The sequence below is a fragment of the Mytilus trossulus genome, chromosome 13 (assembly GCF_036588685.1).
Source record: "Mytilus trossulus isolate FHL-02 chromosome 13, PNRI_Mtr1.1.1.hap1, whole genome shotgun sequence".
NCBI classification, from domain to species: domain Eukaryota; kingdom Metazoa; phylum Mollusca; class Bivalvia; order Mytilida; family Mytilidae; genus Mytilus; species Mytilus trossulus.
Genome location: NC_086385.1, coordinates 17,338,051 through 17,482,229, shown reverse-complemented (window position 1 = coordinate 17,482,229; position 144,179 = coordinate 17,338,051). Strand labels below are relative to the sequence as shown.

The window sequence follows — 144,179 nt, the reverse complement described above, 5'->3', positions numbered from 1 at the left end:
AGAAAAACTAGAAGAACAGAGGATCATATTTTTACTCTACAAGGTATTTGTTCCATTCGAAAAGCTAAAAAATATATAAAACGTTTTTGGCTTTTCTAGATCTATCAAAAGCTTTCGATAGAGTCTGGCGTGATGGCCTTTTCTATTTATTGTGGAAAACTGGCATTCAAGTTAAGTGTTGGAAACTGCTGAAATCACTTTACAGTAATGTATCAAACAAAGTTTTGTTTGGTGATTGTGAAACTGACTTCTTTGATCAAGAATTTGGCTTGAAACAAGGTTGTGTCTTGTCTCCGGCTCTTTTCTCTGTTCTAATGAATGACCTCGTAAGTATTCTCGGAGCCAACAATTTTGGTGCCGAACTCTCCTCACAACTAGTGAATTGCCTTTTATTTGCTGATGATGTAGTCCTTATCGGGAAGTCCGAGGCGGAACTACATCGTCTGCTTGATATAACAGCTAATTTTGCTTCAAATTGGAATCTAAAATTTAACCAAAACAAATCCAAGGTTATGATAATAGGCAAGCGTTTAGATAAAGATAAGAAGTGGCAATTAGGTATCCTTCTCCTGGAGAAAGCCAATGAATACAAATATCTCGGTGTTTATTTTACCCGTTCATTGACTTTTGCCTACCATATAAATTGTTACTTAAAAGATAACTTCGAGCGCAAGCTAAATTATATGACAAAGTTGCTAAATGAGCACGGATCTTTCAATCGCATATCCTTCGGAGATGCCCTCTGGAACTCTGTAATACGGCCTTCTATCGCACACGGTTGTGTTGTATGGCTGCCGTTGTCAGCTTCAAGCAAACATATTCTTGAAACTTGGCAATATAAATCGGCGAAATTCATTTTTAGTACTAATATGAATATCCATAAGTCGGCTCTCTTCGTAGATTTGGGTTGGGAACCGATAAATGATTTCCTAGATAGACAACGGGTTATTATTTTGCTAGATTTCATGACCTAGATATTATATGTCGAATAATATTTGACGAGCTAAAGGGCTTAACGCTACATCGAGGATGGGGATATCCCCAGTATATGAAAAATGTGTTTAATTCTGTTGGTCTTGATCATTTTTACAACTCAAATGTTAACCTGAATATTTTCAAACAGATTTTTTGAAGGTTTGTTCGTGAAAGAGAATTTCAAGTTATAAGAAATAAAAGCAGTTTTAATGCATTCTCCAAATTCAACCTTGCGTCTGGTAGACAGCCTTATTTGTCAAACTTGCTCGATTTTAAGTCTACAAGGTTAAAATTGTTAGCACGAACAAATTGTCTACCCTTAAATCAAGTTTTGTATAGAATGAATATGTCCGAGACTCCCATTTGTCAAATGTGTTCATGCAAATCTGAGGAGTCCCTGGAACATTTCGTTATTAGATTTTTTAGATGTTTAAATACGCAGTCTCTGATGCAACTGCCCTACCGTTGTCATATTTTAAATATCACCAGTTTAGATCGGTCAGGACTGTTTATTGGGACTATATTTCCACGCAGTTGTTTAACATTTCAACTGTCAACACCTTTGGGAATTTAGAGTTGTGCCAGTTCACATCGTAAATAACTTTTTTTATTTTTGGCATATTTTTGTTATCTTTGCGGTGTGTTTGAAAATTTTAAAATTGTTCCAGCGTTCGCTTAAATTGTATAAATCAAGATTTTGATAGAGTCTTAATTTGAATTGACATGATTCATTTTTCATCGTGCAATTACCGAAGAAGGATATCTGTTATCCGAAATATCTAACATATTGTTCGTTTTATTGTGTTTTGGTGATGTTGTATTCTTTTAGACTTGTTATATATTATATTATGTAGTGTACTGCATCATGTTTATATGATCCATCGCCCCGTAAGATTTATCGTTGACTATTTATTCAGTCATTTTATATATATATATATATATTGAGTAAGTTTAATCATTTTGTGTATGCCAAGGATATCTAAAACGGAAGAAGGTATGCAGCTATCATTTAGCAATTTTCAGTTATATAGTGAACAGTGGAAATTATAAGTAGATTTAAATAAAACAAACAGAAAAGTAAAAAAGATATAAATTTTTTATTACTAAACTAAAGTACTTCAGATTGTTCAAAATGTCTTATTTAGACGTAATCATTTATATACACTATAATATTACGTTATTTTTTAGATACAAAAAAGACTCATTGACCAAGCGCAAAAAAAAGAAACATTTTTCACGTCGAATTGTTAGAAACAAAAACGTTCCTATAGATTTTCAACTCAAATTATTTGTTTCTTAGATAAAAACAATTCTTTTATACAGGTCTGAGCTTTAGGGGTTTGAAAATTTCCAAAATATTCAACAGATGCATTTGAAACTTTGGGAAAGAATTTTAAAAGTTCGAAATACTACATCCAATTTTATGGTGTATGTAGAATTGGGAAGAGTTAAATGTATAATGATTTCATACTGTTCAAAAGTTCCATACAATGGCAGTAAACTCAGTAGTGCTCTATACTGGCTGATGTTATCTTCGACGAGTCATTATGTTGTCAAAGGGATTAATTCTGTTGAATCAATATTTAACAACATTTGTCAAAGACGTATTTTCATGAATTAGATCAGCTTTTGTGAAACAAATGTCTCTATCGAATATTAAGTTATCTGTTTTTTTTTCTCTTGGTTTGACGATATAGCAATTTCTTCTCGAGCACAATTTTATGGGACATTTAAAAAACAACTTTGGATTAACATATATATGATCAGACTTTATCTGAACGGAATAGACGCTAGGTAACAAACTCGACATCGAACTTACGTATTCTAATCGAGACGAGGCGTTGGCAAAATATACCTAGACCAGAGATAATGTGTGCTTTATGTTCATACATGTATAATTCTTACATCATTTGCATATCTATAAATACTTGAATTGGATTGGTCAATTAGAATTTTTCTCCTGGTTTACACTTCGATAAACCATTTTTCTGAAACTTCTTTCGTAATCTATTCATGCACGATACACATTCTTGCAGGGATACTTGGATTTTTAGCAAATTGAGATTACAAAACAATTGCAAAACATTTGTTTCTATTCTAATGCATATTTAACCCAAAAAAAAAAATGCACTAAAGCTTCGAAAATGTATAAATATAAAATTTAATAAAATTCCACGAAATTTCATGAAGGATTTGGCGAATTAAAGTCATGGCAAAACATGACGTCATACGAATGAAAATTCAAGGGAAATATTATTTCGTTACGTGTACGCTTCAAATTCGGATAACATTTAATTAACATGAAGTTTTTTTTAGGTAGGTGCTATTTCATTATAGATTCTGTTGCATTTATCGGACATTTATTGTTTTTAGAAAGTCAAGATGGCGGCTTACTCATTAGTTACGAAATGCCTTGTGCTTTTGATGGTTAATATAGCAGCCATCAAACAATAATGTAAAATTAATAATCGCGTATGTTTGGCTAAAGAATTATAAGGATTAAACACATTTTTTCGGACTTTTATTTAGTTTGTGAGTTAATCGCCCCGGTTTACACATCAGTATCCTCTAGAAGTCTACAAACGACTTTCAATTTTTATTACGAACATTGCTGGTATATTCTAAAATATTTACACATTGACTTGTGTTTGAATAGTAGTGCATGCTCATATTTAAAACAACATTATTTTCTTTAATATTTTTATTCATTTTAATTAATCTTTTTTTATTGAATTTAGCTTATTGTATCTATAGATGGGTTTGTTTTACTTTTGTCTTGGGTTTTTTTTTTTTGTCTCTGTTTTATGTCTATCACCTCAGGTTTCATATTTCAAAAACAAATGCAGTGAATTTTATTTTTTTGAGATTTTTTTTCAATTAGTTATTTTGTTATGTCATTGCATCTTCTTGCAGTACTTTCATGTTAAACGACTACAGTCTGTGTGTCTATTTATATAGGATTTTTATTATGTTCAAAATTTGTAAATTTTCTTATTTTCTCTGATTGGTTTACATGTATACAATTTTCAAAAAACTAAATGTCAAATTACAACTATATATTTCTTCTCAAAGTATATAAAATATAATTATAATTTATGTATTTATTTATGTTTAATAAATATATATCTTGATAAATATTTCTTTTACGTTTATTTTTTATTTCATATCTTCAGTACTGAATTAATTTAGAAAAAAAAATTGTTACTTAATTTTCACGTACATTAATTTTGTAATTGACCAATTAGTTTTTATTTTATTTTATTACTTATCTAATTTTAATTGAATCCTTTCTGTAATTAATAATTATAATTGTTTTTAATTACAATGTACTACGTTATTGGGTTTTGTTTTCTAGTTCAAATTATATTCCTGTTACCTTCGATAACTATTATGTATATCGCCTATGTTAACATGTACTTCAATGAATTGTTTTTTAATAATTAGTTGTAATGTTATGTTATAAAAATGTAATTACGTCATCATGAACAACCATAAAGGGAAAACTTGACAAGCTCAATGGAAATATACAAACTACTACTATTAGTAAAAAATTAATGTATTTTGAACAAGAGCACAAATAATTGACAGTGTTAGATAATGACAAATATATTACTTATATAGTTAAAATAAATTATGTTTTGAATAAAAATCAAAAATCACAAAATCCAAATGGCTTCAAAGGAAAATAGGAAACTACTGACATTTAGTGCTAAAGTCAATAGAAATTAAAGAAATACACACCTTAGCGTAACGTTACCAATATTTAACCGAATACCGCGCGTTACGTCTGTACACAGGCCCCATATGGATCCTGCAGAAAGTCAGCAAAATATATTATAGAGAAGTATCACAAATATAATTTAGTCCGGTTCCGCAATAGTTTTTCCGGGTGTTTTTCCGACCTTGTTACGGCCATTAGTTTTCATCCGAATTCAACTTCCGGGGAGTTTCAGGTAAACAATGACAATGATAAATGTCAAATGGAGAACTTCTAGTCTGAGCTTCTAGTGTCCTGATTGATTTCTTAAGATAGTAAGTATGAAATATGTGATGTAGACGTACATGTACTGTTGAATTCGAGGATACAAAATTTGTATACATGTAGGAAGATGTGGTATAAGTGCCAATGAGACAACTATCCATCCAAGCAGAGACATATTATAGTATGGTATTATAATTTATATGTCTCGGATCCAAGTAACACTTTATAAAAGCAAACCATATAAGTCAGTCAAGATATATATGGCCTTCAACATGGAGCTATCACTCAGACCTAACAGCAAGCTATAAATTAAAGGATTAAAGGGCCCCAAAATTTATAAGTGTGAAACTGTTCAAGAGGGAAAAGCAAAGGTCTAATCTGTATAAAATTTTAATACTTTTTCCTCTTGGCTGTTGAAACACCATCACCCCACCCACCCCTATGAAAATTTCTTGATCTGCCACTGGCATATGCTCAGTTTTCAACTATTGTTAGCCATGCATTGTGATTAGGAAATGATCATCCCACTAGCTACACTTCTATAAAAACAAACAAGATGTGTTTGCTTCAACCAAAGATGTCAAATATTAAACATAGGCAGATCCAAGCCCCCCACCCTTTTTGTGTGAAAAAAATGGTTGACTATAATGGGAATCACTGAAGCATGAATTGAGCAGGCCCCCCTTACATAAAAGTTCCCATACCTAATAACTCATATTGTATTTATATGTATATAGAGACTACAGTTATTTTTAAACACAGAAATCTTGAACCTATAATATTAAACAAAAATTGACTTTCAATAAGGGTGATGCTGTACATTTATTTCCTGTGCCTGAGGCAGATGTGAAGATATGTTGACCCAAGAATATATTTGATATTTCATGAGGGCTCTGTCGGAGGGAAATATTATTTTTTAAGGGTGAACACATCTTCATATCTCCCGAGGCCAAGGGAAATAAATGTTTTATCCCACTGATAATGCTTTGTTTACTATCTGAACTTCATATCCCATTTTCTTGCTTAATAACATTTATTTGATACCGGGTTATGTTGGAATCTCAATGAAACCCACTCTACATGATATGTTCCTGGTTACTATTTGCTCCATCCCTTTCAGATGTCAAATGCAAGTGATACAGATTCAGAAGATGCAGAGTGCTTCCTGTCTGTGCAAGAACTTAAAAATTGGAAGATAACTGATCTGAGAGAATGGCTTCGAGCAAAAAATTTGAAAATAAGTGGAACCAAGGAGACTCTTGTAAACAGGGTATATAGAGCATTGACATCTGGTCAAGAATCTGGTGAAGATGATGGGATAGATGCAGTCACATGTAATATTCAGGATTTTGAATTACTCAAAGATGATTGGAAAAAAATAGACACATGTGATATTCCACCTCTACAAGTAAAGGATGTAGATAACTACTTTCACTATCAAAAGAATCCTACAACTGGGACTAGAATAAGTTTTGATAAACACATGATTAAAGCAAAAAGATTTTGCAATGAAAATTTTATTTATGATATATTTTATAATAAAATAGATGTGGACAGTGATCATTGTTATTTTAAGGCCAATTGCCTGCCATCAATGAGACTAAAGGTTCAGGTTGGAAATTCAGGCCAAATGTCTACCTTTTACTCATTACATGTGTGTCTTTCAAAAAAGACAGGGTATATTTTATCTGGACATTGCAATTGCAAGGCAGGTGATGCTGGTTTTTGTGCACATGTTGGTGCTCTTTTATATACATTAGAGAAAACAAAAAATTCATGTACCAGTGATGCTTGTCAGTGGGATCGTCCCAGACCTATAGCAAGAAAACCAAGTCCAAAAAGAGTCAAAGATATAACATTTGCAAAAACCGATAAAGATAAAACTGATAAAGTAAAACCATATCCAGGAGCATATAAACCAAGTTCTTGTGACAATGATGAAAACGAGTTCTTAAGTGAAATATTAGATGGACTTAAGGATATTTATCCCACCTGTGTTTTATATAAAACCTTAAGGACAGAATGCTCAATTGATAAATTTTTAGATACATACAATCCTCAATTTGTGTACCGTGATAAAGTTGACTTAAAGTATGAAACTTGTAAAAATGTTTTCTCAACATTTTTAAATGATATGGTTATCACCATGGATACATCAAAACAGTTAGAATTGTCAACAAGAGGTCAACACATCAATATTAACTGGATGAAAGCCAGATCAAAATTATTAACTGCCTTTGTATTTGGAGATGTTTGCAAAAGGATAACTGACAAACCAGACTGTTTATTCGCCGTATTCTAAATTATGATGTGTCACAGCAAAATTTGAAAGTTAAGAGTTTGGAATGGGGTCGTTTAAAAGAGAGGGTAGCAGTTAAAGAATATCAAATTAATCACCTGAAAACTTGTCAAAATGTTACAGTGGAAAATAAAGGTCTACTTGTGAATCCTAATTATCCATATCTTGGAGCCAGTATTGATTCTTTTGTATCTTGTCAAGTTTGTGGTTGTGGCATAGTTGAAATTAAGTGTCCTTATGGTTCAGACAAGGATGAAACACCTTGGAGAAAGAGACAGCCTCAGCAATGTGCAGTTGATTTAAAATTCTGCTGTGAATTAGAGAATGGGAAGTTGAAATTAAAAGGAAATCATAAATATATGTTCCAAGTTCAAGGACAAATGGCATTGTATGAAGTATCATGGGTAGACTTTGTTGTATGGACAACAAAGGGAATTTCTGTTAAAAGAATATCATTTGATGAAGCTTTATGGAATGATATGCTTTTCAAACTTAATTCTTTTTATTTGAATTCAATTATACCTGAATTTTTTTCATGCAGAGTGAAACGAGGAAAAACACTTTTTCCTAAATAAAAAATGATTAAAGAATCATAAACTGATTTAAAGTGTTCTGTATTGACGATTAAAAAATGGTAACGGGAATTTCTCGCTACGTTGGTGACCTTCTGCTGGTTTTTTTTCTATGGTCAGGTTGTTGTCTCTGACACATTCCCCATTTCAACATTTTAATTGACCATTTATTTACTATCAATTCTGTGTGTTAGTACCAAATATTCCTTTTAGGCTCATATGTCCAAAAAGGATGTGTTATTATTATACAAATGTAGTTTTTGCAATCACTTGGCATCCATCTGTAGTCTGTTTGTGGTAAACTTCTTTTTTTCTAAATCTCCTCCTTTGTAAGTATGAAAGTACCAAAAAACAAAAAAAATATCAAATGAATATGATTATCAGACTTTAAAATTACAGACCAGACTGGCTTCTGGTAAACACTAGAGACTCTAATTCATATTAAGACATTTTCTTACTGGTCAATTCAGGATGTTGTGACTGTTCTAATTTTGTTTTCAAGGAATCATCTATAGTACCCACATGTATGAAAGATATGTTATGAACGTTCTTTAATTATTGTATGGATTTTGCTCATTGTTAAAGATTTTAAATGAATGAATTCTATTTTAGAAGCTCAGTGAATCAGATGCTTGAAAACTAAACAATTCATACATATAAAAGAGGAAAGTGCACACACTTTAAAATATTTTGCATACCTTACTGATTTATCAGTACCCTATCAACATCATTGGTCTTGAATGAATGTTTATATGTACTATTCAACAAGAAAATGTGTCCACCAATACACAGATGTCCTATTTGAACTAAATATCAATAGAAGATGTAGTATGATTTCCAATGACAACTTTCCACAAGAGACCAAAATAACTTGGAAATTAACAATTATAGGTAATCGTACAGCCTTCAACAATGAGCAAAGCCCATACCGCACAATCAGCTAAAGACCCGAAATGACAATGTAAAACAATTCAATGGAGAAAACAAAGTGCCTTATTTATATTAAAAAAAAATGAATGAAAAACAAATATGTAACAAATAAACAAATAAACAAATGATAACCACTGTCAGATTTACAGGCTCTCGACTTGGGACGGACACATACATAAAGTTTGTATTATTTACTATGTTCAGTGAACCATAAATCTGGGTCGAAACTTTAATTCAACATACAATTTAGAAAGACCTAGTCATAAATAAAATTTCACCGAGTCTCTAGTTTGATGTGAATTCATCTTCATTATAGAAAACCTTGGCCAAATTTTTCACCAGTGAATGTACTGTTTTACACAGTCATATTTTAAAGTTAAGTGAACCATATACATGTAATCATATGATAATTGAGATAAGAAATTAATACAATAAAATTTTGTTATCTTTAATATTCATGTACATCATGAAAAATGAAAACAAAATTGCATGTCATGACAACAGCTGTTTGTATAATTTAAGAGCATATCCAATAGTTTCAAGTCATGCAAGTGAAGAAAGGTAATAAGAGTCACTAAATGATTGAAAATAAATATATTTTCCTGAAAATTTTGTTACATATTCAAATGTCAAAATGAGGTTTTGTGGGACATGTCACTTGTTTATTTTTGACAATATATATGACATTGCAAGTTTGACACACATTTCTTTGGTTTAATTTTGACCTACATTATTTTGTACACTATTTTTTTTAGCAAAAAATTGTTCTATGATAACAGTCATGACAGTATGTGCTGAAAACAATATTAACATAACTTATGTAAAAATAAAGAAATTATCACTGTCAGAAATATACTGTTGGATATGCCCTTAATGTTTAAGTTATTGCAAAAGAGGAGGCAATAAGTTTGTCCAAGATATACAAATTATAGCTATTTGTTCAGCCAGATGTGCTTCTGAAAGTGGTAAAATAGAATTCAAAATCTGAAAATTTTTCACTTGCTCCATTTTCATCTCGACAACAATTCTAGCTGAGGCAATGTTAGCTGTTTTGAAAAATTCTGAGGATGACATCGGATGTTTTGTTGATACACGAGGTGGAACATTTAAACCAATGTCTGGGGAGAGTAAGTCTTCAATAGTAAACCCCTTATCTGCCATTATAACATCTCCAGGAGACAATTTAGGTATCAACCCATCATGTTCAACTATATGTCTGTCAGAAACATTTCCTCCCCAAAATCTTGACACAAATGTTACCATTCCATTAGGTGTTACTCCTATTAAGATTTTAAATTTATTGTGATGCTTATATTCAGACCATGTCAGCCACTGTGACACAAGAGAAGAAGGTCTTTCAGTAAAAAATTCTGTGCAATCAAGTACAATTCTTGTATTAACATGATCATTAAAATGCTGAGGTAGATTCGCAAGTATTTGTTCTCTTGTAGGCCAAGCAATTAAACCTTTGCTATGGTCATATATAAAGTTAACCCAAGTATTGAATGTTCTTGAAACTGTTGTTTTTGAAATTCTGAATATGTCGGCTAAATGTTCTTGATTCAATCCAAGTCTCAATTACATACATGTTAAGAGAAATTCATCTATTGGTCGTAAAAACCTTTTTTTTCCTGGCTTGTCATAACTTTCCTGGTGGTACAGTTTATCCCCCATTGATCTTTTTTCTCCTTCCCAATAGTTTAGTTTCTCTGCACCATGTTTAGTTAGTGTCAAGAAGAACAGCCAAAACACTTTAAAAGTTGGGAAGCCAGTATAAAACTTGACTTTGCTGTCATCATCTTTAATATCCTCAAATATCATCCTAGGTAAGTCACACTGTATTCCTATATCCTTCACCTCTTTTGTGTGGCCCACTTGTGTTTCCACATCAACATATTCAGGTGTTGCATTCATACCTGTGTCCATAGTTTGTGTAGCAATCGCCAGTTTTTCAAAGTTATGCATAGCATGTTCATTCTCATTCAAACCTTCTAAAATGCTGGTATCATTAATATGGCTCATTTGTGTATCACATGGAGGAATGTTATTATTGTTGTCAACATTTACTTCATATTTTAAAAGAGGTCTTCTTGTCTTAACTTCCTTTTGAGGCTTTGATGGAAACCTTGTTGGTAGTGATTGGTCTGTGAATGGACCCTCAAAATGTTCACTGCAAATTCGAGAACTATCATTCACCACGAAATTAGCCCTAACATTATTAACTCTGGTTCTTTATGTAAGATTTCTTTTCTGACATTGGAAATCTGTGGAGAATCACCTTTGAGCCATTTTCTGTAACAGTGTCTGATGTATTGTGACATAGTGGGACACAGCAATACTTCTTCCCCATACTGCAAAAAAAAAAGGATGGATATTTATAAATTAGTCATAGATATACAGGTAGGAAGATGTGGTATGAGTGCCAATGAGACAACTCTCAATCCAAGTCACAATTTATATAAGTAAACCAAGGCCATGATAAATCAAGGTAGTCTTCAACACCGAGCCTACACTCGCACCTCACAGCAAGTTATAAAGGGCTTAAAAAATTACTTGTGTGAAACCAATAGTCTAATCTCTATAATAAAATGCTCTGCAGACCACAGCTGAATACGATTGCAGAGGTCAAGCCCTGTTTCTGACACAGAATGAATGTGGTCTAAGAATTTCAAAATTTTGAATTTGATATAAACATGTACCTTCTATGGTCTATTATCCAAAATTTAAATACTTGGTTAGATTCAGCATATCAAAGAACCCTAAGAATTCAATGTTTGGTGAAATCAAATTAAGTTCAATTTTTGACCCTTTAGACCTCAATGTGGGCCAATTGGATAATGGGGTCAAAATGTCAAAAATCTAAATTCATGTGTAGATTCAGCATAGCAAAGAACCTCATGCATTCAATTTTTGTTGAAATCAAACAAAATTTAATGTGGACCAATCACCCTGATTTAGACCAATTTGAAAACTTTACTCATAATCAAAAATCCAAGTAAATGTCCAGCATATCAAAGAATCACAAGAATTCTTTTTTTGTTAAAATCAAACCAATAAAAATTTTGGACATGTTGGACCTTGATGAAGACCAATTTGACAACAGGACCAAACAATTAAGAATCTAAATTAAATGCACCATTTAAACCCGTTAAATTTGACATATATGAAACACTTATGAACCCCTAAAACAAAGGAAAACGACTGAACATCAGATTACTGCGGGACAATGAACCATAATAAGGTCAAGATCATATGGAATTGGCAAGGCAAACAAAACGACTGATAAGCCCTACAAAGCGTTGTTCATTATATAAACCAAATAGAGTTCACCTTTTCCTTATAATATTTTATCATGTATATATTGGTTTTCCGGTTTGAATGGTTTAATTTACACTAGTAATTTTGGGGCCCTTTATAGCTTGTTGTTCGGTGTGAGCCAAGGCTCTGTGTTGAAGGCTGTACATCTGTACATTGACCTTTAATGGTTTACTTATTTATTAAAATTGATATTTGGATGGAGAGTTGTCTCATTGGCACTCACACCACATCTGGGGCAATATGCGCAATTGTTATTCCATAGGCCGTAATGGTAACGTTTTCTTCTGTTGCTCAGCCCATATCGTAAACTTGTATATGTATGATGGCTTGTTTCGAAGCTGAGACATTTTTACATATGTGTTTAAATTTTCAGGGTACGAATTCGAAGTGTGATTCATTTTTCTGTAATTTAGCAAACCCCGAGTATCCTTTTGCGATGTCGCTCCTCATGGTAAAAAATCCCAATTTTAACACAATAAGTTCTTTGAAATTTTAATACTTTGAACACATTTCATAGCTCCATGGTTTTTACACATTTATTCTGTGTTCCCTTATTTTCTAAATTAACACTTATGGTTCAGCTCAGTTATTTGTTTATCATAGAAATGTGTCAAATATCACTACACAGAGATTTTTTGTTTACACGTGACTTTTGTGTTCCTCATTTCAAGGCGCATTAGGGGTATTGTCCCATCTGCCTATATCTATATATGTATGTAAATGTACAAAAATGTATCAGTTCAAACAAGAAAAAAATTTATTGATAATAAATTATATGTGTGTAGTTTATAAGATATAGCATATATACTACAAAAAAAATGTATTCACTATTAAAAATAGAAAATGAGGTTAAAAACTGTCTGACAAGCATGATGACCTTGCATTTTGCAAGGTACAATGTACATTGATTGCAAATACCAAATATACATGTAGTTACACATATATGTAACGTACATGTATAGTCATATATGCATGTATCCTGTTACTTATAATAAGAGTTACATCGCAGCTCCTTTGTTATAACAGGGGTGATCTGGCTCAGATCACCCCAGTTTGAGTTTCTTTGTTTTGCATGCTTTCCTTTGTTCTATAACCTGGTAACATTTTGGCAAAACTTCAAATCCACTTTATAACTTATAATTAATACAGAAAAGACTATCCATCAAAATTTACTTCGAAAAAATCCAGTGTCTATGCTGGGATTCGAACTCAAGCCCTTTAGCATATCAACCCCCTACTACACCAGGACGACTGAATACCAACTACCAGTTATTTAACATACTTAGAGGAAGCAAGATTTTTCTATAAGTGGGGAGAGTTTGTATACCTTTAATTTATTCAGTGGGGTTAAAACCCTTTTTGTTAGTAAGTAAGTTGTGGGACTGATTGTGCAATTTTATTTTACACTTTTTCAACATGGGGCAAACAAGAGTGGGACAATCTAGTGTGGGATGATTGGCCAGTGGGGCGAATTGACATTGTGTGATATCGACTCATCCGTTCAGGGGTCAAAAAGGGTTTACATTATATAGTAATATATAAAATATATTATAATGGTTGTGTGGCGTTCTAAACTTAGTACATTTTAAGAAATATAAGAGATTTTTCATCTAATCTAAAACAGCTGGGATGTAAAATAGTTATAATATTTATAGCTGACAATGTGGTATGGGCCTTGCTCATTGTTGAAGGCCGTATGGTGACCTATAGTTGTTGATGATTGTGTCATTTTGGTCTTTTGTGGATAGTTGTCTCATTGGCAATCACACCACATCTTCTTTTTTATAACCCACTCGTACTTTGGTGTGTCAGTGTCAGATCACCTACTGGCCTCCAGCGATCTGGGTGATCTGACACTGACACACTGCGTCCTCATGGGATAACTATTAAAGAAATAATAACATGTTATATTTTCGCTACTATTTTTTAAAACTCATGTATGCACAATTTGGTTACAGTACTGTGATTTGAAATGAATCTACATTTGTACAGTATTACTTAAAAAATAAAAGTGTTTGGTATTTTAAATGTAAAATGCCTGCTAAATTTTTATTCTCAGGAAACAACAATTAAAAATCATTAACATTTTTTTTTTTAAATATGTATCAATGTGTATATGTTGCTCTCCAAGGGGATTATATTATTGGCAATCATTTTGAGTATAATTGTGTAAATAGCACTTGCCAAAATATACCCTGTTCTGAACATGCTGAACACAAACATTTTGAAACACATACCCTGTTCTAGACATGCTCCTGTTTTGGACAGTTAATATGTTGAAAGAAAAGCCCTATTCTTACCAGCAGGACATTAAAATTACCCTTTTTTGTGGCACACTCATTCTGGTAAACATAATTATATAGCCTATGGAGTACTCACTAGCCCTTATAATATAATAATTTTTAATACATAATGTACAACATGTACAATAGTATATAAATTAATATATTAAAAATAAAAACAATAAATGCATCTTGCAAGGATATTTTTTTAATCTTTACTTGAGATTGGTGTCATATGAAAAAATAGCCTTGCAAGTACATCCTGATAATGGCATGAATTGATTGAATGGCTAAGGTCTTTACATAATTTGCTGTTTTGTATATGTAATTCTACACTGGGCAAATGGAAATTAAAAAAAAAAGGTTATTTTTGTTAATCCAAAAGTCTCATGTTTCAGAAAGAACTTAAAAAGTCCCAAGAAAATTCTCTCTGCAACGCAAAAATTATATGTTTTGTTCACAGGCACTTGTTTCTATGCATTGGAAGACCCAGTATCAACGTAAGTGCCTGTGGTTTTGTCATGATTTATCATTTATAGATTTTAAAAAGACCGCCAAAAACAGACATTCCGTATAATTTATCTTTGCGCCGTTTAAACTGTTTGGTATACCAGTTCCAAGTGCATATTAATTGTTAGATACAAGATAATATATTGAACACAAATTACCTGTGGCTATAAAATATAATTGATGACCTTCTTTGTTCAGTTGTAGTTGTTGTTGTTGTATCGAACTCCCCGGAAGTATATAACGGATTGTAAAGTACAAAACGAGTACGGAATTATCCTATTCCGTGCGATTGCGGAACCGAACTATTATACCGCTACAGTGTGTCCTAATGTTGGACAAGTCAAATTCATATTTCAAACATCTGTTTTAATTTCATCTGCAAGTCAGTTTTGGTATGTGTTTTTTATTTTGCTGTACCTTAATATTCTTTACTTCGAATTTCCTTTGTTTTATGGGAGTAATCAGCAATAACAGATGAGCAGAATACTGATCTTTAGACCTACTCATTTTAGATTGTCTATTTGTCTGGGAGAAGTACAGATTGCAATTCAATTTCTAGTAGTATAATAACAGTAACCCGTAATAAATATATCTTTCTTTATGTGCAACTTTACGAGTAACAGTATTTACCCTGTATGAAGGGTTATTATTAATCAGACAAAGTTATAGGCCAATCGATCGTTTCTTCACAATTACAATGATGAAAATGTCAAAACTTATTCTATAAATATGATTTATAAGAATGATGATGAAAGTGTAAGTATGCTTTGATTTGTAGTTTCAAGCTTACTTTTTATTGGATACAAATATACTATAACAATATTAATCATAATAATATTCATTAGTATGTTTGAAAATAATCATAATTATGATTTGAAAATAATTAAAACACATGTAAAGGGTTGTTTGTTTTTATTTTAATTTTTTTATATTTTTTTTTTTTTTTTTTTTTTTTTATCTGATTTCAAAATGGTTCTACCAATATATTTACTTAATAAACATTGGGAGAAGAGGGGCAGGGACAGGACATTTAGTTGGTCGCTCTTCTTTTCGTGAGATTAGTTCATGACCTCTTGCTTTTTGTTAAGTTGTCGTTCAATTTCCACAAACATTAATACTGTATTATTAATGTACTTATTGAATTGAAATTATTTCTTCCGTTATTATCCGGTTCTAAATATATGATTTATAAGAATGATGATGAAAGTGTAAGTATGCTTTGATTTGTAGTTTCAAGCTTACTTTTTATTGGATACAAATATACTATAACAATATTAATCATAATAATAATCATTAGTATGTTTGAAAATAATCATAATTATGATTTGAAAATAATTAAAACACATGTAAAGGGTTGTTTGTTTTTATTTTAATTTTTTTATATTTTTTTTTTTTTTTTTTTTTTTTTTTATCTGATTTCAAAATGGTTCTACCAATATATTTACTTAATAAACATTGGGAGAAGAGGGGCAGGGACAGGACATTTAGTTGGTCGCTCTTCTTTTCGTGAGATTAGTTCATGACCTCTTGCTTTTTGTTAAGTTGTCGTTCAATTTCCACAAACATTAATACTGTATTATTAATGTACTTATTGAATTGAAATTGTTTCTTCCGTTATTATCTGGTTCTAAATATATGATTTATCTTGTATTACAGAGGTTAACAAGATTGATCCCTATCTAGTAAATCTTCACATTGAGTAAGTAAAAATCTTATTTTTTCACTTCAAAAGCAAAATAAAACTGAAGTTACGTAACATTAATTAGAATTTAAATGAAATATTTGATAGAAATTAGAAGATAGGTACATGTATTGTTGTCAGCTCTTTGGTCGGGTTGTTGTCTCTTTGACAAATTTCCCATTTCCTTTTTCAATTTTACTTGGTCGTTTTAATTATCAGAACTTTGTTTTTTATTGAAACAATATAAACGGTAACCTTTAAATTCAGTGTTAGCTCTGTTTCATCTGAATGCACGTAATTTAATAGCTGTTTAATCCTTTATTATTTGAGAAAATTGGAAATATGCTCATTAAATAAATATTATCTAGGCTAGGGTTGTTTGAATTTATTTGTTCAAAGGCTTTAATTATATTTCGTTTGGTTATCAATACTAGCATTCGTGTATGAATTTTTTAAGTAAAGATTATTTCAGAGAATAAAATAAACAGTGAATTGAAATTGTTTCAAATACTAGTATAGTTCTGCTAGACTTAATGGATGAAAAGGTATATAGATGTAATGACCTTTACAACTTATGTAATCCAACCTTCAATTTAGCATATGCAGAAGTCCAATTCTGTTTAACGTCTGTTAAAATTTGCAAATGGAAATGGGGAATATGTCAAAGAGACAACAACCCGACAAAAGAGCAAATAATTGCCGAAGGCCACCAATTTGCCTTCAACGCACCGAGAAAATCCGCATCCAGAGGTGGGCATCAGCTGGCCCCTTAATAAAACGTGAACTAGTTCAGTACAATGGACGTCATACTAAACTCAAAACATAAAACTGAACTAAAATTAAAATTTTACAAGACTAACAGGCCAGAGGATCTCAACCATCTACCTATACCTCTAGCTAATGTAGAAAAAAGAAACATACAAAAATATGCACAGTAAAACTCAGTTTAAAAGAATTACGAGTCAGAATAGGTAAGCAACATGTCCATGGTACATAAATAAACAAAGGACTACTATCAGTTACTGACATGCCAGCTCCAGACCTCAACTTAACTTATTGAAATATTTTATGCATATGCAAATCAAGCCCAATTCCTTCCGTTAGGTGTTACATTTTAAGTATCATACCATCAAAAAATATATGAGAAGAACATAACCCATATCATGCCAGTAACTGGTTTTAGAATGAATGTGTTTACTTCCGAAGCAACGACCCTATGAGTGAATCAATGTTTATACCGAAATATGACATCCTTAATGACATGACAACAGTTTCGTAACTATATTCCCTTCTTAATAAGTCTGTTTAAAGGTTTGGTTAGATTTTGTGATGAATACCGACACGTTTGTGCTTTGTAACATGTGTAAAGAATATTACCATAAACGATTTGAATCCCTGAACGTATAAGATACCGTTGATTTATATTTACGAATGATGTATAGTATCGATGATAACATTAAGTAAATGTTTTGACTAGTGTGTGATATCGAAAACTCTGGTGATTTTTTTTTTAGAATACAGAGATTTCTTTCGTTAACATCAAATACGTTGTTACATACACGAGCGAATCGAACAAGTTCATATATATAAACACCATAAGATGTATAGTGACAAGGGACGTCACCATCTAAAAGTTGATAATTAATGATAGAAAATAAAACATCATCTCTTTAAATATTTGTATTAACATTCCAGTTAAAGATATAGATATCAAGATCCAGGGAAGTGCAGTGTTCATTGTTGGTATTATCTTTATTTAAAGTTAGTAAGGCAGGACAAATCTCTTTGGTGTACATACTGAAGTCGTTATTATTGATATATCAACCAAATATATAAAGTGTTAACAATGTTTTGAACCAGATGTTGTTTCGATAGGTCTTGGTTGATTTCAGTCATAAATTGTAACTCAAAACAATTCAGAAACAGGTCCGCAATAAGTGGTGCACAATTTTTTCCCATTCCGATAACTTAACGATATACGGAATCAAATATCAAATACTTCCTACAAATTTTCGACACTCCAAAAGTAAACAATTCCACTTTTTTCAAAGGCCTTAATTGAAACTTTATTACCACCATTTTGATTGTAACAAGTGTACTAGTAAGTAGAATAGACTGTTTAGTAGTGGTACTAAGGCTCGAAGACTAAATAAATCTATATTTGTAAGGAATTTGTGCAGCTTCGGAAGCCAGTTCATAGTTGGAACTTTCATTGTATTAGGTTCTGCTTGTATAGAGGAATCTTAAAGTTTATGTTTGTTACAGATGAAATTTTCTGCAAATCGAGTTAGTTAGAATGTTGTACAAACGAGAGGTTTAGCGCTATTAAGCTATAGGGATTTTACGTTTTGAATTTTTCTCGGAGTTCAGTATTTTTGTGATTTTATTTTTTGGTGCATTCGTGATTAATTTTTGCTGAACCTCAATGTACAATTAACGTCAAACAATAATGATATTCATAAGCAGCTTTATCAGTCAAAAACAAATCCCTTGGCGCTTGATTTTAGCTTATATACTGAACGGCTTTAGAAACGCAACACTCATTTTGTTGATTTTTTTTTACCAAACCTTGTTTGATTTTCAAAAAACTACTTTGCATGCTTATCATAATTCTTTCTCCGTACAAAAAATTAAAATCTAACTTACCTGTTGTTATTGAACATACCGAATTTTTGAAGTCGCACGAATTTCTTAAAGCGAAATTTTGGACCAATGAAAGATTGTTTCAGTTGTTTTGCTTTGTAAAACAGTTATTTCAATCCTTTGCCTCACTTAAACCACTGAGTTAACCCTTAAGAATACTGCAAACATTAAAACATAAATGTGCTGCAACTATACTGTATGACTTCAGAAACTCGTCTAACTGTCCTTCCGACAGCGATACAAGTAGACAAGATTTGTTGCTGGCCATCAATGAACAGATACACGTTAAGTGACAATGAAACGTCAACAAAATTTGATTACGCAACGTCATTTGCCAGACATGTTTACGGCCGCAACGTCAACTGCTTATCAAATTGCCGAGTGCCATTGAGTACAGATTCATGCCATAAATGTTTCCCATCAACTGAATTGCCAAAGAATCGACTGAAGGAAAACCTTAAAAGCCTTCAGGTTCCAACCGCATAATTGCGAAAACCAATTAATGGGTTGAACAAATGCAAAACCAGAAGGTGTAAAACAAAACCCAAAACATGTCAGACAGAATTTGTTGACCTTTCTGACAATTATTTTGGCGTTTGTAACATGCATTTATCGCTTTTGACGGAGACACATTCATTCGAAAATAACACAAAAATAATCGAGTGTTGCGTTTCTAAAGTCGTTCAGTATAGTTGATGAGAAATTATGGTTGTTGTTAGAAGGAAAATGTTCTTTAAAATGTTGTATACGTATATCAACTATGTTTAGTTAGTCTATTGGTAACATGTTAATTATGACAGTAATTGTTATCTCTCTTTGTTCGACTGTTTCTGTTTCGCTGTAACTAGAGATCCATTTTATACAAAACGTAGTAGATGAAACCAGCTGGAAAATGGATTGGATTGAATAATTGTTTTCATTTTGTTTTTAATTTTACATCGTCAACTGGCAACGTACCGACTAAAACGGTATTCATCTTTTAGCTTCCTTACACCTTGTCAATCAAAACTGTTTTACTAGATTTATTATATTTCAAATTGTTGCAAGTCAATTATCTATTCTTTCTACTTAATTGGGAAAATATTTGAAGGCACTGTATAAAAAGCTCCAGTTGTAAATGACATTAATTCAGTAATACACATTTTAATATCTAAATTTTATGAAGGAAATAATCAGTATAAGTATGTTATTAAAAAAACTATTAAATTATTAATAATAAGTGATTGTGGAATATTGACAATGGAAATCAATTTTATGTAAAAAGTACCAAAATACTGAACACCGACATGACCTAGGAAAATTTTTAAAAAAAGTCCCTAACCAAATGACAAAAGAAAAATCTCATACACATCAAATAAAAGGACAACAACTGTCATATTTCTGACTTGGTACAAGCATTTTCTTATGTAGAAAATGGTGGATACAATCCGGTTTCAAAGCTAGCTAAACTTCTCACTTGTATGAAGGTTACTTCAAATTCCATTCTATTGACAACGATGTGTAAACAAAACCAACAGACAAATTAGGTAAAAATGTAACAAAACAAGGGTTCAACGTTTGATAATGTGCTTAAATTTTAAATACTGTAGTTAACTTTAATATTTGTTAATTCTGTAAATTTCCAGGAGGAGTTTCTATTACACGAATTAAATTCAAGAGGATCTAATATGTTTTCAACCCAAAGAAGTATAGTTCTGACAGCAACTTTAATCTTTTTATGGTTGATAGTGTGTTCATTAATTATTGAGGATTTACATTTCGGGATAAATGTCTTGTACGGTGGTTTTGCTCTTGTAACAATATTTTACGTCATGGAATTTGGTCGTAAATATTAGAAAGGAAGGTGCATTTATCGGATGTGGAAACATTCCGAAAAGTTATAAAAACCAGCGAAAGAAATGTGAGTAAACGTTTGTATTCATTCAATCACACGTAAATTTTGGAATTTATATTCATATACTTTTCAGTGGATTTATTTCAGATCAATATATCCATTTCAATCACATAGCTAGGGTATGAATATCACAAATGTATAATTTTATTTTTAACGTATGTCTGAAATATAAGTAAGATGCCTGTTTAAATGTTGCATCATTCATTTATAATCACTTAACATTACAGTTTCGTCATACTACGTTATTATGATTGGCTAACTGCACATCTCGCGTTATTCCTTAGTCAATTGCATTACACAATAAAATTTATCATTCACGATGACACGAGGTCCAACACGAAGTGCACAGGTGAATTAAATAACAACTTGATAAAAATCGTGTTTTCATGATCCTAGCTAAAAAAAAAAAGTAATTATAAGTATAGATTGCTTCTTTTTGTAACTTCATAGGGTTTTAAAAGCGTCGACCGTTGGCACATATTAAGAATGAAGCGTTCCGCACTTCATACAAAATGTACTTCGGTCAACGCTTTTACACCCCAATGAAGTTACAAAAAGAAGCATTCAATTCTTAAATAAACGTGGATTTTTTAAATGGTTATGACATAAACTCCCAAAATTAAAATAAAAGAGGCGAAAGATACAGAACGATACATAAAGGACAATGAAAATGCATATTAAGTAAAAGATATTACCGACAACACATTGGCCAATACAAAAACATGAACGACCAACAACAGTCTCAAAACACCAAATATGAATACTAAGCAACACTTACCACACAAAATACTAATTGTGATCTCAAAGTTCACCAGGATGTTCCTGTTCCCAATGTGGCACAACTCGTATGTCTCATGTGAAGTGCCAATGTTATGTTATTCTCAGATAAATTATACAATATCCATATCGGTCAACCAAAAAAAATATGTTGGCATAACTTACGAACGGATGGCCTCACTTCTTGGGCGTTTGGTTCAATAGCTTCATTATTAACAAAATCCCTGTTTCAAATCATGATACCACATATAAGCTCTGAAATATCGTATGAAATTGGGAATATACTAGAAAAACCCGCATTAGCGAAGCTTGAAGACTATTTACAATGTTTATGTTGATACACAGCTTGGGTTCGGTTGTAATAAAATTTAGAATGGTAATGGGGAATGTGTCAAAGAGACAACAACCCGACTATAGAAAAAACAACAGCAGAAGGTCACCAACAGGTCTTCAATGTAGCGAGAAATTCCCGCACCCGGAGGCGTCCTTCAGCTGGCCCCTAAACAAATATATACTAGTTCAGTGACAATACCTTCTTTCTAGAAATCAGTTTCTGTGTTGGTGTGATTCTGTCTGGTAGCTTTTTCGTATATTCACAACAACCGCATTCCTGTAAGTGGATGACAGAATGTTGTTCCAAAACTGCACAATGCATTACTCTAAGAGTGCATCTAACATTGAAGACACTCCTGCTGATAAATCACGGTTCTAGAACTGTATCCTGGTAATTGTTTTTCATTGTTTTATTTGCAGATTTTTCAATTGGAAGATGATTTTGAACCTTTTAATATGGAAATTTGGAGATGCTTATTTACTGATACAAAAAAATGGAATTAATATATGAGCCAGTCCATGCGAAAAGGTACAAAAACGAAAAATTTACGAAATTCTAAAAAGTGTGCATAATTATTGGTAGTAGACTTGTGATTTTTAAAACACATTTACTTTCCCTCATATCATCAAGCTGTGAGCTACACGCACCTGCGAGTGTTGAGACCCCCCCCTAGTTTTATCAAGATTTTTAGTGAATTATTTCATATATTTCAATCATTTTCAAAGTACAGTTTAAATGGCTTGATTTGCCAATTGATAACGTTAAACCTGGTAGCAGTGGGGATAAGGCTCTCGCTAACGATGCGGATATCAATGCAATCAAACCGGGCAACGGTTCGAATCCCGTGCAACTAAGGTTGATTTATATAATATTAAATAACTTAGCTTAACTTAAATTTCAATTTCTAAAACACAAGATGTCATAGTTTTTGCATTTTCCCTCATGTTTTAATGTTGTCTTTTTTCTTTAAACCTGTAGATCTGACGGAAATTATTGACTTTTGTCTCTGTAGTGTCATAATTTTTTGTAGTTTCTGGTCGGTATAGCATTAGTCCGGGGAACAAATGATATTACACTTGCTCAAATACCAAAAATTCAGATATTTCTACGTCTTTTTCGGTTTTAGTTGACAAATTTGGGATAGAATTGACAATCTTATGAATGTTTACATTAATGTAATTTTTTTTCGGATAAAATCGTTTTTCAAAAATACTATAACAAACTTTGATAACGTGTCCTGTAAAGTTTACCAAAAGGACTTTTTGTACCTTTTCGCATGGACTGGCTCATATGCGAACTTGAATTTAAACATTTAGGTCATTAATGTCCTCTTTTTTTGTTATTTCATTCTAAATATTTTATTTACAAAGGGACAACTATGCCAAAGTTTCTATGTCTTATCTTTCATTATGAACGCTAACGAATATGAGGCACCTTGTTTAAGGAGGAAGACTTCAGATATGGGAAACAACTTACAAATATATTGAAATCTATTGGTGCGTTTTAACCACGCAGTGATCGAGTATTGGTGTTGTTTGCAGGAGTATCAAGGACAGTTGAACAAGTTTAAAGTATTTAATTAAGGAATTACATGTATTTTGTTCAAAAGCGGAAGATTCTAAAAATATATTACACTGCAACAAGTATTTCTGAACTCGAGACAGTAAAATTTAAAGCGCATGGCTTGCCGACCTTTAAAATAATTAAGATTTAAATGTAAAGAGTGGGAAAATATTGCAATATACGAGTTAAAGAGGGAAATTTGTTTCCCTAATAATTATTTTCCGTTCTTTTCTAAGATTTGCAGAAAGTTGTGTCCTCATATGTGACGTCATCAGACATGGTCACCTTTTTCATAGCGATTCATTACGAAATTCAGAAGAAATCAAATTCATTTGACGTCATAATTACATTTCGTCCAATCATTTGTCGAGTACAGATATTTCACTACTGAGGAGAAATATTTTTTTTTCACACCGATCAAAAAATGTGAAAAATACACAAAAATTTGAGAATTAACTTTCTTACATGACATAACTTCAAAGTTATAAGCGTTGTCAAAATGTGTTACCTGACCTTGTCAAATGTCAACTGTTTTCAATCATTTACAGGTTACATTTATTGCTATAAATTACTTTAAAATATGGTTCTTCAACGCATTTTGCCACTCATAAAAGTACATAAAGAATATATGCCTACTATGGCGTTTTAGGCCGGTGTTCAAGGTACCTACACACTGGACATATTCATTATACTGTAAGCATTAAAAGCAATAGTGAATTTCAAGAAGACATTGGCAGATGATGCATGGTTCCATACCCGTATCATGGTATAAACATAGAAAGAAAATAATCAGACGTCAATTCTAAATGAACATTAGTCTGAAACGGAAAATTAAAAGTGCTTTCTATATTAAATCTGGAAGTTTCGATTAAATATGATGGTTCAAAAACAGATGAAGTAATTTCGAAATTGAAATTTAAATAAGATACTTTACTGCTGATGCTTATTGATTACAACATTAACATCACCGTAAAATTTCGGATGTGATATTCCGTTTGATATAAGTTTTTAACGGGCACAGCCAAACTTGCAAAGCAAGTCTTTGTGTCTTTAGAGAAACATATTTAAGGTTTTATGCAGGTTGTGATAACGAATTCCCTTGACTTAGTTCTTACATTCATTGGAGACAAATACATGTGTACTTCAATGATAATAATCATTATTATGATATCAAAATAATTAAAAATACATATGTACGAATCTGTATATTGTTCATCAAAAAAGTTTTGTTAATATATATACATGATAAACATTTTGGGAAGAGGGGTGGGTACAAAACTTATAGATAATTGTTATTCTTTTCGCGTGGTTAGTTCGTGACTTCTTGCTTCTTGGTAAATGTAAAATGTCGTTTCCATTCCCCAGTATATTAATATCTAGTTCAATTTAAATAGCTTCTCCATTTGACGACTCCTAGGCTTCGAAATATCTTATTTATCTTGCATTTGCGAACTGGCATCAGATTGGTCCCTATCTACTAAATATTTACATTAAGTAATCAAAAATCTTAATTTTTTTACTGGTAAAGCTAAAATAAAGTAAGAAATAAAACTAGAACTTATGTAACATTGATAATAGCTTAATGCAAATTTTTCACAGAAAGTGACAGATGCATGTAGAATCCTGTCTTTTTATTAATTAACAGTTGTTTGTACACGAAATATTATGAACTGTAACTTTTTAATTTAGTTTTAACTCTGATGTTTATCTGAATGCACGTAATTAAATTTTGGTATAATCCTTTATTATTTTAGGAAATTGGAAATAACCTCATTGACAACATATTATGTTGTCCTACGTTGTTTAGGTTTATTTGGTGTTTGTTTGTTCGTGTATGAAATATAGAAGTATATATTATTTTAGAAAATATAAGAAACGATACATTGAAATAGTTTAGAATATTTGTACCAGAACTATCAGTCTTGACTAGAATTGATAAAAGAAAAGGTAAAGACCAATGTCCTTAACACTCACGCAATTTTATCTTAAATAAATTAATAACAAAAGAAAATGAAATGTCGCATAACGATTGACACATACTTGTTTTTTATGATTTGTCATCGTATGACAATATGGGTTACCTCTCTTTACTCGATTGTATACAGATTTCTATAAGCTAACGATACTTAATAGGCGAATCTTGCAGAATTGCAGGGAAAGATGATTGGATTAAGTTATTGTGTTAAAAAACATTTAAAATTCACATCATCAACTGATGAGGTACTAGTACAGTTATTTTGTTATAGTTAAAAAAAAAGTTCGGAAACTTTTTCCATTAAGTTTATTAGTTAAAGGCTCATATTTTTATTCTCAAATATAAATTTTATCGTGTTTATAGTGCGTTATTACTATTTTTATTTCTGACCACTAGTCATCTTTTTTGAAAGTTATAGTTCATTGTTTAAAAATGTTGTTGATTTAAGTTTATTTTCAGTTATCTATTGACCCAAATTTGCTAGAAACAGAAACGATATTGGGTGTTGTAGCCTGAACAATTTTGTTAGACGGCACCAAGGACATGATTCCTCCCTTATTATCATTCTTGACAAATACCTCATATATGACACATTTAGATCATCATACTAATGACAATAGCCATAATTTTGATAAACAGTCGTGTTCAGTTCTTCTGAAAGCCATTTTGACTTTAATGACAATGAACAGCACTGTCACATTTCGAAATGCGAAAACTAAAACTGAAAATCCTGTTAAATAATATCAACAGATATTCAATTTATAGAAAATTTACTTTTTGTATTCCCAACCTACGATAGTAGAGGGGCATTATGTTTTCTGGTCTATGCGTTCGTCCGGCCGTCCGTCCGTCTGTCCCGCTTCAGGGTAAAGAATTGGTCAAGTTAGTTTTTCAGAAGCTGAAGTCCAATCAACTTGCAACTTAGTAAATTAGACTTTTGACCCCAATTTCACGGTCTACTGTACATAGAAAATGAAAGTTTCGGGTTAGAATTTTTGGTCACGGTAGATTTTGATGAATTTGATGTCCAATCAACTTGAAACTTAGTGCACATGTTCCTTATGATATGCTATGTCTAATTTGAAAGCCTTAGTATTTCAAACATTTAAACGTTTTTGTAAACAGTTAATCTATAAATATGACCATATCAATGGTAATTCAGAAGTGCTGACTATCCGGCTGTTGGTATCCATGGGGAATGAAAACTCCACCAGCAGTGGATCGACCAAGTGGTTGTAAATATAAACTCATCATAGATACAATGATAACATTTTATATTTACGCTAGACTCGTGTTTCGTCTATAAAAGACCCATCAGTGACGACGATTGAATAAAAAAAAAGTTCGAAAGGCCAAATTAACATGATTAAGTACGAAGTTAAAGAGCATTGAATATGAAAATTCCGAAAAGTATAAAAGTATGCCAAACTCAACTAAGGTATTTCAAAAATTCGAAAGTTTTGTAAAAACGCCTTACTTTTATGCAAGATCTTGGTACTATATACTTTCAGTTGTTTTCAGTATAAGCATGATATTTTTGACTAGTTTAGTTTAATGTATATGCTTAAAGACTTCAAAGCTTCACTCATTTGAATATATTCTTAGCCGTAGACTACAGCACTACAAATATTTTCTATAATTGAAAACCATATATTGGGTAGGGCGATGGCTCATATACATAAACCTGACTTAGTAACGAGCTAGCATTTACCAAAACTTTGAATTGGCATAATATTTTGAATTAAATACAGCTATTACATGTTGTTACAATTTTCATCATATTTTCAAAGAAAGTATCGGTTATTGTTTGGTGATGAAGGAAGCCGAATGTTGCCCGTGCATTTACTCATGACTTCTTTAACCCAATATTTCAAAACTTAAAATGTTGTTACTGACAACAAAATAGAGGTCAGGTTCATTTTATGACGATTTTTACTATTACCGTTCAGGAGTTATGTTTTTTAAAAGATTGGAAAAAAAGCGTTTCCAGTCGTGTCCTTGTATTTACTCATGAGCCGTTCTTACATCTGAAGCTTTTCAAATTTAATATATTGTAGCTGATGACAAAATGTAGGTCATGTTTGATATTATCGATTTTCACTTTTACGGATAGTTATGGTTCTTGAAAGATTGAAAAATTGTGTTCCAGAACTCGGAAACGTAAAATTTAAAAGGGAGCTCACGGCTGACATGTTGACGATAGAGGCACGCACACAAGGACAGATGTGCAAAGGTATATCATAATATGTCTCGTAAACTAGCGGATAAAAGTTTAGATTAAGATCAAACAAGCTGCAGATATACATGTATATAAGTAAGTTACAAATGAAAGAAAAAATGTTGGTAACTATTTGAAGTTGGATTTTGATTTATACACTAAGTGATAAGATAACGGACATATATGTATGTTAATTGTCAATGCCATCACACAATTATAATTTGAATGACAGATTTATTGAAAAAACTATCAATTATATTTGCTTAAAATTTGAAAAATAAATATAACATTACATCTCTTTACATTAAATCTATAATTTAAGAGTCTTTGGTTAAATCATATTTAATTATAGATTTACATTATTGGTTCATGGAAAGAAAGTTTGAGTTTTTTTCCATTTGAAGAGAAATTGTTTAACTCAGTAAGAAGTATTTAACCAAAAATTGAATATTTTGGGTTCTTTGATATGCTGGTTTTAGCAATGTGCTTATACTTTGTATATTTTATTATAATAGGTAAATGTTTAATTTTTTTTCAGTTCTTTGACCACATGTTTGATGTGTCACATACCCATGCTGTATGAAATATTCAATCACAATTCCAGTTCAAAACTGTTCTAAGCTTAAACTATACTTGCTGAACTGTTCAGTGTTGGGTCTCTGCAGGATAATCCAGTATATTGTCTCTTTAATAGCCTCTTGTTACAAATAATATATACAAATCACAATCGACAAGATAACAACTATGACCAACCAATGCAGATGTCATCGTTCATTTATCTGGTAAAGGCCATGGAAGATTGTGACTATCATTTTTTTGAAATTATGCTGAAATACATAACAAAAAAACAAAAAGAAAACAACACGTGCTTAGTCGAGATATATTGTAATGTATTTACAGTTTAATAATCTGATTTTATTTAAAGCATCATTGCCAAGAGTTTGTCTTTAATAATATTTTATGTTTTACAATCTTGAAAGTTTTAGATCGTTGCGACTCAGGACAAATGTGAAATGAACATAGCTGATATATTTACAGATGTGGGCTTTAACAAATACACTATGTGTATGCTTCCAGATTTTACCACGATTAGTTGATTATATCAAGACCTAAAGTAAAACTTGGATTCAAAATCAGTGTATACCAAGTACTTAACTCTAGTTTGTCGGTATAAAAAAACATTAAAAACTTACAAAAATAAAATATGACCGCTCCATTCCAGTAGTCGACTTTTGTTCGAAATAGTAGTGTGCATTATTTTCTCATGGTTTAACAATTTGATATGAACAATTATATTGAATCTTGGTAATTATTGTCCTATCTGAAAAGTGTCGTGTCGTTGTTTTACTGTGTAGTGTTGTATTCTGGGTTTTTTTTTATGTCAAAGGTTTGTTTATTTATCTTTGACTAATGAGTTTTGACAGTTCCTTGATGTTTTCCGTCTAGTACCCTTTTCTTTATACCTTGAACAACGACTTCATTCATACGATTTTCATACAGCTGATACATTGTAGTCCATCCATATATAAAGCAAAGTGCATTATCAACTCAATATCTTTCTTAACCTCAAATGTGCTCCTCTTCAGATATAAAGATAATAAGTGTATCAAGACTTAAACAATAACAAGTATTTTCAGGAACATTTCATTAATTTTTTATCATCATCTTCGCCTCGATTTACAAAATTCTTTGTATACAGTCCGCCAAAAGTTAAGCACAACCTACTTTTATTGTTACGATTTTTTTTCAAATTTAAAAAATCAATTATTCCTCGAAATATAGAAAACAATCATATAGCAATTTTGCTAATGTATAGCATAAACAAACCACAAATATAATTTTGGTCACTTATGAAGGTTCTATGCATGTAGGTTTTTCGTTCATAGAAATAGTGTAAATTACTCAATTTAGAAATGGAATTTAAGTTTCACTGTGATTTTATATTTTTACAACAATTAATCACCCAATATCATTAAAATTTTCTACACATAATCTTTGGTATGTTCGGCAAATTAAATGTCAATATTTGAGTCAATAGCATGTGTAACAACCTCATTTCCAGTACAGTTTCATAACACGACGTATCTTTCTCGGTACAAGCCTTCAACACTTTAGATGGGGAAATCTGTTGCATTAAACAACAAATGTCACTTTTAAATCGATAAACTGTTGTAAAGATGAATCTCTACGATTGAGAATTCCGACAATGGCATCTCAGACATGTTTGATAGGATTTATGTATGGAGTCAAGGAAGGCCAAAAATTAGTGTAAATGGTTGGTTGCTCTTTGCACTCGGTTAAAATTCTTGCTCTGTGTGGTATAGCGTTGTTTATCAAGTACAATAATCTTGACAATGTTGATGCAAGTGAGGGGTTATTAAAAAGACGGACTACAATGTGTTAAGGCACCGAATCTCTGTATGTCTATCCGTTTATTTTCCTGCAGAATATGCATACCCAGCTTATAACGGTATAAAAAGCAACCCCGTACTGGAACACAACCAGCAATGAATGCAGTCCTAGTGCAAACATTGTATTTGGTCATAGGCCGTTTTTTCCCCTGTGAAATTCATAAGATGGGGTCTACTGGCAGTAAAGGAAACTGACTCCCATCTGACCAAAGAGTGTTTTGTCAGGTTCTTATGTTCAAGCATAGATGGTCATGATCATTATCCCATTTAAACCTGACGGTAGAGTGCCTACTTGAAGGTACAGGTCTCTATACACCACGACTTGCTCTTCGTTTGCATCTATGAAGTCGACGGACCAATGTACGAACACTAACACGACCACCTGGAGAAACAGTGTATTTGTAAACGCACAAATGATCTTTGATAAAAGGTTGCTTGACTGGTTTATTGGAGTTTAATCTTTTTGGTCGTAAAGAATTTTCTTAGTGAATGTTCAAGGTAATTCAACACCAAAAATTAATATTTTTTTTTGCAATAGTTAAAAAATATTGCCAGTTATATTTCGGTGGTGCTTAACTTTTGGCGGACTGTATATTTGTTACATCTGGTCTACAATTTGTCATGAAAATTTGACTTTAGGTCAAGTCCAAAAATTTGAAATATTTTCTGGGTGCAGATCAACGAATTATATTATATATCAAGGTCACATAAGAGTCCATTATAATCACCTATTGTATGTTAACTTATCACCAGGTATTGATATAATTTACCATTGTATTTTATATTAGATATCGATATGTGTCATATGTTTAGCATGATCCATATATATTCCTGTGCGGCAGCTCACTGGTATTATCCCAATTTTCAAGAAGTTCGGTTCGCTAATCTATCATTTCTATGTTGTGTTTTATGGACTGTTATTTGAGATTTGTACTTTTTCATGTTTGCCATAATCATGACCATTGAGTCATGCTTTACATTAAACACAACTATTTGCGCAAGTGCACGTGTCTAATTTACTTGACTAAAAACAGATAATGACGATAAATAAATTCCAATGAATGTTACCTTTTTGTCTTAAATTAATTTTGTTTTGTGTATGCAATATTATTGAACCTATTTATTGTTGTTGACTTGTCTTTATTTTTTAACGTGCTGGTGATAAGAAAAATGTCTTAGTGTCGTAGTTTTGTGTATTGGTGGGATTTAAACCCTACTTGCACAGACATCAAAGTATTTATCTACTTAAAGATATACAATATTTTTAAGGTAAACGATTGTAAATACGTACAAAGAATTCACGCTCCAGTCAAACCAAGGTCAACATAATGAACACTTCTACTGGGTTAAGGGATGTATATACAAGGAAGCCTTTGGAAGATTTATTGAACTATGATACGGTATTTCATGTGTTGATTGCATTAACAACAGTTGCATGTTTGGTCAACTTGTTTAATATTTATTTGCCATTGATAGTACTGAACTACGCTATCTTTATAATGTTAATAGCATTGGGATATAAAATTGGTTACGCAATATCCCAATGTAAGATCAAACAGTATTCTGCTGAAATGGAGGCCAGCTACAGTAAAATAAAGGAAATCCGCCGATGCTTAGATGAAATGACACGTGAGTATAACTATTAAAATCATATATCATTAACAAAAACTGTAAGAATTTAGAAGTATAGATTTCAAGCCTTTAAGAGTGTAATCCTACGTGTATTATGCTTATGAGATAATCCCAATGGTGCAGATGGGTTCTGATTCAGTGCTGGTAGGTTTGTTTACATTGTACTCATCAAGCACATATAGTATTGCTCAATATTCTCTTTTAAGTTATATATATATAGGTACCTCGCGAGATATTTTGCAACGATTACAAATGTCGTGCATATTCGCACACCAACATTGTTCTGATAGCGTGCTAGTGATAAAAAAAAACATTTCTGGAATCCATTCTTTTTTTATTTTCTAGTTAAAAGTTGTCAATATGCCCGATGATTTACGCAGAAAATTTGAATAATTGATAGTGATTTTTGATTGTATCATATCGGATAGAGAATCGACCAGAACATACTAGAAAATAATTAAAAGTAGACAAATAACCTGCGTCATCAGGTAGATATTTGGTATCCGGATCTACAATTTGTAATATTATGATTCAAAGTTTGAAGGGATACACGTTATAAACATGATAAAATATCATTGGTTTGCCATATTCATACTCATATTGATTTGTAAAATTTTCCTCAACTATTCCTCTTCCTTTACATATTATCTTATGTGTAACATGATAATTATATAAACGCAAACCTTTCATTCAATGTTCTCCTCTGATTGAAGGAATTCGCGTGTTTGTTGGTTTACATGTATTTGTGTGCAACTTATATGTTACAAATTCGCTGAATTTAATCATCAGGTCGGTATTATTCAAATATACCATGTATTTGGTTATGACATGAAATAAGTACATGCCAAAACAGAAGCAAAAGAACCATGTTTTAATTGTGTGGTAATTGATTTTACTTTCACACAACTGAATAAAATACAATGCCAAAATATTCATGTCGGTTTCCACTAAAATGCAAGTCACTAGGATCTAGACTTATCACGAAACTGACAAGAGTTTTATCGGGTGATAAAAAAGCTAACATACTTGTGTTGTTGTTTAAAAATCAAACGTTTTTATCCCTTATTTGTTTGTATATTTATATCATGAATGAATGAATGTTCATATAAATTATGATAGATAAGAAAAACACTTTAGACGAAAAGAAACATTTATCGTAGAATGAATTCAATTAATTATCATGTATTTAAGTGTATATATCTATATAAACATTATTAATAGTGGATTTTTCTTACTTTTTCAGATACAAGTACCTGAAATTAATCTGGTCTCGTGATATCATTTTGTGGTGAATTTGATTTTAAAAACTCAAGGACATCACACTTACCAATGCTTCTGATATTTGTATTTCCTTTTTTTTAAATAATTATTCTGGTGTATCTGTAAACATTTATGTATCCTTTCTATGTTTTGTAGCTCTACGAAATTGCATCAACTAAATTCTCGTCCATGAATAAATAAAAAAGAATTTCAAGACTGGGGAGAAATATCTGCCACATATTCACTCATAATATAACCCCGAGGATTCGGACGACGTGAATATAATCTTAATGGCAAGAAAAAAAAATCATGCATTTAGAATATATAACAAATTACAATAAACGCACAGGCAATGATGACACCCATAACATGTTATCAATACAAATCACAAAAAAAAAATCACTAAAACACACAACCGTAATAATAAAAATTGAAAATATCATTTCTAATCAGCTGCCATATACAACAGACAAGTACTCATTATAAAAAAATGACAGATATTAAATAATCGGATCATGACTTTATTGGCAGGCAATGCTGACCGAACCAGTGTACAAGATTTCATTACTAAATTGACAATTTTGCAATCTTATATATTTCATAAAAGCATTCGATTTCTATCTCTCTATCCTATGAATCACTAGAGAAGGGAGTTTCTCTAGCTGAACATGTATCCAAAAAAAATATTTTAAAAAAGCATTGAAATAAGACCAAAAACTGGTGCTCCAGACATGCAATATTTTTCACACGCATCTGAATATAAAATGTTTTTTATGCAGATCATTGATTTATGATATGTCAAGGTTAAAGACATACCTTTTAATTCTATTCCAATGATCAAAAAATATATCGGCATATCTTTAAAAATAAAAATGCTATGACGGAGCTTCTTATAATGAAATACATTAAAAGCCAGCACAATCATAGTTTTAATGTCAATTGGTTGTCTACTTTAACAATAACACACGGATTAAATTGATTTTATATAGATGTCCTTTGTTATAGGAAGTCTAGGATCATTTTTTCCTTTAAATTTTTTTACACCTATCCATATTTTGTGATTTTTTTTATTTATGTACATATCTCAAAGCTGATATATGTTGATGGACCATTATTTCGAAATAATTAATTAGCCAAAAATGAGTAAGGAGTATGTGGGAAATGAAATTGGTTAGCATTCTGCAAACAACGTCTCAAAAATACGTGAAAATCATTTATCATTCTATCGTATGATTTGTGTGCAGCACCCGATAAAGATGCTGTGAACAACTTATCAACTACAGAGTTATGAAATCACTGGAACTATTGTCTATTCTGTAGATAACCACGTGGCAATCAGACAAACTGTCTGGAAAGAAAATCGAGAAAGGAGATAACAGACGACATTGTGAAATCCCGGAGCAAGGACCAAACCTTTTACAATTCTCATAATCCCAATGACCCTCATAGAAATTTTAACGATAATTTCTACTACTGTGGAATGGTCAGAAAATAACAAAACTTAACGATTTTCTACCATTTTACTCTATATCTTTCAGGCGGTCGACTATTTGTGAACCGGACCTTACCAAAGACAGCCGCAAGGCCTCCATGCACATCCGGTTGTTAAATAGAAGTCATATTTTTTTATAAAAATGTTCGTTCTATAAAGTTGAACAAAGCCCTCAATCTGCTCGTGCTTCGAATTATTGTGAAACCGAAATGAGGACATGTGAAACCTAAATAAATCTTCACAAGAAAGCTCAACCCGGTATGATTACACTGTATGTCAAATTTAATGAGAAAATCAAAGATTGCTTGTCTCGTAGAGTCACACTTCGAAGTTGTTTGGCAGAAACGAACATAGCAGATATTTCTCGATTTTAACTGTAGTCAACCTGGCTATAAATTCAATTTATTCAATTTCAATGACATAAAAGACTAACACCGTAGTAAGAAATCTTTTTTTTCATGTTTAATTGACACTCAAATTATTTTATATAATTTCCAAAAGGAATGCAGTGCATAATCTGAAACTTTACTAACAAAGACAAAATCATCTAGAATATTGAAAATATAAGAATACTGCAAAAACTGGTAAAAATCCATCGAAAGGCAGTAACACAGTTTTCAAAAAACTAACACGACGAAGAGAGGCAAATGGTTAGACATTATATACCATTCTTGCAAAGTCAAGTAAATAGCAATCTTTTGGAGTTATGGGCCAAAAACGAAATGCATTCTTAACGTATTATCGTGTCATCAGGCCTTTACGACCTTGACTTTGAACTAAATGAATGACATTTTCGATATTATAAGATAACGAAGTACATTCAGAAAGTCTACTGATAATTTAAAGTAACTGTACTAAAATTACACCCTTGTTTTTTAAAACCAAAAATTCAATATAAATATGATAAGACAACTACCGTAGCAACCCTTGATAACTTTTAAATTACTTAAGTATTTTACCGTTAAAAAGAACATCCTATTTTGCCTATAACTCGCGTATAACTTATCACTATTATTTTAAAAGGCCTTGTGATTTAAGTTTTACAGATAGTTAAAATGTTCAATGCATTTTATTTATCATTTATCATTCTTTGACGATATGTTATAGTTTTAATAAGTATGCATGTTCCTCAAGCAGGATGTATTGTTTTAAAGTTTATATCTAATCAGAAAAACAATTTCATTTATGTCATTTGTTTTCTTTTCAGATTTTAATATATACATATATATAACCAAATTCAAATAAGAGTAGACATATTTCTGACAGAAGGTTACACAATTTTAGTGATTTTGTTAATAAGGTTTATTACCCTCAGCATAGGCGTGGTTATAATGTTAAAAAAAATTCAAAGACGATTAAGAACTGTAGATATAGATAATTTAACTATTTCTATTTGGCTAATCTTAGAAGCATGCAAGTATGAAAACATCTATTTTTAAAAATATCTTTATTTTTCGTGTAGCTATTGTCATATTAGTGAAAAAGAAATAAACTCAATATAGATACCAGGATAGCAATTTTTTATTGACGCCCGATGCGCGTTTCGTCTGCAAAAGACTCATCAGTGACCCACGACAGTGATTTAAAGAGTCAAAAAATTTAAAACTATAGGTTATTTGGTAAAGTATGGTTCAGAATGGTCGAGTATAATTCAGACCTTATGGTTCAGATTAAACAAAATAGGTGGACAACTAGTCAAGTATTGGTCAAGTGATAGATCAGACTATTTTCATTAGCAAATATAAGGGTCAATTACAAATCAGTACAGGCGAGTATGGTTAAGATTAGGGGCGAGTAATATTACGTAAAATTCAGACCAATTCAGACGGGTCGAGTACAAATCAGTACAGTCGAGTATATATATAGCACTTTTGAGACTTCTACTGGTTTGTAGTCATTAATATACCCTATTTCGCTTCTTATTGTGTAAATGGTTTAAAAACGGAGCCTGGTCTTTCTTGAATATTTGTCTTATTTGTTCGAATAAGTTGCTAAATAGAAATTCGTTATCAAAAATGTATATGCTAAAGTAATCAATATCAGTAGTATACATTCTTGCTATAAACACCCCCAAAAACGTTGCCATTGAAAATAAGAAGTAAATTATAGCTTAGCAGGCCCTGGTTTTTAAAGGTAAAATGACTGAGATGGACATATTTCAGTCTAACGTGAAGTTAAGAAATAGTCTCGATGAAAAATTTATAAGAAAATAAAATGAAAATAACAACCATAAAACACTTGCCTAAAAGTGTAACAGGATGGTCAACAAAAAGTGCAATAACAGAAAATAACCTAGTCAAAAGAAAGTTAAAAACGAAAGTCCTTAATATAAATGCTAAATCAAAAGCCCAAACATATTAAACCAAAGTAAAACAACTTTTCATATTCCTTACTCGGTACAGGCACTTTCTTGTAAAAAAAACCCGGCAGGTTCAACCTGGTTTATAGCTAGCTTCGTGACAGTCACATATAACTCCATGATATTGATATCAATGTGTGGGCAGACATATGTCAAATATGACAAATATAGTGGTACCGTAGTAAACATTGTGCTTTAAACTACATTTCTTTACAAACAAATAACTAATACAAAATTTGAAAACAATTTGCAGATGAACTCTCTATAGACAAAATATTTAGGCAAATATGAAATACATAAAAAAAAACAGACAATATCACAATAACACAATAACACAATGGCAAGATAAAACAGTTAGTGTATTACCCGTTAAATTTTACTGGTCCTAACGCGTTTTTTAGCAGACTTTACATAGTACTGAAAAAGTAATACTGTCGAAGGCAATTGCGTTTATGTTATATACATATTTCCAAAAAATCATTATGTAAGTCAAACCATTATTGTTCTTGACTCAATAGGACTTTCTTTACTCATACTTATAGTCTAAGACAAACGTAAGATGATTATACGATACTTTGAACAATCAAGCGAAATAAAAGCGGTGAAAAAAACAATCATTGAACAGTGGAAGAGCAGGAACGACATCTTAAACTAAGCCGATGACAATAAAAGATTGAATAAATCCCTACAAGGATTTAATATATATCCAATTATATGCTTAACATTGAAAAAGCTGAAAACTGTTAGTTTCCTCTAGTGTTTCATGACACGAAATTATAAAACATAATGTAAAAAGAAATGTTTGGGGTGCGTTGATATCTAATTTTATTCTACTTCATATGATAATAGACTTTTGTCACTGCCGTAGTTCAAGGTTACTAGTATAGACAATAAATAATCAATTTCGATGACTACAATTGAGTTCACATTTATTTAAAGGAACACAGCACACTCAGATTGATAAAAACCTACTTGACAGTCACATGAACAATGATGCAGTACAAGCTCGTTTTCACGCATCATTGTAAATATAACAATATAACGGAATTTGATGAGACTGTAATCAAAGTGAGAGGTTGAGCGCTATAAAACCAGGTTTAATCCACCATTTTCTACATTTGAAAATGCCTGTACCAAGTCAGGAATATGACAGTTCTTGTCCATTCGTTTTTGATGCGTTTTGTCATTTAATATTGCCATGTGATAATTGAACTTTCCGTTTAAATTTTCCTCTGAGTTCAGTATTTTGGTAATTTCATGTTTTTAATTTTTTCATTAGGACAACAGAAATACAAAATGTATAATCATTAACGGTACTAATTATCTGTACTTAATATAGTATCTTCAGTAATACTGTAGGTCTTTGAAACTAAAAAAAGATATTTGGTTATTTCGGGATGAGTTGATCTCGCATTTAAGTATACCACATATGACAATAGACGTGTGTCACTGACATATTTCAAGGTTTCTAATATAGACAATAATTAATCAATGGGGATGATTACAATGAAACGCACATTCTTTGAAAGGAAATCAATACGCTTAGATTTAAAAAAAACAAATACTTGACAGTCACATGAACCAGTAGGGCACACGTTTGTTTTAAATGGTAAAGAGGACAACAGAAAAAGACTATGTATTAACATCAACGGTACCAAAGCTTTGCATTACTTTGCATAGATTTAAAACAAATTTTTTCACACAAATTCATATAACACAAAACCGTTGTTTACATGCCGTTACTAAAGTACAGGCTACTATAGCTAGGCTGACAATACCCTCGAGGATCAGCAGTTCGCCAGCAAAGAATTGATCCAGTGGCAGTGATAACGGTACGAATTTTCAGCAACAGATGCTCATTTCAACAATAGATGTCTTACGTTATACGTTTGAGTCTTACAAAAAAAAAAAATAAGACCATAAAAGTCGGGAAAAAACAGACGACTTTAACTTTTATGCACAATAGATGACATTGACTTGTCGTTTCATGTTTCAGTCATCTTTTGTCAAAACAAATAAGAGATTTTATTATTCGCAATTGGCCAAATGCAACCCTTCAAACATGTTTAAGATTTAATCCATTCATACAGCCATGTACGCTTTAAATAAAACGATATTTATTTAGCTTATTATAAATTATAATAAAGATTCATGAAAATATTGACCCGATTGCCTGGTTTAGGTAACATATTTTCTTCTTTTTTAAGGACATAACTGTATCAAAACCATGAGTAAATATGACAAATAAATGTCCAATTCATGTTTTATCATCATATATTCAAATTGCTTGACCTGGATACACACATACTTTCATCGATTTCACTTTTGTTCGTAAACTGTTAACAATGTGTATGTTCCATCTTTTATTTGTATGCTACTCATTGGTAGTTATAATATTTTTACTGACATCTGCTAGACTGCTAAATACTATTTAAATGCTATTAAGCCTTTTTAACTTAACCATGTTTACGCTTTTGTGTAGCATTAAGGTAACAAGTTCGGGGGAAATCTTCAGCTTATCTAAAAAAAACAACGGGTCGAGGATGAAAACAAATATTAGTTATTGAAGTATTCTGTTAAACAATACAAGTTTAAAATTGAGAATGGAAATGGGGAACGTGTCAAAGAGACGACAACCCGAAAAAACAACAGCAGAAGGTCACCAACAGGTCTTCAATGTAGTGGGAAATTCCCGCACCCGGAGGCGTCCTTCAGCTGGCCCCTAAACAAATATATACTAGTTCAGTGATATGAACGCCATAATAATGTCATAATTGTACACAAGAAACTGAAATTAAAATAATACATGACTAACAAAGGTCAGAGGCTCCTGACTTGGGACAGCCGCAAAAATGCGGCGGGGTTAAACATGTTTGTGAGATCTCAACCCTCCCCCTTTACCTCTAGCCAATGTAGAAAAATAAACGCATAACAATACGCACATGAAAATTTAGTTCAAGAGAAGTCCGAGTCTGATGTCAGAAGATGTAAACAAAGAAAATAAAGAAAATGACATTAATACATAAATAACAACAGACTACTAGCAGTTGACTGACATGCCAGCTCCAGACTTCAATTAAACTGACTGAAAGATTATGATTTCATCATATGAACATCAGGCACAATCCTTCCCGTTAGGTTGTCTTTATAATACATTTTAGTGTGGTCATTTCAAGTTTCACTTGATATTTTTTTTTCTTGAATTATTTTCTGCATGCCAGTAACGAAACTTGAGCAGTAGCATATCTTTATTCCGTTAGACATACATAATCTTAAAAGTTTTATGTTTTATCGTGCTTTTCGTTATCTCTAAAATTCATAGTGAAATTGACTTTATTTTTCTATAAATCTTTTCTGTATGATTTACCTGTGTTGGCGACAGCTGATAAAGTTTGTGTATTCCCTATGCATGTATTCAGAGGATTTATACTTAAAACGAGACATAATATTATTGATCTACTTACACATACACACAATCCGTCAATGAAGTAAAATGAAAAAAGGAAAAGATATACAGGGACCTTGGGGCGAACTATTCTATACTGATAAGATATTTCAAGTGTTGGCTGCATGCGTTTTAACTTTATTTGCAATTATTAATATCGTATATCTGATAGGCCGTTGTCCATGGCTGACACTGAACTATGTATTCTATGCTATGCTTATAGCCTTTGGATATTATATTGGTTACGCAAGGTGCAAATCTAATATTAGGAAAAGCCAGAATACCTTAAAAGAAATGATATGTGAGTAGAAATTTTAAGATCATTTGATAAAAATAAAAACAGCAGCAGTCTAAAAACAGTGCATGAATAACACTGGACGTAAACAATCGGAAAGAATTTTAAATAATATTTTATATTCAGATATTTTAGATTGAATTCATATTAATGTGACCCCTAATTTTAATATCCTCAATTTTCCGACAAAATGCATGCACCATACTTATGTTTAGAGTGTGCGTTCTCATTGCGGGTATTGATTTATCGTAGAGAGTGATTGTTTTGTGTACTACGTGTCCCATTTGTGTGTGTATTGTGATAACCATGTTCAACATGTGAATGCAAGCATTTTTTGTATTAGAGGTAGATCATTCAAAGACGTATCTACCGTATCATATAAGTTGACGTATCCGCATCTGCAGATATACCAAAAAAAACAGTAGTGATACCCAGCTTTAATTTTATGAACTTTCAATAATGTAAATAGGCGACTGATTAATTTCTAATGCAGAAATAAAAAAAAAACAATTGGGAAATATCGATTTTTTTGTGCAATATGTATCCATATCTTCCGAATAGTTGGATCATTTTACAGGCATGATAGGAGTAAATACGGTAAAATCGTTTGTTTGTGTATGAACTTGTGCTCACGTAGAACTAAATTGTTATTTGACAAATAGAGTGATACTCAGTACTTTTCTATTACCTTTTGTGATAAAATCGCAAATGAACAATATTCAAAGTTCCTTACATGTATATAGATAGTACATTTGATTTTTTTTGTGTTTATTCACAATGAGATCTTGATTTTTTTTTTAACTAGATTATTAAAGGATTGTGTACGATATTCGTGTACCTGCCCTGCATTGGCTCCTTTTAAGGGCAAGGAGTTGATAGAACTCCTTATTTTTTTAAAAACTCCACTTTCACAAATATTGAAAGTGTATGTTACGAAGAAATTATAACCATTAACTATACATAGAATAATACCCTATCGTTTGGAACTGTCCATTAAAGTGAGATTATATTTGTATAATGTTTTAAGCCATTGGCCCATATGGGCGTAAAGTGCTTTCCAATAAAGAATTAGAATACTTTCTGATTGACGATAACAACATCATCTGTATCAATTTGTGTGCACCGGATAAATAACTCAGCTCTCCCCATAAGTATGAACATATTGAATATATATTTTTCGATATACAGTTAATTATTGCCTTTATATAATTAGAATATTTGTACATATTGTTCAACTATAAGGTCAATAATAACATGAATGCAGGGTATAAATAAGTGAATTCATGTAAATTATATTAATGTACATCTATATACTATTTCATTACTATTTTTTTTTCTTCAGATAACTGAAATACATCTTTCTGTGATGTCTGCGTAAATTATATAAATGTGCATCTATACATTTCATTTTTTTTTTATTTTCAGATAACTGAAATTCATCTTTTCTGTGATGTCTGCGTGTGATAAATTTGATTGTGGAAACTCATGGATATAAGACACAGTCTTTAAGCGGATCATTGTTATTTTGGATTAAAAGAAATATCATCGTGGTGTATGTGTAAAATTCGGTTCCAATAATTCCTTTGTTGTTATGTATGATTGAAAGAATACTTGTTGTGATACTCATCCAGCCATTGAAACAATGCAAATCAGATTCAAATTAATAATAAGCATAATATGCATTATCAAGAAAGACAATGTGTATTATCCTTACAATAACTTCATAAGATTTTTTGACAGAGCTTTCTTGCTTCTATTTTGTCGCCTGAAAAGAAACAACCATATTTGATGAGAATTGACCAGTGTTTCCTTTTCATTTACTTTCGATAGTTTGAAGTACTGAATCAATTATAACAGCTGGTTCGGCTTAATGTTACAAGGGAAAATGTATAGAGCAATGCTATGACGAGAATTATTTCATTTGTCAGATGTATCAAATTCATTTTTTTTATTTACCTCGCAAAGCATATTTTATATAATTTTGGTGAAAATATATCTGTACGATTAAATGTATAATACAGCGCTTTTATTACAATCTCCTACATTTTGTGTAGTTTTTCAGTACAATATATACCTATTTAGCGTGCAAGAGTTTCTTTGACGTGGTCACCGTAAAATTTGAGGATAAAAACTGAATTTTTCCAAGTTCTTTATGAAAAAAGAGGGGTCATCGAGATTTCTAAGACTTTATACAGTTTACGACAGGAACCTTGTTTCTTCTGATTAGATACTTGTGGAATACAGGTTTGACTAATGAAACCTAAATTTATTATTGTCAACAAAGTGACAGTTAATGTTTTAAATAGTCTTTATTACAAATTTCAATTTGACAGCATTGTTTTTCAAAGTGTTAATATTTAATGGGATCATGAAATTAAAAATTTATAAATAGGTTGTGTCTTAAGGATGTACACCTCTGAGAAGCCAAATACTTCTAGACTTTTTTTTTCTTAACCTGAATTTTGGGTTGATATGACTATAATCAAATAATTGGTGAAGAAAAAAGCATAGGGTGCGCACTTCTTATTTGGCTACGGCTCTACGAAAGTACAAAAATTTGATGATGTTCCCATTTTTAATCCATTTTTATATATTATTGGGTTATTATCATGGTTCCACAATCTACCTTTTGTTCATACTTCCAATAAAGATGAAGTGGACCCAACTGAATAAATTTTACTTAAAAAACTAAAGGTAGGAGTTAAAATAAGATATATCTTTCTGCACATCTCACTTATTTTCCCAAACGTTTTGCTAAACAATCGGACTTAATTGGTCGTAAAACTTGAAACATGTATTATTACTCAAAAATTATTCATTGGCAATACACAATTTGTTCACAGAGTTAGGTTTGATTATAACACTTTTAAAATTCATTGATATTTTCTACTTGTAACACATTCTTTGAAAATAATTCCAGAACGAGACTTCAATGAGACCCAAACGTCAGAAGAAAAACATCCTTGAGCGCTTTTCTTTATTTACCTACATCAATTACGCTCGTATTAAAAAATTAAAAGTAACGATGAATAACAATCTAAACAAATGGGGCGCTATAAAATCAAAAGATGCATAAGAGATAGACCAGATACAGATTGCTTGAAAAAGGTAGCTTACACTAATTGTATTGTTATTTTTTTTAATGTAAATTAAAAGCAATGATCTGAAAAATGGCTAAATTGACAGTATCTGTGAGTTTTAGATACTACGTTTATTACATCGATGGGAAGAATAGACCGTAGACATTGGAAATCCATAACTCTTTGGTTGTATGAATTGTCTGAGTCATCATCATGATGCATGCAATATAAAAAAAAGTATATGTTGTTCATACATACATTCATATAAAATAATTTTGATATCACTTGAAAAAAATGAAAACAACATGTTATAAATTGTATTCGCCTTAAGTGCTATTATGGATGAATCTTCATCAGGAACGCTCAAAACCGAATATGTGAAAGCTAAAGATGTATAAGGATGGAAAACGTAGAAGTTGTTCATAAGTGTTTCTTTTTTTTAGTTTTTTTTATATATTTTATAGTTTGAAATAGTTTAACCTAATAATTTAGGGGACCTTTATAGCCTGCTGTTTTGGTATGAGCGGTACTTTGATCTATTATTGTTTACTTTTCATACATTTTGACTTGGATTCCATTGTCTCATTGGCACTTATACAACATTTTCTTATTTCTACAAAGTTATGTTTAGTTGATACATTTTATTGCTATTTATTATGATGGTATATTTGTTATTCTCTTGGGATTTTGTCTGATGCTTGGTGCGTTTCTATGTGTGTTACATTTTAGTGTCGTTGTTCTCTTCTTATATTTAATGCGTTTCCCTCGATTGTAGTTTGTTACCCCGATTTTGTTTTTTGTCCATGGATTTATGAGTTTTGAACAGCGGTATACTACTGTTGCCTTTGTTTTCAGATAACTGAAATACATATTTTTGTGATAATATCGAATGATCAATTTATTTTAGAAACACATAAAATAGACACAATCTTAAATCGAATCATATTTATTGCGGATTTCAAAAAGTTTTATTATGTATAAAATCTGTTCAAAATAATTACATAATTGTTAAGTGTGACTTAAAGAAAACTTGTTGTTATACTCATCTACCGAAAAGAGTACAAAAAGGATTAAGATTAATATAAAGCATATTCTGCATAATCAAGAAAGAGATTTGTAATTCCCATTTGATATCTTAATACTATTTGTTGACACAGCTTTCCTGGCTGTATTTTGCTGTGAAATAATACCTGAAAATAAACACACTTTGTGTTTTAATCTTTTTTTCTATAACAAGTAACCAGTGTTCCTCTTCGTTTACTTTTAATATTTTGTAGTACCGAATCAATTATCAACGATGCTGCTCAGCTTAACATTTTTTATAAAAAAAATCTACGTTTTAATATATGTAACAATGTATGACGAGATTTATTTTTCATTTGTCAGATTTATTGATTTTCTTTTATCCCTTTGCTACGTATAAAATACCATACTATCAATATATTGAACCGTGTGTTACAGATCTACATTTTATTTATAATTCCTGTGTGTGTGTCTTGTTTAATTATGTACATTATTTTCTAACATAAGGAGAAGGCAATAGATTATTTGACATCTTCAGATTTTTATTTGAGCAGCAAAACTATCTTTTCATAATTTCATCACCCTTAGTTTTTGGTGGGGTTCGTGTTGTTTGTTCTTTGGTTTTCTATGTTGTGTCGTGTGTACTGTTATTTTTGGCCATGGCGTTGTCGGTTTGTTTTAGATTTGTGAGTTTGACTGTCCCTTTAGTATCTTTTGTCCCTCTTTTGTCTCTGAAGAGTGGATGGCCGAGAGTTATGTTGTCATAATGTGAGGCTCAATGAACATAAATTTTATAATCTAAAGACCTGCATTGCATTTGTATCCATCATATGAAAACAAAAGGTAATGTCTGTAAATATTGATAATGGTCTTTATAATAAATTTGCATTTTGTCAATATTGCTAAAAAAAAGGAATACTGAAATCAACATTATTATTTTAAATGCTTGCTTCTGAAGCGCTTTTCTGTATTTACCTACATGAGGAACGCCCATATCATAAAGTACAGAAATCAAGGGTGTATATACGGGATATGATATGCATTCAATATATTGGCTTCTGAAAGTAAAATGGAAAAAATACCAATGCATATACGTTGAAACCTTTACCCAAACCCTAGAGTGATAGAACGAACTGTGCAATGTCAAACATATATTGAATCTTCTTCGTGTTGAACACATATTGTGTTTTCAAGTTTCATAGTCATAAAAGGTTCTTACAAAAGAAATTGATCGTAAATCAAAGACAAACGTCATGGCCACAAAAATGTATTACTTTGTATATGTCGTTTGACCGTGAAGTTAACTCCTAAATACATTATGTAACATATTTATATCTTTTATGTTAAATTTGCCCTAAGCTGTAAATGCATGTGTGAATTATAGATTTTACACTTAATACATAGATGGAAAAACTAAAATCAACAGCTTGCTATATTTCCTCTTTGACCTTGGCAGTCAATAATGCGTTAAGTAAATGAATTTTCTGATTCATATATGGAAAGAATGCCAAATGATATTTTATACATGTTGTTAATACATATAAACACATTAAATAACTTTGAGATCAATAGTAACATACATTCATAATAACAGTAAGTAACTTGATAAAAATGTACATATATATGTGTTTATTAGCAACATTGAATAGATACTTTTCAGACAACTTAAATACATCTTTGTCAAGTTTCTATGTATGTTTTTTATGTCAAATTCATTTCTGGAAATACATGAATGTAAGACATTCTTTTTAGTTGAATCGTTATTGTAATGGATTTCAATACAGAATTATTATCCTGTCTTATGTGCAAAAACTTATTCCATGCATTTGCATATTAATATGACAGAAAAATTATTACGCAACGTGCACCCAGATATAAGCTTGAAAATGTGTTAGATCATTATGTTGCATATTATGCATTATCAAGAAAGATATTTGTAATTAAGTCCGTTATGACTCTTTGAATAACCTTCTTGTCTCTACTTGATTGCCTAAAAAAAAAACTTAAGCTATAAGGGGTTGAACCTTGGACATCGTAGACATCTAATACATATGAGTTGCGAACGATACCAGACGGACATTGAAACTAAAAAAAAAGTCAAAAAAAATAAACTTATAACTCCATCGCCAAAAACAGATAAGACAAACAGACAAACAACAGCACAACAGCATAGAAAACTTAGGACTGAGTAAAACGAGCCCAAACAATAAAAGGGGGGTTATGACAGGTGTTCCAGAATGGGAAAGCAGATCGTGCTCCTCATGTTGCACCCGTCGGTTGCTTATGTTAGTACAAACCCGGTAATAAGTCTTATTTGATAGGTTACATTCAATAAACGGGACGGGATAGTAGTTATGACTTTATTCCAAATAAAAAAAAAATATTTGTTAAACAGCCAAACAACTTGAAACCTTGTTATTCAACTGTAAAATACATATATCGACTCGAAAAATAATTGAGAATGGAAATGGACAATGTGTCAAAGAGACAACAACCCGACCGTAGAGCAGACAACAGCTTAAGGCCACAATATGGTAGACTAAATATTTTGATGTAAGTATATATAAAGGCTTACAGTAAACATTTATCTTTTTTTGTTTAAATAAATAAAACTAATTAAACAATATCAGTTGCGTTCAAGGATAAACCAGAAAATACCATGAATAAGATAGTCCAAACTACAAATATAAGTATATGTATAACAATTGACTTGTTCCCGCACAGATTGCAGATGTGAGGAAATGCTGAAAAAAAACTTTTTCATATGATTTTAAATACAAAATGATAAAATGTAGCGCTGTATCTTTCAATCACGGAAGAAAGCTTGCTTTGCAGTTAGAGTTGTCATTCTTATAACAACATTTTGAACAAAAGCTAGGTCATAACAAAACTATATAAAAGTAAAATTATGATCGAGTCAGTAAGATTCTTTAAGGGTATATGTCGCTTAATTAGGTATGCTTGCATCTTCAACAATGGCTACGCTTCAATAGCGTTGACAAGAATAAGATTAATAACGGATTTTTCTTTGATGCTGTTCTTTTATTGTTGATATTTTTTTCTGAAAACAGTATCTCTCGTCGTTGTTTTATAGGAAAATACCTCTTAAAATAGAACGAAGGTTATACAAAAAGACAACACCTTAATAAATAACGACGAACACACAAACAGACATCACTTGGTCATAAACTTAAACTACAAATGTACGGACGTAAAAACAGACACACCTATATCAGAAACATAAAATTCAAATATGCATATAGACCGCTTAATAAAAAAAATGACGGATAGACAAACAGAAGTCAGACAAAGTGGTTGTCGTTTGTTTAGGTGTTACATATTTGTATTTCATTCATTTTTTTATGTAAATAAGGCCATTAGTTTTTCTTGTTTGAATTGTTTTTCATTGTCATTTCGAGCCTTTTATAGCTGACTATACGATTTTGGCTTTGCTCATTGTTGAAGGCCGTACAGTGACCTATAGTTGATAATTTCTGTGTCATTTTTGTCTTTTGAAGAGTCTTTATCTGATCAAAAACAAAAACAACGGGCATCCAAACACTTTGATCATAAACATAAACTTCGGACAAACAAACACACAACACCTATATCAGAAACATAAACTACGGAAAAACAAACAGAAATAATCTTTAACAAAAACAAAGACTAAGGGCATACACTTTGATCAAAATATTAACTATGATAGATAAAACTGACAACACCTATATAAGAAACATAAACTACGGACATCCAAATAGACAACTTGAATAAAAACATAAACGACGGATATACAAACAGACAAAACATCTGTCATAAACGACGAATAGAAAAACAAAAGTACCTAAACACTAAAAAGACAACTAACGACTGAACAAACACTAAAATAATTGGCTCCAAGATTGTAGACAGATTTTGTGTCAACTGTGTCAGAAATAATGTTAAACACAGCAAGTAACATTGAGTCGCATTCAAGATGTTCTAATTATGGCCATGAATGCGGGATTGTTCTTCCAGCAATGCAAATTGCTCTTTTGCGTGAACCAAACTGTTTGAACAAGAACTATGGACCCTTTCTAAACATTTGATACCCATTTTTGAAAGCTGAAGCAAAAGCGTCCAAGACGCACTTCATTTGGTTTGTTTAACGAGGATAATTTCTTTCTCAGAAGTGGCGTGTACTAGATATTTGGATGATGTCAAAATACATAACGAATGAACAACAATACATACAAAAAATCTCAATATTTTATAATTCAATTTATTTTTCGCAAATGTATCCGCCGAGTAAATCACCCATTGCACACCAAACATTGTGGAATCTGTATCCCCTTGCAGCATAGAAAAACATGCAATCTTGTGGTGCACTTAGTGATCCATTTGGTTCCGCTTTATCAAATGCAAAGTAAGTCATCTTGACCGTGTCTCCGTTCTTCTTGATCCATCTCCAATCTCCACCGGGCTTATATCTATTGATGTTACGTCCACCTACATAATAGTGAACACCTGTGAAATAAACAATATTCATAAGTTAATGTATGAAAAGATACACACAAATGTCTGAACATAAAACAGTCTCTTATGTTTTCAGTAAGAATAGGATGCATGTCTCTCCCCTCCAAGTTGTAACAAGTGGAATATGCCTAGAATGTCTTCACTAATTGGGTGTTCTGCTTTATAACGTATCTATGATGTATAGAGATAGTGTATTTTTAATACCTGCTGTGCGCACAATCAGTATATGATTTACATATTCATTTAAGTTTAAGCCCATGTCAGTTTATTGCAGTTACCATCTTACAGTATCTACGTTACCTGAGTTCATTTTTAATAGTTCATACTTCATGAGCAATGCTTCGTTTAGGGTTTCAAAGTTCGCCAAATATGCGCCACGCCGTAAACATTTAGCCTGAAATCATAGAAGTCCATTACTGTATATAGTTGTAGTTGTGCTATAGCCAAAACTCATTACAGTCACTAAGTACAGTTAAAGTCAATAACAAATTATATTAATACTAACTTCGATACTAATATGAAAGCATCCAAAACAGCTCACACATTTTTCATTTACATATGTCCAATGATAAAAGAGACTCCGTGCAAATTTTTCTAAAACTAATAGATTCTAAAAAGTAAATGTGTAATCGTGATCACTCAAACTTGCAATATAAAAGTAGATTTCAATAACACTTTCCGCCAGTTTCCCAACCCAGTTCTTATATGATTTTCTTACCCCAGGAGTAGATTACCTTAGCCGTATTTGGCACAACTTTTTGGAATTTTGGGTCCTCAATGCTCTTCAACTTTGTATTTGTTTGGCTTTTTAACTATTTTGATCTGAGCGTCACTGATGAGTCTTATGTAGACGAAACGCGCGTCTGGCGTATACAATTATAATCCTCGTACTTTTGATAACTACTTATACTTCGCTCTACCTGCCTTTTTGCAGAAAATGTGAATACTTACAAAAGCGTCATCAGCCGATATATTATCTTTTTGTATAAGATAACATCCTTTACCAACTCGACGGTACGGGTAGCTGCAATCGTCTGTAAATACATACACTGCTACTTTTGCATAGGTACTTTTTCTGTACAAAAAATCTGTGGTACTGGAAAATTACTTTTAAAATATAGTACTTTTTTAGTACTTTAAATTTATTGTAATATTTAGGTACCTGTTTTTTACAGTACTTGATTTGTACCTAATATTTGAGGTACACATTTAGTACCTCACAATTAAAGTACAAATTGAGTACTTAAAATTTGAAGTACAAATCAAGTACTGTAAAAAACAAGTACTTAAATATTACAATAAATTTAAAGTACTAAAAAAGTACTATATTTTAAAAATAATTTTCCAGTACTACAGTTTTTTTGTACAGAAAAAGTACCTATGCAAAATTAGCAGTGCAGGGCCGTAAATCTCAGTGAAATCCTAAAATAAAATGTCCGCTCCTAGATTAAAATACTTATCTGTGTTACAAACTGGTGCTGAAAAATGTACATTACGAGAAAATAATCATGCAACGCGTGTTTTAAAGTTACACCGGATCAATGAAATCCAAATCATGCACTGCTGGTGAACTGTGACTGAAATGTCAATTTCCTACAATGACAAAAGAAATTACATTGTGTACATTCCATCTCTATAGATGTTGTCTGTTCAACGTCCCCACCTGAAAAGAAATAAAAAGACTGAGTTTTCGTTATTAACAACCCGCGTCATGTGATGTTTCCTCAATCTGGCGCGCGCGCTGGACCTGAAATAGAATAAAAACTTTCCGAACTAAACATGAAACTTCCCCGGAATAATATAGACCCCTTACAGAAACAAACAAACAAACAAACACACACACACACACATAAATAACAATCAATCATGTTTCAAAAGGGGGGAGACCGTTTACAATTGCTTTTTAGAAGCAATTGATTTAAATTGTAAAATGGCAGTTTTAACCATTCTGTTCCGTTTATATAAAAAAAAAATCCCTAGGACCCCCCCCCTTTTTTTACCCCCCACTTACAAATGAATGTGTTTGATCAACCAATCAACGTGTTCAACAAACCAACCACCCAACCAATAAATCAATCAATCAATCAGTGCATGTTTCCGTCTCATGTGTTTGATATGGAGTCCACGATCTCATTTGTTTCTTTCTCGCTTGTTTCAAGAAACACTATCAAACGTGTTTAACCTACCAACCAACCAACCAACGTGTTTAATCAACCAATCAACATGTTTAGCCAACCAACCAACCAACCGATCAATCAATCAATCAGTGCATGTTTCCGTCTCATGTGTTTAATATGGAGTCCACGATCTCATTTGTTTCTTTCTCGCTTGTTTCAAGAAACACTTTCCAACGTGTTTAACCAACCAACCAACCAACGTGTTTAATGAACCAATCAACATGTTTAGCCAACCAACCAACCAACCAATCAATCAATCAGTGCATGTTTCCGTCTCATGTGTTTAATATGGAGTCCACGATCTCATTTGTTTCTTTCTCGCTTGTTTCAAGAAACACTATCTAACGTGTTTAACCAACCAACCAACGTGTTTAATCAACCAATCAACATGTTTAACCAACCAACCAACCAACCAATCAATCAATCAATCAAAAAATCAGTGCATGTTTCCGTCTCGTGTGTTCAATACGGAGTCCAAGATCTCAGTTTTTTCCGCTTGCTTCAAGAGACCCTATCCCAAGTGTTTAAGTAATAAATAAACAAACCAACCAACCAACCAAGCAATCAATCAATATGTATGACCGTTTATTTATGACAGTTTCATTAAAACAATATGGAAGGAAAGATCTATGATCAATTATTCAAGAAGAATTGAATTTCAATATTGTTCTTACATCTCTTCTGAAAAAACAAATCCACATCCTTCTTATCAGTTATACTCTGAAACTACAAGTCTAATCGACCCCAAAATTTGCAGTCATCAGGGCATACATGTACTAAAGGTTCATAAAACAACATGGTGCAGATATCTCTCAAGACTTTTCCTAGAGAAAAGAAATGGCAATGCCGTAAAAATCGCTTCCTACACTGCTACTTTTGCATAGGTACTTTTTCTGTACAAAAAATCTGTGGTACTGGAAAATTACTTTTAAAATATAGTACTTTTTTAGTACTTTAAATTTATTGTAATATTCAGGTACCTGTTTTTTACAGTACTTGATTTGTACCTAATATTTGAGGTACACATTTAGTACCTCACAATTAAAGTACAAATTGAGTACTTAAAATTTGAAGTACAAATCAATTACTGTAAAAAACAAGTACTTAAATATTACAATAAATTTAAAGTACTAAAAATGTACTATATTTTAAAAGTAATTTTCCAGTACTACAGATTTTTTGTACAGAAAAAGTACCTATGCAAAATTAGCAGTGTATAACTGATTAATAGTAAACTCATTGGCACTCACACCACATCTTCCTATATCTATCATCATAGATACCAGTACTAATGATACCCGTTACCTGTTACCTAGTCTGTAAATTCCGCCTCTGTCAGGCGAATCACGTGGGAGTTGCTATATACAAGCGCTCAATCTCACCTTAGTCATATGATTGATTATGGGTTTCATCATGAAAATTATGATCCATGCACCTTGGTGAATGAAAATGAACATAGAGTATAAAAATGTAAAAAAAAATCATAACAAAGCATGACACATGCTTGTGTAAGTGTGTGAATACGAATATATAATTTTTTTCGCTCAAACAATAAATGCATTAGACCGTTGGTTTTCCCGTTTGAACGGTTTTACACTAGTAATTTTTGGCCCTTTATAGCTTGTTGTTCGGTATGAGCCAAGGCTCCATGTTGAAGGCCGTACATTGACCTATAATGGTTAACCATTTTTTTAAATTATTATTTGGAAGGAGAATTGTCTCTTACACCACATTTCCTATATCTATTAACAGTATTACATACCCGCAAAACATCGCACCAAAAGAAGTACAAACAGAACGTAAGTTACAAATATCATAATGAATACCGCAGATATTCTTACATAAAACTCGTTTCTAGCAATTTTTTTTATACAACACAACATATACTTAGTATCTTATTTCATTTTAAGTACTGATACATGTTTTGTGAAATTTAAATCGATAGTCCACGTACTAAAATTTTCCGGTTACAGTTAATGGTTACATTTTCACCTGCCATATGTGCGCTGTCACGTACATTTCACTCAAATCTAACTTTACGTTGCATGGTTAAATCATATCGTTACATAAACATGTTAAAAATATTAGTTTCGTCAAACTAATTTGAGGTTGATTATACTATTATGAAATTTGTACTGTCTAATTTATCATAAGTACCGGATAACTTAATTTGTCCAGTATATCAGAAATAGGCAAAGTTCTTCCGTTTTAGGGCTAACAACTACCGATGGTGTGTGTACCTGGTGTTGTCTTCGTGTTATTCCAATCCTTACCAGTAAAGGAAAGCATATCAAAATATTTATAAAGCCAAACAAATACAAAGTTGAAGAGCATTGAGGATTCAAAGTCCCAAACAGTTGTGCCAAATGCGGCTAAGGTAATCTAGGCCTGGGATAAGAAAATCCTTAGTTTTTCCGAAAAATTCAAAATTTTGTAAACAGGAAATTTATACAAACGACCACATTATTGATATTCATGTCAACATCGAAGTGTTGACTACTGGGCTGGTGATACCCTCGGGGACGTAACATCCACCAGCAGTGGCATCGGCCCAGTGGTGTAAATAGTTATCAAAGGTACCAGGATTATAATTATACATTGATAAGACATAACATATAACATAACTGAAGAAGTGACAACGTATTCATACGCTTTCTGTTCTTTATATGAGTGTGTTTGTTCTTTTCGTATTCTGCTCTCAACCATATCATACATTAATCATTACTTTTCATGGTAGTCTTTTACTGGATTTGATTTCCAGTGTTATACTATAATATACAATATATTATTTACAAGCCTATACTTTGAGGAACATATATAGTATTTGAAATCAAAATCAGTTTACCATTATTAAAGAGCTGATCAACCAAAAGCCTACGCGTTGCATTAGGACATCTATAATTGTAACTGAATTTGACCCAAAAAAAAACATTTAGGACAGTTGTTATCCTTTCGTTTGGTGTGTTTGAGCTTTTGAGTTTCCCATTTTGATTAGGGATTTTCTCGGAGTTCAGTATTTTTGTGTTTTACTTTTTAGCAATTTTTTCAACAAATCATAAGGACATATTTGTATTGGTTAAATAACATTGCTTACACAATGTGAGTTGAATAAAAGTTGCGTTATAAGAGGTTGTGTCATAACTGTTATGATAAGTGAAATATCTGTCAATATACAAAATATCAGATGGCTCTTAAACCAATTTTAACAATTTTGTCAGTTTGCAATTACGCTTTATATATTACACATTTTTCCATAGATGGTTTCCTGCACAAGTTAAGAAAACTACGAAAATAATTGATCATTCTTTTTCTCATTTTTCCTGCATATTGATATCATCCATAAGTAGTATAAGATTTTATTAATTAAATAGAAAGCTTAGATAAGATGAATTTTGTTAAAGATTTATGTCTGAAATATATGTGTCAAACATATTCCTCAGTGTAGATAAGTATCACAATTAAAATGCTTATTTTTAAAAAGAAAAAGAAGTTCCTGGTCATTAACCAATCAGACGATGAGACAGACTCAATGTCCGAATCTTAATTTCAATTTCAAAGCTATTCAAACTAACACGAAGAGACCTCGACACTTCCATTTTATCTTCATTTGTTTGAATTTCCTCCACATTTTCCTTCCGTTTCACTATATTCAAATTGATTGACATTTAGTATCTTATTGATGTCCTCTTATTTCTGTCTAGACTGGTATTTTTGTTTCCAAGTAATGAATTGTTTCCTGTATTGTCTTTATGGTTTACAACAACTTAAGCTACTTTATTTTGACCTGGTACTTTTATTTTTTTTGAAAATCAGAAGGTTGCTTGTTTCGAACAAACTCGGCACAATTATAATTTTTTCCTTTGATATTTTATACGAAACCTTAGCTTGAACTCTCGCAGTGACAATACTGTTGACCACACATAGTTTAAAGAAACAAAAGAATTAAATTGTCATTATTTTGCTTTTGGATAATATATTTTAGGGAACACATAACAAGTAAGTGAGTGTCCCTCCTTTGAAATTGTTTTACTCGCGATTAATTAGATTATAACAAAATGTTAATTACTGAACCTTATTTCTAAATAAGGAAATGCCTGTACAAATCGGAAGTAAAAAATAATGACTGTTGTTTTCCATTCTTTTGCTGTGTTCGAGCTTTTGACTTTGCAATTAACAAAGGACTTACCGCTTGAGTTCAGTATTTGTGCTACTACATTTTTAAAGATAATATTTGTTTAATGTGAATAAAATCAAATTGAAACATTGAAGAGTACAGAAGTAGTGTGTCGTAAATTTACTAAATTAACGAATAGCCTATACCGTCATGTATGATTGAAGTGTATATATATATCAAATTATATGTATTATATGTATACCTTTAAAACAACTAATTGAGGTAAGTTCTTATAAAAAAACGAAACTAACTGGACTTTTTAGTACTTCCCTCTTGGCCTTATTTCTTATCGTAATTGATCATGAGCTATATAAGTAATATTCTTCTCATTGGTTTCAAACATTTTTTTTCAAATCTTTTAATTATCATTTTAAAACAAATATTCGTCTTCAGTTTCAATTATACTGTTTCAAATGGGGTCAAACCCGCCGATAACACTTGATTTTGTTGCTAAATATTCTATATTGTCAAAAATTAAGCAAGTATACAATGTTTCTCAATATACTTTTAAAGTAAAACAATTGACATATTCAGCAATGCATACACACTCGATTTACTCAGACAATTAAATAAAAAACCTTTACATGGCCGTTTATTTGATTCACTTGTTTTACACTCCTTTGAATAAAAACGATATCTTTATTTTAATGGCATTGCCGTAGTACTAGGCCAATGTACCAGCCAGTGTTTCGCAGAAAATCAACCAAGTGGAAGTAATACTATCAATTGTACCACCACTGATACTGCACGACATGAGGATTTCCGCAATAAATGTGTCTTCAATAATCTACTTGAAAATATCGGTATTACGGTCGTTATAAGTAAAATAAAATTATGACGCTATCAAATCATGTGTCAGAATTTGAAGTGAGACTATTTCATTATTCCAATTGTTTTAATCCAAACTATATGTGTCTAAATTTAATATCGAGTAAGTAAAAACAAATTTAACTGTTCAAATAATAAACAGTAGCTTTTGTGTTTTCAATTGGCAGTGTGTTTTTTATGTTTTATTGTTGATACAACAAATACACATATATGTCGTTATCTGTGAAACAGATATTCTGTAACTATCAATTTCGATCATCCCACAAGTGTGCTTATTTGTTGGTAAAACAACACCCGTTTTATAACACTTATGCTTTGAAGAACGGAGTCAATATCAAATAAAAAACAAATGTGTTTTGAACAAAAGATACTAACATGAACTAAATATGACATACATGACATTGACCTACAAAAAAGCCATAGAAATCACATTTGTAAAAATCAACCAATTAAAAATGTATTTCACATAAGACAAAGACATAAGAGGGAAAAGATCTTCTGAAAATAATTACACATTTGATTTACTTCAAAAATTAAGCTTTTCGTTGCATTTAAAACAACGACTTCATCCATTGTTCTTGTAAGATTTCGATTAACTGAGATATTTCTTGAAGATATATTGATTTTATTTTATTTTTGTTTTTCGTGAAAGATAATGCATCATTATAATCACATTCACGCTAACTGATTACAATAAAGTGCTAAATCTTTGGGGATAATAAATAAATCGTCCCATGAATGAAAAAAGAAAAGGAAGAGTACTCATTTAAGGATTCAATTGCCCTCAAACTTATTTGAAAATTAAATTTTAATCTGAGCATGTCGGTTTTTTGATATCATAGCCGATCTTCTTGTTTTGAAAATCTAGTTAAATTACTACGATATAATAAATTTTTGGACCCTAGATTCTTAAGTATCTGTACAGCATTAAACTCACCATGACAAAGTCCATTTGAATTTTTTTTATAACAGAGTGCATATATAAGCGATCAATAGATTTTTGTAGTTCTTGACCACATTACTTAAACTACCATTTAACTCTGAACAATGATTGATCTTTACCGTTAAATTGTTAAATTTTGACATTTTTATTCGAGTCTGAAATAAGAATTCAGTTGAACTTTTGTTTTTATATCTATTTGTAAGATACAATACGTCTTCACGAGTTGATTGGCTAATCTTAATGGTATATCTGTTTCACATATGACAACGAATATGTTTCCATTATCGTAACTTTTTGAAACTTTTAACTTTTTGGGCTTTATAAATATTTTGATATGAGCATCACTGATGAGTCTTATATAGACGATACACGCGTCTGGCTAACTAAATTATAATCGTGGTACCTTTGATAACTAACTACAATAATCTTTTCACCGAATGTGACCTATCGAATAAGACTAATCCCAACATTTTGACATGTACATCAGGACGAGTGCCAAATGCTGAAAAGCATTTGCTTACCCTTACAGAGCATATTACATCACCTCCATTATTTGGTGGATACGTCTTGCTTTGTCTTTAGATATGTATGTCGTGTTATTTGAACTGTTGTTTTTTGTTGATATTTTTAATATTTAGCCATGGCCTTGTCAGTTAATTTTCGACTTACAAGTTTTAACCTCTCTTTTGGGAAATTGATATCATAAAGCATATTTCAAACATGATATTGTTAACATAATTATTCGTCGATCTTATTCGTATTTTTTAAAGAGATTTTTCAAAATAGAGACTTTAATTGAGTTTGATTTCAGGTTTCGCGAGATCTGATTTTTTCGGCATTAACCAAGGTCATGAATTCTGGACCTTCAAAATTTGAGCGATTTGTTTTAAATAAATGTTTGTCATTTTATGCTGTTTCAATGATGATAGTTGCCCTTAAAAAGAAAAAAAAAGAAAGATTAGATCAAATATTTTATTGGTTTAAGTATAAGAATTTAATATTTTTGTTAAGAAAGCTCATAACCAAACAAATATTCCTACTTCCATTTTACAAATTCAAAACTGAAAAATAATTTGTCCAAAAACATTTCCATGACATACAGAGCAAATATCCAAACAATAAACACAACAAAGATACCAGGATATACAATTTTACCATGTTATTTCACTTTAATAATTTTACGCACACTGTATGACAATTGACTGTCGCTTTTGATATCTTTCGTCCCTCTTTTAAACCACAAGAAACATAATGGTCCGAAATTTATAAAAAAAAATGAGAAAGCCTTTGCAACGAACTAGATAAATAATTTCATATCAATCATAGCCTCCAACCAGCGAAAGAAGTACGTGACCACTCTGAACTATAAATATTATCTACAATGTATGAAGGATTGGATGAAGTTCTTAATAAACACGAATCGCCTTTGTTCAAATGGACAACACAGGTGTTTGAAGCAGAGGAATATGGGTTATCGGATCGGCTGTCGGCAGCTGTTGATCCAAGAATTTGATTGTTTTTAACGAATTCAACAGACAATATGTTTCCTCTTTCAACAACAACTGTGTAAGAAAATGTGTAAAATCCTTCTACAGGAGCCACAAAAGTTCCAGATTGCTGATTGTATCCATTCCCTGTATTTGTTTCAACATAATCAAATACAATTACATGATTATGACCAGGGCCTATTTCAGTTTTAGACAAGTAAGCGTAGAATGCAGTGAGTGTGCTGTTAGGTGTTTGTCTTCTCATTTTCTGAACTTCTGGAAAGAAACAATACAAAACATATAGAAGTTGATCTTTCATAAACTTTAGCAGTATAGACAATTAATTACATATGTTATTGTAGTTCCTATAATTACATACGATGTATACAAGATTATCTCAGGATAATTGTTATCGATCTCAGAAATGCATTGGGGAACGTTTACTTTCAATCTTTGTCAAACTGGGACATATTTATGCTTTATATTTATATTTCCTGACTAGTTTGACAGCTGGCTTAATTTCTCATTTGTATTAATGTTGCATGGATTACATTATATGAACAACATTGTTTGAGCAAAACAAACAACATTAACTTATGTTTTGATCCCACTATGTTTTACCCCGTCAAATGTTTAAATGTGTATGCCTATTCCAAGTCAGGAGCCTCTAATTTAGTGGCTGTGATTTCGTTCATTCTTTTATATATTAATTAAGCCGTCCAACTTTTATTGTAAAAGATATAATTCAATGTGCCTATGTGTTTCTTTTATCATATTCCTTAAGGGACAGTAGTAAAAGCATTAACGACATACCACTGCAATCAAAAAATTAAATAAAGTCTGCAACCAGATACAATCTTCTTCGCAATATTAAAGCATGTTCAACAAGGATGTGTTTTTAGTACACGGATGCCCACTCGCACTATCATTTTCTATGTTCAGTGGACCTTGAAATTGGAGTCAAAACTATAATGTGGCATTAGAATTAGAAAGATCATATTATGGGGAACATGTTTACTAAGTTTCAAGTTGATATGACTTCAACTTCATCAAAAACTACCTTGACCAAACACTTTAACATGGAACGGGACAGACGGAGAGACGTACGAACGGACGCACAAACCATAAAACATAATGCCCCTATACTATTGTAGGTGGGGTATACAAATGCAGGGGATTTCACAGACTATAAAAGCTCTGCCATCATCGCTAAATCCATTAAATAACAAAATACGACGATTTAACAGGTACATGAGTATGTGTCAGTATGAAACTAGAGCTTTACAATTTCTCACCTTTCTTCATAAATTAAGTTTGCTTTGCCTTTTTCATTTCCGGATTTATAAAATACCTGATACGACTTGTCCTTTTACCATGCAATATCCTGTCATTCAGTACATTACTAGCAACAGTCTGCAAGGCTGACACACGTTTCTGCGTCCTGGTGTATGACTCGCATTTTTCCAATTTCCGTTTTAAATCCTGAATTTCAAAATTTTGAATATTCCGATCATTCATAAGAAAAGCAATTTGAGAACTTTGTTCTTTCACTATGGTCTTTAGTCTTAACATTCTATCCTCAGAACTGTCATTTGGTACAGCAAATACACAAATCAATTGCAGTAAGAATGAGCTAACAAGCACGTATAGTGACATTGTCGAAATGGATAATGAATCAGACTGAATAAATGTCTATAAGGTTAATAAGGAATAGATTTGATATATATATCTATCGTGTGCAAAAGGTGAGAAATAGTCTTAACCCTTACCATGCTGAGTTGTTTTCAGAAATTGTCTAAATTTCGAGTATTTCCAAAAATATGCAAATGATATGCAAATGAGCTGTACCCTGATGCTGATGCATAATGATTGCAATAAATCTAAAATAAGGGATCACGGGGTGGGGTGGTCAGGGTGAGGAGGCGGGGAAGGGTCGGCGGGAATTTGCCCCAAAGAAGGTCCTCAGGTGCAAAAAGCGTCAATTTTGACGTTTTTGCGTTCTTTTTCTCGACCTGTAATTCTGAGAGATGCTAATAGATGCATCCATCTGTAGTTTACATGTAGCGTTGACACCAGTAAACACTTTTATCACAACAGTTGTTAGGTCGGAGTGAAACTGATCTGGGTTCATCAGTGTAAAGAAGGTCTTTTGCACCAAAATTCACAAAATTTCGGAATTTTTCCACTTTTGAACTTTAACTGGACTTGCAACCGGAAGTAGTCGTTTCCTCGGCGTATTTTGATAATAAACACGACCAGCCGTTATGTGCCTTTAGGTTAACAGTATTTGTCAAGGTTTTAGTCCTCTGAACTCCGTGATTCAGAGCTTGAAGGTAAGCCTACCCCTCCAAAAAAAAACAATTTTGTCCGATATCAAATTTTGAAGTTCGTATTTGAGCTCAAAATGATTATTAAAAGTGAGAAACATGACGTGAATAGTTTCAGATTGAGGAAACGTGTGTACACTAAGAATTAAATGGTATTACGATGACCTCTAAATGTATGGAGCGCCATTGATGCCAAAATAACGGAAATCTGGGTACGGCCGTAATATTACGGCCCCCGCACGACAAGCGTTAAGTTGTATGATAAGTTCGAAATTCATGCGCATATTAATGCACATTATCGTTCATGGATTTGTGTTACTACACTTGTCTTTAGACAACACATAGAAATAAGAAAAATGTAATATGATCCAGTTGAAGATATGAATTATATTTTTTTCTTATTTGTATTTACCAAACAAATGAGATAAACATAGGAAGAACATGATTATAACTATATAGTATCTATTCATTTCCAAAATATTATTTTTGATGAACTGAAATGATTTACTTTAAAAGAAGGACAGTCGAAAACAAACTGACCACGATTTGTCTATAAAAAATAAGACAAACACAAATAATAGTAAACAAGACACAACATGGAAAACTAAATACTGGGCACTACTAACACCATCATGAACTGGGAAGGATCTAAGGTGCTCCAGACGGGTAAGCAGATCCTGCTCCTAGTCTTATTTGGTAGGTCACAATTGTGAAAAGAGTAAAAACCAACTCGTGATGACGTCTGTAAAATTGACATATGAATGATTTGAACCATTTGAAACTCCTTTAACCAACTGTGACTAGGTGGAGAGGTGATCATTGACACTCATACAACATTTTCTCAGGTATATTTTGAAAATCTTTTAATCATCTGAAAACACCCATTTTAATCAGCTGTCAAAAACCAATTTCACATCGGTACATGAACTGGTAGGTTTGTGTTTTTTTTTTATTTCTATGGCTATAATTAAAATCGAGACAACCGAAGCTGTATGTACGACATCCCTACATAGATCGCGATGTATTTTGTTCAAAGTTATGATTGTCTTTCTGAAATTGTATAACATCTCACCCTTTATTTTATTGATTTTGTAATAACATTGTGTCAGAGATCAAATGTGTCCGTTCAATTGACGTGTCAATATGTCTTTTGATTGAGTTCACCCATTTCAATTGATAGTTTATTGGGTGTCATTCTATGTTGTTAAGTTACACTATTGTTTCAGGTAAGGGTGAAGGTTAGTACATATTAAAACGTTTAAGCCTGTTGCATAGTTTGTATCTGTCCTAAGTCAGGATCTTATGTTAGTGGTTTTTGCTTGTTGAGGTTGCTCATAAACGTTTCTCGTTATTCGATTCTTATATATGGGTTTTTCCGTTTGACAAGTTTTACACTAGTTATTTTGTGGGGTCCTTTATAGCTGCTGTTCGGTGTGAGTCAATGCTTTGTGTTGAAGACCTTACTTTGACCTATAATGGTTTACTTTTACAAATTATGAATTTGATGGAGAGTTGTCTCATTGGCACTCATACCACACCATTTTACATCTATAAGAAGCTGTGGTATTGGCGCCAATTAGAGCACTCTTCATCAAAGCAATGATATTTTGTGACATCAACTATGTTGCTACTTTCAAATCATGTCTTGTGATTCATTCTTTTATGGTCTTTTGCTACTTATCGCTCATTTTAAAAAAAAGAGTGTTACAAAAACATCAAAAGACTTTGTTCTCTTCTAGCTATTTTTTTAAGATAGAAATATTTGATATTGAGGTAATTCTTCTTCTATGTTGAAATCTATTCACTGACAAACTTGTAAATTGTTTATAAATATGAGCAATGACAGATTTTTTCAGATAAGTTCTTACTATTAATCGAGATTTGACATTGCATTTTAAGAACACTTATTTTGTACAATCTGAAATGACACGCTTCTATAAAATGTTATGAAATAAAATAAAAAAGTTGGCCACTTCTAGCTGAGGCAAATATGTCGTTTGTGTGATATATGATTGAAAGAGCAATTCTATACATTATAACAATCTGCATTCAAATAAAAATGTTGATGAATAAGTTATATATTGATTCATTTAATTCTTATTTGATTACTAGTATCTAATTCTGTATTTAAAGAGGATTGCCAACAGCTTATGGTGTATCTTCTCTTTACGTTTAAAACATACATTTGTTTTTTTAAACGGCATGTTAATATATTAAACGTGTTTCCTGTTATATTGAAGCCAACAGAAGCGTATCATCCTTTTCCACTTGTAATGATACTTTATGATAGCTGCTTCCATTTTGAACATTACTGTTTCCGGTTAGTAGAAGCATTAGTGGATATTTTTCTGAGGTCGCCAGTTCATTCAATACTATTAATGCCATTACCGTAAACAGCAATGATGAAAACGTATCTATCAGGGTTCATAGACATGTATTATCTTTAACCACATTAATCGTCTGAGAAATATGTCAATGCTATTTACAATAAAGGATTCTGATGAAACATAACTCAAAGAAGTATGGACAGTCAGAATGAAAAAGGGCGATATGGTATGATTACCAATGAGTCGAATATCTAACAGAGTGCATTTGAATCGGATTTAAGCAACAAAAGGTCACTGTACGGCCATATCAAAGGACAAAACCCGTACCGAAAGTATAGCTATAAAAGACTTTTTTTTTGGTATCATCTAAAAGGTTTGAAACTATATTTTGCTTTCATATCGTGTATGGAACTATGAAATATCCGAACAATAACTTTAAATTTTGAGTTAAATGCAATTACGTAAAGATGACTCAACAGTGCGCCTTTTTTTTCGCATACTTCTTACGAAGAAATCCTTAGAAACGGTTGCTTTTAGGAGTATTCTTAAAATCCGTTTTTTGCAACATTGAAACTCTGGCGTGTCTGAGAGCACCCTTTCTTGATGTCAACAAGCGGTTCAAAACGTTCAACAAAACAGAAATACGTACGGTCAATACAGTGTGTATTGTAGCTTAAATATTAAATCGACAGAAATATATATGGAATAAGCATAACATTAAAAAAAAAAAGATATTGACATGTACGACGTTGACAGTATCTGGAGTGTTCGCTCCCAAAACACATTCTAATCAGACACGTTCGCCCATTGGGTCTGTTTGCACTCTATTTTAATTAAGATACTGGTTGAATTAAAAGATGTCTTTCAGATGAATACATGAAAATATTTTCCCTATAACGCAACATTAAACCGTAAACAAAGGATAACGATATAAACAACTGCTTTTCGACGTACGGCTTTTAAAAACAAGTTTAACTCATTAAGTATGCTATAAAGACATCGGGGTTCATCCTCACGCTACCCGTTTGGCGTGTTATAACATTTTGTTACTGACATAAATTTCTTTTTTACCTGAATGATCTCATTTCTAAGAACTGGCAGGATTTTATTTCGGAGTAACTGAAATATTTTCCCACTGCCATATTTTGATGATATTTTTCTTTTCACATAACAACTCCGGAGTTTGTAAATATTTAAGCAGAAATATTTAGAACGCGAGAAACCGTCTAGTTACACTGACATGTCTTCGCGAATTGTATTTCGTGACTAGTTGTAAGTATGAGAATAAACACATAGGGAGCAGTTCAAATGAAAACGAGAATGATATCCAATTGTAAAACCTAAAAGATCAACATATTAAAACGATCTTATACAAAGATTGCCTATTTTCTTGTAGAAAATAAGTCTAGTTGCCTGTGTGAGAATTGAATGTAGAAATTGTATACAGGTCAATTAGTCAGTCTAGAAACAGTTCAGTTTGCAAGAAGTTAATCAATCGTTTCAGTTTATATTCGGTTTTCATTTATTAGCACTAATGAAGATGCATATGAAATCCGAATCAAAAATTTATCAAATGCATTACTTTTTGTCATGATGAAATCACTTATTGTTGGTTACTTGATGACTTGATTTGAATAATTTAATGACATTAATTCAGTGGCTAAGATATTTAGGACAAACCATAGATATTATATATTTAAAGATATGTCACGATTAAAGTGCAAAATATAAAGTCATGCACAGGCTTTGCACGAAAATGTGAAACATAATTCGAATGTTCAGATAACTCAATTATCTATTGCTATAAAAGGATATAAAAATCGAATCGTTTTCTCAAAATATTTTGATTGATTTAATTCGTTCCCTGCTTAATTGTGTGTTATGACAGGAATCATTTCTATAATTATATTGTCTTTACTTTTAAGAATCATTTAGTGTTATACTAAATACTTTAAATTTCCCTTTTTTTTATGCCAAATTCATTCAAAAGTCACAGCTGTTAACCTTAAACTACAGGATCGGCTTTCTATCCTAATTATCTGTTATTAATAAGTTTTTCTACGTGCAAACAGTTCAAGATAAATTCCATAAGTATTTTCCCTCTGTTAATAGTTATAAAAGGTACCAGGATTATAATTTAGCACGCCAGACCCGCGTTTCGTCTACACAAGACTCGTCAGTGACGCTCATATCAAAATATTTATAAAGCCAAACAAATACAAAGTTGAAGAGCATTGAGGATCCAAAATTTCAAAAAGTTGTGCCAAATACGGCTAAGGTAATCTATGCCTGGGATAAATTTTGTAAACAGAAAATTTTTGTTAATCAGTTATGGATCAACTCTCCATACTTGATTATGTGCGTAATGAATATCCATTTGCTTGTAATTGTAACTCTGTGAACTTGTCCTTCTTTGTGATTTAAAAGACTGTAACACAATGTGACCACTGTACCTAAAAAAAATTCATATTATGTCTGTTGCATGTTACTAACAAATTTTGTCAATATAATGAAATAAAAGACGACTGTCATAGAAGTGAGAGGTTCAAATGACTTAAACACGAGATGAAATACACTATTTTCTACAGGAGAAAATGCCTGTACAAATTAAGGACCATCACATATTTTCCATTCGTTTGATGTACTTGAGCGTTGGATTTCGCTATTTGATATGGAACTTTTTGTTTTGAATTTCCTGGAGGCTTTTTTTTTTTATTTCATTTGTCCGGTTTGGAGGGGGGTCGGATTTTTTGGTGGAAGAGAGAGGGAGTGTTTACATTTTGTTTGAGTATTAGAGTGGTATATGTTTTATTTCATAGTGCCTTAAACTGCGTTATCAATTTTATGCTATATTAGCATTTACTTCTTTGTTTGTTTGAATCAAATTAGTTGTGTTGCTTTTGGTATTTGAGTGTACGAACTTTTTGCTTCTATTAATGTCCGTAATATGGCTTTTATTGTTCCGTAACAAAAGATCTAAAATAAGCCATACTACATGTTTTAGCAGGTTTTCCAACCATTGTTATTGGTAAATTATAACTAATAAGCTAACCAAATGTTATATCATATGAATCGTGATGCATTTGTAGAGCTTTTTTAATTGAAATGTTCTTATATAATCTATGCTTTTTACTTGTCCAATAAACTTCCTTTATAAATCTCTTTGCAAATCATGGATATTTTTGTCTAAAAAATTGTATGTTTTCTTTTCGAATTTTCTTTTCATTAAAATATTTTTAGAATACATTGACACTTTCGATCTAAGAATTTATTTTATTGTGTTACAAAATGTACGTACGTACAATTATTTGTATTATTGTTTGCAGTCATGTCCCTTTAAATGTTATTAATTATTTAACATAAAATAGAAATTGAAAAGCTTTGTCACTATGTATCATCGCAACCAGAAATTGGGTACTAACGAAGCGGAGAGAAATAGAAAAGAAAGTAAACAAGTTAAGAATTCATTCAATTTAAAGCATTTCCACTCATTTGATGAGGGTGCCGCTTTATGAATGATTTTCTGATATATATGTCTTTTAGTTTTTAGGCCGATAAGTACAAAACTAATACAAGATTTTGTGTAATACTCCAAAACTTGCCACTAAGTACAGGATAATTTCGAGGTCGATCGTCCTTTGTTGCCCCATTTTCAAGACATTGAACTGTTTTTCATTATTTTTCCAGACACGTTTTTAGATTATTATAGTGTGGCATCATATTTACTGAAATTTGTTGTCAAAAACGTGTTTTTTTAAAGAACATGGACAAAAATATTGTTTGTTTGTTGTACGGCGAATTGCAGGACGTTGTACGGCGAATTGCAAAATATCAACTTTTGTCTGTACGGCGTCTTGCAATATATATTACAATTTTAAGAGGAAATTAATCACTGTTAAGATAATATCAAGTGACGCTACTTTGTTGATATCAAAGCTTTACAGGCTTACAAATATACAAAATGTCTTACTTATCAAATACTATTAAATACATGCCGTTAATTCAGTTAAGAAGGCTTCGATCGTTGCGTACCGCTTTTCGATTTTGTACAAAAAGATTTTTTTCAACCGTATTATCCTAAATACATTAATATATCGTTATACACCTTTATACTACTTACGACTGTTGTCTTATTTGTTGTTAGGGTGAAATTTTGTAAGTTCAATAAAATAAACCGTCCATTCATCTTTTCTGGTTCTAGCTTTTTTTTAGATAAAAACAGTTGCGATGTGGTATGATAGCAAATGAGATAACTATCAATCAGGATCAAATAAAGTTTATGTAAGCAATTATATGCTATCATACTGCCTTCAACAACCTTATAGATGGCTATAAAAAGCACCGACCGTAAAATGTAGAAGGACTCAACAAGAAACTAACGGCCTAACTCATAACAAAACAATTTATGAAAACAAAAAATAAGATAGAGATGAAGCAACGACAACCACCGAACCACAGGATCGAGAATTCGGACAGACACATAACATTGTTTAATTACTTAATTTCTGAAATGATTCATTTATAAAAAGAAGAATTAAGAAAATAGTTTGTTTTCATCGAAAGTAAGGAGAAACAAATTGTGAATTGCATTTCGAAATCATGTTCTTGTCAGTTTCTTTTTGAAAATATATATTTTGTATATACATCTTAAATGCTGTGAAGCAAACGGTATTCCTATCTAATGCAATTTTATATATAATGCATAATTAAATGGGGTATGCGTTATATGGGGGAGGGGGTCCGTTAGCATGTTAACAACACCTTGATTTAGGCAAAAACCGTTAACAAATTTTAATTTCTGATAAGAGTTAATAGCAACTTTAATTTACCCTTTTTTCTAAACGAACTCAAAAGCAATGAAAAGGGGAAGTGCATATCTTCAATGTATTCAAAAGTTTGAAAACCACTGTACAAAGTCGCAGAAATGCCAAGCTCCATAAGGAATCTTTTATAACGCTGACTAATTTTCAGAATACACACGCAAGTACCATATTTCTTTTATTGACACATGGACAGGCAATTGAACGGATGGAAAAGCAGACGAAGTGATTGACTCCAAGAAAAAGGACTATGTCATGAATAATCGAAAATGCTTCAAACACAAAAGGGAGGCTTCTTCTGGTTATGTATATTGTTGAGCAAATGTTTTATATCAATCAGTCATAGCAAACTTTGGTTATTGTCATGACGTAGGAAAGTGTGTAACAAACAAATAGAATGAGTGAATACTATATAGGGCGCGAACATTATTTTTTTTTATGGCGGGGGCTCTTATAAATTATGGTTACATCTCAGTCAGAGTATTCATACGACTCATTGCTACATGATTTTATTAAAGGTTACGAAGGTTTACTGATTTTTATTTTAAATCATCAAAACCAGTGCGTAAATCAGAAAGTAACATGTAAGGTGTCACAAGTTGAAGCAGTTTTATATCCCCAAGTCCCAATTAGGAACTCTGAGCTTATATAAAAAAAAAGCCTTGGTCCATCTTTACATTTCTGAAGTCTTAGACTAACAAATTTGACATCAATTTGCGAACCAAGTCCTCATTTTTCGGCCTCTTCTACCAGGCCACACGTTAGCTGGCTAAGAACTGGCATTCCCTTTTAACGTTTTGGATACATTACAAATAGAAGCCAGAGGTAACTACGTTGGTTAGACGTATAAAATCGTATAAAGAGGGACATGCGATATTCCTAAACAAGTTTAACACTGCCGCATTTGTTGCACCTGCGTGACACAACTTGAGTCCGTAACCTTTGTTATATACAGTATTCTTGTATTGATTTCATTTTTTAAATTTTGGTTCATTTATATGTTTCAAGAAACAAACATTGAATGTCTACCCCCTTTTTGTAGTTAATTGATTGCTCACTTAGGAGACAGCTACAGGTATACCAATACACAGTTACAAGTTTAGTTTCGCATTATAGCCATGGTGAAATTTCCAAATATGAAAGTTTTGTACGAATTGATTTTTAGATCGTTGAATAATAATATAGCCTTCCAAGTGGGTTTATATGAACAAATCATTGTTGTAACATGTTTTATAAGCCATTTTTCAGTTTGACCGTCCATACATTCCTATCCGTACCGCCATAGATTTAGAAATTTTGTATTGTTTTTCAACAAAGATTTGACGCTCGATCTTTTCAATTCAATTTTATGGGGAAAAAAACAGCAGAAACGCCTCTTGATATATATATATATGTATGTCTATGGTATCAGGAAAGGTATCACTCTTGTTGATTGAAATTTTCCTTTGGACCAAATTTTTGAGATCATCTTTGTGACATGTTCAAACCCCTACATTGCAGTATTTGGTATCAAATAAATGCTGATTGTTGCCATGGTTACACAAAAAAAAATATTATATTTCACCATTATTACAATTGGAAATCTAATCTATGGACGATTCTCTTTCCATTAATATACACATGCATAATTCAAATATTAAGCCTTATTTATTAGGAAGGAAGGGAAAGAGGGTGTTTTAAAAAAATGATGAGTGTCAATTTCTAAGTTTTTTTCCTATCTGTGAATTGACACCCACCCTAGTGCATAATTTTCTCGCTGCGTTGGGTTGTTTCTCTATTTGGTCGGGCTTCTGTTTCTTTGACATTTTACTCATTTCCATTCTCCATTTTATCAAGGATTTACTATACTCAATGAATTTTTAAAGACATGTACAGTTACATATAATTATGCTGTTTATGTCACTCCTTTGCGGAAGCAACGCAAAGAAAGAGATGGACAGCAAATTTTAATGTGATTCTTGTAAATAACAGTTAAGATCAGTTAACAGAGAAAATAATGTCAAAAACAGTGAACACTATAAGTACTGAGTAACAGATAACAGGAATCCCAATTTCAAATAAACAGTTAACAACGTTGCAAATTTTAACAAAACAGAATACAGACAGTGGGTGGAAAACAGTAAACAGTTTTTATAAATTTATCAGTCAAATAACTGTTTCAAACAAATTTAAACCTTGAAAAGGGCAAAAACAGTTTAATATAAAAAGGTACCCCCTTCCACCTTTGATATTTGAACTTAAGACTTTATTTTCTTTGAAAGGACGGTAAATAACTATTCTAAAATTAACAAGTTGCCATACAGTAAATTTGTCAAAACAAGCAAGTTGCCGTACCCTAGACTTTATTTTCAATGGTCTATATTCTTTAAAATACATCTTTTTGACAACAAATTTCAGTAAATATGATGCCACAGTCACTATAATAATGTAAAACGTGTCTGGAAAAATAATGAAAAACAGTTCAATATCTTAAGAATGGGGGGACAGAGGACGATCGACCTTGAAATTTTCTGGTACTAAGTGGCAAGTTTTGGAGTTTAACACAAAATCTTGTATTAATTTTGAACTAATCGCCCTAATTATTAAAAGAAATGTATATCAGACAATCATTCCTAAAGCGGCACCCTCATCAAATGAGTGGAAATGCTTTGAATTGAATGAATTATTAACTTGTTTACTTTTTTTTATTTCTCTCCGCTTCGTTAGTACCCAATGTCCGGTGGTGTTGATACACAATGTTTGTACGAAATCTCAATTTATTGCACGAATAAAAGTCATTTGAATAAGTTAATCAATCAAATTTCATTTCGAATTTTTGTATTTTCTATGTAACAGGTGAAGAGGTACTAAATATTGAATTATCCTTTAGAATTGACTCACGATCGGTACTTATGAATCCCGTCAAAGAGTTGTTGTCAATTGATATTCTTGTCCTTTATCTGAGCTTCTATGTCTCGTCTACATGTCTTTTTGTTTCTTTGTTTAACTACTATTATATGTTTATTTCTAAAGTGATTAAGATAATAGCACAATGTTGATTTCTGTACCTCTATGTTTGACGTGATTACCTATTTTGTCCGTTTGTGTCGTTCACATCTTGTTTTCTTAAGATAGTAATTTTATGCGACTGTCATATAAGTGAAAAATGTAGATAGCTATAAAACCGGGCTTGTATAATCCCTCATTTTTTACAGAAGGATATGCTTGTACCATGTCAGGAATATGACAGTTGTTTTCCATTGATGTGTTTGAGCTTTAGATATTGCCATTTGAAAATGGACTTTCCATATCGTGTGTTTTTCTATGTTGTGATGTTTAGCTATTGTTTCAGAAAAAGGGAGAAAGTTTGGATCCATTAAAACGTTTAATCCCGCTGCAAATGTTTGCACCTGTCCTAAGTCAGGAATCTGATGTACAAACGTTTGTTTATGTAATATATATACGTGTTTCTCGTTTTGTTTCTATAGATTAGACCGTCGGTTTTCCCGTTTGAATGGTTTTACACTAGTAATTTTGGGGCCCTCTATAGCTTGTTGTTCGGTGTGTTGAAGGCCGTACTTTAACCTATAATGGTTTACTTTTTAAATTGATACTTGGATGGAGAGTTGTCTCATTGGCACTCACACCACATCTTCCTATATCTATTTCCGTTTTTAAATTCTACTTCGAGTTTTGCACATTACGAATAGTTTAGAAGTATTTATAATTTTCTATCATACAAACTTTAAAAGGTATGAATACATAAGACGGCCATTTTATGTCTTCATTATCTAAGGAATAATGTTACAACATATGAACATTTGACAATTTCACAATAACCTTGGTATTTCTATAAATATAGATAATTAAACATGATCAATAAAGCAATACACGTCACTACTAATATACATATAGGTTCATGATGTTGTCACATCAGTTGGATGAATTAAATAATAAATGCTATGGTTTGCATAAACAAACGCTGAAAACTGGTCCAAAATTGTCATTGACAATTCCGTGTGACCAGCAAGATTTTTCTAATTCTTAAGAAAACTTTTGTCACCACTTTGTTTGACATCAGGACTTTTGAAACATATAAACGATATCTAATCAAACCGGGATGCCTCCGGTTGTCTGCATATATGGCACAGCTGCTAACAGATTCTTAACATTTTCGTCAGGCAAATCCTTCTTTGTTTATTTCGGTATATGTCTTAGAAAAAACTACAGATGAAAATTGTACATAAAATATAATATATATTTAAACGTGTATAGTACTATGATTTTAAATTATAATTAAACATTTATCAATTGCAATGTCTGGTAATCTCGAGATATATTTCGACAGAAGGATATGCTTGTACCAAGTCAGGAAAATGACAATTGTTTTCCATTGATGTGCTTGAGCTTTAGATATTGCCATTTAAAAAAGGACTTTCCGTTTTAAATTCTACTTCGAGTTTTGCACATTGCGAATACTTTAGTAGTATGTATAATTTTCTATCATACAAACTTTAAAAGGTATGAATATATAAGACGGCCATTGTATGTCTTCCTTATCTAAGGAATAATGTTACAACATATGAACATTTGACAATTTCACAATAACCTTGGTATTTCTATAAATATAGATAATTAAACATGATCAATAAAGCAATACACGTCACTACTAATATACATATAGGTTCATGATGTTGTCACATCAGTTGGATGAATTAAATAATAAATGCTATGGTTTGCATAAACAAACGCTGAAAACTGGTCCAAAATTGTCATTGACAATTCCGTGTGACCAGCAAGATTTTTCTAATTCTTAAGAAAACTTTTGTCACCACTTTGTTTGACATCAGGACTTTTGAAACATATAAACGATATCTAATCAAACCGGGATGCCTCCGGTTGTCTGCATATATGGCACAGCTGCTAACAGATTCTTAACATTTTCGTCAGGCAAATCCTTCTTTGTTTATTTCGGTATATGTCTTAGAAAAAACTACAGATGAAAATTGTACATAAAATATAATATATATTTAAACGTGTATAGTACTATGATTTTAAATTATAATTAAACATTTATCAATTGCAATGTCTGGTAATCTCGAGATATATTTCGACAGAAGGATATGCTTGTACCAAGTCAGGAAAATGACAATTGTTTTCCATTGATGTGCTTGAGCTTTAGATATTGCCATTTAAAAAAGGACTTTCCGTTTTAAATTCTACTTCGAGTTTTGCACATTGCGAATACTTTAGTAGTATGTATAATTTTCTATCATACAAACTTTAAAAGGTATGAATATATAAGACGGCCATTGTATGTCTTCCTTATCTAAGGAATAATGTTACAACATATGAACATTTGACAATTTCACAATAATCTTAGAATTTCTATAAATATAGATAATTAAACATGATCAATAAAGCAATACACGTCACTACTAATATACATATAGGTTCATGGTGTTGTCACATCAGTTGGATGAATTAAATAATAAATGCTATGGTTTCCATAAACAAACGCTGAAAACTGGTCCAAAATTGTCATTGACAATTCCGTGTGACCAGCAAGATTTTTCTAATTCTTATGAAAACATTTGTCACCACTGTGTTACATCAGGGCTTTTGAAACATATAAACGATATCTAATCAAACCGGGATGCCTCCGGTTGTCTGCATATATGGCACAGCTGTTAACAGATTCGTAACATATTCGTCAGGCAAATGCTTCCTCATTTATTTTGGTATCTGTCTTAGAAAAAACTACAGATGAAAATTGTGCATAAAATATAATATATATTCAAATAAAGGCAACAGTAGTATACCGCTGTTCAAAACTCATAAATCCATGGACAAAAAAAGAAATCGGGGTAACAAACTAAACCCGAGGGAAACGCATTAAATATAAGAGGAGAACAACGACATAGCACTAAAATGTAACACACATAGACAAAATTCCACGAGAATTACAAATATAACATATGTATAACATCAAAACCAAATACATGAATTTGGGATAGACAAGTACCGTGACACGTCTTATTGCAATGTAAATTTACACTTAAAAATAAGAGAAAACAAACGACTTAACGTTATAATATAATACACACAGAAACGAACTATAATATAACAATGGCCATATTCCTGACTTGGCACAGGACATTTTTAAAGGAAAAAATGGTGGGTTGAACCTGGTTTAAACGTGTATGATACTATGATTTTAAATTATAATTAAACATTAATCAATTGCAATGTCTGGTAATCTCGAGATATACGTTTTAAATATGCCCTTGGTATCGAACACTTCTTTTGTAAAACAGTATTAGTTAAGTGCTAGTGACTTGATACAATATATATGGGGTTGGTTAATTCCATATGAGTGAGAGCGAACCTGGAATCTCTATATGGAATTTACTGACCCCATTTATATCGTATCAGATCACAAGCACACTAAGTAACTAGTTTATCTTACCGACTGTTTTGGCATGTGGGATTTAGACTAGTGGCCTATGAAAGTGACAAAGTTTTCAAAATCGTTAATATTTGGAACCTACGTTCATTGACCCTATACAGAAACAAATTCCAACAATAACAACTTGTTTACTTTAAAATGTGTTTTATAAATTTATTTAAATCGTTCCTCAGGAATTTCTTCGAAATCTTTTAGATTTTTCCTCAACACCGTGTTGTTTTTACGAAGACATGTGACGCAACCACAAACCTTGTATTGAAATCAGTCCCGCCTAAAACCCTAGTATGAAACCCTACTAACCTGATATGGAATGAACGCTGTCTGCACGTGGTTGCTTTTAAACAATCCAAAAAAGAACGTTTGCTCTTTGCGATTACTATTCATGGACGTATAAATGCTTTTGGAATCAGAAATTTAAATTGAAAACATCTACTTTTTAGTAGCATATAGATAGAAGTTTTCAATTAATTGCTGGCATGTGTAAGATGAAAAAACTGCTTTATTCATGAACTTTACTTTTTAAAGAATACCCCGCCAGTGAGAGACAGATTATGAATGTATGTTTTTCTTTAGAATATATACATATTTGGTCATCCACTCTGTTCATGTGTTTATCAAATAAAAGTATAAAAACGTTCAATAGAATTAGATATTATGACATGCCTTTAAGGTTGGTTTAATAGCAATGACTATAGACAACCATTTGTTTATTTAATTTTAAGTTAATTCATCAAGCGTGTTTCCTTATAAACCAATCCAGACATATGTCAATATGTGTTTTTCTCCTGCTTTATGATAACTACTTCCTGTACATTACTGTTTCCGTCTGGTGAAATGGTTACCGGTTGTGTCCTAAAGGAGTTCATTCCCTATTTAGTTTTCATCACCGGTATCAATAAATGTCTTTAGAGGTCTCATGAATTACAAATTATCTTCAAACACTCAATATTAATTTAAAAATATTTGAAAAAACGAAAGATTTCGTGGCAATGAGTTCATTAAACAAATTCCAATTTACATGAGTTTTTCCAAGTCTGTTTCTTTTTCTCTATTAGGATTTTCATATTTTACAAATTCAGCTTCGATTAGTTCTGTTGATTTTATTATTTTCTAAATTCAAAATGGCGCCTTTTTACCTTCTCTTCATTTCTTATATATTCTGTTTTCTTTTTCATCTAATGAATCAATTGGCTTAGAAAAACTATACGTATTTTTAAATATTAGCTATCAAACCTGTTCTGGCCACGTTTATAGAGATTTTGTCATTTTCCTGTAATTAAGATTCTTTAGATTACTGGTTTCCGTCTTGTAACTGTAACAATTTATCTTTTTAACTTTCCCGGTTTCTATGTGCTTGAACGTTTATTCGTCCATATTTAAGATTTCGTAATCATCTCGTATTACCTCAATAATATTTTACATGGCAAAGTAACAGTACAAGCTTATGATACAAATTCCTTTAAACTTTAGGCATTCTTTTTATCAAAAGTCACCAGATGCGCATTCCGACAATTAATGTCTCCTCCGAGATGCCGTAGGCCAATAAATATTCAAGTCTAAAACACAAAACACTGATGAAAAGCTGATTAAACCTTCATCACTTTAGAGTAGAATTGTCGTGCTGCATGATATAAAGTTTAGCATTATTATTTTTTTTTTAGAATTTTGCAAATATTTGGTGAAATTTGGCAGCATTTATTTATGAATCTTAAAGGACATAATTCCCTAATATACATGTATGAGTAATTCTTGTTGGCGTAATTTAATTACACAGACTTATTTTAGTAGGTTGTCCATAGCATAATGTCACTATCAAATAAGATTTTTAACTGACATCAATGTACCAATTTGAAGATACAGATACATTTGAAAAATAAGTACTAAATGAAATGCACAACTCTGACATGTACAAGACCGGGTTTATCGACCGACTTAGCGCTATACATGCATCATCCACCCTAATAATCCTCATATAGTCAAAATTTCCCACTCGGAATATGACACTACCGTTAAATTAAGAAATCAGACGACTATTCTAATCTCCAGGTATAAGTATTAATCAAAAGATAATAACAACATGTTACGAAAGTGTTAATATAGAGACACCGTGGATCTGCCAACCCATTGGTAACCCTTAAACTTATGTAATTTCGAATTTCAGTCTTTTATTTGCTTAACTGAAGCTATTAGAGCACATTTTTGCCCTTCGATGAAACCTTTGTTGCCGAAATCCGTTTGCAGTGAGTATACAGGAGTGTACATGTAATGAAATAATTGAGATATGTTAACACTTTTCATAGGAAAAATAATATCTTACTTCAGAATAATGAGAAGTTGACAAACAGATATTTTAAGATCATTCTATTTAAATAAGTAATCAGTTTTAAAGTCTTCGTCCATCTGTGGCAATATCGAGAACAATATCAAAATACGAAGCTGAACGTCTATTTCCTTCATATAAAGAAAGATAAAATTGCCTATGAGACAACTATACAAATAGTCTTTATGAGGCAAATATATGCACATAAAGGGCATCGTACGATAAAAATTATGAGCAACACGTATACTTATATAGGACTTCAACATAATAAAGGTTAAATTCAATTTAATCGAATATATATATGAGATTCAAGGACACACTAGAATAAAAAAAAAAAGAGACAGGAAATAATCAATACATCAGAAAGTGAAATAAGAAGACGATCATTTTTTTGAATAACCTCATTTGATACATTCGTTTAAGCCCGAATCTCATCCTGGTGTGATTACAGGTTAACTTTTATCGTTTGCACGGTCTTCTTGTAAATGGAGCTCCGGTGGTTGCGTGATTTATGAAGTTCAAATTATATTCAACTAGCCTGTCAGCACTAACTTGACTAAGGCTATGTGTTCAACCATGCACATGTCAGATGCGTTCAACTCCAAACTTTATTGCAAAGGATTATCAGTTTTTCTTGCAGCATGTCAATGGTTTTTCCCGGAAATCTGGTTTCCTCAACCACTAAAAACCTACCGATACGAATATCCAAAAGTTACGTTGAATATTAATTAGTCACTAAATAAATTTCTTACTTTTCTTCTCTAGGTTTAAGGACTTTTGTGTGTCTTTTTGACATTTCTCTTAGTTCATGGGTTTATTTTATTTTTATTTATTTATTCATTATTTTTTTTTTTTTTTGGGGGGGGGGGGGTTTTCTACTTCGACTATTGATGGTTATTTGCTATCATGATATTGTGTTCGCACTGACAGAAAATTGCGCGAAGGTATTGTTTACTTATTTTGATTTCGGTAGAGTTTTACTTTTTATGGTTTTATTTTCTAATGTAGAGTTGCAGCTGCATTAGGCCTACATTCTACATATGGTTTAGAAACATCGTACATGTAGACACAATGTGTTTAAATATAACCCCGATGCTATATAGATACAATCGCAAAAGATACAGTTTTGTTAGTTTTTATAGGTATAAGCTTTGAAATTAAATTAAAGGCTTATTTTCATACAACTTGCGTTATTCTATTTCAAGATCAAGATAAAGATGTGTTAAAAGACGATAAGTTAAGTTATTAAAAATAAATCAATTTAGTAAAAAAAAATTGATGTGTGTTGCCTTATCAATTTTTTTGAGAAATGTATAGTTTATAATATCACTGAAAAAAAGAAAACTATTTCCGATTGACCATAGGGTCATATATATTCAAGCGGGTTCATAATGGAAAACCTTATTTTCGAAAAAGCAAAGTACGTCATATTTGATAAAAATATATTTCAAAAATACATTTTACGTAGTTTTCTTCCTTTGAATAAGCTATAGTTTTTAATACACTATTAAGTGATTTATACAGTATCACATCTTAAGATCCATCTCTTTGAACATTAATGATCAAATGTCATAAGAATATCACTGGTTTCCTTCTCAATAACCAATTGCTTTATTATAAAAGGAATATTATCGCATATCTTAAAGACAGATTGGCTAATTTTGAAAAGCATCACATTAAACAACGATACTAGTTTTGAAAATCCAATATCTCCGGTGAAAAGTAATGGCTCCTTTGCGATGACTAAAGAAAATGAGAAATGACTTTTATTATTTAGATGGAATACATTTAGTCTTAATTCAGAAAGATCAAAAACTAAACATTTTGAACGTTAGATGACATACAGCGTGATGAAATTAATATGAACTGACCTTTTATGAAGCATGCATTCATAGGAAATACCAAAATGATTTCCCAAAACAGATTACCTCTTAAACCGAGATTTTATTTGTAGCATATTCTGATCATTTTTAAGTATTCTAAAAAGTATTGAACTTGTGAAGTTTTATCACGATTAATAAATTACAACTAGGTAATTATAGTTATATAGAATATATGAGTTTGTGTGGATAATATGTAAGAAATGACATATCAGTACTTATTTTAAAATTATCATGTGAATTGAAAATATGTTACTAGATTTAAGACAATCACACACACACAAATTTTGAAATTACTGCATTACAACGGACAATTTTTTCCTCGATAACATGTAAAGATAGAAATGAGAAAATTCATAAATATCTAAGATTGATGTAAAACAAACTTACATACCTGCCAACTTTTCGAAATCCCCATGGGTGTTTTGCGTGCATAAGGACTCTTGTGGTCCCACAAAAACTTCAAAGGAGGCCTTTAAATGCATCTTGATTGTGTTTTTTTTTTGGCTTCTTCATACTTTTAAAAGCTTATAGCATTTATTATATTAACTGCTTTATTTAAGATTGTTGGCAACATTGTTCTTTCAAAATTTCCTTTTGGCAGCTTTCATGGGGGAAATCAACCGCAAATAGTGACAATTGGCAGGTATGAACTTACGATGAATGCGAAAGATAATAATAGAAATACAGTAACTAAATGAAATCTAGGAAAATTCTTTTAGCATGCTTTTTTCCTTACTGGTGACCGACCAATGAAATCTTGTACATTTTGTTTACTATTCCGACATTGGACTCGGACTTCTTCTTTAAGCTGTGTTTTACTGAGCGTATCGCAGTTTGTTTGTTTATTCTACATAGGCTAAAAGTATCGGATAGGTTAGAGATTACATTTTTAACCCCACTGCATTTTTGCGCCTATCCTCAGGTCTTTGTTAGTTTTGTTTTATTTTCAATTTTAGTTCATTTATATTTCTAGAGTTTGGTGTCACGTTTCTTTAAACTGAACTAGAACACAATTTCGTTAAGGGGCCAGCTGAAACCCGCATTCAGGTGTGGTATTTTCTCGCTGTGTTGGAGACCCTTAGACTGTTTTCTGCACTTTAGTCATTTTTTTTTGTCTCTTTGACAAATTCCCAATGTCATGTTTTCACAAATTTCATTGACGCTATAATTGATAACACTTAAATGAACAAGAAAAAGAAATGACATATCAGTACTTATCTAATTATCAATCTCATAACACAAAAATCATAAAACAGAATGCCATCACATTTACAGTGTTGTTTCCATTTTTGTATCCTCTGTGAGAGGGTATATATTATTTATGATAAGCACTTTCACATACAAAATCTTTTATCTGAGTTATGATCAATTTACTAGCAACTACAAACACATTTTTTCTCATTAATTGCAATGACTAAACATACTAAAGGTAGCACATGATTTAAATGGCTCATCAGCTGACTACATTCTACAGATCAACGCTTGAATGGATTAAAGAAAAGGAAAAATAATGTGACTGTTCGAAATGCCCGTTAAGCGCAGGGGCCGTTTATTTCAAGATATCGACACGACAGTTTAGGTGTACCTGAGATAAACCTTTGAATACATTCGTCTACATATACTATTCACATAAAGCAAATGGAAGACAAGTATATATGTTAAAAGTATGCATACGAACTCTTGAATTTGAACAATTTCAATGGTTTCCTTTTTTTTATGTCATAAATCTATTTTCTAACTTAAAATTTTTTGCAATGAATGTAGACAATTGTGCGTAAGTACGACAGCTTATTTCTGATAATAACTACGTTATCATATCAAAATTTCGAAATATTAAAAATTTTTGCGATAGATGGTATACACATGTGAATCGAAAAATATGTTACTAGATTTAAGACAATCACACACACACAAATTATGAAATAACTGCATCACAACGGACAATACTTTCCTCGATAACATGTGAAGATAGAAATGAGAAAATTCATAAATACCTACGATTGATGTAAAACAAACTTACATACCTGCCAACTTTTCGAAATCCCCATGGGGTTTTGCGTGCAAGAGGACTCTTGTGGTCCCAAAAAAACTTCAAAGGAGGCCTTTAAATGCATTTCAATTGTGTTTTTTTTAGCTTCTACATTCTTTTAAAAGCTTATAGCATTTATAATATTAACTGCTTTGTTTAAGATTGTGGACAAAATTGTTCTTTCAAAATTTCCTTTTGGGAGCTTTCATGGGGGAAATCAACCGCAAATAGTGACACTTGGCAGGTATGAACTTACGATGAATGCGAAAGATAATATTAGAAATAACTGAATGAAATCTAGGAAAATTCTTTTAGCATGCTTTTTTCCTTACTGGTGACCGACCAATGAAATCTTGTACATTTTGTTTACTATTCCGACATTGGACTCAGACTTCTTTTTTAAGCTGTGTTTTACTGAGCGTATTGCTGTGTGTTTTGTTTATTCTTCATTGGCTAAAGGTATCGGATAGGTTTGAGATTATATGTTTAACCCTAGTGCAAGTTTTATTAGTTTTTGTTAGTTTTGTTTTATTTTTAATTCTAGTTCTTTTACATTTTTAGAGTTTGGTGTCACGTTCATTTTCACTGAACTAGAACACACTTTCGTTAAGAGACCAGCTGAAGCCTGCCTTTAGGTGCGATATTTGTTCGCTGTGTTGGAGACCATTGGACTGTTTACTGATCTCTTCGACAAATTCCCCATTTTATGTTTTCACAAATTTCATTGACGCTATAATTGATAACACTTAAATGAAAAAAAATTATCTTGTTTACGTAATTATTCATTTGATGCATTAAACAAACTTTTAATGAAACCTTTAGCGATTTATTCTGAACTATTCTAACTAAAGATGTCTTTAAACTTAACATTCATTATCAAATGTAAAAGACTATCATATTATTTCCTTCTTTATCATGAATAGTCAGATCATAAATGTGGTATAAACGCAGATAAATAGGCTAATTTTGAGAAACATCACATTCAATTACAATAGTGCTTCTAAAACAGATATCACAGATAGCAGTAATAGTTTCTTTAATGATAATTGAAATAACTTAGGCATGTTGTTTGAATATTTCGATTAAACACGTTTCTGCTTTGCTCAATATAAATTAACTACTTGCCCTTTTCAATTAAGGTTAGATGACAAATATAACCTAATAAAAATTGTTTATAAATGCAAAAATTCGGATTATTTAATTCTATAATCAAAGATGGCGAGATACACATGGTTTATTTGTTTTCTTTAAAAATGGGGTTTCTTCGCATTTTGCAAATGTTTTATTGTGTCTTTAATTTATGCACTTTATAAGGGCTATATATTCAACAAAGTGCACCTATAGTTCTACGAATACATAATCATATGTTTTGAAATATATGTATCTTTACCACTCCTTTATTTTATTGGTAAACATTTTATGCTTATTTCACAAAAAAATCTTAGAATGAAAATTGAAGAAATAGCACCTTCCTACTAAGCTAAATTGTCAGAAATATCGCGAACAAACATTTTTTTATTGTGTTTAATAACTAATAACTCAAACTCAGAAAAACGATATCATTTTTTTAAATCAAATTTTCATGCATAATTATTGATACCTTCTTCAATCTAAAGTTTTATGTACGTTGAATTTTTATCAAACATGGATTGCAATGCTTTCCGACTTCGCTGTCACTTAGGCCTTCCATCTGTCCATATGTTAGAGTCATAGTTGAGGCATATGTCAATGTTTCTTTTTATTTGAGTTTTCTGGAGTTGGTTTTTTTTTTTGGTTATTTCATTTGTCCGGTTTGGGGGGGGGGGAGTCGGGGTTTTTTTTTTTGGTGGAAGAGAGAGGGGGTGTTTACATTTTTTTTTTAGCATAAGAGTGATATATGTATTTATTTCATAGTGCCTTCAACTGCGTTATTAATTTTTATTTTGCAATTTTGTGCTATATAAGCATTTATTTCGTTGTTTGTTTGAATCAAATTAGTTGTGTTGCGTTTGGCATTTTAGTGTACGAACTTTTTGCTTCTATTAATGTCCGTAATATGGCTTTTATTGTTCCGTAACAAAATATCTAAAATAAACCATACTACATGTTTTAGCAGGTTTTCCTACCATTGTTAGTGGTATTTTAGAACTAATTAGCTAACCAAATGTTATATCATATGCATCGTGGTGCATTTGTAGAGCCTTTTTTAATTGAAATGTTTTTTATATATAATCTGTGCTTTTTACTTGTCCAGTGTACTTTATTTAAAAATTTCTTTGCAAAACCAGAATATGTTTGTCTAAAAGGTTGTATGTTTTCTTTTCGAGTTTTCTTTTCATTAAAATATTTTTAGAAGACATTTACACTTTCTATCTAAGGATTTCTTTTATTGTGTTACGTACGTACAATTATTTTGCAGACATGTCCCTCTAAAGTTTATAAATCATTTGAAAAAACATAGTAATTGAAACGTTTTGGACATTGTAAGACAATTTTAATTTATTGCACTAATGAAAGTCCATTTGAAGAAGTAAATCAATGAAATTTCATTTCGAATTCTTTTATTTTCTATGGTACAGGTTAAGAGGTACTAAATATGGAAATATCCTTTAGAAATGTCTCGCAGTCGGTACATGTACTTATGAATCCCGTCCATGCGTTGTTGTACTGTTGTCTGTTATTATTCTTGTCTTTTATATTTGATTATGTGTCTCTTCTATTTGCCCTTTTTTGTCTTTGCTAAACTATTTGTTTATTTCTAAAGTGATTAAGATTTTAACACAATGTTGATTTCTGTACTTTTATTTTTGACATTTTTACCTATTTTGTCCTTTTGCGTCGTTCACACATTGTTTTCAAAACATTCGAATTTTATACGACTGTCATACAAGTAAAAAGTTTGGCTAGCCATAAAACTGGGTATAATCCCTCATTTTTGACAGAAGGTTGTACAAAATTAGGAATATGACTGTTATTTTCCATTAGTCTGATGTGTTTGAGCTTTAGATATTACCATTTGATAAAGGACTTTCCGATTTAAATTCTACTTGGATTTTTTTCACAATTACGAATAGTATTTATAATGTTCTATCATACAAACGTTAAAACGTATGACTAAATCAGAAAGCCATTGTATGTCTTCATTATTTAAGAAATAATGTTACAACTTATGAACATTTGACAATTTCATAATAATCTTGAAATTTCTATAAATACCGATAATTAAACATTATCAATAAAGCATTACACCTTACTACTAATATACCTATTTCCTAATGTTTTTAAAAGCGGTTGGATGAACTATTCAATAAATGTTATGGTTGGCACTACGTACCAAACGCTGAAAACTGATCAGAAAATGTCATTGACAATTCCGTGTGACCAGCTTGTATTTTTCTAATTATGATGAAAAATAGACCAGCTTGTATTCTTTTAATTATGATGAAAAAAAAGACAAGCCTGTATTCTTCTAATTATGATGAAAATCTAAAGCATTTCAAATGCTGCCCTAGGCAAAGTATTTTGAACTGCGTGTTATTTGAAAACATGTGTATGTAATGCGTTTAGATTTAATTGAAGCGATTCATGTGGAAAGTTTTTCTCTCAATTTATTTGTGACAAATTCAAACTGTTATCACCATCTTTGTTTTACTTCAAGGACTTTTAAAACATATAATTGATATCTCATCAAACCTGGATGCATCCCGTGGTCTGTATAAGTGGAACAACTGTTAACATTTTGTCAAAGAAATGCTTCTTTATTCTTTTGTATCCGTCTTAGAAAAAGATACAGATATGCTAAATGTGTTAAATGTGTAAAATAGTATGATTTTAAATCATAATTAAACATTAATATATTGCATTGTCTGGTAATCTCGAGTTATGCATTTTAAATGACCCCTTGGTATCTAACACTTTTTTTGTAAAATAGTATTAGTTACATAGTGTGATAGTGACCCAATACAATATATATGTGGTCGGTAAATGCAATATGGGATGAGAGCGAAGCGGGTGGGGTCTCCACTTGTTTGATTTTAACCATATTCCTAACAATGTATGGGTAGTAAGATAATTCTTTTTATTTAATATGCATAGAACTATTCATTTTAGGTAGAAGCTAATATTTCACAAGTCAATTCTACAAGTTCTTTTGCTCTTTGAGATTACCATCTATGAACGTATAAATGCTTTTGAAATCAGAAATTGAAATTGATTATTGTTTTTTTTAAGCAGGATGTAGATAATAAGTTTCGAAAGATTGCTGACTAGTTTAAGATGAAATAACTTCCAGTAACACGCAGGTTAGAAATGTATATTTTTCTTTAGAATAAATACATATTTGGTCTTCCACTTTGTGCATGTGTCCATTAAATAAAAGTATAAATGCATTCGATAGAATTAGATATTCTAACATGCCCTTAAGGTTGGTTAAATAGCACAGAATATAGACAACCATTAGTATCCTTTAATTTTAAGATAATACATCAAGCGTGTTTCCTTATAAACCAATCCAGACAAGTGTCAATATATGTTTAATGGTTTACTTTTATGATTTGTTATTTGGATGGAGAGCTGTCTCATTGGCACTAATACCACATCTTTCTATAAATATTTTCTCTTGCTTTATTATAACTGCATCCTGGACATTACTGTTTCCGTCTTGTGAAAAATTCCCGGTTGTGTCCTAAAGGAATTAAATTTTCATCACCATCATTAGTAAATGTCTTTAGAGGTCTCAATAATTACAAATTATCTTAAAACACTCAAAAGTAATTTAAAGATATTTGAAAAAACGAAAAATCTCGTGTCAATGAGTTTATTTAACAAATTTCACTTTACATTAGTTTTTCCAAGTATGTTTCTGTTTCTCTGCATTTTTTTTAATTCAGATTACATTGAATATTATCAAATCTTATTTAATACTATTTCAAACATATGTATAAATGTTCTTTTTTCACCGTATTTTTTTCAGGATTTTGAAAGGTTTTACAAATACTGCTTCGCTCATTTCTGTTCAATTTATTATTTTGTACAAATAACAAGAATTATCGAGTTTCAAAATGGGGCTCGTTATACCTCCTTTTCATTTATAATACATTCTGTTCTATTTCATCTAATTCATAAATTGGCTTTGCAAAACTATCTGTATCTTTAAGTTTTCCATCTTTAGATATTAGCTATCACAAATGTTCTGACCACGTTACTAGAGATTTTCAATATGTTTCCTGTTATTAAGATTCTTTAGATTGCCGTCTTGTGACTATAACCAATTATTCGTCTTAACTTTCCCGGTTTTCATATACTTGAACATATATTCATCCATATTTAAGATTTCCTTATTATAATCTCTTATGTACCTATATGGAGTTGGGTTTTTTTTCAGAACAATAGGTCATTCTTTCGAAGAATTAACCCGGACGATACCATGTTTCAATGAAATATGCTCGAAGGCATAAAATATTGACCTGTGTGAGGTTTTTATTTTCCTTGATAATTAAACAAACTATAATTTACTTCAAAATTATATTCGTCTGATAGTTTTTTTGTTGCCGATCTGAGATTTTTTTTTTAAAGTTCAATCTATGATAGGCTTTTAAAAATCGTCATTTCCCCCATTTTAATTTTAGAAAGTATTGCGGCCATTTATAACATGTATCACGATTTCTTGCTCCCTTCGTTTCAGTTCTTAATTTTTTAATATATATGTATAGCTTTTACTCTATCAAATGATCAACTAATAAAATATTCTTATTTTTTATTGAATAACATAATGGGTTCGGATGGGGGAGAGGGTATACAATTATGTTTTGATTATTTGTTAAAAATGTTTCATAATTCTATACCCTCTCCCCCACCGGAACCAAGTATGTGGATGTTATTCAATAGAATATAAGAATATTTTACAATTCGCGAAATGTTCACGCAACTCTTCGAAATTTATATTATTAATTCAGTATTGGTTGACATGACTGTCTCTATTTAAAATTTGCATACATATTTTCAAAAGAATATGATGTACAGAAATGTCCCATCGGAAATTTAATTTGGAAACTTGAAACATTTCAGTTCAAAAATATAATTTTGACAGATAGTTCATTAAATTGTAAGCACCTTCGTTTTGTACTAAGTGTTAGCTCCCAAAATGCGAATTGAAAAATAAATTGTGCTACATATTCAATTCAAAACAATAGATTTGTAATGTCTTGCGGAAATGTCCAAGTTAAACTTTCATGCCTTCACAAAACTTTAACGGCCAAAAAAACAGAGATTTGATTTCGTGAAGATTATTTTTCGGCTTTGATAACTATACCAATAAAAAGTACTTTTAAAGTTGAAGTTGGTACACCAAATAGCATTCAGATTACAGTGTTATCTATAAAAAATACGGATTAATGAAAATGTCTTGCAAGTTTGTCCGTTATCCTAATTTGACGTCGCCACAAGCGTAATATGATAGGGACGACATGAACTGCATTCGTCTGTTCCTTCCTCCACTAAATATAAATGTCCTGCTTTCAACAAAACGAAATGATGCACGCATTACAAAAATACAAATCGATAAGACGATCAAAAAGTAAGAAAACTTCAGTATCATAATTATAAGCTATTGTATGTCACTGCTTGAATAAAATCATACTCGGGTTGAATACATAATGCAGGAATATTACTATAAAATCACATAATTACTAGCAGTAAAATTGAATATCCTATGTTTATTATAAAATCATATTGGAATGGATGCTCACAGCATTTATACTTGTGTGTTATACTTTGCATTTACCCAAAAAGTAGAGCATGAAGAATTAGATAAAGTGCAATTCCAATTTAACGTCATTTTTCTGTTACACTAAATGGTAGCAACATCTGACGTTGCGTCATTATCAATGAAAATTATAACCTCACATAGTTCATTATTTCATGCCTTCGCGCATATTTCATTGAAATATGGCATCGTTGATTCTTCGAAAGAATGACCTATCATTCTGAAAGAAAATAACTCCATATAGGTATATAAGAATATTTTATTCGATTCAATTAAAAATGTTGAAAAAATTAATCACTTTTATGCGATAAAAATGTCATAACAAAAAGAAAGGAAAAAACATAGCATCCCTTTCAATAAACTAAGTTTGTACAATAATTTACTTACAAAGTGTCTTGTATTTTTCATACACCGTTATCGGATGGTAACAATTCATTCGTATCTTACTTCATACAGTTACAGTATTTTTCTATTGTGCATGGTCATGGATAATAATTTTAATGTTTATATCTAGATTAATTAGTGATTTTTGTATCACATTCTAAATGAGCTTTAATCTTAGGGCATATGCGCATTCTGACAATTGATGACTCTTCAGCAATGCCCTAGGCCAATATATATTAAAGTCCAAATCACACAAAAGTGTTGAAAGCTGATAAAACCTTTATCTCTTTAGAGTTGTATTGTCATGTTGCATGATAACCTATAAGTTAAACATGTTAAAGAACATTTTAGAATTTTGCAAATATATGGCTGATATCTATACCGCATTTACAGTTGTATCTTTGAATCATTGAAAAGGACAGAATTCCTTGATATGCATGTATGACTATTGCCTACACGAAGACTAGAACAAACCTGTGTTTAATTCTTGTTGATGTTATCTCTTTACACAGACTAATTTACTGGTTTGCTCATAGCATAATGTCAGTGTCAAATAAGATTCAAATGAAGTTAATATATCAATCAGAAAAAATAAGTACTAAAGGTAACGCACAACTTTACAAGGAGCAGGACCGGGTTTGTCGTCAAACTTCGCGTCGCCAGCTATTCGTGCATCATCCGCCATAAGAATCATCATCTAGTCAAATTATTCCATTAGAACACTTGGAAATAAGATGTTACCGATTAATTTACAGATCAGACGAATTTTTTTTGGTGTCCAGATATAACCATTGATCTAAAGATCGCAACAACAACTAATGCGTTTATTAACAGATGCATCGGATCTGCCAACCAATTGGTAACTCTTAAACTTATGTAATTTCGAATTTAAGTCTTTTATCTTCATAACTCTGTAAAAACAGGTTTTTGCTACAAAAGGAACACTATGTTAATAAAGTATGTTTGCTATGGACATGCACGAGCTTAATGTATTAATTGAGATATGTTAACGCTTTCAGTGGGACAAATGGTATTACTGCTGAAAAATGAGAAGTTAACAAATTGAAACTTAAGATCATTGCATTTAAAGAAATACATTGTAATCTGTTTTAAAATCTTCGTCCATCTGTGGCAATATCAAAAACAATATCAAAATACGAACCTGACCTTGTAGTTCCGGTAGTATCCTTCATATAAAAAAAGAAAATATTGCCTATGAGACAACTATACAAATAGTCTTTGTGAAGCAAATCTAAGCACCTAAAGGTCAACGTACGATAACAATTATGAGCAACACGTATACTTTTATAGGACTCCAACATGATAAAACTTAAATCCAGTTTAATCGAATATATATGATATTACAAAACACATCTGAAAGTGAAATAAAAAAACGACCAAAGTTTATACAAAAACTACCACATATGATACGTTTGTTGTAGCCAGAATCTCGTCCTGGTGTGATAAATGTTAGTTTATTTGTATGTTTAATGTTTTGCACGGTCTTCTTGTAAATGGGGTTCCGGTGGTGGAGTGATCTATGAAGTTCAACTTATTTGTCAACACTAGGGCTATGTGCTTAACCTTGCACGTGTCAGCTGCGTTCAACTCCTCTCTTAATTGCAGAGGATAATCAGTATTCCTGCAGAAGGTCACTGGTTTTTGCCGGCAAATCCGGCCATCCTCAACCACTAAAAACTTACCGATACGAATATCCAAAAGTGGCGTTGAATATTAATTAATCACTAAATAAATTTCTTATTTTGCATTTCTTGGTTTTAGGCCTTTTATTTGTCATTTTGACATTTCCTTTTGCTCAAGGTTTTTTTGGGGGTTTTTTTTCTTCTTGTTCTTCTACTTCGACTATTGATGGATATTTGCTATCATGGTATTCTCTTTTGCACTGACAGCAAATTGCACAAAGGTATTGCGTCCTTATTCTGGTGTCGTTTGAGTTTTACTTATTTATGTTTTTATTTTCTAACGTTAAGTTGCAACTGCATTTAGCTTACAGTTTACATATGGTTTAGAAGAATCATACAGGTAGACACAATGTATTTCCATATCCCCACGATGCTATAAACATACAATCGCAAGATACAATTTTGGTTCGGTTTTATAGGCGTAAGCATTGAAATGAAAATAAAATGATAACTTTGTATAACACTTTTGTTATTATAGATAAAAGTTTGGTGCTAAAATGTCAACAACAAGTTTTAAAAGTCCTTTTTGAAGGAATCAATTACTTACAAAACTTGATTGGTGGCCCCATCCAGGTTTGACAAATGAAAAGTATATAGTTTATTACCAAAAAATACCCATTATATACGATTAAACACAGGAAATTAATATTTAAAGGTGTTCCTAGTTGAAGACGATATAATATCATGAAAAACGAATTACGCAACATTTAATCAAACTTATTTTTACATTTTTTGTAATTTTTCCCCATTGAATTAGCTGTCGTTTTTAATGAAACATTTAGAGATTTACACTGAAGTATTACTGTTCAATCTATCATTTTGAACATTTATGATCAAATGTCATAAGAATATCACTGGTTTCCTTCTCAATCACCAATTGCTTTATGATAAAAGGAATATTATCGCATATTTTAAAGACAGATTGGCTTATTTTGAAAAGCATCACATTTAACAACGACACTAATTTTGAAAATCAAATATCTTCGGTGAAAAGTAATGGCTCCTTTATGATGACTAAAGAAAATGAGAAATGACTTTTAATAATTAGATGGAATACATTTGGCTTAATTCAGAAAGATCAGTAACTTAACATTTTGAACGGTAGATGACATACAGCGTAATGAAATTAATACGAACTGACTGTTTGGGATGGGTTAACTGTGTCTAAGGAGATACCATGAAACCCTGTTTTTTATTAAGCATGCATTCATAGGAAATACCAAAATGACTTCACAAGACAGATTACCTTTTAAACCAAGATTTTATTTGAATCATATTCTGACCATTTTAAGTATACTAATAAGTATTGAACTTTTGAAGTTTTATCATGATTATTAATTAACAATGTAAAAATATGAAAATATAAGTTTTTGTGGATAATATATTAAGAAATTGCATAGCAGTACTTATTCAATTATCAATCTCATAAACAAAAATCAGAGAAAAGAATGCAATTACATATACAGTGATGGTTCCTTTTTTGTATCCTTAGTTGAGATGGGATATACTATTGATGATAAGTACATTTTACTTTCACATACAAAAACTTTTATCTGAGTAATGTTCATTTAATTATTAACTACAAAAACATTTTTTCTCATTATTTGCAATGACTTAACATACTAAATATAGCACATGATTTTAATGACTCATCAACTGACTGCATTCTAGAGGTCAACACTTAAATGACTTAAAGAAAAGGGAAAATGATTCGAGTGTTCAATATGCCCGTTAAACGCAGGGGCCGTTTATTTCAAGACATCGACACGACAGGTTTTGCTGTACCTGAGAAAAACCCTTGAATACATTTGTCTAAATATACTATTCACATAAATCATAATCAAGACAGGTATATGTTAAAAGTATGCATACGAACTTTTGAATTTGAACAATTTCAATGGTTTCCTTTTTTTATGTCATACATTTTTCCAACTTAATATTTTTTGCAATGAATGTAGACAATTGTGCGAAATGCGAAAGTACGACAGTTTATTTCTGATAATAACTACATCATCATATTAAAATTTCGAAATATTTAAAATATTTGCGATAGATGGTATACACATGTGAATTGAAAATATGTTACTAAATTTAAGACAATCACACACACAAAAATTAAGACATTGCTGCATTACAACGGACAATATTTTCCTCGATAACATGTGAAGATAGAAATGAGAAAATTCATAAATATCTACGATTGATGTAAAACAAACTTACATACCTGCCAATTTTTCAAAATGCCCATGGGGGTTTTGCGTGCAAGAGGACTCTTGTGGTCCCAAAAAAAACTTCAAAGGGGGCCTTTAAATGCATTTTAATTGTGTTTTTTGCTTCTTCATACTTTTAATAGCTTATAGCATTTATAAAATTAACTGTTTTGTTTAAGATTGTGGACAAAATTGCTCTTTCAAAATTTCTTTTGGGAGCTTTCATGGGGGAAATCAACCGCAAATAGTGACAGTTGGCAGGTATGAACTTACGATGAATGCGAAAGATAATAATAGAAATAACTGAATAAAATCTAGGAAAATTCTTTTAGCATGATTTTTTCCTTACTGGTGACCGAACAATAAAATCGTGTACATTTTATTTACTATTCCGACATTGGACTCGGACTTCTTTTTAAGCTGAGTTTTACTGAGCGTATTGCTGTGTGTTTGTTTATTTTACATTGGCTAAAGGTATCGGGTAGGTTTGAGATCACATGTTTAACCCCACTGCATTTTTATGCCTGTCCTCTGGCATTTGTTAGTTTTGTTTTATTTTTAATTTTAGTTCATTTTAGTTTCTAGAGTTTGGTGTCACGTTCATTTTAACTGAACTAGAACACACTTTCGTTAAGGGGCCAGTTGAAACCCGCATTCAGGAGCGGTATTTCCTCGTTGTGTTGGAGACCCTTAGGCTGTTTTCTGCACTTTAGTCAGTGTTTTGTCCTTTTGATATATTCCCTATTTCCATTCTCAATTTCATGTTTTCACAAATTTCATTGACGGTATAATTGATAACACTTGAGTGAATAAGAATTATCTTGTTTACGGAATTGTTCCCGTGATGCATTAAACAAACTTTTAATGAAACCTTTAGCGATTTATTCTGAACTATTCCGACTAAAATGTCTTAAAACTTAACATTCATTATCAAATGTAAAAGACCATCTTAGTTTGTCCTTCTTTATCAAGAATAGCCAGATCATGAATGTGCTATAAAAGCAGATAAATTGGCTAATTTTGAGAATCATCACATTCAATTACAATGATGCGTCTAAAAACAGATATCACAGATGGCATAGTTCCTTTAATGATAATTGGACAAACTGAGGCATGTTGTTTAAATATTTCGATAAAACAAGTTTCTGCTTAGCTCAATATAAATTAACTACTTGCCCTTTTGAATTAAGATTAGATGACAGAGAGATAACGTAATAAAAATTGTTTATAAATACGTTATTCGGAATAATTCAGCTTTCATCATAGATGGTGAGATAGACAGGCTTTTATTGTTTTGTTTTTAAAATACAGATTATTCGCCTTTTGCACATGTTTTGTTGTGTCTTTAATTTATGACCTTAAGGTGGTACCTAACACTACAGGGAGATAACTCTTTAAAATCAGCTAAACGTTTTAATTACGTTGTGTTGTTATGGGAATTTTAAGCTTCTCAACGATCAAAATAAGTGTTTTTCAAACGGCTATATAACCAGTGTATTTTTTCTGATAAAACGGTTGGTCAAATTTTTTGAAATTTTTATATTTTTGTCAAATGGTCAAAGTAAATACTTTGTCAAAATTTTATAAAAAATTAAACGAGCCAAATTATTTAAGCGAAGGTGTTGGGTACCATCTTAACAAGAACTATGGTTTCAACAATTTTTTTCTTATAATGCTACGAATACATCAATATATCTTTTGGAATTATTCGTATTTACTACTCTCATTCAATTTGTAAACACTTTATGTTTATTTCACGTAAAATCTAGGAATAGAATTTTAAAAAATGGCACCTAACTTATAAGCTAATGTATCTGCCGATTTAACGCGAACTTTTTTTTCATGTAATGTGTTTAATTACTACTTAGACAATAACAATCAAAACCAAGGAGTAAACAAAGACTCACAAAACTAAAGGACATATACATCAACAGTTATAAATAATAAATAGGAAACTACACGAACTCCACTAAAAACCAGTAGTGAAATCAGGTGCTTTTCCTGCACCGTATACCGCACCCGTCGTGTTATATATTTGTTCTGTTCGGTAATGATGGAAGGTTATTATGCATTAGGAAGAATATCAGATATTTTTTCTGACACAATTTTGTCATAATGGCCAATCAGCTCATGATGGCGACCGTAAGTTTCTTGAATGATGACCTTTTTTAGATTGATGCATAGCTCTGTCTTAGCAACTTTTGAGAAAGAATTAGTTCTCGTAACGTATCAATTGAGACATATATACCCCATATGCAGGTGCCGCTGGGACTAACAATAGAACTCTGAAACAAAGATATCAATTTTCTATAAAATCGAATTTACCTGCATAATTATTGATATATTTAAGCTGAAACATTCTATGATATAAGGTTTTATGTACGTTGAATTTCTACCAATCATGGATGTCAATGCTTTTCGACCTCGCTGTCACTTTGGCCTTTCACATGGCCATATGTTAGCGTCCCATTTGAGGCATATGTCAACGAAAAAAACACGTTTGGCGTAGTAAATTAAAAGCCGGATATCTTTGGCGTGTTTCTACCCGGTGGGTCATGTTATTTGTTGTAACAAGACAAACATTTATCTCATGTTTCTATCACACATTTTTTTTTTCAATATAGAAAAAAATAGAATTTAAAAATCCCGCTACAATAAAAAAATTAAAAAAACACTGTACAGTTTTATTTAAGCATGATATATGTAATTATGTCCACCCACCTGCTAGATAAATGAATACTCTCTGATATCATGATCAAATTTGTACTATTTTTTGGTGATTAATAAAACGATCATGAAGCATTTTTTTTTAGAAGAGATACTTACACTTTAAAAAAAAGTCTTTTCGTGTCACATAAAATCAATTAATGCGGTAATGTTTGACTTTTGCAATGTTATTGTAAAAAGATTTATATTCGCGAAAATGTATTTTTGAATTGCTGGTAAATAATTAGACCACTATATCACAGTAACATGTTTATTAGCTCTTTAGACATACCTTAACTTTTCTGCTTTAATCGTGCTGTTTTTGTTCATTGCCTACAAGAATTACTTTTCCATTTTAAGTGTGTCTTTCAAGTTTTGAGTATTTCACGAAGTCGTGCATTTTTTTTACTTTCATTTTTATATATATTAATGATGTTCTGTCGCACAATTGTTCCCATTTAATGAGTTCCCACTTGTCATTTGTTCCATTGATTTTGCGATTAAGGATAACATCGAAAGAAAAACGTAAGCTTGTCATTTCATATTTACCTATTTATGGACACAGAGAGACTATAACAAAGATGACAATTTCAACTTTCAAATTGTCAACTTCACATTTTCAGCATAAACATACCCTTTGCTACAGTAAATGGCGTTGCTATATTTCAGTTAAGAAGTTTTGCTAGGGCATTTTCACATTTCATAGACATCCTTGACAGGGAAGTGATCCTTTAATAAATCAACTGAAGATGTTTGAATTCAAACTTTCGTGATCTATATGTACTTTATTTTTTCTTAAGAACTTATCTTGAGTTTCGACATGAGATATAAAAATTTGAAACAACTAAATAAACTCTTTCAGATTAAACTTGCATAATTATGCTTTGAAAACATACATTTTACTGAACTGAACATGCAAAATTTTAATTAAAATAGTGTTTGCCTAACATATCACTACATAGCTGTATCAATTTAAATAATCATTTACTATAACAAAACTATAAACAGCTGTGATACAATTGGGAAATTTAGCTAGCTTTTAAACTAGATTTAACCTTCTGTTTTCATCAGAGAATGTCTTTACAGAATGCAACTGTCATACACGTTACAGGTTAAGCTTGCTATAAAACCCGGTTCAATCCACCATTTTCTACATAACAAATGCCTAGTCAGAAATATTACAGTTGTTATCCATGCGTTTGATGTGTTTGAGTTTTTGACTTTGCCATTTGATGAGGGACTTTCCTTTTTGAATTTTTCTCGGAGTTCAGTTCTTTTGTTATTTTACTTTTGCTGTACCAAGTCAGGATTATGATAATTGTTTGCAATGATTGATAAATCTGAGAGTATGTCAGGTTTGAAGGACTTTTTCATACCTTGGTTAATACAGTTGTATTCTTTTTTGTTATGTGGTTTAACATTTAGAAAGTATGAATAAATATTTGTTAATCAGTCTTGTTCATATAACGTGTTTGATGGACTGTTGTGTGGCTGTGTAATGCTTTTGAACTGTTGTTCTTTTGGTATCTTTCGCATCTTTATGTAAGGAATAGATCATTTCGGGATAGAACAATTTGTATGATGACTTTTAAATCCTTGATAAAATTATGATAGGCCTTGGGAAATACAAAACACACTAAAGCATTGCATAATGAGATCAATGGTTCGTTCGCTAATGTGTGAGGGTGTTCAATAATAGCGAGAAGTAATTGCTAGTATATTAATTTGTGCATTCGTTATTGTAAATGTACTAGTACTTAGTTACGGTGAATTATAACTGAGAGATCATCCTCTTTGATTAGTTCATCTCATGAGTCAATAACATTATGCCAGAGTCTGTCTGCGGACTAGAATGTATTAAAAAATGGCACCCTCGATCGTATGTAAAAACAATCCTCCTGTAGATTTTGAGATAAATCCGCCGTCGAGGTTTACTTTCCCCTCTCTACCAATAACTTTCTGTTTCATGTAATAATTAAAGTTAATGAAAAATAAACTGCTTCTATAAAAAAAAAAATGGCTTCTATATCATCATTAGATGCTTTGAAAATATACATGTACTTCATGTAGTCCATCGCAAGTCAGCGTTGCCACCATCGCTCTTTTGCTTAACTATAAACAAGATGTCTCTACAATACCACCATCACTCTTTTGCTTAACTATCAACAAGATACCGTGACAATACCGCCATCGTAGATCAGCGTCAAACCATCAAAAATACTATCGAGGTTCAGAGTCCTAATATATGTAATATGTAATGCAGTTTACATTAATAACTTCTTCAGGGTTAACAAGGTTTAATTTGACCTGTGTTCTATGTTTATTTTACTTCTTTTAATAGTAAACATTTAATATCAATTAATGTTATGGTTTATTTCAATGCAAACATTTCTCATAATTATCATTCAACTACCATAAAAAAAAAATACACAACATGCACTACCTTTAAATATGTTCTGATGTGACAATAGCACTAACGACTTGACACATAACACTTAGGAAGAAAAGGATAAGTATAAACATGTTCTAATGGTCTAAATCTGGTCTTGCATACAAATAAGTATGCAAATCAGTCATGTGTTTTCTTAAGTCGCTAGAATTGTATAGTATGACCTCAATCGTTTCATTTCGCCAGATTGTTGTACTCATTCTTTTTCATCACTGATATTGTATAATCTTATTCATAAAAACATATTAGCCCTGACATATAACTTAGCTAAGTACTTGGAGTACAAAAGTGTTCTCGAAACATCAAATCCAGCGTTTTGATTGGTTAAACCCGAATCAGAGTGTGATAATCGTACTCCAAATATTTATGACCGCAAGTCCAGGATAATGTTTAATATTCGAGTTAAAATCTAGAGTTTCGCACTAATAAGTTACTTCCGGTTCTTTGTGGATTTAACTTCACAACAGCTGAGTTGCCTTCTTTTATTGAGGGACTTCTATAGCGCCCATCTGATTCTGTTCCGGTTGTGAAGGTATAAGCTGACTGCCGAGATGAAAGTTTGACTTTGGTACACATCCGTCCACTAAACGCTAAAAATAACCACGGATTGACGCAACTGTTTAATCCAGATAATAATAAAATTACCACCATAGCAGAATCTGAAAAAAAACAAAATTAAATCATTTAAAGTTTCAAATGCTATGAACTTAACCTGTTTACAACTGTAAATTGTAAGATAAATGGAGTTGTAAATGACTGGTGAAATGGCCAGAGTACTAGTTCTAAAACATATAATTAGGAGTTACTTGTTTTGCATTTCAAATCTGCAGACATGAACTGTCAGTTTAATTTTGACGGTCGAAATCACAATCTCAATTCAGTGAGACCTGTATTTGCAATCATCGACCGTGGAATTAATCCAATGAATGAAATATGTCGTAATGAAAAACTAAATGAACGTAAAAAACAGTTATTCTTTACAGCATGACTTCGTTAAACATTTTAGATTCAAGTGGTCAGCTTTGGTATCAGCATGTCTTAAGAGAAGAGGGGCGAGGGATATCAAAGGGACATCTATTACTTTGTAATGAACTGACAACGCCATGGCATTTTTCGGTAGATTGTCTAGTTCTATATATCTTATCATTTAGACTTAAATGCATATCGAGATTTCATTAACTATTCCAGTTTATGATTGCATCGGAACTGGAAACAACAATGTAGGACAAACATACAAAACACAGTTTAACTTTAGCTACACAGCTACTTTAGTACAAGTAATCTTGATACACAGTTCTTAAGATGCGTATCAAATGTACATCTGTAAAGCTGTAAAGCTGTACATAAACTGTACATATGTAAAGCTGTACATAAACTGTACATATGTAAAACTGTATATAAAATCGTTTCTCATTTTTTATATAGATTAGGTCGTTGGTTTTCCAGTTTGAATGGTTTTACACTTGTAATTTTGGGGCCCTTTATAGCTTTTTGTTCGGTGTGAGCCAAAGCTCCGTGTTGAAGGCCGTACATTGACCTGTAATAAATTACTTCCATTCTTGTCCATTCGTTTTTGATGTGTTTTGTTATTTGATTTTGCCATGTAATGATGGACTTTCCGAATTGATTTTCCTCTGAGTTCAGTATTTTTGTGATTTTACTTTTTACTTTTATGATTTTTTTTCATTTACACTCACACCACATTCCTATATCTATGTATATTTTTAAAGTTATATATAAACTGCAATTAACTCTATATAGAATGTGCTTTAACAGTTTTACAGATGTACAGATTATATACAGCTTAACATATGTACCGCTGTACAGTTTATATACATCTTTACAGATGTACAGTTTATATACAGCTCTACTGCTGTACCGTTCATATGCAGCTTTACAAATGTACATTTGATATGTATCTTTATAACTGTACATCAAGATTACCTGTACTAAAGTAGCTCTGTAGTTAGTCATTACTATTTAACCCAAGCGCGTTCACAAAAACATTTCTTTTAGTAATTCGAGTACAATTGTGACTTTCGATATCATGTACTATTGTGTGACACTTGAGTTCTTCAGAACAATTGACATCTTAGTATATGTAGGGGATTGTGCTAGGTTCTCCTTTCAACTTCTATATAAAAGTGCGAAAATGCACGTTTAATGTTAAAACTTGCCTATCAATTTAAGTTAAATCAAATTGAAGTGTTAGTTAAGAACTTGAGAAATGAGAAACTGTCATTTTCAAGAAAATGATGAATTTAGTGCTTAAAACAGAAGTAATTGCATCGGCTTTTAATACGGAAAACATTACACTTTAATTCCCATGGAATTTCCCAAATATATTACGGTGCATATCAATGCTCAGCAAATGTATTTCGAATACATCTCTTTAGATTATTCAGTAACAGCTTCTAAGAAAATAACATAACTTATAAATTTTGTATAAATCCTTATTTATTTTCCCAATTACGTGCGGTATTTGGTAAATTAGAAGGAATTTACGTTTCTATTGCATTTTTTTCAAAACATGTTTTTTTAACGGTTATCTAAGAAGCGCATAATTGCAGTGATAAAGATCGATGACAAATCTTATAATGTAAAGGTCTATTGAAAACGAATATAACAAACCTTAATTTTTCTAAAGTATCGTGTTGATAAATCTTTAGTTTTTCTATGTTTTGTCTTCTGTACTATTATTTGCCTGTTTGTCTTTCTATTTTCAGCCATGGCTTTGTCAATTTATTTTCAATCTATGAGTTAGATTGTCCCTCTATTATCTTTCGTCCCTCTTTTATATAAAAAGCACAAAATTGCAGTGATTAAGGGCGATGACAAATCGTTCTGTAATCTTATTATGTCCATGTCTATTGGTAACGAATCCAAACAAAAAAAAAAATCGTTTCTTGTTTGACATCCTTAGTACTAAATCAAATAACTTTAAGATTGTGTCCTTTTATAGTGTTAATGAAAGTGTTGAATTGTACATGTGAGTACAATACAGCGAGCGATATAAACTCATTCAAGATATCACTCTAAAAATTTAGTTCGCAAGAAGCATATTTCGTCTGTATAGTGCACATTAGTTGCATCAAAACGCGCAATCAAATTCGAAGAACAAGATCAACAAACGCACAACAATTATAAAGTAATGCACAAAATACGACTAAGGTAATCTATGACCTAAATAGAAAAATTTCGTGTCTCGAATAATTCGTTTTTGTATAAATAGTAAATTGATAAAAGAGCATATAAATCATACCTTAGATTAACATAAACCCTCAGGAAACAAAAGTACTAAATGTATAAGCAATCTCATTATTCGAGAAAAATTTGACAATGCCATCACAAGAATAAACAAAAATGATTAAAATACAAACAACAGTATACAAAACAAAACATAGCATAACGAGCTCGCCAAAAATATAGGGTGTGATTTCATTTGCATCGGAAGGGTAAGCAGATTCTGCTCCAAAATATGGCACACATACGTACGTGTTTATTCCAGTACAAATACGATGCGCTTGAATACTAGTTTGTAATTTCTGACTGACTAAAGGTTACATTTCTGACAATGTAATTTTTCATAGGAACTCCCTTTGCGGCTAAAATTGTAACACTTCTACTATGAAGTTTCTTGAAAAATTATATCCTAGAATGCAGAGTTGATATGCACTACTATTTAATCAAAGGTAAAAATATAGGGCTGTGCGGTATATTTTCAATATTTATATGCCCTGAACTTTTAACTTGTACTCAATTTCTATACTACTCCTACCCTCATTTGTTTGCCTACTTCTGAATTTATTTTCACCGCAATAGTATTTTATTATACTGGTAACAGTCTCAAGTTATGCTTTTATGAGCTAAAACAAGGAAATCAAATCTGAGAATCAGTATGTCAACAAATCAAATTATCTATGAATATTATATATCGCCCCAAAAGAGGCGTGGTTTGAGAAACAGCTGTATTTACAAAGTGCGACCAAAAGGACCAAAAACTAATTTTAAAGCTGATTAGTTGTGAAAATTTACTCTGACTGCCCTATTGTAACCGCCTTTCAAAATTTCTTTTAAGTAATGAATTCGGGAATGTTTTGAAACAAATTAGGTATCACAATGTACAATATATAGCAATAAACATTGCACAAACTTTAACGAAAACAATACGTTTTAAAAAAAAATATAGATAAATTTGAGTTAGTACTTTAAAGACATCTGTACCGTTTATCTTTGCACGAAGATGACAACATATAAAGGCAGAAAGCGACACAAGGGATTGTTGTGAACATACTTTCATTGAAAAATAAAAGTTTGGTAATTTTGAAAAAAAACATATTATGTATCTTAGATTTAATTCCTGAATTACAATTAATCTTTGCAGACCTACTAAATCTTAATATGAAGCAACTAGATAATTACTTTTGCCTAATAGATAGACTATTTAAAAGTGTGGGTGTTTCATTGATAAGAATCTTTGATAGGACATAATAAAAATCTATAAATTACTCTAGTTTTAAGAATGAACACATTCTATTACTCGAGTTTCAAGAATGAACCATATTCGAAGTCATAATATCAGATATTTCGATATCAACGATAAATGAGTCAGCTTCCATTCCCAGCATTTATCTATCTCATTGAAAAATAAAATTCGAATTTTGTAATTTTGAATAGAAAGATATTATGGATATTAGATTTTATTCCTAAATTACGTTTTGGCATATAAAAGAGATAGTTATGGCTTTTGTTTGAAATGTACTTATTCGTATACGAAACGACAACTGAACAAGCAAATCAATTAAGAGGGAGAAATTTTCACAATGCAAACTCAGAAATAAGTACTAAGTTTTTAGTATTAACAAATGCAGTCAGAGACAATGTCCTTGACAAACCTAAAAATGCTGGCAACTAACGTTTAACTATAGCATGTGTATGTATCAAATTTATGGAATCCCATACTTAATTAAGGTAAAAACTTAATGCAAATCTATTTAATTTACATTTGCGGTCGTCAGGTTCCAGTTGGATGCAAGCAACTTTTCAAATTTATACTGTTCTTCTGTTTAAAGCACTACAATAAAATTCCATTCGACTAAAAAAGGAATATAAAAATCAAATAAAATTAGTAAAAGTCGAATGCTTTAAAAAAAATCATTCTACAAAGCGACGGTTATTCCGTTTTTCCTTCAAAACAAATCTAAAATTGAAACGCGCGTCTTGCGTATTAAATTATGAGCCTAGTACCCGTAATAACTAATCAAAATGATCTTAACAAACCAGAGTTATTGAGAAAGATGGTAATTTTTTGTTGGAATGTGTTTTATAATGAGAGGTGCCTTTATTTGTATGTAAGGCAATAAGATGGATTTGTCGGTAAACAGAAGCATTTGAAACAATTTTTTTAAATGTTACATATAATTGTTTAATCGTTAACAAAGAGAATAAATTTTTGTTCAAAAATATATGTTTCAGCCGTAGAAGATTTGAGTGAATGAATGAATTTCAAAAAACTATTTATATATTTTACTAAAATCAAACCGGAAGTGCATATTTTTTGTTGTATTATATAAAATCAGAGATTTGTTTTTATGATTTTTATGAAATTCCATAGAACTTGTTATAATAAAAAACTTTTTCACTGAGGATTGAAACTGCACCGAACTCTCAATGTGTCTAAGTATTCAGTATCCTATGTACGCGCTCATAACCGCCAAATGGCTCAATAAAGCAACCAGGTTAAATATATTTCGGACAAACTAATGTTCTATATCTTTTTACTACGCTTGTATACAGATTAACAAATAATTGTTCTCAATAAGTTTATACGGAAAGCATAGACATTTATTTCCTGTCAAAAGTTCCGATTCATCATTCTGTTTATAAAAAACAAGTTTTTGTGGTCTGCATATTGACCAGTTAATGCTTCATTAGACGAATATCACTATCACAGGGTAGGGAAGGGTTTGGCTGCTTACATGTTTTACTCCACTGCAATGTGTATGTACAAATAAGTTGTATTTTGCGTGTCAATGACACAACTCTCCTTCCAAGTCACAATGTGTTAAAAGTTATAGATCAAAGTACGGCCTTCGACACGGAGCCTTGGCTCACCGAACAGCAAGCTATAAAAGACCCCAAATTGACTTGTGTACAACAATTCAAAGCGTTTGTCCAAAGTAAGGAGCATGTCATTTAGTAGTTTTCGTTTGTTGTTGTATATCAATTATTTTTTTCATTGTTCTTGCATCAGGTCGTTATGTTTATTGTTTAAATTGTTTTGGACTCATCATTTCTAGGCATTTTACAGCTAGCAGTGTGGTATTGTTTTTGTTCGTTTCATCAGACCATACGGTGACTGATAGTTGCTTTCTTCTACATCAGTTGGTAAATGTTGGAGAGTTGTCTACATATTTGTTTCACAAGTCATTCTGATTTCCGGTCCGTCATTATAAGTCTACTTATCCTATGCAACTCCTTAGTTAATGTTGACTCTTAAGTTCCGCATATTTTGAACCTTAAATTATCGAAACTGCACAAGTCCATGTACACATGTAAAATACGTGATCTGAAGTGTATATTTTAAAAACTGTTCGTAACATTTTGTTTCACTAGAGTAAATCTTGAAGACGATGTTTCGATGATTTGATAAACTAGATAATATCGTTTCTGTAATTATAAATGCATTCAAAGAAACTGCCTAATGCCTTATCATTCAAAATTCCATCAGCCTTGTTTGACCTTTGGTAGTTTTAACCAATCTATTTTGTAGAATGCTCCTGAGTGATGTACATGCAGCTTAATTCTTGGACTCGAACAAACCTTATGAGGAAAAGTCTAGAAACAACTGTAATTCTCACTGAAATTTGTATCATTCATTCATATTTGATCAAATGTTTGATTCTAAGATATGATAAACCCTCGGTTAGATGACAATGATTAATGGTGTTTTCCTTCTTTTGAATTAATTGTAAGAGATAAATTCATAACTAGAAAAGTGTCACTCCCAGAAGATTATATCATCTCTTTTGTGAACGATTACAAGATTTTTTTTTCATAAACAAAATTTCATCAACCATTATAATTAATGAAATAATTTCTGTTTCAGTTCTAATACCAGTTTGCAATACACTGCATGAAATATATGTTTTATTATCTTGAAAAGGTAACTGAACCCATCCATATTTTAACTTATAATAGCTTAATTGAAAGGAAGCCTACTCTTTTAACTGACTGCGTTCGTTCGCAATTAAACATGTATTTTGGTAAACAAATTGGTATTTTTTATAAAACAACTTTCATTAAATAAAAGCAAATCAAAGGTTATATGATATTAAATCCATTTGCAAAAAATTTAAGTGTTAGGAAAATAAAATTACAGATCAATTCGGAACTTGTGTAATGGTGCTCTTTTCAGTTGATTCTACTTTTGAATAGGATGATTTTTATGTAATTAGGTCTTTCCACCTTTCCTTTCTTGTATATTTTGGTTGAAAGGGTGCGCAGACAATTAATGGGAGTTTTTGCAAATCTTACATTTAGAATAACGCGTAAAGTGATATTACTCATTAACCAAACATATTAAAGACCTATGGTCTTTTGATTTAAGGTCCTTGGTTTGTGACCTTGAAATTGAGATCAAGGTCATAGGTTTATAGGACGTTCTAGATTTTGACCTTTGCTTTAAATTCATATCAATACATTATAAAGCCATAGTAACTAACATTTTAAACTGATTTTTCATATTTCAATATTAAAATAAATCTTTACTAGTGGAAAGACCTTCAATTGTTCTAAGAAAAATTGGTTTTTAATATTTTTATTGTTTTAGTTTTAAATTTCTTTATTACATGTATTACCGGTATCTTTGATGATTATTTGTCAGCATTATTGTTTGCATGAAACTTTCTTCAGTATCACCAATTTTGTCCTATTGAATGCTTACTATGCATAAAAGAGGGACGAAAGATACCAAAGATACCAAAGGGACAGTCAAACTCTTAAATCTAAAACAAACTGACAACGCCATGACTTAAAATGAAAAAGACAAACAGACAAACAATAGTACACATGACACAACATAGAAAACTAAAGAATAAACAACACGAACCCCACCAAAAACTAGGGGTGATCTCAGGTGCTCTGGAAGGGTAGGAAGATCCTGCTCCACATGTTGCACCCGTCGTGTTGCTTATGTGATATCAAATCCGGTAAATAGTCTAATCCGGTAGGTCACATTCATTAAAGGGAAAGGGATTGTAGTTACGACGTTAGGAACATATCCGATATCATTTGTAAAACGGTTATTCTGGCGTACTAAATTATAATCCTGGTACCTTTGATAACTATTCCATAACGGTCAACCAACTCGTCATGGCGTCCGTAAAATTTACGAAGGGACGATTTCAACTTCACCATTTGAAACTCTTGGTTTAATAGCTTCCTTGTGAGCAGTAACCCTCTATCAAGAAAATCATGTTAGGAAACGCAAGCACGGGAATATCGTATCAATTGGGAGATATATACCCCGTATGCAAGTGCAGCTGGAATGTTGCTACTTAGAAATGGAAAGTTCACAATTGGAAAGCTGAAATCATCTCTTTTGTCGTAAAGTTTTGTTTTCAACCGACCCTCATGCATGAATCGAGAATGGCACATTATTACTTTAAAATAATACCACATTCAATGTCTCCATCCCATATGATCTGTTGGAATTGCTTTATGCTCGATATTTTCAAGAAGAGGTATCACCCAAATACATTGTGTATATGGTATACATGCATACGTATCTTTCAAATTTATACAGTTTTATCTGGATCGGCTAGATATCTCGATCACACGAAACATATGACCTCTTAGCTTCGTCACTAAAGACTTTATTTAATAATTTCATATATTTAATTCAATTATTGTGTGATTCACTTTATTTCAAAATTCATCCCTTGTCCTTTTCATATAAGAATGTGCGGAACTTATTGAAAATTTTTACAAACTACTCTAGTTTCAAGTGAAAAAAAGTGTTCTAGTTTCATAATTAAATTCACAACATAAAGTGTTGCATTACAAGTTAACAAATGTTAACCAATGTGTTAAACAAATGTGTTTTTGATGTATCAGCATCTTTTCTATGATTTTGATTGATCTTCAATATCTCATTAACTGAAAAACGAAATCCCGTTACATAATTTGAAAAATGACATAATGTTTGGATTTCTGAAAAAGACTCATTTATATTCCTGACAACTGCAAAATTTAAAGTAATGTAAAAAGAACATTACAGTTTCTTAACTGTGCCACATAATAACATTGCGAAAAAATAATAATGTCTGCTGTATGTTTGACAGAGAAATTCATATGCGATGTGTTCACAACACAGACCCATCAACATTAACAAGTAATGAACATGCTTAATAAAGGTAAAAATGAGTCATCTGTTTTAAGGATTCGAACGCGCTTCTTTGAGTTCCGAAAGAAACCCTCATCTAATGAACTAAAATTAAGAAGCTGGAAAAGCAAAGAAAATATGCATCTTGTTTATTTTAAGTTGACATTTATGTTGTTAAATATTCATTTAAATAAATGGTTCTTTTAATTTGGAATTATCTACGACATAACATATTAAGCAGTTGGATGACATTGATAAATATTACTAGCATCTCACAATGAAACCAAAATTACAATTCGCCTTTTCATAATCTAACGCACAATGGATAATCGCATTGTTCGTACACCAAAAAATTAACATACCGTTACATAATTAGTAAAATATTCATTGTGTATCACGTTGTACACCAATCACAACGTGTTTGGTGTACGCTTTTGAAAATATAAATCAGAATGCATTATATTCTCAAACGGCGAATTAAGTGTCATATGAATATATCGTTCCCAAGACACCACCATTTGTATTAGTATAGCGATTTTAGGTAATGTTCTACATGTAAAGAATTATTGTCTATACAGCAAGTCTTATCAATCAAATAGTTATCAAAGGTACCAAGATTATAATTTAGTACGCCAGACGAGCGTTTCGTCTACATAAGACTCATCAGTGACGCTCATATCAAAATATTTATAAAGCCAAACAAGTACGAAGTTGAAGAGCATTGAGGATAAAAAATTCCAAAAAGTTGTGCCAAATACGGCTAAAAATAGTTCTCATTATGAAAAAACATCCATTATATTGCCTACGCAGCCAAATAAATCTAAACTAAAATATCATGCAATGTTTAGGTGTATACTTCTTACATTGAGTGAATGTAATAATCTGCCATAAACTGAAAAAATATCAAAATTTAAAAATTGGTTAACGAATATTCCAAACTACTAAAGTAACTTGCATATACAAATCAACAGAAACAAATATTGAGCCCCAACGCTCGCCATAAATATTAGGACAAGTTTATTTACATTTATCTAAAACATTTATATAAATTTACATGAACTCATTTTTGTCAATTTTTTTATTTTTATATAGATATGCCAGCTTTGCCTCAGATAAGACTTGTCCTCTATATATTTATATTTGCTTTTCTATGAAGGCTTATATTATAAACGATTTTTGACAAGAAGCAACATCCGCAAGAAAACCAGAATTGATCACTCTCATATAAGCTTAAGTATATAATATTTTGAAGATAAAATCATTAAAAAAGAGCATCAAACCGTTCTTCAAGGAAACATTTTGCGTATTCATAATCTTTCATACAACACTCCCGTCGAAGTGGGGCAATGTCTTATTATACAGTGATGTCTTTAAAGCGGAAGAAATATCTTCGAACAGCTAAATGGCTGTTGAAAAGGATCAGCTATTACTTATGTCATACAATGTAATCATTGTATACACTAATAAGAGAAAGATATGACTGTGTTTTCAATAAAACCGTATCGAATTAATCTCTGACACTGAAAATTACAGTTTAGAGACGGTAAAGTCTTTCACTTTTTTTTATTTCCTTACAACATACCAGTTTTTTGCCTCAATTATGGCATATCTACCATTTTTTTTTTATTTGTCTTTTTGTCGAGTCCTATGCTTGATAAAAGAGTATTTAGGCTAAATCCACAAGAAAAAAAAATAATTTGTCATTTTGATTTAATCTTAAGAATATGATAATTGGAGAATAAATTCGTTCAAAATGTTACATCATTACTTCAGTGAAACATTTTCTTATTCATAGTATTTCGTATTGCACTCCTGTCTGAAATCAAACAATGTCTTATTCTACAGTGATGTCTTTGAAGCGGAAGAAATATCTCAGAAAAGCTGAATGGCTGATGAAAGGGATCAGCTTTAACTGCTGTCAACTAATGAAATCATTGTATACACTAATAAGAGAATTACATGATAGTGTTTTTCAATAAACCCGTATCGAATTAATCACTGAACCAGAAAATTACAGTTTAGAGACAGAAATGTATTTGGTGTCTTTCCATTATTTAACGCATATGTCATCTACTTTACAAGAATAGAAGATAAAATACGAGGTATTAACGTGTTATGCTGCCATTTTTTACATCAAGAAAGTAAATAAATTTTTACGTTAAAAAAATGTTTTTAATCAAACAGTGAAAAGCCATCATCACCATTTTTCTTGTTAATTTATGAATCTGTTAAGGAAGCTTGCTTGTCATGTTTTGGAATTTTGGTCAGATTTCCGGAAACCTCTGGTTTTATCCATTTGACAGCCTTAAGAAATTTTGCCCTTTTTTATATTTTTTTTGCATGGATAATGATAAACTGTTTGTCAAAGTCTTTTAAAATTTTAATTACTTTTTTATAGTTTTTTAGGACTTATACTTGTCAATGATAAGGCAATGAAAAGTCAAGAGATCACATTTTCCCGCCAAAATTTCAATAGCTAATATCTCGAAAACAAGCACGGTGACCTATATATTTTGTTTGCTCCTTTGATTCCTTTTTTAATTCCCTATAAATGTATGCTAGTGTTTTGAAAAGTTAATTACTTTGAAACTGAGAAGCCAGCACCCTTAACTAAGTTACGAATGATCATACTGATCTATTTAGGGTACCAACATTAAATCAATGTAATATGTGTATACTGTAAACCAACTTATTTTCGCGAGCGATTTATTTTCGCGACTTTCGTGAATAAAAAAATAACGCGAATATTAATTGTCGTGAATATGTTATACATTAATATTTCCTTATTGAACTTCAGAAAATCGCGAAATTAAATAGCTGCGAAGTGGTCTAAAAAGGGTAAAACGCGAAATTATGTATCCGCGAAATTAAGTTGGTTTACAGTATCTATTTCCTAAACAAAATTAAAACTCATATTCAAATATTATGAAGACAACCATTTTAGCAGATTTCTTGCAGGTTCGTTATCCTTTTGCGGTTGTTTCTATGTTTAATGTCTAAGTTCTCCCACTATTGTTCAGTAGAATTACAAAAAAGATACATAACAGAGCGTACAAAATATTTAGGGAAGGAACTTAACTATATAATGGCGGTATAATGTAAGCAAAATACAAATATATTAAAATCAAAAAGAAAAATTAAGTACAAAGCAACAATTCACATATGTATACGGCAACAATAAACATACGTACAGAGCAACAACAACAAAATATTGATAAAGCAACAATAAAAATATGTACAAAGCATCAGTAAAAAAAAAGAATCAAGTAATGCTAGCATTTATTGAAACCAAACTTGTTGTTCAGCTCTTGCAGTGCATTTAAAAAACTCTTTTTAACATTGGCTCTGGGTATTCGTAGATTTTATAAACCAAATCATAAAAAGTGCAGAAAAACGCGATCGTTTGAAATGCCTAGCATTTTTAATAGACTTTCGTTATTTTCAATGTATTTCACACAGTTGGCGGTTAAAACGAGGCAAACGATCCCACGGAAACACTCAAAAAAATAATGACAAAGTAAATTAAACGCCAAATGTCAAATGTGTCCAAAACACGACATAGAAAATTCATGACTAAGGAACACGATAGTCAATACCAGTAAATGCATCATCATCATTGTCATATTTTACTAAGCAGAAATCTGAATGGAAACGGTAAATGTGTCAAAGAGACAATAACCAGACAAAAGAGCAAACAAGGCCGAAGGCGTGAATCTGTGATCTGGATAATACGGCACATGCGTTAAATGTAATTAATATTGTATAAGATTGACATGTTGGGGTTTTTTCTACATGCAGCTGTAACTTATTGAATTAAAATCACTTCTGATCTTCTGTAGTCGATATCGCGGATTTAAATGGTTAAAATTTGATAATCACCATATTTCGATTACTGTGACATTTATTTTTGCAGCACTGCTTTAGTTCTTCGTGTCGGTTTTTAGCATGAAGTCATCACCAAATTATATTGATATTAAGAACAAAAATCTGAACTCCGAGGCAAATTCAAAAGGAGGAAGTACATAAAAACGACAAATCAAATACTAAAATTTGATTAAGATAAAATTGTCATAAAGGTTTATTAGTGTGTGAACTCGTTCAAATCACTCAAAAAGCTAAGTTAACTCATGAGGCTGAGTTCATTTAACTTCAATAAAAAGACAGAGATAAGTCCTGTTAAATATGTCATCAACCCTTAATGATCTTTTGTGCCTGTAGCTGAATTTTCACTCGATGCGTCTTGAAACCTGTTCCTGCGTGAAGAAATTTTTCGCTTTCCATGACGCTCACCAAATTTTCTTGACATATAACATTAGATACTAGTAATATGAATGATAGGTATTTATATATTAAGCAATGTTATGCACGTTTTTACTTAAGGGGGTTCGCGGGTCTAAATCATTTATATAGGATTTCTCTATATTTTCTCTAAATGAAATTTATCTTATAGTTAATAGAAAATTAAATAAAACAGTGGGGTCACCGTTCATTTGCGCTCACAATCTGCCTTCGAAAGAAGCATACATTTTTGTAAAGGTGTTTGTTTTGTCTGATGAAGTAATAGGAGAAACAAAGGTTATATCGAAATAAAAAAGAAATTTATTACAGAAATCGATCACATTTTACAATAATTTAGTTTAAGTACAGTTTATATGGAAATAATATTAAAAAAGATAGGTCACCGATGAGTTGAAAAAGATATTATAATTTTAAAGCCAAAAAATGGCATTTTTCCACCTTGGGAGATAATTTGGAACTCTTTCAATGATGTATACATTTTAAAAGTTATCTAGGGCCAACACGAATTGATTATTTTGAACTAAAAGTTGATGTAAGTTATTGAATACCTTTAAGGACATAAGAGCTAAATTAAACGTGTAGTTAACTCATTTTTGTAGTGGTTTCTTCGAACACTTAAGATTTGCAATGTTGTAAGGGAAACAACAATATTTAAAATATCAAATAACATAAATACCGAACTCCAAGGGAAAATTCAATTCAAAGTCCCTAAGTGTTATCCAATGGCAAAATCAAAAGCTCAGACCCATCAACCATTGTAAAACAACTGTCACAGTCCTTAATTGGTACAAGCATTTCCTAATGTAATAATATGGTAATCAACCCTAGTTTTATAGCAAGCTGAACCTCTCATTTGTATGACAGTCGCATGAAATTCCATAATATTTTCATCAGTGTGTGAACAAATCAAACAGACATGATAGGTAAAAATTATAGAAATGATTTAAATGATGCACAGCTCCATGTGGTTGTATTAAATCGTGCTTCTAAGATATTTTTAAATCGGATAGTAGGTGTTGACATTCTTAATAAATATAATTTGCCTACACATAAATTCCGCTTATATTCATTTGATTTTTACGTTTAATATTCAGTTCTGCTCCACTCGAGAACTTTATGTCAATTCTCATACTCTCGTTAATATTACCATAGTAGATCAACGCAATAAAATAACCGAATTATTTGGATTTTGATGTCATATGACCGTAATTATTTACAACTTAGTCTTTGTTTATACGGTCAATTACTTTAGCTTATTTACCCCAAAGATATTCGATTAATTAGGATGGTCAAAACTTCAATATAGAGAAACCTTTAATTGCGTTATATAAAGCATCACAAATGATACAGTATGATTGTCTGACAGTAAGACCTTGTTTCTTATTAATCAGCCATACATGGTATCACACTTCGTTAAAAATATTATGAGACGCCGTTGTTAATTTTGATAAACTTTGGAAGCAATGAGGCAATACTCACCCCTAGGATAAATTGGCAAACTTGATTTAGACCATCGGAAAAGTATTCAATGAAAAATGGAAAAAAGATACCAAAGTGACAATCAAACTCATAAATCGAAAATAAACTGACAACGCCATGACTTAGAATGAAAAAGACAAACACACAAACATTAGTACACATGACACAACATAGAAAACTACAGAATAAGCAACCCGAACCCCGCCAGAAACTAGGAGGTGATCTCAGGTGCTTCGTAATGGTAAGCAGATCCTTCTCCACATGTTGCACCTGTCGTGTTGCTTAAGTGATAACAAATCCGGTAAATAGTCTAATTTGATAGGTCACATTCATGAAAGGGAAGGGGTTGTAGTTACAAAGTAAGGAACATATCAAATATCATTTCTGTAACGGTTATTCCATAACGGTCAACCAACTCGTGATGGCGTCTGTAAGTTAAAGAAGGGATGATTTCAACTTCACCATTTGGAACTCTTTGTTTAATAGCTTCCTTGTGATCAGCAACCCTCTATCGAGAAAGTCATGATAGGAAATCCCTGCACGGGAATATCGTGCTTGCATTTCCTAAATGACGGGATTGTACTCACGTCAATTGAAACAGATATTTAATAACGGTCAACCAACTCTTAATTGTTTACATAAAGTTTACATGATGATAGCGTAGCTTACAGTATCAGCATTGTAAGTCCACGAGTTGATTATATTTCGATATTTCAGTTCTTGAAAAGGCTATTTTGTCATTACATGAACCATACATGAAAAGTAAAATAAATTAGAAAATGTGTATGTTTCTCTTTGCGTTCTTAAATGATTAAATGCAATAATTATAAGTGATATAATACGATTGTTTTCATATAATATAATGAAATATGCGTGAAAAACATATTTTGTCATCCGTACATTATATCAATCACTTTGGTAGTTCATAAGAATATTCCACTCCTTTCATCCGATTTGTAGTACTCAATACTTTTATTCTGACCGTGTACCTAGGGTTTGGTATGGAGAATGATGCATGCATAGCATGAGACGGTAACGCTGTTGTCTGCCCCGATTTTACTTTTTGTTTAACATTCTGTTTTTGTAATCCTTGATTTGAATGTTCAGAATTCAATTATTTAAATTAAGCATCGATAAAACTACTGCTGCACTCATTTTGAATATTGTCCGACAATCCCAACCGATATTTGTGAAAACTCTCCCCGCCACAATACAAATCATTATAAATAAGTACTATTGACGTAACTACAAGTATCATAATCTGATAAATTTGTAAAGTCTTACAAATAACATTGTACTCTTAGCCTTCTTCAGTATGTTTATTTTTGTCTGAAGTATTATTAGTCAAATTACAGGGTACTGCAGATGTTAAAATGGAAAACTGTCGTCATATGTTTTTACTCCTTATGTACTTTTCCTTATTGTTTTGATTTTTTAGTACGATTCATGTTGACAATTGAATAGTAAGATTATGTTTATATCCTTACCGAGATAAAACGGTCAATTGTTTTTGTTTTCATACGGATTTTCAACCTTATTACGGTTTCGTGATATTTAAAAAGAGTTGTCAGTTCATCCCCATATGGTATATTGTTTGAGTTATGTTATGTTGCAAATAAAAATCAGTTCTTTAGCGAGTATGTTTTTTACTTTCCTTTTCCTGTAAAACCTATAAAAATGGAACATTCTTTTTGGTATAATTATGTAATTGATTTGGTTTGATTTTTTTGGTGATTTAACGCCACTTTTAAACACCGCATTTAAGGTATTTCGTGGCGTTTTATGTGTAAATTGTTTCAATGGCATTTGGTTATAGTTATCAAAGGTACCAGGATTATAATTTAAAACATGGAAAGGGATAAGCTTGGTGTCTTTTATAGTGAAATCAAAATCTATTTGTCTAGATATGTCTCATGTAATGCCGCTTATCCTTTGCATGTATTATGTTTTGTACCCTTATTAACTCCAATATGTATTAATCTGAAAGTTTAATTTTGCTACTGATTTGAGGTTTTTTATTATGTATATTTTCAAGATAAAAATATTGATATGTTCTCTGATTGCAATGAGACAACTATCTTCTAAAGACAAATGACGTCATTGTAAACAGGTAATCGTATAGACTGCAACTGAGAGCAAGACAATAACAATCAAAACCAAGAAGTAAACAAAGACTCACAAAACCAACGGACATTCACATCAACAGTAATAAATACTAATTAAGAAACAACACGAACTCCACTAAAAATCCGGAATGAAATCAGGTGCTCCGGAAGGGTAAACATTTCCTGCACAGTATACGGCTTCCGTTGTGTTATTTCTTTGTTCAGTGCGGTAATGATGAAAGTCAATTTAAACAGTTACCAACAAAACGGTAAAACATGACAAGTAGGGAAGCAGTTCGAAGGAAAAACTAGAGGCTCTAAAGAGCCTGTGTCGCTCACCTTGGTCTATGTGCATATTAAACAAAGGACACAAATGGATTCATGACAAAATTGTATTTTGGTGATGGTGATGTGTTTGAAGTTCTTACTTAACTGAACGATTTTGCTTCTTACAATTATATCTATCATGAACTTTGCCCATTAGTAACAGAAAACTATATTTGGTAAAAATTTACATAAATTTACCAAATTAATGAAAATTGTTAAAAATTGACTATAAAGGGCAATAACTCCTTAAGGGGTCAATTGACCATTTATGTCATGTTGACTTATTTGTAGATCTTACTTTGCTGAACATTATTGCTGTTTACAGTTTATCGCTATCTATAATAGTATTCAAGATAACCAAAAACGGCAAAATTTCTTTAAAAATTACCAATTGGAGGGCAGCAACCCAACAACCAGTTGTCCAATTCATCTGAAAAATTCAGGGCAGATAGATATTGACTTGATTAACAATTTAACTTCTTGTCAGATTTGCTTTAGATGCTTTGGTTTCATAGTTATAAGCAAAAAACTGCATTTTACCCCTATGTTCTATTTTTAGCCATGGCGGCCATCTTGGTTGAATGGCCAGGTCATCGGACACATTTTTCAAACTAGATACCCCAAAGATGATTGTGGCCTAGTAGTTTCAGTGGACATTTTGTAAAAGATTACTTAGATTTATGAAAAATGGTTAAAGATTGACTATAAAGGGCAATAACTCCTAAAGGGGTCAACTGACCATTTTGGTCATGTTGACTTATTTGTAGATCTTACTTTGCTGAACATTATTGCTGTTTACAATTTATCTCTATCTATAATAATATTCAAGATAATAACCAAAAACAGCAAAATTTCCTCAAAATTACCAATTCAGGAGCAGCAACCCAACAACCGATTGACCGATTCATCTGAAAATTTCAGGGCAGATAGTTCTTGACCTGATAAACATTTTTATCCCATGTCAGATTTCCTCAAAATGCTTTGGTTTTTGAGTTATAAGCCAAAAACTGCATTTTACCCCTATGTTCTATTTTTAGCGGTGGCGGCCATCTTGGTTGGTTGACCAGGTCACGCCACACATTTTTTAAACTAGATACCCCAAAGATGATTGTGGCCAAGTTTGGATTAATTTGGCCAAGTAGTTTCAGAGGAGAAGATTTTTGTAAAAGATTACTTTAATTTTTACGAAAAATGGTAAAAAATTGACTATAAAGGGCAATAACTCCTAAACGGGTCAACTGACCATTTTGGTCATGTTGACTTATTTGTAGATCTTACTTTGCTGAACATTATTGCTGTTTACAGTTTATCTCTATCTATAATAATATTCAAGATAACAACCAAAAACAGCAAAATTTCCTCAAAATTACCAATTCAGGGGCAGCAACCCAACAACTGATTGACCGATTCATCTGAAAATTTTAGGGCAGATAGATCTTGACCTGATAAACATTTTTATCCCATGTCAGATTGCCTCAAAATGCTTTGGTTTTTGAGTTATAAGCCAAAAACTGCATTTTACCCCTTTGTTCTATTTTTAGCCGTGGCGGCCATCTTAGTTGGTTGACCAGGTCACGCCACACATTTTTTAAACAAGATACCCCAAAGATGATTGTGGCCAAGTTTGGATTAATTTGGCCAAGTAGTTTCAGAGGAGAAGATTTTTGTAAAAGATTACTTTAATTAACGAAAAATGGTAAAAAATTGACTATAAAGGGCAATAACTCCTAAACGGGTCAACTGACCATTTTGTTCATGTTGACTTATTTGTAGATCTTACTTTGCTGAACATTATTGCTGTTTACAGTTTATCTCTATCTATAATAATATTCAAGATAACAACAAAAAACAGCAAAATTTCCTCAAAATTACCAATTCAGGGGCAGCAACCCAACAACTGATTGACCGATTCATCTGAAAATTTTAGGGCAGATAGATCTTGACCTGATAAACATTTTTATCCCATGTCAGATTGCCTCAAAATGCTTTGGTTTTTGAGTTATAAGCCAAAAACTGCATTTTACCCCTTTGTTCTATTTTTAGCCGTGGCGGCCATCTTGGTTGGTTGACCAGGTCACGCCACACATTTTTTAAACTAGATACCCCAAAGATGATTGTGGCCAAGTTTGGATTAATTTGGCCAAGTAGTTTCAGAGGAGAAGATTTTTGTAAAAGATTACTTTAATTAACGAAAAATGGTTAAAAATTGACTATAAAGGGCAATAACTCCTAAACAGGTCAACTGACCATTTTGGTCATGTTGACTTATTTGTAGATCTTACTTTGCTGAACATTATTGCTGTTTACAGTTTATCTCTAACTATAATAATATTCAAGATAATAACCAAAAACAGCAAAATTTCTTCAAAATTACCAATTCAGGGGCAGCAACCCAACAACCGATTGACCGATTCATCTGAAAATTTCAGGGCAGATAGATCTTGACCTGATAAACATTTTTACCCCATGTCAGATTTGCTCTAAATGCTTTGGTTTTTGAGTTATAAGCCAAAAACTGCATTTTACCCCTATGTTCTATTTTTAGCCGTGGCGGCCATCTTGGTTGGTTGACCGGGTCACGCCACACAATTTTTAAACTAGATACCCCAATGATGATTGTGGCCAAGTTTGGTTTGATTTGGCCCAGTAGTTTCAGAGGAGAAGATTTTTGTAAAAGTTAACGACGACGGACGACGACGACGACGGACGACGACGGACGACGACGGACGACGGACGACGGACGCCAAGTGATGAGAAAAGCTCACTTGGCCCTTCGGGCCAGGTGAGCTAAAAAAGAAAAACAAACATGACAGATAACGAACACAACAGTATTACAGTCAGACGCATACAAATTGTGCCGGGTTGAACATATTTGTTAACGCACATTTCATCATTAAGCTTGGACAGTGGTGTAACTGCACAGTTCAAGTACAACAAAAGGTTTAAATTAACAGATCGGTATGTAACTACAACAAAAAAAAAGAAAGACACTAAGAAACAAAGAAATGTTTATTCGAATTCACTGAAAGACAGTCAAAAACCAATAACAACTTAAATAGTTTGTTTCGCCTATTACCGCGGTCATTTGATATATTTGATGAAGCCACAAACATATTTTACCTAAAAGACATTTTCATTAATTTCCTTCTAACTTTCATGTACTTCTATATGTTATTGAATTTATGTAATCAAATTCTGGAATAAGTATTGATAAGGTTAATTTGTCGTTCGCCAAATATTGTTTTTTAAGAAAGTCCATTGTTCAAGGTCGTCATTAGAGCAAACATCTCAACTTGCCATTTTATTATTGTCCAAAGTCTGAAGACATTATATTGTTTCTGGTCGAAAGTTCTTGTAGAGGTCAAAGCTTTTAGTTTCTAAATGAATATATTGCAACAAGTTAATTAATAAATGTCCAAAGAACTTATTATTTCATCTAGTTTCGCAATAAGACTAAAGATTATTTTAGCAATACAATAACTTTATAATACTACATACAATATATGAATGATTGCGCAATCTCTTTACATATCATTCTTAATTATTTATAATCAAGAATATCCATAATTTTCTTATTTTCTTGAATATATATAAGAAGAAATATAAGTATGGTCATTTGCTGAACATCATTTTGACACTAGGAACCGAAGGATCATTTCAGCGTCTGACCAAACCGCTTATAAATATGTCATAGTGTTTACACTGATTCTCCAGCGCTTTTAAGTCCGTTTTGTGTTTTGAAAAATGACAACATAATTGAGAATGGAAATGGGAATATGTCAAAAAAACAACAACCCGACCAAAAAGTCGACAACAGCCGAAGGCCACCAAAGGGTCTTCAACGAATCGAGAAAACCCAGCACCCGGAGGTGGTCCTCAGCTACCCACAAAATACAACTGTGTTCTAGTTCAGTAAAAAATGAACGTCGCACTAAACTCAAAAACATATAGATGAACTAAAAAGCTAAATACAATCAATTCAAAAACGTCTGCATATGGTAAACAGTCTAATCGTTTACCAAAAGATGCCTTGTTTAATCATAACATTAATGTAAATGATATGACCCGATAACCCAGTTATTTCGTAATGAAAATTAAAAAAAATATTATTTGCTCTTTAAACAAAAAATATCAAACGTTATTTTTATCTTAAACGAGAGAACAAAGACAAGACCTCTATAATAGCATCTTACGGCATAGCTTTAGATTTTAGTTTTTTTTATGGACCACTACTTTAATTAAATAATTTTTAAAGCGACAAAATGTATTATTGATAACAAAAATATGATCAGCTTTTCAATTACTGCTGTTATATGTGTCAAAAATTATTCCTTCAAGCCTTTTCCAATTTCTAAATTGTATTTAATAGATAATGTCTGTTATAAATAATAGCTGTCTCTTTTGAAATCCAATGGTCTTGTACTTATTACCTTTTTTCTGTAAATTATATGCCGTCTTTTAACCCTTAGGTATTATAATATAACATTGGTATCTACATTCTTATTACCTTTTTTCTGTAAATTATATGCCGTCTTTTAACCCTTAGGTATTATAATATAACATTGGTATCTAAGTTCGTATTACCTTTTTTCTGTAAATTATATGCCGTCTTTTAACCCTTAGGTATTATAATATAACATTGGTATCTAAGTTCATATTACCTTTTTTCTGTAAATTATATGCAGTCTTTTAACCCTTAGGTAATATAATGTAACATTGGTATCTACATTCGTATTACCTTTTTTCTGTAAATTACATGCCGTCTTTTAACCCTTAGGTATTATAATGTAACATTGGTATCTACATACTTATTACCTTTTTTCTGTAAATTATATGCAGTCTTTTAACCCTTAGGTATTATACAATTACATTGGTATCTGCATTCTTATTACCTTTTTTCTGTAAATTATATGCCGTCTTTTAACCCTTAGGTATTATAATATAACATTGGTATCTAAGTTCATATTACCTTTTTTCTGTAAATTATATGCAGTCTTTTAACCCTTAGGTATTATAATATAACATTGGTATCTAAGTTCGTATTACCTTTTTTCAGTAAATTACATGCCGTCTTTTAACCCTTAGGTATTATAATATAACATTGGTATCTAAGTTCGTATTACCTTTTTTTCTGTAAATTATATGCCGTCTTTTAACCCTTAGGTATTATAATATAACATTGGTATCTAAGTTCGTATTACCTTTTTTCTGTAAATTACATGCCGTCTTTTAACCCTTAGGTATTATAATATAACATTGGTATCTAAGTTCATATTACCTTTTTTCTGTAAATTATATGCAGTCTTTTAACCCTTAGGTATTATAATATAACATTGGTATCTAAGTTCGTATTACCTTTTTTCAGTAAATTACATGCCGTCTTTTAACCCTTAGGTATTATAATATAACATTGGTATCTAAGTTCGTATTACCTTTTTTCTGTAAATTATATGCCGTCTTTTAACCCTTAGGTATTATAATATAACATTGGTATCTAAGTTCATATTACCTTTTTTCTGTAAATTATATGCAGTCTTTTAACCCTTAGGTATTATAATATAACATTGGTATCTAAGTTCGTATTACCTTTTTTCAGTAAATTACATGCCGTCTTTTAACCCTTAGGTATTATAATATAACATTGGTATCTAAGTTCGTATTACCTTTTTTCTGTAAATTACATGCCGTCTTTTAACCCTTAGGTATTATAATATAACATTGGTATCTACATTCGTATTACCTTTTTTCTGTAAATTATATGCCGTCTTTTAACCCTTAGGTAATATAATGTAACATTGGTATCTACATACTTATTACCTTTTTTCTGTAAATTATATGCAGTCTTTTAACCCTTAGGTAATATAATGTAACATTGGTATCTACATACTTATTACCTTTTTTCTGTAAATTATATGCAGTCTTTTAACCCTTAGGTATTATAATGTAACATTGGTATCTACATACTTATTACCTTTTTTCTGTAAATTATATGCAGTCTTTTAACCCTTAGGTAATATAATGTAACATTGGTATCTACATACTTATTACCTTTTTTCTGTAAATTATATGCAGTCTTTTAACCCTTAGGTATTATACAATTACATTGGTATCTGCATTCTTATTACCTTTTTTCTGTAAATTATATGCCGTCTTTTAACCCTTAGGTAATATAATGTAACATTGGTATCTACATACTTATTACCTTTTTTCTGTAAATTATATGCAGTCTTTTAACCCTTAGGTATTATACAATTACATTGGTATCTGCATTCGTATTACCTTTTTTCAGTAAATTATATGCCGTCTTTTAACCCTTAGGTAATATAATGTAACATTGGTATCTACATACTTATTACCTTTTTTCTGTAAATTATATGCAGTCTTTTAACCCTTAGGTATTATACAATTACATTGGTATCTGCATTCTTATTACCTTTTTTCTGTAAATTATATGCCGTCTTTTAACCCTTAGGTATTATAATATAACATTGGTATCTAAGTTCATATTACCTTTTTTCTGTAAATTATATGCAGTCTTTTAACCCTTAGGTATTATAATATAACATTGGTATCTAAGTTCGTATTACCTTTTTTCAGTAAATTACATGCCGTCTTTTAACCCTTAGGTATTATAATATAACATTGGTATCTAAGTTCGTATTACCTTTTTTTCTGTAAATTATATGCCGTCTTTTAACCCTTAGGTATTATAATATAACATTGGTATCTAAGTTCGTATTACCTTTTTTCTGTAAATTACATGCCGTCTTTTAACCCTTAGGTATTATAATATAACATTGGTATCTAAGTTCATATTACCTATTTCTGTAAATTATATGCAGTCTTTTAACCCTTAGGTATTATAATATAACATTGGTATCTAAGTTCGTATTACCTTTTTTCAGTAAATTACATGCCGTCTTTTAACCCTTAGGTATTATAATATAACATTGGTATCTAAGTTCGTATTACCTTTTTTCTGTAAATTATATGCCGTCTTTTAACCCTTAGGTAATATAATGTAACATTGGTATCTAAGTTCGTATTACCTTTTTTCTGTAAATTATATGCAGTCTTTTAACCCTTAGGTATTATAATATAACATTGGTATCTAAGTTCGTATTACCTTTTTTCTGTAAATTACATGCCGTCTTTTAACCCTTAGGTATTATAATATAACATTGGTATCTAAGTTCGTATTACCTTTTTTCTGTAAATTATATGCAGTCTTTTAACCCTTAGGTATTATAATATAACATTGGTATCTAAGTTCGTATTACCTTTTTTCAGTAAATTACATGCCGTCTTTTAACCCTTAGGTATTATAATATAACATTGGTATCTAAGTTCGTATTACCTTTTTTCTGTAAATTATATGCCGTCTTTTAACCCTTAGGTATTATAATATAACATTGGTATCTAAGTTCGTATTACCTTTTTTTCTGTAAATTATATGCAGTCTTTTAACCCTTAGGTATTATAATATAACATTGGTATCTAAGTTCATATTACCTTTTTTCTGTAAATTATATGCCGTCTTTTAACCCTTAGGTATTATAATATAACATTGGTATCTAAGTTCATATTACCTTTTTTCTGTAAATTATATGCCGTCTTTTAACCCTTAGGTATTATAATATAACATTGGTATCTAAGTTCGTATTACCTTTTTTCAGTAAATTACATGCCGTCTTTTAACCCTTAGGTATTATAATATAACATTGGTATCTAAGTTCGTATTACCTTTTTTCTGTAAATTATATGCCGTCTTTTAACCCTTAGGTATTATAATATAACATTGGTATCTAAGTTCGTATTACCTTTTTTTCTGTAAATTATATGCAGTCTTTTAACCCTTAGGTATTATAATATAACATTGGTATCTAAGTTCGTATTACCTTTTTTCTGTAAATTATATGCCGTCTTTTAACCCTTAGGTAATATAATGTAACATTGGTATCTAAGTTCGTATTACCTTTTTTCTGTAAATTATATGCAGTCTTTTAACCCTTAGGTATTATAATATAACATTGGTATCTAAGTTCGTATTACCTTTTTTCAGTAAATTACATGCCGTCTTTTAACCCTTAGGTATTATAATATAACATTGGTATCTAAGTTCGTATTACCTTTTTTCTGTAAATTATATGCCGTCTTTTAACCCTTAGGTATTATAATATAACATTGGTATCTAAGTTCGTATTACCTTTTTTTCTGTAAATTATATGCAGTCTTTTAACCCTTAGGTATTATAATATAACATTGGTATCTAAGTTCATATTACCTTTTTTCTGTAAATTATATGCCGTCTTTTAACCCTTAGGTATTATAATATAACATTGGTATCTAAGTTCATATTACCTTTTTTCTGTAAATTATATGCCGTCTTTTAACCCTTAGGTATTATAATATAACATTGGTATCTAAGTTCGTATTACCTTTTTTCTGTAAATTATATGCAGTCTTTTAACCTTTAGGTATTATAATATAACATTGGTATCTAAGTTCGTATTACCTTTTTTCTGTAAATTATATGCCGTCTTTTAACCCTTAGGTATTATAATATAACATTGGTATCTAAGTTCGTATTACCTTTTTTCTGTAAATTATATGCCGTCTTTTAACCCTTAGGTATTATAATATAACATTGGTATCTAAGTTCGTATTACCTTTTTTCTGTAAATTATATGCCGTCTTTTAACCCTTAGGTATTATAATATAACATTGGTATCTAAGTTCGTATTACCTTTTTTCTGTAAATTATATGCCGTCTTTTAACCCTTAGGTATTATAATATAACATTGGTATCTAAGTTCGTATTACCTTTTTTCTGTAAATTATATGCCGTCTTTTAACCCTTAGGTATTATAGTATAACATTGGTATCTACATGCTTATTACCTTTTTTCTGTAAATTATATGCCGTCTTTTAACCCTTAGGTATTATAATATAACATTGGTATCTAAGTTCGTATTACCTTTTTTCTGTAAATTATATGCAGTCTTTTAACCCTTAGGTATTATAGTATGACATTGGTATCTACAATCGTATTATCTTTCTAATTTAAGAATGGAATGCTTCCTTGAATACGTTTTAGGGCATACAAACGTTTACCTAAAGACATTTTTGTGATGCGCTTCATATTTAAAATACATGCATGTTCAACACTGTATAACCCGAAGAAAAATTGTATCATAACAATTATATTTAAATGTTACATCCATTTTGTTTGAAATGCTATCCAATATTTCAACTTATGTCAGGGGTAACATGGACAATATGAGACACTTAATTTATTGAAGAATTGAATTCGTATTTCTGTTCAATCTTGCACACAATTAAATCCTACATTTTTTTTACCGGGCAGAATATTGTTCATAGTTTAAATTTATATCATGCATTTTGTTTGCTGGGCAGAATATTTCTTTTCGTCCGTCTTATGCAATCTTGTTAATACTTACAAGCCCAACAATTTCATCTCAAAACATTTCCTGTTGCGAAATACGCTGTGGTGTGTACTCAAATGTGTAATTAATATTCATTTGTTTTCGTTGTCCATTAAAAAAGTAGAAGGGTGGTTCGAACTCCAATGAAAGGTAAAACGAGTAACTATTTGATAATAAACTTACGAGTAAATGGTGCGTTGAAATCATAAGCTGACCACATCTGTGCAACAAAGAATGGTCCCCAGCACAGCAGGTAACAGAGTATTACAGCAAGTGTCAGCTTGATGGTCTTAAGCTTGGAATTAGATACTGCTTTCCGATGGACTCGGGGTTTATTGATAGCATTTTCAACGTTCGAATCACGAACAGAGTATGTTTTATTGAATGATATTTTTCTGGGATATCGTTTTGTTTCGGGAAGATTCGAGCTAGATCCTACACTGATCCACACAACGTAACATATTCTTGAATAGACAGCTGTTAATATACAGAACGGAACAAAGTAAATAGACACAAATATCCACGTGACATAAATTTGCAGCTTCCATATTGGACCGGTACTAAGGTTCTCCCAGCAATCGTACACGTCACTTCCGGACTCAGTCTCCTGATACGAAAATAAGACTAACTGCGGAACTGCGCATAACAGAGACATAATCCAGGCCAGTGATATCATACAATGAATTCGTTTGTTTGTCCAAGTTTGGCTTGTGATCGGGTAGCAAATAGAAACATATCTATCAATGGCTGTCGTTACTAAAACATACGAAGAGGCATACATGGCAACGACTTGAAAATATTTAACAAATTTACATAGGAAATCGTTTCCTTGGAAACGATAGGTAATGTCCCATGCCATTTGTGGTAATAGATTAAAGAATCCCATCGAAAGGTCAGCTATACACAAATGAAAAATAAACCATTGCATTCTTGTTAAAGTACTGCATTTAAACTTTAATACGAAAAGTACGACTGTGTTTCCAAATAACGAAAAATATAACAGAACTGCCAAAGTTGAAATCTCTATTTTAGCAAGTTCCTCGTTTCTGCCCAATGGCTTTATACTTGTATTATTTTGGCTGAAATTAGTAAAAGCATGAATATTTGTCATATTGTTGTCTAGGAAAACGTGGTTTCTTTGGAATAACAATCCATCCGTCTTTTTACTTGGGTAGATATAACTGGTTACAGTTGTGTTTAAAATGTCAGTCATTTCCAAATCTACTATTGTTTCTCAACTGAAGTTTGGTCTGTGATTAAAGATCTGAAAAATTTAAAGTTTGCGTCAGAATTTTACAGAAGTAATTGTTATTCATTAAATGGCAAATGAAGCGAAACGACTTGTTAGTTATATAATAAAAAAGAATGATAGTCCTATCAAATAACTAGATACCGTTAAACTATAAAACTTGTTCAACGGCTTCGGTGTGCAGTTTTCATAACGAAAGTCATGCTTACAACACAAAAAATATCTAAACGGAATCGAGGAATATCAGATATTGTTTAAATATAAAAGAATGATAGTCCTATCAAATAACTTGACACCGGTAAACTATGAAACTTATTCAACGGCTTCGGTATTCAGTTTTCATAACAAAAATCATGTTTTCAACACAAAACATGTGTGAACGGAATGAAGGAATATCGGATATTGTTTTGCCGAGATGGAAATGGTCCATTACCGATGTGTAATCTGAAGATTAATGACCTGATTTATGACCTCATGATGCAATCACATTAACACAAATAAATAAAATAAATCCCTCTGATGATATATGGTAAGGATTTGTTGTTGCGGAATGGTATCTTATTTGTTTCGCTGTGAAAACAAATGAATAAACTGAATAATAACCACTTCAATGGATTTTATCTTATTATTTGCACAACAAGGCTCACGAAACGAACTGTCCAAACTCAATTTATCAAATCTGACATAAGTTCGTTTCGTTTGATAGGGTTATATACATATACTTCATTATATTGATATGTATAGCAGTTGATACATAAACACGACATCTCATTCCAAACAATTGTAAAATGTTTTCTTATCTCAATTGCATCTTCTTTGTGGTAATATTGGTGAATTAATGCGCCTTTACAAGTACAATTCTAGTTCATTCTATTTATCCAAACGTGAGGCCCTTACGGAGGTTGTTTATTACTAAAAATTACACTTTTAACATTTTGTTCTTTACTTATTACTTTTTTAGTAATAATTTAAGTTCTAGTTTTACTAATGTTTTTTTTTTTAATAAATCTCATTTTCAAGAGCTCTTTAATTCATATTTCAATTACGATAATAATATTTACATATTGGACATGTAATCAAAAACTGTTGGTAGTCTTCGTTATCATTTATAAGAAAGTCATATGGTGAATAGAAAATTTAAAAAAAAAATGGCCATTGAAAATAAGTGTTTCAAAATAAGGTCAAAATATCCTATGTTAAAATAAGAAATTTTAGCAAACCCTCAATCTTGTGTTAAAAACTATGTTATCATATTGCAAAAACAGTATCCGAAATTCCATATTAATATGTGGGGTTCCCGTCAATTGGACGGCATTAAAACAGAGTACATTTAGATATCAAAATACAGACGAAATGTCTGTCTCTGAGTAGTCGAGGGTTGCAGAAAGTAGTTCATCTGCAACTCACACTAAAAGGCAAACGTGATAATGTCTTAAAGAGGTTTGTTTGTAACTCAGTTAATCAATAATATGTCTTTTACAAACACGTTGGTCTCCAAAGACATTGTCAAGAATTCCAAAGAAACACTTATAGCTGTTTTGAGACTAATTAAGTTATGTAAATGCCATATGCTTTTAGAATATTTACGGAAGGATTCTTAAAACTTGATTAATATGCTATTGAAACCAGAACTAAGGTAAATGGAACTCGTTCGCAAAGTGTACTTCCCTTGAGGGCAAGTGAACTGTCTTTCCTTTTGTCCTTTCCATAATGTCTGCCGTGCTTGATCAGTACAGTTTCTATCGAACAAAATAATGTTTTCGTAAATATCACAGGTTTCCTTCAAGCAAAGTCAATATTCAAAACCTTTAGTGGTTTGTCTAATGTATCATAATTGGTTTTTTTAATGAAAAAGATTATCAATTATAATAGCATTATATACAAACAAACAAAAAGAATGTGTCGAAGGACACGAATGCCCTGCCCCCACTTAAGATTTGTTATTTTTCAAATTATAAAAGGGGCATAACTTAAGAATGGTTATTGACTCACAACCCAACGTTGGACTTCTACGTATTGTAGTTTTTAGCAATATGCAAAAGTTTTATAATATTAATTGATGAGTCAAACTTAAGTGAGAGTGCGTAAACGAAAAAAAAATGCAATTTTTGAAGTTATTATGGGACACAACTCTAGAACGGCAAGTGCCTCTATTTCCTTACTGGAATTCTGTCTAGGTGCTTTAGTTCTTAGTATAGTGAATGAGTTTTATTAAATTTGTATGAAGCAAATTTAAGTTTGACTGCCGAGTCGATAGTTGGACGGCCGGATAGCAAGACGGACGGATGTCTGCATGGAAGGATGGAAGGACAGTTAAGAATAACACCTGATGCCCCTATTGCCTACAACGCAGAAAAATCCCCGTAGCATGCATTACAAACGTACTGTTAAAAGACGGAAACTCTTTCTCGGATGGTTGAGAGCTTGACATTCAATTCACATTTCACGATCGGTTGATATTCACGCTACTACTAGTATCTTGAAATCATAACCTAAGAAACATCGATTCTGATTGGTTGCCTTATGATTTGACAAAGGTTCTATTGGCTACTATCTATAGAATGATTTATAGAATAAAGGGTTTTTCCCGAAAGGAGAAGATATTACAAACGAAAGATAAAAAAAAAAACTTACAATAACGGTATTCGTGACACGCTTATAAGTAATGCTTCATATTAATTAATGAAGCAGCGAAGGACTCAATACCATTTTAAAAAGTAAGTTTAAATTATTAAAAACAATATTATTGGCATGCTTTTCGAAAGGGTTAGGTGCTGGCGCAAAGGTTGGGGAATACCCGGCATGAAAATATCAGAAGAATGAAAGAAAAAAATTTGGACATAAAAAGGAAATCAGGAGCTATCATTCCCTCTTCTGTTCCAAAAATCACACATAGTAGGCACAAGCAATCTGGGGACAGCGAAAAAATAACTGTAACGCTTCCAAACATTACGTCTTTTGTATTATCTTGCATTATTTTTTTTCTAAATGGCTTATAATAATACATTTAATAGATTTATAAAAAGAAATCTGGGGGTCCATGGGCAAATTTTTTAAGGCATTCAAATTGATAAAACCAGAGGATTTCGAATATTTGACAAAAATTCCAAAACATGACAAGCTAATTTTATAACGCATTTAAGATTTCAAAAAAAGAAAAACAAAATAAAGTCTCCGAAATATTAGTTGAATCTTCAAATAAATCTATTTTTCGATTGAATATTAGTGCAGGGTATATGTGTTCGAGCAAACGTTTCTTCTTATTCTATATACTTCTCTTTCAATATTAGTCAGAGCAGTTTTACACGATGAGCTTAGTAGATCACCTAAAATAACACTTATGATTTTAATAACAATTTCTACGTTATCTGTTTTAAATGCCTTAATCACATCTTTGCACTCAAAACTTGATATAAATTAATGTAAACTGCATACTTTATTTAAAATTAAAGTTAATTTGTGTAATTATATCTTGAAATCTAGATTAACAACCTCAACCTCTACAGGTGCCCTTGTTTTCCTCCAAAGATTAAACAACTGTTAATACTTAGTACCTTCCGTTGACGTGGTATTGTACTATTTGCATGTTAATTAGGAAAAGCATAATAGATTCTGAATGAATTTAGGGATAAATATGAAGTTATTCAGTGGCTATTTGTAGTTCAAAATCATTCAGGTGCTTAAAGATCATATTTAAACACGTGTGGATCATATGAGACATTCAACATGTGTTTGGCATTTCTCATTTTCCTACAATTGTGTTATCCCTCTTACGCTGACACTTACGATTTCTTTATTATTCCATCCATAATATTTAAGATTTCAGTATCATTCTTTGTTACACATTGTTTAACAGTTAAATCACTATCGTTACGTGATTTTACAGAATATTCGGTTCAGGAGTTTGCACTTATTTATTGAGCACCTTTTTTCAATAGAACATAGTCGCTATCAAAATTTACGTTCACTAAATTACTTCCTGTTATATCTTTGCGTGTGATCGTCTGGATTTATGGTATTCGGATGAAAATTGATGTTTTTCTTGATTTTTTTCTATAATTTTGTTTTTAATTCTTGTTCCATTACTTTGAGTTATCAATGTGTGAAACGAATCGAAAATCAAAATCTTTAAATATGTTTAAATAAGAATATTTCTTATTCCAGATCAAAATGGCCTACTCAATATCCGAACTACATTAAATTATATTAAATTCGAGGCCGAAAAAAAGTGTAATAATTTAGAAATGTGTTCAGTTGCATTTAATAAGCCATCTGAATTGATGTTCGCTACTTAAGCAAAATTTAGCCCTCTACAAATATTTGCACTAATGTCAACTGCTTCTAAAAAATGATAACTATAGATTTGGTATGCACACCAACATCGAACCAACAGATAATATGAATCTACATGTGGTAATACTACCAAATGTTTTAGAGGCAAACTAAGTTTTGGTAAAGAAAAATCCTTTTCCGTTTTTCGATAATAAAAAAAATATATATATATGCTGTAGCACTTAATACCAGAAATAAATAATGCGTTACAAAAATCATTATAGATATCCAATCATGTTTATAATCAAACGAATATAAAATTTGTCAATGCATGTCTTTGCTATAAATCTAAATTTAAATTAACCATTCAGGCCAGGCAACCAAAATTCAAAATTTAGTAAGCTTTAAAGTTTAATTACATATACAAAATAAATTGGCTTACCTTATTATCTAGAAATACCACCAACAAATCATCTAAATTATTGTCGCATAACTTTGTATCACTTTTAATATTCTTTGAAAAGTAGAACAATTCTTGTTTTCTTGAACGCCAATTTGTAGTTAAAGCCTTTATTGTCAACATGCATTATTCTTGTTTTAATTAGTGTTAATGATCTAACCAAGCATTTAATCATCATCTCACCCTACAATCGAATGTACTTACTAACCAAGCATTAAATCATCCCTCCACCCTACAATCGAACGGACTAATAAGTCAATAGGATATCTTCTCGACCGCGTTTTGATGAGATTCAATTAGGGAAAAATCCTTGTATTCAACCTTCTCATTTAGTCAAGAGGATGTTTGTTCAACAAGAAAAATAATTAATATGGAACCGAAATAAAAAATGACCTTCTTGCCCCTTATAGATATATAACTTTACTATTTTCTCATATATATTTTCCCTTCTTGAAAATTCGTTTGTCCTAAAAATGCCGAAGCCCAGAAAAACTAAAACGTTACGAAAAAAAATTATTATAGATATCTCGGCACTCATATTTATAATCAGACGAATAAAAAATATCAATGTATGTCTTTGCTATAAATCTAAATTTCAATATATAAACCATTTAGCCCAGGCTAACAATCATTTAAAATGCATTAAGCTTTACACGTTGACCACATATACACAATACGGCTTACCTTAAATTGGTATTTAGAAATACCACAACAAAAATCATCTAAATTGTTATCGCATAACTTTTCGACACTTTTAATATTCTTCAAAAGTAGAACAATCTTGGTTTTCTTGAACACCAAATTGTAGTTAAAGCCTTTATTGTCAACATGCATTGATCTTGTTTCAATCAGTGTTAGTGATCTAACCAAGCATTAAATCATCCCTTCACCTTACAATCGAACGGACTTATAATTCAATCGGAGATCTTCTAGCCCCCCCCCCCCCCTTTCGATGAGAATCAATAAGGGATAAATGCTTGTGTTCGACCTCCTCATTTGGTCAAGAGTATATTTGTTAAAGAAGACAAATAGTTAATATGGACTAGAAATAAAAAATAAATGATCTTATTGCCCCCTTATAGATATATAACTTAACGATTTGCCTAATATATGAATAAACATTTTTTATTCTTTTAAAGCATGCCTTGACAAATCGTTTGCTGATTTTTTTTTATTTTTAACAGCTATGTATGTTCTTTGGTCGGGTTGTTGTCTCTTTGACATATTCCACATTTCCATTCTCAAATTTTTGTATTTTCTATTAATCTAAATTTCAATATACAATTCAAGCTTTGCTACCAATCATTTAAAACGTATCAACCTTTATAGTTTAACCACATCTTAACCAATTAATTTGGTTTACCTAATTATTTAGAAATATCACAAAAAAATCATCGAAATTGTTGTCGCATATCTTTTTATCACTTTAAATATTCGTTAAAGTAAAACAATCCTGGTTTCCTTGAACGCCAATTTGTAGTTAAATTCGTTATTGTAAACAAGAATTGATCTTTTTTAATCATTAATTTTGTTAGTGATTTAACTAAGCATTAAATCCCTTCACCCTACAATCGAACGTATATACTAACCAAGCATAAAATCACCCCTTCACCCTACAATGGAACGTATATACTAAGCAAGCATAAAAGCATCCCTTCACCCTACAATCGAACGGACTAATAATTCAGTATGAGATCTTCTCGCCCGCGTTTTGATGAGAATCAATTCGGGATAAATTCTTGTGTTCAACTTTCTCATTTAGTCAAGAGGATGTTTGTTCAAGAAGAAACATAATTAGTATGGACTAGAAATAAAAAAATGACCTTCTTGTCCCCTTATTGATATATAACGGAACTATTGCTCTTATATATTGATACACATTCTTTATTCTGTTAAAGCATGCATTAACAAATCGCTTGCTGAATATTTAATATTCAACAGCTATGTTTGCTCTTTGGTCAGGTTGTTGTCTCTATGACATTCCCCATTTCGATTATCAATTTGTTTGTCTTTGTTATAAATCTATATCAAATAAACCATTCATGCGAGGTAAGCCAATCATTTCAAATTCATTAAGTTTGAAAGTTTAACCACATGTAATGACCTATACACAATGAATTTGCTTACCTTGTTATGTAGAAATGCCACCCAAAAAAAATCATCTAAATTGATGTCGCATAACTTTTCACCACTTTAAACGTCGTTCAAAGTAGAACAATCCTGGTTTTCTTGAACACAAATTTGTAGTTAAAGCCTCAATTGTCCATATGCATTGATCTTGTTTTAATCAGTGTTAGTGATCTAATCAAGCATTTTAAAAATTATCCATTCACCCTACAATCGAAGGGACTTTATAACCAAGCATTAAAGCATCCCTTCACCCTACAATCAAACGGACTAATAATTCAATAAGATATCTTCTCGCCAGTGTTTAAATGCGATTCAATTAGGGAAAACGCCTTGTATTCAACCTCCTCGTTTATTTCAGAGGATGTTTGATCAAGAAGAAATATAATTAATATGGATTAGATATTAAACAAAAATTACCTTCTTGCCCCCTTATAGATATATAACATAACATTTTTCCTAAGCTATATGTTTACTACTTGAACATTCGTTTGTCCTAAAAAAAAAAAGTTAGATAGATTGCGATTTTTTTTAATTTTTTACTTTTTTTTTTGTTATTCTCATTTATTATTTAATCTTGGAATTGTATGGAAGCAATACATATGAAAGTTAAGACTTCAAATCTTCAAAAGAAATTAATTATAAAATTGTCACAATCTATTAATAAACTATGCAGGATGCAAAATAAAATAAAAAGATGAAAACAATAATGTTCAAATATATATATTTAAGTCCTTAGATTTAAGGATTATTTTTTTAAATGTATTTTTATTGTTTAATGTTGAACTATAATGTATAAATTAAGAAACGATACTTACAGTTACGCACGTGTTTCTTTTGAAAAACAATCTCTCGAAATCTTAGATTTTGACATTTTTAGGTTAAAGCTCCGTGTCAATGTAATATAAGTTTGTGTGAACTTTTATTTGATAAGTGTTTAAGACGTGTTAGTAGTCTCATGAAGCATCCTTTATTCTAGTCTTAGTTTGATGATATTCATATTAAAGATCAATTATGTTACATCACCCAGTATTCCCAAGCTAAAAATCGACGATCGTTTTATAGCAACTTTTTAATACTAACTGATTAAAAGTCACATTCCAGTGAATAATTGGGAATTCTTGGATAAATCTGAAAAGTGCATGGAGTTATATATCACTGAGATAGCTGTGTCAGTGGAGAAGTTGTTAACAGCGTGTGCAATACTGTTGTTGAATAATACAAAAAAAAAACGTTTGCAAAATCACAATGAATAGAATTTCGATGTAATAAAATGCCGTTTGTCTGGTAAATGTTTTTGCTTATCGATAGTGATTTGTTATTTTTAAACTATTAAAAATGTTAAGGATAAGGCAAACATCAACAAAACGTCCTCAATTTTTGGTTTGATTAATTTTGACTAAACATCGCGGTGGCGCCATACGGCTATTGTGGCAAGGTATAATGTTCGCCTTATTAAAGTTCCCCCGAAGACCTCGTTATAAGCAATGCAATAATATCTGTTGCTTTGGAAACAATATTCTATACCGTTTATTCCGTTTGGAAAATACTTTTTTATCTGTTCCAGCGGAAAAAAGCATTCTAGAATATTTCTTCCATGTGGATCTAATATTATGAAGGCACATTAATTTCATATCAACTTGCGCCGAACGTTTACATTTAAAGTGTGCATTTTTCATCACGTGACGTCTGTCATCGTCGTCCGTCGTCTGTCATTCGTTAACTTTTACAACTATCTTTTATGAAACTATACTGGAACCAAACTTGACCACCATCATCATTGAGATACTAGTATATAGTTTTAAAAATGTGTCTAATGATCCTGCATGTCATACAACATGGTCGAGATAGGTGAAAATAGAACAGAGCTTCTGTATTGAGTTACTGTTGTCAGTACTTTGCTGTTAATTTATGCTAACTGTTTGTCACAACAGAGAACTGATAGAAAATGGACGTCAGAATTTGCGTTTTTTTTGTCTTCGTTTTTTTTTCAAAACACATTTTTATGGCCCCACAACGAAATTGTCGGTGCCATATAGTTTTACACTTGTCCGTAGTTCCGAAATTTCGTCATTCCGTCATTCCGCAACAAACCATGCATTATACGTTTTTTTCTAAACGCCTTCGGATTTTAGGCTGATTTTTCGGCATGTGAGTTAAGCAGGACGAGTTACAGATCAAGTTTAAGTTTTGTTCCGCTCCGCTAATTTTTGTTGAAATTACTGGCTTTGGACTTTGATAAATTGTTGAAAAACACAGTTATACAAACTATTTTTCTTAACACTTTCAGATATTGGGATGCTTTTTGGCATGTGAGTTAACCAAGATGAGTTACAGATAAAGTTTTAGTTTTGTTCCGCTCGACTAATTTTTGAAGAAGTTACGGGCTTTGGACTATGTAGCTCATATGTAGTAACGTAGTATATTGAACGAAATCGGAGATCTATATTTTAATAAGATTGTGTGAGATTTAAGTTTTATGTCAATAAATGTCAATAAATGTTTTTTTTCATTCGAAAGCTATCTATCATATCTGACGAATAAAAATGTGTCATAGATGTTGTCTGCTGTTTGATAGGGTTGTTGTCTCTTTGACAAATTCTCCCCTTTAATTTATAATTTTATTTATATATCAACTTCCAAGGTATACATCTGGTGTAGAATTTTAATTTTCCGATTCGGTCAATTGAAAGCAAAGTAATTATACCGGCAATTCTTATTTTCATAGTTTAAATTTTTCATTTTTTATAATGCAAATATAGTACTTTAAGCAGCATACGCTGCAAAACTATTCAGTACAAATCTTTACCGATTTTTATAACCTTAATACTTAAATCTTTCCTAAGAGTTATGTCCTGATTTCATTGATATGTGTCAAATCTTTTTCCCCCTTTAATTACATCGTCTATATAATATGTATTTTTCTCATAAAGAAAAGATGAAGACAAAAAATGCGTGAAAAGATATTTATGTTTTTCTTTCCAATTTCATCTTTTGTTATTAATCTATTATTAAATTACGATTCAGAGGACGAAAAGGCATAACGAACTTGACTTGTAATTTATAACTCCTCGATGACTAGGACAGTGCTTGTATCCTTTAAAAAAAATTGAAAATAGAGTGTCCTGGATAAATGTCTAAAAGTGTAAATGATAAATCAAAACAGATATTCTGTCGAATTTACGTGAAAACCGCGGCTAAACAAGAACATTTGCATGTTTCATAACCATAATTTTATGCATTTTTAAAGGGATTTAATGATGAACTTGTTACATCCTTAACGCAACTGGTCTTTTAAAAAAGCGAAACAATTAAATGTGAATTCCGGTATTTGAGTTGTATAAATTATGATTGACATTTTTGTCGTTGTTTTTTTTTTCTTTTCCTCGATTGTGACAGTAACGAAACAGACTGATTAACAAATGTGTACTGACCATTATCAATATAACGGGTGTCACTAGTGGAGCTGGAACTGCTTACCGTTCCGGAGCACCTTGCATTACTTGTGCGCATGGCATCTTTAACACGTGATATCACAAGCTGCTATATATATATTAAAATATATATTTGTAAGGGAGACTGTTGAGAAAATAAAGGCTGTAAAACTAACTTAACGACACGCGAGTCAGTTAGACTACATGTATTAAAAAGACTTGACGACCCATTGGTGGACTTCGGCTGCAGTCTGCTCTTTATGTTGGATTGTATTCCGCATTTCCATTGTCAATTTTATTCAAAATATGATGTATGTGCTCTATCAACAGAAGATTTCTTATTTCTTGGACATTTTATCATAATTTATTATTAAAACTGATTGAAAAATAACAGTTGTAAAAAGGGGTAACATTTCTTGTTTCGGTCTCGAAAATTATGCACACTTCTAATGAAAACCTTTCAAAGAATTAAAAATCTTACAAGTAGTATCTTTTAAAATGGTAACAAGAGAATAATTACTTATAATTCAAGAAATATTTTAGTAAAAGACTAAATTTTAATGAAAAACATGCTCTGAACAGTGCAATCTCCCGACCAGATTTACTTTTAAAAATAATCTGGCTTAGTCAAGTTACGTGGGGTCAAACCAAAAACTATCCAACAATTCAACATTCAAAAAAGTGCAATGCTAATTTTGCTTATCATAGTACGACTCAACTACGCATCTGTATAATTATGAGTCAATACGTTTTTCTCTAAACTTATTATCCTAGAAATTCTATTTATTCTCCTATGCAATAGATTTGTACTACAAGATCTACACTACATCGTAATCAAAGACTTTTTTTAATTTTTTATTTACTTGCTAATAGATAGAATTGTATTGTTTTGTTTCTTATTAAATTAGTCAACTGAAGTTTTCTCTACTGTGTTATAGCAAGTTTTTGTTGGGGTTTGTGTGTCTTAATCTTTAGTTTTCTATGTTGTGTCTTCTGTACTATCATTTGTCTGTTTGTCTCTTTATTTTTAGCCATGGCGTTGTCAGTTTATTTTCTATCTATGAGATTGACTCTCCCTCTGGTATCTTTTGTCCCTCCTTTATGTTAGACTACTTAGTTGAAGTCCTCTAGATAGCTTTCGGCTGTTGTCTGCTCTTTGTTCGGGTTGTTGTCTCTTTGGAATATTCCCAATTTCCATTCTCAATTTCATAAATACTTCATTCGTTTTCATTTTTTTTATAATCATCAAAAGGAAATAATCAACAAAGGAAAATAACTTGTTTTTCAGTTTAAATAAAAATAAATTGCGAGAAAACATACAGAGAGATCCAGTTTGGTATACCAAAGCGATTATTTTTATATTTTTATTTTTTCGGTTTCAATAATCTGGTGTTTTTTCAGTTGGACATGTTTTTATTAATGGGGTTTTTAATTGTATAATGTCAATGTTGTTTTTCAGTTAAAATTAAGAGAAAACTAAATTGAGAGAAAATATACAAAAAGATCCAGTTTGGTATTATCAATACGATTATTTTTTCCTTCTTTATTTTTTTCTGTTGTTTTTCAGTTTGTGTGGTTATTAATGTGTTTTGTTTTTATTGTATACATATGAATGTTGTGCTTTTCTTAAGATTTCCAGTGTTATCGGGTATATATCAGACTCTTCCAATATTTATATGCTATTTCGAACATGCATGATTATTCGATATCAAAGATTCATCTAATCTTTCTTGATTTCATAACACATCAATAAATGTTCAACCTTAAACAAAGTTTTGGAAGTGGAAGCATACTTATCCGTGAACTGAAGCAACAGCTGTGATATCATGTCGTGTATGCACCGTAATAAGTAAACAGCCGTTGATGATTTCGCACATCCTAAAATATCTATAAAAAAAACACTTCCGTACATGTTCCGTGTTCAAATCACATTTAAGCGAGAGTATGAATTATTTAAAGGTCAAAATTTTTACTGAATGAAAAAGTTCTTGAACCCAATAAATAAATTGAAAATTAGATTTGAATAAAACCCGCAGATCGTATTACAGAGCAATTGACGTATCTATTTTCATGGACACGAGCAGCTTACACGATTTATTGAATTTATTAAATTTAGTCTTTCCATGATAAAAATCTTTTTTCGTAATCGTACTGGTATTGAGCAAGAATGGAATTCGATTTATAAATTGAACTTATTAAGATTGTTTTGTTTCACCTTAAGGAAAAGTTACATGTAAGAATAGGTTTGTATGTATCTTAATCGGTTGTATCATTACAACATACAAAAACTGTTGAATGTACACAAAAGGATGAGGGTTGAGCTATCGATACAACATCGCAACTGATTTATGTAAAATCCAGAATATAAATGGCAAATGTGTTAAAGAGACAACAATCCTACAAAAGAGAGAATAACAACAGAAGGCCACGAAAGGGTCTTCAGTACAGCGAGAAAATCCCGCACCCGGTGGCGTGCTTCAGCTCACCCCTTATCAAAAACTGTGAATAAGGCCAGTGCAAATGGACGGCATACATATACTTTTAATCACAAATAAATAAAAGAAACTAAAATTAACAATCACACAAGACTAAAAAAAATCAAAAGCTACTGGCCTTGGACTGGCGAAAGTTTAGCGATGTTAAACATGTTTTTGAGCGTCAATGACGAGTCTTATGTAGACGAAACGCGCGTCTGGCGTACTAAATTATGATCCTGGTACCTTTGATAACTATTTAAGATCTCAAAACTCCCTTATAGCCAATGTAAATAAAACACACACACAGCAAATGTTTAAAAGAAGTCCGAGTCCGATGTCAGAATAAGTATCAAGAGAAACTAAACAAAATGGCAATGATACATAAATTTACAAAGGACTACTGGCATTTACTGACATGTTAGCTCAATTAAACTGATTGAAATATTCTGTCTTCATAGTATGAATATCAATTACAATCCATCCCGTTAGCAGTTCAGTATCATACCATCATAAAATATATGAGAAGAAGATATTCCGTATCTCGCCAACAACTGGTTTTAGAACATTTAGAACAAATGTGTTTATTTTCGATGCATAGACCCTATAGGTGAATCAATATCAGAGCCAAAGTATGTCATCTTTCATGACCGCTTTGTTCTGGTTAAACTGACAACAGTATCGTTACTATATCCCTTCTGAATAAGGCTGTTTAAATATTTTAATAGCGTTTGAGGTAAAATGCCTTTGAATATTTTCATAAAAGATTGGATAACTTTATATCCCTTTCAACAGTCTTTTAAAACTAGAACAATCCTGATTTTCTTGAACACCAATATGTAGTCAAAGACTTTATTGTCAACATACATAGCTCTTGTTTAAATCAGTGTTAGTTATCTAACCAAGCATTAAATCACCCATTTACCTTACAATCGAAATGACTTATAATTCAAAAGCAGATATTCTCGCCAGCGTTTTGAGGAGAATCAATAAGATATAAACCCTTGTGTTCAACCTCCTCATTTAGTCAAGAGGATGTTTGTTCAAGAAGAAAAATAATTAATATGGATTAGATATAAAAGAAATACCTTCGTGTCCTCTTATAGATATATAACTTTACTATTTCCTTATGTATCAATAAACATTCTTTATTCTTATAAAGCAAGCAGCGACATTTATCTTGCTGCATATTTTTATTCAACAGCTATGTATGCCCTTTGGTTGGGTTGTTGTCTCTTTGAAATATTCCCCATTTCCATTCTCAATTTTACGTTTTTGCTATAATTCTAAATTTCAATATACCATTCAGGCCAGGCCGGGTTAATCATTTAAATTCATTTAGCCATAAAATTTAACCATATATAATACACAATAAATTGGCTTACCTTATTATGTAGAAATACCACCGAAAAAATTATTTAAATTATTGCCGCATAACTTGTTATCACTTTCAAATTTCTTCAAAAAGATTGTTAACATGCATTGATCTTGTTTTAATCAGTGTTAGTGATCTAACCAAGCATTAAATCATCATCTTATCCTATATTGCAACGTAACCATTAACCAAACATTAAATCATCCCTTCACCTTACAATCGAACGGACTTATGATTCAAAAGGAGATCTTCTCGCCAGCGTTTAGATGAGATTCAATTAAAGATAATTTCTTGTGTTCAACCTCCTCATCTAGTCAAGAGGATATTTGTTCAAGAAGAAAATTAATTAATTTGAACTAGAAATTAAAAAAATGACCTTCCTGCCCCTTTCCCCCTCCTTAGATATATAGTTTCACTATTTTCCTAATATTTATGAATAAACATTCTTTATTCTTTTTAAGCATGGATTGACAAATCGCTAACTGAATATTTTTTCTTTAGCAGCTATGTATGCGCTTTGGTCGGGTTGTTCTCTCTTTGACAAAATCCCAGTGTCCATTCTCAATGTGTTTGTCTTTGCTATGAATCTTACTTTTAATAAACCATTCAGGTCAGGCTACCAAGCATTTCAAATATATTAAGTTTTAAAGTTAACCCACATATACACAATAAATTTGCTTAGAACAATCCTGGTTTTCTTTAACACCCATTTGTAGCTAAAGCCTGTATTGTCAACATGCATTTATATTTTCTGATCAGTGTTAGTGATATAAACAATCATCCCTTCTCTCTGCAATCGAAAGGACTTACTAACCAAACATTGAATCATTCCTTCACCTTACAATCGAACGTACTAACTAACTAAACATTAAATCATCCCTTCACCTAAAATCGAACGGACTTATAATTCAATAGGAGATCTTCACGACAGCGTGGATAAATCCTTGTAGTCAACCTCCTTATTTCTTTAGTCAAGGGGGTGTTTGTTCAAAAAGAAAAAAGAAAAATAGTTAATATGGACTAGAAATAAAAAAAGACATTTCTGTCCCCTTATAGATATATAACTTGACTTTTTTCCTAATATATATTTTCCCTTCTGTGACCAAATATACTCAATAAATTGGCTTACCTTATTGTCTAGAAATACCACCAAATAATCATCTTAATTGTTGTCGCATAACTTTTTAATCAGTGTTAGTGATCTAACCAAGCATTACTTAATTCCTTTACCCTACAATCGAACGGACTAATAATTCAATAGGACATCTTTTCGCCAGCGTTTTGATGAGATTCAATTAGTGATAACTTCTTGCATCCAACCTCCTCATTTAGTCAAGAGGATGTTTGTTCAACATGAATATAGTTATCAAAGGTACCAGGATAGTACGCCAGACGCGCGTTTCGTCTACATAAGACTTATCAGTGACGCTCATATCAAAATAGTTTTAAAGCCAAACAGAAACAAAGTTGAAGAGCATTGGGGATCCAATATTCCAAAAAATTGTGCCAAATACGGCCAAGGTAATCTACTCCTGGGATAAGAAAATCCTTATTTTTTTTATAAATTCAAAGTTTTGTATACAGGAAATTTATAAAAATGACCACATAATTGATATTTATGTCAACACCGAAATGCTGACTACTGGGCTAGTGATACTCTTTGTGACGAAACGTCCACCAACAGTGCCATCGACCCAGTGGTGTAAATAGTTATCAAAGGTACCAGGATTATAATTTAGTACACCAGAAGCGCGTTTCGTCTACATACGACTCATCATTGACGCTCATATCAAAATAGTTATACAGCCAAACAAGAACAAAGTTGAAGGGCATTGAGGATATAATATTCCAAAAAGTTTTGCCAAATACGGTTAATATGGACTAGAAATTAAAAAACATTACCTGCCTGCCCCCTAATAGATATATAACTGAACTATTTTCCTAAAATGCATTTTCACCACTTGAATATTCGTTTGTTAAACAAGTTAAATAGATTGCATTTCTTCATAAAATTGTTTCTACTTTTTGTTTGTTATTTAATATTTAAAATTTCGGTATCAATAAATATGATAGTTAAGACTTCAAATCTGAAGTTTGGAAATTATAAAAAATCGTAAAATTGTCACAATCTAAAAATATACTATGGAGGATGCAAAATAAAATTAAAAAAAAAAAGTTATGCTTAAATAATTTTTGCCAATTTCTTTCTTTCTCTTTATCCATAAAATCTTTAAATTCGTTAGATTTCCGTATTTTCTTTTCTAATACTTTCCTCTTGTATAATATAGAAATGATATGTATAGTTAGGCACATGCTAATTAGTTACTTTTTAAAAAATCTCTCTAAATTTCAGATTTTGACTTTTTTAGGTTAAAGCTTTGTCTCCATGCAACACAAGTTTGTATGAACTTTTATTGACCTACATTGATCCCTAGCTTAAGATGTGTTAGTAGTCTCTTGAAACATCCTTTATTTCAGTTCCTCTAGTCTTAGTTTGATGATATTTAATTAAAGATCAATTATCTTACGTCGCCCAGTATTCCCAAGCTAAAAATGAAGACCGTTTTATCGCAACTTTTGATTGCTATTAATAAGTATTGCAATATGCATTTTGTTTTAATGAATTATCAGAATTTAGTTTTAATATAATCTTAAAGCAATCCTAATTCTAGCTCACTTTTAAATTATAGTTTTTCATAGTTATCAAAAGTACCAGGATTCATGTGTGACGTCATGCTGTTTCTAAATTTTATAAATTCAAATGTAGCATAACGTTTGCCTTTTCGCCATCGTATGTGACGTCATTTTTTTAATTGCGTCAACGCCTGGACTGATTCTGATGTGTCTATGCTGTATTGAACTTGGCATCATGTATTCGGGTTTAGTTTTCTGTAATAAGTTAATACTTGAGTTTCATTATGAATATATCTTTCACATTCATTTGTTAAAATTTACTGTTTGCAATAGCATGAATCGTTCTATATAATAGGGTTCTTATCCCGGGCATAATACAATGCCGTATTTAGTAAAACCTTTTCAACTTTTGATCTTCAGTGCTGTACAACTTTGTACTTTTTTCACTTTCGATCTTGTATATCTGGGCGTTATGTATTCGGGTTTAGTTTTCTGTAATTAGTTTTTACTTCAGTTTCATTATGTATATCTCTTTCATATTCATTTGTTAAAATTAACTGTTTGCAATAGTGTGAATTGTTTTATATAATATGAATGTTCTTATCCTGGGCATACAAACAATGCCGTATTTGGCAAAACCTTTTCAACTTTTGATCTTCAGTGCTGTACAATTTTGTATTTTTTTCGTCACTGGTGAGTCTCGTGTGGACTAGACGCGTTTTTGGCGTATTGAATTTTAAACCTGATGCTTTTTGTTATCTATTGATCATGCTTTTCTTTGTCTAATATGTTCTGCTTTTTATTTGTATTGTAGTCCTGTATTTTTTTGTTTTCATTTTAATGTTATATTTAACTGTGCCATTAAAGTGCGAGGTTTGGCATGCCTTAAAACCAGGTTTAACCCACCACTTTTATTTCCCTTTAAAAGTGTCCTGTACCAAGTCAGGAAGATGGCCATTGTTATAATATTGTTCGTTTCTGTGTGTGTGTTGCATTTTAACGTTGAGTCGTTTCTGTTTTCTCTTATTTTTGAGATAAGACGTGGCACGGTACTTGTCTATCCCATATTCATGTATTTGGTTTTGATGTTATATTTGTTATTCTCGTGGTGTATTGTCTGTTGCTTGGTCCGTTTCTGTGTGCTGTTGCGTTTCGGTGTTGTGTCGTTGTTCTCCTCTTATATTTAATGCGTTTCCCTCGGTTTTGGTTTGTTGCCCCGATTTTGTTTTTTGTCCATGGATTTATGAGTTTTGAACAGCGGTATACTACTGTTGCCTTTATTGAATACTAACTGATTAAAAGTCACATTTCAGTGAATAATTGGGACTTCTTAAATAAATCTGAAAAGTACATAGAATAACACGCTTGCAAAATGAAAGCAAATAAAATTGCGATATGATGAAATGCAGTTCGTCTGGTAAAAGTTTTTGCATATCGATAGGGATTTGTCATTGTTTATAAATATCCACAAAAGCCCTCAAATTATGGCTTGATTAATCTTGACCTAGCATCGCATTGACGCCATACGAATATTGTGGCAATGAATAAGTGTTCCGCCTTACACCAGTTCCCCTGTTGACCTCGTTGTAAGCAATGCCATAATATGTGCAGTACGTTTTTTTTAGTTCCTCTATAATGCAAACTGTTGCATACCAGAGAACTGATAGAACATGGACGTAAATTTATGTGTTTTC

General features: G+C 31.4%; 3 protein-coding genes and 1 long non-coding RNA gene across 4 annotated transcripts; 2 read left to right on the top strand and 2 right to left on the bottom strand.

Annotated features, from left to right (window-relative positions):
• Nucleotides 1–4,914: 4,914 nt before the first annotated feature.
• LOC134694145 (uncharacterized) lies at nucleotides 4,915–7,259 on the top strand. The gene is made up of 2 exons (XM_063555142.1): nucleotides 4,915–5,007; nucleotides 6,078–7,259. The coding sequence occupies exon 2, from the start codon at nucleotides 6,078–6,080 to the stop codon at nucleotides 7,257–7,259; it is 1,182 nt and encodes a 393-aa protein (XP_063411212.1). The 5' UTR covers nucleotides 4,915–5,007.
• Nucleotides 7,260–40,546: 33,287 nt separating this feature from the next.
• On the top strand, nucleotides 40,547–42,870 carry LOC134694865 (uncharacterized). Its single transcript, XR_010102632.1, has 2 exons — nucleotides 40,547–40,853; nucleotides 42,273–42,870. It is a non-coding gene; the product is annotated as an uncharacterized LOC134694865 (long non-coding RNA).
• Nucleotides 42,871–49,177: 6,307 nt separating this feature from the next.
• Nucleotides 49,178–53,470, bottom strand: LOC134695205 (uncharacterized). Its single transcript, XM_063556421.1, has 4 exons — nucleotides 53,402–53,470; nucleotides 50,414–50,496; nucleotides 49,763–49,856; nucleotides 49,178–49,453 (listed from the first exon to the last, which is right to left on the bottom strand). Exons 1-4 carry the CDS (start codon nucleotides 53,454–53,456, stop codon nucleotides 49,209–49,211), a joined length of 477 nt encoding a protein of 158 aa, XP_063412491.1. The 5' UTR covers nucleotides 53,457–53,470; the 3' UTR covers nucleotides 49,178–49,208.
• Nucleotides 53,471–58,904: 5,434 nt separating this feature from the next.
• Nucleotides 58,905–125,673, bottom strand: LOC134694144 (cephalotocin receptor 1-like). Its single transcript, XM_063555141.1, has 3 exons — nucleotides 124,644–125,673; nucleotides 97,854–98,078; nucleotides 58,905–59,347 (listed from the first exon to the last, which is right to left on the bottom strand). The coding sequence occupies exons 1-3, from the start codon at nucleotides 125,671–125,673 to the stop codon at nucleotides 58,905–58,907; spliced, it is 1,698 nt and encodes a 565-aa protein (XP_063411211.1).
• Between the last annotated feature and the right edge of the window lie 18,506 nt (nucleotides 125,674–144,179).

What these genes read in the sequence shown, in the direction of transcription:
- LOC134694145 (XM_063555142.1), top strand. Translation starts at nt 6,078, where the DNA reads ATGTCAAATGCAAGTGATACAGATTCAGAAGATGCAGAGTGCTTCCTG.
- LOC134695205 (XM_063556421.1), bottom strand. Translation starts at nt 53,456, where the DNA reads ATGATATTTGTAACTTACGTTCTGTTTGTACTTCTTTTGGTGCGATGT. An exon ending in TATCGGCTGATGACGCTTTT is followed by an intron (nt 49,857 to 50,413) that starts GTAAGTATTCAC and finishes CTATGATTTCAG; the next exon opens with GCTAAATGTTTACGGCGTGG. An exon ending in ACTATTAAAAATGAACTCAG is followed by an intron (nt 49,454 to 49,762) that starts GTAACGTAGATA and finishes TTTATTTCACAG; the next exon opens with GTGTTCACTATTATGTAGGT.
- LOC134694144 (XM_063555141.1), bottom strand. Translation starts at nt 125,673, where the DNA reads ATGACTGACATTTTAAACACAACTGTAACCAGTTATATCTACCCAAGT. An exon ending in TTTCAACGCACCATTTACTC is followed by an intron (nt 98,079 to 124,643) that starts GTAAGTTTATTA and finishes GTTTTTTTTCAG; the next exon opens with ATTCTGCTATGGTGGTAATT. An exon ending in AAATCCACAAAGAACCGGAA is followed by an intron (nt 59,348 to 97,853) that starts GTAACTTATTAG and finishes GTTTCTTTCCAG; the next exon opens with AAGTTCAGAAAATGAGAAGA.